Here is a 125,000-nt window from a genome sequence, read left to right on the forward strand (position 1 = left end):
AACGGTGGCAATAAATTCACGTACGCGCTCCCCTCCGCGAGAAAGGAATATTATTATTGATCACCCCGGCCCGGCTATAGTGGACGCTATCGCGTGGCTAAAATCTTCGGCCTTTGCGAGCGCGCGCAAAATTGAATGTCAAATGGCAGGTTTAATTAAAAGCCGTTTGGCAGCCACAAAACTCCTCCGTCCTCCGTGGATGTCACGTTACCTCTGCTCTGAGCCGGGCTGAACTGAGTAGGCCAAGAAGGAGAAAATCAATTTAAAAGAGACCGCGGCTGCTTGCTGCTGGCTCGTTCACTTACCAAGTCACAGTCTCCTCCAGGGCAATCATAATTTCCGAAGCGTGTGAGTACATGTGAGTCACCCCTTGCCGTCGTCTCTTGGATCTTGATGCAACCCCTTTCGGGACTTTGGGGGGGGGGGACCCTGATGGGCGCACGTGAGAGCACAGGTTTCTAATTTCCCTTTGGGGTAACGGTACTGGGCCGTTTGTGTAGCACGTCACGTTTGTACACAGTGACAAATGTTGAAATTATACTATAAGGGCTATGTGAATCCATTGACTAAATGAAAGGTAATGGATACACCATAAACTTTTCCTGTTGTCCACTCCGAAGAGCTTCAGAATCTTAGCTGCACGTACACTTCTTGGCTCTTACTGGTACCGTCAAGGCACCATTCACCGTGGATCTAAGAGGATTCGGGGCAAATAAGGGCTGTCATTTGACACCAGTCTTATAAACATTGTTGGTGCCGTTTTTAATTGCCTTCATTATAGGTTAAAATTAAAGCAATATCCACAGAAGTAGAAATTTTTTCACAAAATTTGGTGATATAGTACAATTAGTAAAGGGTAGTAGGGTCGCCTAATTCCGTGGTAGTAGGGGCCCATTCACCGTGTATGAGAAATTTTATTCTATTTTGTTTAAAAGTGATCAAAACAACCCATCCAAGGGAATTTTCTTCGTTTAAATTCATTTCAAGTAATAACTTGCAAGATTTTATTAGAAAAACGAATGTTCAAATTTTCAATTTTTTCTAGATATATGGGACAATATGGGGCACGGTGAATGGAGACCATTGATTTTAGGGTACCCATTTACCGTGCCTTTTTGTTTCAATGAAAAAGTACGAGTAATCGTACTTTCTTGTTAAACTTACTTCGGTAATGCAAAATACATACCTGGTATGTGAATTTAATTGCTTCTTGGTGGAATAAAAACGTTGCTACATTTAGTTTATAGCTTAAATCACTTTAGCGCAGTTCTCGTTTTTTCACTATGAATGCAGTGAACGAATTTAACCAGTAAAGGAAATTTCCTTGACTTCCTTGGGCATAGAGTATCTTCGTGCCTGCCACACGATATACGCATGCAAAATGGTCATTGGCAGAGGAAGCTCTCAGTTAATAACTGTGGAAGTGCTCATAGAACACTAAGCTGAGAAGCAGGCTTTGTCCCAGTGAGGACGTTACGCCAAGAAGAGGAGAGGAGGAGCAGTGAACGAGCAGAAACCCGCTTCATGTAAACACACTTTAGTGTCAAAATAATACTTTTAAATGTTTCTAATGATCGTTTTGACATGGTAACAATACATTAGTGTTGTATTGGTGAAATTGGAGGGAAATTGTCATATTATTCAATCGTAACATGGAAATAATGCAAAAATATTCGAAGGCACACGGTGAATGGAGCCCCCACGGTGAATGGCGCCTTGACGGTACACGGAGACAAATTTCGTTCGTTTGAAACAAAAATATTCATGCTTATTCGGTAAACTGATAAAATATTTAAAACTAAAATATTAATTTTTAAAACTAACTCTATTACATATTGATTTCTATAATACCCATTGAAGAGCCCCTCGTTCCGCTGTCGAGAACATAAACAAAACTCTCAAGTTCCAGCTGCAGCACCAAACAAGATTTCCTCTTGCAAAAAAAGTCAAGTTTCACCAAAAGTTTCCACGAAATCCCATTGATTTCGGGAGCGTATGTTATCTACATGATGTTGGCATTGCAAGTGTCACGCGGGAAGTGGGTTTTCCTAGAGAAGGAAATTACTTCGTAAATTTAATTGGAAAACAAATAGTTCCGTAGGGCCGACCTGCCACAAAAAAAAACAAATATCTTTACATTTGTTTCTAACATAACCTGTCAGAAGATGCATGTTTGTTTCAAAAATGGATTGAATTTGCTTCAAATGTGACGTTTGATTTGTTCCAAACAGTTTTATTTTTGATGCCAGAACAAATTGACAATTTATTTGAGTTTACCTGAAATATTTTTGATTTTACCATGTTTTTTCTGGGTGTACAGTAGACGTTCGATAACTGCAACATGTTTACGTTTCACTTAGCGAACAAAATTCGATAACTGCAACGTCAGACTGGCGTCAACAACCCATCAATTGACGTTAAATGAACGCAAAATTCATTCGACCGTTCATTTGGGCTAACTTGGCGCACCGTTTTGACAGATAGCGGTGCGATAACTGCACATTTGTTGCACTTACCGAACTTGCAGTTAAACCGTTTGCACCGACCGAACGTCTACTGTAGTTCTTTTGACGAGCTCTGCAACTGTGTGAAGAATTAGCATTAGGGTGCTATTACACTCTTTGCCCAGACGCCAAATATTTGACCACTTTTGACAGATACATTTTGGCAGATTATTTGGCTCTGTTTGTCCCTATTCGTTTTTCGAGAGTGACAAATATTTTTGTTTGCCAGGTACACGTTGGTCAAAATTTAACTGTCAAAAGTGGTCAAATATTTGGCATTGGTCAAAGAGTGGCATACTAGCTTTAGTTTAATGTACACGAATAAAAATAAATTGATAAAAAAAAGCTCCGAAACTTCTCATGAAGCTTAGCCACTCATCGCCAGTGGTATGCTTCATCGAATAAGGTATGACCTGACATGGAATTCCAAGGTTAATGGATACCGCCTCGTTTGGAAATCTGTAATCGTCAAATCGGTTCACATTAAAAAAAAAGTTTGAACCTGTTGCAAACCTCACCTTTCTTCACGAACTTCTTGACATGACCCGGCATATTTGGCCAGTAAACTACTTCTTGATTGGAGCGTCGTCTGCTTCGCTTTGATGGCTGTTATACAACATCTCCAAAACCAGAGGTCGAGTTCCAGTTTGGACAATGATGCGTAGTAGAGGAGCTACGGCTACGCACAGTTCTCGATTTGTTGTTCGGCCTTCCGTTTTCCGATATACTCCTTCAATGCTTATTATTCTGGCCTGTTGATCATTAGATGTTCACAAATAGATTTTCTTGTAGCTCTACCTACTGTTTCGATTGCGTTGATTTCTTCAATTGACTTCCAAAATTGATCTCCTTCTCCGCAATATGAATTTCTACTAATTTTCCAATGATGAGATGGCTTCCTTCAACGTATTTCACGTTCAGTTCGTACCTAAGCAAACTGAGTAGCATTCATTGCACTCGCTTCGGAACATCTGACAGCGGCTTCTTGCAGATCATCTGCAGAGGTCAGTGAGCCGTAGTCATGGATATTTGTTTGTTCCGATAAAGATGTTGATGGAATAGCTCGATTGTCATTCAAATTTAGACTGAAGTTCGCCTAGGTATAGTTGATGAAGTCCAAGCTTCGTTGTACATAATTGAACTGCGCCTTTAAGTGGCTTCATACATCTAATCACCGATGTCTTCCCTGGATTTGGTTTTAGATCTTCCAATCGTACCTCGTTGTTGAACGATCGATTTGATACTAACTTCTCGACATTGTTACATCAATGCCAGCAGATTTCGGTTGTGATCCTTAATCGCTTCCGCTTCTGTGATGTCTCTTTCGGTAACTGGAATGTCGCCAACAATCAATTCAATTCTAACGAGCCCTGTTTTAGAGTTCTTTGACGAGAAGGACAAGTAGTGGCTTCCGTAGTTGCCAAATGGCGTTCAAAAGGCTGTATTTCGACCGCTTATCTCCGACAACTGAACATGCGTCCAATTTAAAAAAAAAAGTATTTCTTCAAGCGTTGTCATTTGGACTCTGGGTCGTTTGATAGATTTGTTAAGGTGCTCACTTTGGTCACTTTGTCACTGCTAACCGGCCCGTAGTTTAAAACTCTGCAACAAGTTCTATGATGCATCGTTTTTTCAGGTTTTTAAATTCTACTTGCAACTCCTGACGCCATAACAACAGATCGGCACGCGCCATGTTTCTTGTTGCTTCAGTGACAACTCTTTCAGTTCAATGTCTAGCGCACCTTTGAATCGTCCACCCCTCGAGAACACATCCACAATAGGCCGTGTATGTCAGATAGGAACATTTTTGAAATCCCAGTGCGAAAAATGTCGAGCTCAGTCACACAAGGTTGACCTCAAATGTCAAAGTAGAACTATTTACCATTTTACTTATTTCGAATTTTCTCATTATTCCTTTGTTTTTCAAGTTCTTTACTCGATTAGAATACCATGTTTGATCGTATTATTCAATATAAGCGAGATTTCATCATTAATTTTAGGACCCTATTTCGACCGGATGGTGTTGCTTAGCGTATTCTGGATTCGTCCAGAATCATCTTCTTTCTCTCACATATATTCACTAGTGTGGGTCATCGGAACCGTTTTCTCAGATCGAAGCTTTTTTGGTTCTGTTTCGGGTCCTGAGTATCTGTGCAAAATTTGAGCACGATCGGTTGCGTCTACACTTTGCGCATTGCAATTGAAATTTGTATGGGAAACTTTTTTGCATTTTTGTCATACGTTGAAAAAGTTGGTCTGGAACTTTTTAACCGATACTATAAAATGATAGCCAAGGATTCTCTGAAAAACTTTGTTGAAGACCGCAAAGCGATCCGATGCTTGTGAAAATAGTTATAACCATCGCACCGCATGCATGTGTTTATGTTTTAACATGTAAAGGAATAATAATAGCAACAAAATCATACTGTTTCGCCAAGCTTTGCCAACGCTTTAACTTTTTTTTATCTGTATTAACGAGATTTTTAGCCCTAGGCTAGTTCATCTCGGGACCCACGCTTTACTTCCCTTCCGAAGGAAGAACTCACATTTTGCGAGTTTGTCGGGAGTGGGACTCGATCCCAGGTCCTCGGCGTGATAGTCAAGTGTTCTAACCAGTGTTGAAAAATTCATTTCGTCAAATCTAAATTCAATCACCTACAGCTCATTTTAGAAGCTGAACCTAAGAATATGGTACATGAAAAACTTGTGCGGCTAGACCAGTTCTGAAAGAAAGTCACGGAAAAACTTCTGTTTTTCGAATATTTAAGGTAAATGTCACGGGCTACCTTCGAAAAGTGCCAAATGATATTCACGGTGAATATCATTTGGCATTTTTCACAGGTAGTCCGTGACATTTACCTTAAAGATTCGAAAAATAGCAGTTTTTCCGTGACTTTCTTGCAGAACTGGTCTTGCCGCACAAGTTTTTCATATACCATATTCTCAGGTTCAGCTTCTAAAATGAACTGTAGTTGATTGAATTTAGATTTGACGAAATGAAATTTTCAGCACTGGTTCTAACCATCACACAAGGTCCGTTCCACAACGCTTTAACTTTTTTCATAAGCATCAGATCACTTCGTGGTTATCGACAAAGTTTTTCAGGACACTCTAGGCTATGTTTTCACTTTATCGGTTACATGGTTTTAGAAAAATTCGAGCTTGTTGTGAGAGAAATGCAAAAAAGTGTGTTTTCCCATGTAAAACCCCATACAAATTTCAAACGCGATGCGCAAAACGTAGACATAACCGATCGTGCTCGAATTTTGCACACTTATTTGGGTCCTGAAATGGGATGAAAAAAGCTTTGATCTGATGGGATACCATTGAATTTTTCATTTTTCCATATAAACGATGACCCACTCTAATATTCACATTAAGGATGCTTATGATAAGAAGAAGAAGTAGAGTTCTCAACGCTCGTATTATATCTTATCGGTATCTTCAGTCTCTGTTTCTTCCACAGCTATCGATTTCATTGCTTTCTTCATTCATTTCGAAGACTCTGCGTCCGCTACTTGTTTCTGTTACTTCGCAGAACACACTTTCGCATAATGATTCATCCTCTCGCACTTTCTGCAACATGACTCTATTTTCAGCACAGCTTTTGTGATCTTCGATGTTCTGATCTCTTCTGCCACAACAATATCGTTACCATTCAGAGACATCCGCTACACACATTTTCGCTATCACTTCTAAAGTCCATGCGGCTTTCATTGGTTCCTTCTGGATTTCGTTTGACTAAATGTCCACAATGCGACCGCGCAACCCCCGTATGATCGTATCCTTGAGATCGTCAAAGTTGCGTATCGCTGCCAGTGTTGCGGTTTCTACTGATAAAGGGATTGATGTCCTCGCTTTGACTCACTGTCTCGCTTTGTCTCACTGTATTGAGCGCAAATCTCTCGTATGTTTCGTTCAGCTGAGGTTAACAGTATTCCTCCAGGACCATAACCATCATAGCCGGTGTGCTGGTCAGCCAGTGCCAGTGGAAGCTGTGTAAATCCTAAAAACTTGGCCGTTTTGACAGCATACTGTTCCTCCTATCTCAGCTATGAATTGAGAAACACATTATTTCGTTTTATGCAAAATTCCCGTCACATCAGACGAAAAATAGCCAATCATTACAGATATTTCGACCTAACTTTATGCCTTATTCGATATAAGCAAAAAGATGCTTCACGTTTCAATTTCACTCCACTTACGTGTGACAATTTTTCTCGCTTTGTGTACGACGAAAGCAACTGCATCAAAGTACCAGCTAGCCGAATTGTTCTTCATCATTCTATAGTATATACACAGAGAACAGACATTTAAGCTCGAACAAAAATACGTCGAAATCGTGTGTAAAGGATTTAAGTGTACCTCAACGCCACCAACGGAGACTGCCCCACTTATAAAGCCGATTTGACCCCACGATGGCAGTGTTCATCGTTAAAATACACTAGCCCACAAAACTACACGAGCGCTCAAATGCCAGAAACGGTGAGCACAGGAAACAAAAATGACAACACGACCGTGTTATTGAAGGGATGCTAGCGCCACGCTACGGGAGCATAACCACATACTCTGATATGATCGTTACAAAGTTTTACACAAGGCAGAAAGCAAAGATAGACGTCTGTTCTCTGTAGTATATATGCCATAGTGTTACGTCAATGAGAGTCTAATAGAGGTGTGGAAGAAGATACCTTGTGTGCGTGAGATCCGTGTCTGGTGCAAAACATGTCACTACTACAAACTAAGCGAGCTCCCATAAGAACGCGTGTCAAATAGTGACGTCACTATTTGTGTATACATTTTTCTCTCCTTACTAATACATAGCCATCTCTTCTTCTTCCTCACCTGTAATATACTCTCATTGGTGTTACGTAGAAGATGTGCCCAAAATAGACGTGGACTAGACGGAAACTGAATTCGAGGGATATTTAATCTTATTATTTTAAGGAAATTGTGATTCTTTTATAATTTTGTTTCACATGATATGGAAAGATATACGGTGACGAATAGATGGGAATTAGATAACATCCTACGAAAATTTCCAACGCTAATGGGAAGTCACGAAAACATCAAGCCAAACTGTTTATATTCTAGAATTTGAACGGATGTACTCACTAAGTAAAGCCTGGAACACATAGCGTCCGTTCCGTCGAGGTTTGCATTTTGTTGACAGTTTTCCCATGGGAAATGTGTCAAACTACTGTCACGCACACGCAAACGTATGCATTGTGTGGGGCACTTAAACATTCGTCGTTCTTCGTTGTCCTTCGTGTTGCTCTCTTTTTTCTGGATGTTGTTTCGAGTGCCGATAGTTCTTCGAGATTTTGTGTGACCTCAGAACAGATTCCCGACGGAATTTCAAGCCGTGTCATATTCGGGACGAATAATCTCGCGATTCATTACGTTTCCGATATTTTACGGGATTTTTACGTGAAAGAAAATCGAAAATAAACATTTACTTATGACACCAAACCAGCTTTATTTTGTCAAAATGCAGTTACATAGGTAACTGTGAAAGCTGTGGGGAAGTGCTCAATCTGAAGCCTGGAGTTTGAAACCTAGACTAAATTTATCAATTTGTACGTTGGTTTTTTTTTTCATCTAGTACTTTCGATCGATCTTCTCTAGGTTCGGAAATGCTAGTTACAGTTTCTGATGTGAATACAGTTAGTTACAGGTTCAAACTTGACCTGTTGTTCCACTTTTTAATTTGTATCTTTCTATGTCTTCTTTTTCTGTTCTACATACACCACACATCATGTGTGTACTCATATATTAATCTGAAAGGGTTGCTTATCTCTTTATGCCTAACGTATTGCAAAAACGCTAAACAAAGCCGAATATGTACCGCACCTCCTCAGTAATGAACAATGTTGTTAGCACACAAGGTAAACAACATGGATTGACAAGGAATATACTGGAAAACGAAACATTTGTACATCAAGTCAAACCAGTTTTTTTTTCGCATTGACTACCGTCTACCCCCGTTGGTTTGAACGACACCTCATGCAAACCAACGGGGTTCATTTTTTAATTTGAACTTCTAGTGACCCTGTGGGCATCGAAACACACACTTTTGGGTGTTTTGTTTTGATTCTGCGTTCCGTTTCACCCCGTTCCATGAGCAGAATGACATTTGTACCATTTTTAGTTTGAATGATGTGCAAATTAGAGGGGGTCAAATCAAAAAGTGTTCAGATTAGATGCGATCAAACCAACGAGGGTAGACGGTACTAGGTATTTAGTCAAATATTTATGTGACTATAGCTACTTAACAATCGGCAATCCACGTGCCAAAGCGAACTTGTGGCTCTGTATCATGTAGCAAGCAAACGATCAATCCGCATGAGCTCACGCAGACGCTGTAGATTCCACGATCTGTAGAAGGCGAGAGAATGCTTCATCAATTCCTCATTGATATGCATTCTGGAGTAGCAGTCGTCATTGTAGCCTAGTCTGCCTGTTATCCTATTAGCAACTGCAGACGGTCAATAGACTCATATTTTCCTTTATTTTTTACTGTGCATTTTCGACATCCAAAGCACAGAGAACAGACGTCTATCTTCGCTTTCTGCCTTGTGTAAAACTTTGTAACGGTCATTTCAGAGTATGTGGTTATGCCCCCGTTGTGCGGCGCTAGCGTCCCATCACTTAAATTGTTGTGTTGTCAAATTTGTTTCCAGTGCTCGCCGTTTTTGGCCGTTTGGCGCTCGTGTCGCTTTGTGGGCTAGTGTATTTTAACGATGAACACTGCCATCGTGGTGTCAAATCGACTTTTTATGTGGGGCAGTCTCCGTTGGTGGCGTTGAGGTACACTTAAATCCTTTACACACGATTTTGACGTATTTTTGTTCGAGCTTAAATGTCTGTTCTCTGTGTCCAAAGCGCGATCTCGTCCCGCGTACAAGCGTTTCAGTTTCAATCCCATTCGGATTTGACCGTCACCCCATAGCGGGCGGAAAGGCGGACAGTCGCTCGGAACACATTTGATTGTGGTATGAATTACCTCGCTACTTCGAGGCTAAAACGACTACGCGAGACATGGCGATGATAATAAAGGTTATAATATACGCGCCCTCGCACATTCGCCCATTCAACTGGGATGGTGAACGCGCGCGCACTCTATGTATGTAGGTATGAAGCTGTAGGGAGAGGACTTGCGCACCAATTTGCGACTTTCAATCGAGCCGGGTGGTGCACTATAAACGATGCCATAGGTTGAAGTGTTTCTACAGTTGAGGAAGTGAGATTAGAGACACTGCCAAGTATTAAAGTACTGGAAGTCATCATTCTAAAAAATCTACAGTTTGAGCTTCTGAGACTCCACCTTTTCTCTAAAAAGCTACGTCATTTATGGACGATCCCCAATGTGACACCTACCGGGTTTTCACGTATATTTAGAATTCTATAAACTGAGTATCTGGTAAAAAAAATGTGGAATCAATAGCTCTGCACGCTTTGCCACTGTAATGCCTATAATGCATCTCCGATGTTCTGCAAGCAACAAGCGGTATAGAAGTGGTCGAATCTAGACCTAATCCAACGCTATGTAAGTAAATCAGATATTTTCCAAATCTCTACCAGGGATGACAAATTGACTCACGACGAAGGCATTCCACCAAATTGAGATGTCGTTGACATTTGAACTTCCCAATAGCAGCGACAGCGACGGCTAATTTAAAAGTGATATATTAACCGCTTTCAAGTGGAAAATAATCCGGTAAATATTATGAGCCACTTCCTGATTCAATTAAAAGGGCACACCACAGAGCGTCTCGTCCGTCTTTCGGAGCATCATCATCAGAGCAAGCTGTGTGAAAGCGAAAAGCGACTTGTCAATAATACCGAATGCATGTTGTTGCCGTAGCAACACACAAGTTGTTGGAGCATCCATGGCACGGCAGCATGGCTTGCTGTTATGATGCGATGATGATGAGCAAGCGCAACACTGCACAACATCATAATAATTAAAGCAGCCCTTGCCCTGGACGGACGCGACGCGGCGCGCAAGCAAGTGAGTAAACTAAAGCACAGCAAAAACGAAAAAAAAAACATTAGAGCCAGAGCACAAGTTTGGCGTGACTCAGTGCGAAAATCGGAGCCCTCGAGGGCCCTTCTTCTTCGACATGGAATTAAACTCTCATTTGCATTTTATTAAAAAATCGTGTACTCTCTCATCGCGGTTGCTGCTCCTCTTCGACCGCGCGGTGATGTTGTTGAATTAGAGAGACTCTGATGCAACGACAACAGCGACAGCGAGCGGAGGTGAAGAAGCTGTTCAAAGGGTTCAGGTACACAGGCTGGCGAAAAAAAAAAGTCAAAGCTCGAGCTACCATCATTGTGGTTGCGCTATAGTTGCGCGACCAAGAGCGCACAAATCGGTAACCCGAACAGCTAGCGTCGAAGCGAGCGTATTAATTAAATATAAATAAAATGTAATTTAATTTACTTTCTCAAGCTTCGCCTGTACTAGTGGCGGCGGGTGCCGTGTGCACGGCATGAGAACTGGTACATTGAACCCCGAGATTTCGTGCAATTATGGTAATTAATTGAGTGAACTAGATATATAAAATAAAAGAATAGTTAGGTGAGGTTAGGTTTTTCAAGCGGCGCAGAACGGTAACAGTGAGGGTCGTGAACGAAACAATCAGTCACTCTCGTGAGAGTCAAGTCTCTTGAACGTTCATTGAAATTTTGGCTGATGATGAGCTAAATTTTGCTGAGACTTCTAAGAGAAAAGTTGCTAAATCTCAACATTTTCAGTCAGTCATCAGCAACGTTTTGCAAAGCTTCAGCAAATCTGCTGAATCGCAATTTCAACTCAATAACATTCAGCAAAATTTGCTGACTGCATTTCGCATGAGTGACACCAACAATCTGGAGGACGATCAACCAACAGCCACTCGATCTTAGCAATCCGCTTTTTTAACGACGATGAACGAACAACCTACTCATCCCGTCCAAACAAAGTAGCCTAAGTGCTGTTCGGATCGCCATCCCGAATGATTTCGCACTTCATTACGCTCCCCAACGCGACACGACTCCCGGCCAAGATGGCTTGTGGATCGCGTGCCCGCAACCGATTGTTGCCCGCTTGGCACACAAATGCAGCGCACACAAAACATTCCGCGATATGTTTTGATTGAAGTCAGCCATAAATATTCCAGCCGGGCTGGGCACACCCGCCTGCTTCGACACTGCCTGTCCAGTCCAGTCCGCGCCAACTTTGGTTTCTTCTTCTTTTCCGCGCTCGCGCGCACACCTCCCACAACCACCTCGTTTGTGTTGCGCATTGCGCGATGAGCAAAAAAGTGCTGGCGAAGCAGAAAAAAGGGCAAGAAGCGAAATTGAACAGGCGACTTTGTCCGCCGCGTGTTGATCGCCTGCAGACCGCCCGGCCCGCCCGCACGATCCCGCCTCCTTGGATGACCGATCGCCGATCGCTGACTTTGTATGCAAACGAAGACGGCGACCGCGACAATCGTTGGCGGAGCCGGGAGTCGATCAAGAGGTACGGAGCGCGCGGATCTGGTACAACAACGCGACGCGTACAGGATTATTGTTATTAATTTACGAGACGCGTCAGTCGAAATACTGGGCAAGAGCTCTTTCGCTCTCTCTCATATGGATGCCATATGCAGAACACATACCGCGCGCGGCACGGCTGACTGACCGCCTGCCTGCCCTGCCCGCTTTGTCGCCGATGAGGCGAGGACGATGAAAGCCGTGGCGGTGTTGAACAATGAGGTTAAGGGGTTGGGTTTTTGGATGAGTGCAGAAATGTGTCGCGTGTGTTTTTTTTTCGGAGATGATGAGTAATAACATCGGGAATGGTTGAGCGATGAGGCGGATGTACTTCTCTGAAGTCTGCATCATTTTTGCGACTGAAATAAATATAATGCATCGCTTTTACCGATAAATTGCTGCGGTTATGGGCCCAGTTTCGCCCACGGTGAAATCTAATTGGAAACGTTCCTCGCAGTTATTTCTCCAACGGCAACCTTTGATCGGGCTCTCGCACCTGGATTCGCAAGTTAAACTGGGTTCTTTTGCGCCAATTTTCCTGCAATCCGTTTGCGGCCGGGCCGCGCATAGCTTTCCAGCTGTGTTGATTCATGCCTCCTGATAAGGAAGTTGTCGAGAGCCTGCGCTAACCGCTTAGAAATAGTAGGCACTGACTGGCGGACTGGGGCGCACGATTGTCGACCGAACTCTACGGGCGTCGTCGTCTTTCTTCGTCGCCGTCGCCTAGCTAGGGGCAGGGCACCTTTTATTATAATTACCTTCGTTTTATTTGATAACTGGAACACCGTCGATCGAGGCCCTTGTGCGGGTCCCGTTTTAGTCGTTTCGAAGAAAAGCCGGTTTTCTTGCAGTGGTGACGGCTGCGGCCGTTCAATAATTGGACGACTTGCGCGCAGAGATTAGCAGGGTCGGCGCATCGGAACTACCCCACAATGAATGTGTCTATTTAAACGCGAAAATATGGCTACTAGATCCAATCGGATTCACAAGTTCGCATTTTCCTCAACCTCTGATTGTCGATCTCTCACATCTCTAATTGATTGTTTTCTCTTCTCTTTTCTCTTCGCAGGCTTTCTGTCGTGTTCTCCATCGCCGTGCAAACATGGAGGAACATGCATCAGCAAACCGAACGGAGGGTCCTACTGCAAGTAAGTACATACACCACCGCCCGCTGGGATTTATTTCCTTCACGACAAATATGGATTTGCGCGCCACAGTAGGCGCAGTCAAACTTTCGCTTTCCGGGGTCCAATCGATCAATCGAAGCAAGCCATTTTAAGAATGGTGAATGTGTGTGAGCCTGAGCGCTCGCGATTAGCCGACGAATCCGAAGTCAAAGTCGACTTTGACCGTCGTAGAGCAATCACAGCCACAAAAAAAGAGGCCCGAGCGTAGAAAAACGCGAAGCCCGCCAGCTGTCGTCAGACAGACCGGGAGCCCGGTCAACAGTCGTTATTAAAACTATTAAAATAAAGCAAAATGATCGAAAACAGGGCTCCGGGAGAAACAAAACAAAAAATCGCGAGCTTCCCAGAGGTAGGGGCTCAATTAAAATAATTTTCAGTCACGATTTCGCTTTTTGATTCATCCGCGTACCCTTCGTATTGCATTGCAGCACACACACATGTGTGTGTATGCCTCTGTTTGTTTATGAACGGCATTTGACAGTTGGTAGCGCACGTCTAGTTGGCGGTGATTCAGCTGCCGCCGCCGTCTAGTCCCGAGCATTGATTATGATTATTGGATGATCTCAAATAAGCGCCCCCCTTTGAGGGCCTTTCCTGGCAATTGGATCGATTGATATTGATGTTACTGCGCGGTGAGAATCCACTACCGTTTGCTTGTTGACATAACTTGGCGCTGTCATTGACGTCGTCGTCGTGCAGTCATTGCGCCACGCGAAGGGTTTCTGTTTATTGATGGCTGACTCGTGCCGTCGATTTCTGCTAGGGATTTCAACTGAGATTGGTAATTGGTTACGTTTGCTCTGACTGGGAATGGAAAGTGAAACGTCAGAGTTTACAACTGAATAACGGCTCGTAACTCGAAGTGTCCTGCCCCTTGTGGTAAATTCGTATCTTCAGTGGAAACTTTTTACACTGTGTGTCAGACAGGAACAGGTCTAACCACATAATACCCCGGACAGACATGTGATACGAGTGTGATTTCTATACAACGGTACGCAGTGTCAAGAAAATTCTAACAAGACTGACTTGAACTGAGAGAATTTTCAGTATGGCACTCATTTCAAGCGCAATTGTACAGTGATTCTTGTATCACATGTGTGTCATAAGTATAACGTGTTCAATGAGCCGAATTTGAAGTCTTTGACAGTTCTGGCGTGGTTACAATATGTACTCGGCCTAACTTCACTTTGTTTGACAGTTCAGCTAGCTTTTTACAAGGCGTGTACGTCACTGTGCATGTTTTCACGTTTTCTTTTGTTGGTTTGTTTACATCCATTTTGGCAGATGGACCCCGCTCGAGTTGGATCGCAAAAGATCGTCAGAGCAAACCTCGCTCTATTTGGGTAGAATAGGCCTTTTCAGTTGATAGGTCTGTGTATGCCACTGTTTACAACGGCCGAATAAAGGCGCAAACGCTGAACTGTCATTTTCATAGGAGAACTGTCAAAGGCCCACAAAATCAGCTGATTTTAAACGTCTTCTTATTAGGCCTATAACCGAACGCGTTTTGACAGTAGTTAGGGTGGATCCAGGGCAAAACTAGGTTCGCTCTAGGAATAAACGAAAACGACATAAAAGTTGTGGCATCATTAGAAATAACAGCGATATGTCACTTATCAGAAAACTTTTCAATGTCGCAGTTCCAACTCCCTAAAGTCCCTTCAGTTATGCCTTCTTCAAGGGCAGCAACAAAACTCCAACCGTTCCGATCCTGTCAAGGGAAACCAAAAACCCGGCAGCGTGCACTGCCTTTTTTTCGTTTCAACCGCGTCAGCGCGTTTCCAAATAGGGCACCTAACCTTAAAAGGATCTCCGTGGGTCGTCAGACGAGAGTCCCGAGCTCCCTTGAGAGGACTCTGCCTACACCGCGCCCAAAAGAAACAAAGAACAAAAACTTCCAGAACAGAAAATGGACACCTCCACCGAGACTTCGGTAAATCCAAGAAGAAACTGGGAGAGCAAGAGAAGTCAGATGACTCAACTCATGGCGGTCTGGCTTGATTATTGCAATTATTGTCCGCGATTTTTTTTTTGCTGAAAATCTGTGGAGTCTCCGACGAGGTACCAGAATCTAATTGATAAAATAAATAATAAAAGAGAATGGAACGAACACACCACCGCGCGGCGCAAAGGGCTGAATCTTCTTCTCTGCCCTCGAGCAAAATGCGATTGGTCTCTCTTTCTCTTTCGCTGTGCGTTTCCCTTTTCGCAGAAATCTGCGTCGAAAACAATGGTCTGAGGATGGTCGGTCGCTATGACGACCACGACGCATCCCCGAGGGATCTGTCCCGGGAACCGTAGAAGGAAATTGCGAGCTCCGATCGCATAATTTATTCGATCGATGTGAGCGCGAGAAGGAGGGAGAGAAAGAAGGAGAATACGCAACCGCAGCACAATGCGAATTGATTTTCAGGATTCTGCTTTGTTTTAGTGCCCGCGATCAACCGCACGAAAATTGCAATTCAAGGTCACTTGACATTGACATGGTTACAAATGGGCGAAGCTTTTGTCGGTCATAAATTTGTTCGGTTCGGAGAGATTTGGCGGGCGGAACAAAGCAGGCGTGCTTTTCCGTTTAACGCTCAACGAGAGCACAATCGCAATAGGTTATTGTGTGCGAGCGCTAGGCGCGAATCACGAACTTTCCTAATGAACATGTTACGTAAACATGGCACGGAGCAAAGTGCGCCCTCTCAATCCATATCACATAATTCGAAATTTATTAGACACGTTTTGCACTTTCCGCTGAGAGAAGCTTTACGGCCAAAGGTAAACAATACAATTAGCCGGTTTCCTCGCTAATGGCAGCGGAGTTTGAAACGCTGCCATTCGTTATCGAAGTAGACGCGAAAGGGCGGTGCAAGCAGCGCTTTTCAAAGAAGCTAGCGGCACTACATCTTGGCGGCGTGGCGGGGGCCTACTTGGATGACATTAAATGTGGGCTAACAGCACGGAAAATGGCGCATCGCCGCCGCCGCGACAGATAATGGCGAATGGCGTACGAGGGAAGCTCCGCACAGTACACACATGGCGAAAAAAAAAATGGGATCAATTAGTGAGATAAACGCGAAACCGCAACAGCTCCTCCGGGCTTTTACTGCAATTTATGGAAATAGTCCTTGAGTGTTCTGACAACCCTTATGCGCTGTTTTTTTTTTTCACCGCGAAAGACGACAACCCACACAATACGACGTATTGTTCTTGAAAGCGAGCCTCTCGGACTCGGCTCGGACCAGAAGAAAATGCGGGACGCGTTTCCTTCTGTCACCTTCGTTATTTGCCATGCCAACCATCACCATCGCCCGGTGATCTTTGCCAGAGGGTTTTGCGTTGGACCCGATCGTTGTCTACTCCTGATGGTGGTAGTCTGTAGCTCCGCTACGGGATGCTTCCAGGGGTGAGCTGGATGAAGAAATAAAGCCGGAGAATTATTAAGCTCCGTAATAAGACAAGAAAAGATGAGTGCCGCTCCCTGATGCTGCTGGAGAGCGGGTGGGGAGAACGGGGTAAATGCACCGTCGAAGGAAAGTTTGATGGCCATAGAGATGTTCCACTATTATCGTCGCACCACCAAATCGAAGTCGTCGCTAGAAGCACATGCGAAGTTGCAGCTGCGAAGTAAATTTGAATCATTTTTTTCTGTTGCGCATCATTAAGCTAATTAAGAGCAACAATATGCACTAATCCAAATTGAGTTGCGACATTTTTAAGTAGGTTAAAAATCAATTTTCGCACGTTTGGTCACTTTGTATTTCGACCAAAAGCATAATATTTAGCTGAATGCGATCTGACCATTAAGGCCAAATGCTATTTGAACAAATTATGCTCAATTGAGTTCAAAGGTGTGGTCAAACTCGCAAGTTTTTAGCAAGACACCAGAGTTATAATAAACAAATGATAACTGACAGCACTGTAGATGTCAAGTTGAGTCAAACAATGTCTCAGAAAATAGCTAATCAACTTTTTTTTTAAATAAATAAATTCCATAACCAGAGTGTTATGAACAAAACCTTCTTTCGACGGCTAGCAACACTACCGGTAGGAAATTTCAATACACCTCGCTTAGACCTCGGCTTAGACTGACAGGTGACTGCGTATTGTTTATGGTCCACTGAACAAATACAAAATCTGTGAAAAAATACTATGACCTAGGTAAGATTGTTCATGTGGCCGTCAAGAATGGCACCGATTGTGATTGCAGTCGTTTGGAAAGGAGAAATGGTTATTTCGTGTTCACCTCTGAACCTCAACAAAGGCCACAGAAATAAAAGTGTATTAGTGGAAAACGTACTTTAGGCCCAGAATTCTAGTAAAGAGTATTGGCCAAAAAAATCGCAACTTTTTAGATTTTCCACTACAGAGATCAGCCAGCCTAGCGCTGCAAATCTCTTCAATAAAGATAATAATAATAATAGTAATAATAATAGATTTTCCACTTATGGTCAACTTTGCTGCTACAAAGGTTTGCGAAAAGTATTATTTCCGTCATGTCATATGTATAAATATATGTTCAAACAATTTCCCGCTGAAAACCCAGTGAAACGCCTGCCTGGAAATCTTTTGATGCTTCCTTGAAAGCCCCCCTGACACCTGCTGAATCCCTCAGAAACCCTTCTGAATACACCTGAAGCCCATGAATCCCGCCTGAAATGTTTTTTTACGTAATCATTTATTTGAGGCTCATGCGCCAACAGGCATAACGGAGCCAAATTCGGTTGTTTTTTTTTACAATTTGTTGTTTTTGATTTACACATAAACTATGCCTACGCTGCGCTTGAAGAGCACTTTCGACGATTAATGGCTTGTTGAGCCTCTGAAATGTCCTTCAAAGTAACGCCATAAAACTTCTCTGCAACTCTTTCGGTAGCTTTCTTAAACTCTCTGAGGTCTCCAAGGCTCCCAGAAACCTCTGGAATGCCTTGAAACCCATCTGTAACATTGCTGAAAGCCTCTTGAAAGCTTTCTAATATCTTCGCCGTGAAGTTGCTTTGAAAGTTTCCTTAAAACTTCCTTGGATGCGCCCTAAAAGGTGCAATGGGAATGCATCCAGGTGCATTTTTGACTCGCGTTTTCAGAAGCACCAATCTCGTCACCCACAAAATGCACGAAGTCAAAAAGGCAACTCGTGCTTTCGATATTTGCAGGGAAGTCATTGTGACTGACATCTTTGGAATCGCTTATATAGGTCCTCAAAGCTACCGTCAATTCCTCCGCAACCTTATAAAGAGCCTTAAAACACTTGTTCTTACGTGCTACTCTGAGAGTCCCTTGAAATCTTCCTGGAAACTTCTCAGGATCTCCCTGAAACGACAAGAGCCCCTTTAGAAACCTCCCCAACCCAACACATTTGAAAGTCATTTAAAACCCTTAGAAATTCTTCCTAAACTTCCTGAAACCACCTAGACGTTCATCTGTAACTCCCTTGCAACCCCCATTCGAAACTTCTTGAAACGCATTGAAATTGAAAATCTGACAAGTTTGCAACAGACTTGGTAGAACCATTACGTCATAAAATCCGGGTTATTTAAAAAAGAAACGCGTAAAGAAGTCAAGTCACGGTAGATGTTTCAAGGGGTCTTTTATTGGTATTGCAGAGGCGTTTAAAGGAGTTTTACGGCGTTTCATGGCGGTTGCAAGCTGTTTCGCGCCTAGAATCTCTCCTGAAACATTTTGGATCCCCTGGAAACTCCCTAAAACGCATCTGAACGATCCTGAAACGCCATGCGACCCCTTGAAACGCCCCTTAAGCCCCTCTGAAACATCAAGTCGTTTTTGACATCTACCGTGACCTGACTTTTTGCACGGTTTTTTAAATGATGTAGTTTTTACGACGTTTTTTTTTAATAAATGTTTTTAACGCGATACTATTACCGACGTAAAAAAAACTTCAGTGTAGTTTCAGGGCGTTTTAAGGAGTTGCAGGACGTTTTAAGGAGTTGCAGTACGTTTTAGGAGGTTTTAGGTGATTCCAAGCAGTTCCAGGGACGATACATATGGTCTGAGGAGGTTAAGGGGGATTTCTGATGCATTCCAGGAAATTTCAGAGAATTGTCGGCGGATTACAGATACGATTTCGGAGGCATTTCAATAAGCTTCAGAGTCGTTTTCGGGGGTTTCGGAGGGTCTCTGCAAGGGCCTATGAAGTTTCATGAAATGCTCCCTCCCCGAAACTCCCACTCTAAAATCCCTTCGAGGCGAAGAACAAAAACTGAAATCTTCATGTATAAGGCTAAACTTTGCCTCACTAGAATTCTTGAACTTTCTAGCAAAACAACACTTTTTCTTCCTCATTTGGGAGAACAGGGAAGAATTACTCTTTATCTGTTGCAGGTATTGTATATGTGAGTGAGCTCTGTGAGCATGAGCTTCCTATCATATACATCCGCTGTGAACGAACCGTGTTGATCAAGCTACCCTGAAAAGGCCACTGCACTGTTTTGATTTTGTATGGGATTTTGACATTTCTTGGCATTGTTGTTTACAAAACTTCGGTAAGCGTAAAAAAGAAGGAGAGAATTTCGTGCCCTTCATGGTCCACTGCACGAATTTATGCTGGCCTGCTTACTCTCACGCGAAATTTGACGTTTGAGCGGTCCGACACCGCTCAAACGTCAAATTTCGCGTGAGAGTAAGCAGGCCAGAATAAATTCGTGCAGTGGACCATAGGGCACTGCAAGCTGCGGTTGCTAAAAGATAAATTTGTCTAAGTCTCTGACGTTTCGTGGCCTTGTTGTTTACGATTCGGACTTTCATCAGCTTTCGGACTTAAAAGAATTTCGCCAGTCATTGATTTGATTTGATTCAAAATATGTGGTTCGTGAGCGTGGGAAAATGTGCTGATTTATTACTTGATGCCGGCATAGTGACACTCATCCAGGAGATCCTTTTGTGATTCCACAGGAATCCCTGCAATCTTTCGCGATTTCTTTAAAATTTGTTCCAGAACTCCTCCAGGAGCTTCTGGAGGGATTCCCAGGGACTTCTTGATAAGATTCTTTCGGGCCTCCAGGGGTTTATTTAGGATTCCTTCAAATGTTCCCTCTGGGGTTCTTCCAGGAGTTTCTTCAGAGATTCCTAAAGAGTTTCCGTCTGGGATTCCTTCAAGAGCTCTTACCGGGATTCCTCCAGGAAGTTAAAACGGGATTCTACCAGAGATTCTTTCCCTGGTTTGTTTGAGGAATACCTTCAGAGATTATTTCAGGAGTAGCTATATTTTTTGAGAGTTCCTTCTGAATTTCCTCTAGAAATGAATTCTGAGATCCCTCCAGGGAAACGCCTTCCAAGAATACCCCAGCATTTTTTCCTGGGATTCTTCACATTTTTTTCTATGATCCCTCTAGAATTTCCTCCTGTGATTCCTCAGGAAGCTATATCTGAGATTCTATTTGGAGTTCCTTCTGAAGTTCTCTCTCGGGTCCTCCCAGGAGTTTCTCCTGAGATTCCTAACATGATCCATTTCAGGAACTCCTTCCAGGATTCCTTCTGGGACTACAAGGGATTTCTTCCGGGATTTCTCATGGAGCTCCAAGAATCCTCCAGGAAATCCATCCGAGATTCTCCTTATAGCATCTGAGGAAAACCAGAAGGGACTTGCTGCAGTACTTCCTCAAGGAAATCCTATAGGAACTTCATGAGGAATTCTGTAAACAAAAACTGCAGGAGGACTTTCTCAAAATACTCCTTAATAAACTCCTGAAGGATTTCCATTTTAAACATCTGGATGAATTCCAAAATGAACTTCCAGAAGGATCTGCATGAATTCCAAACAGAATTCTTAAGGGCAACCACAAAAGAGTTCCTAGATACCTAGATGAATCCTGGAAAGAGTTCCTGAAGAAATCATGGAAGCAGTTTCTGAAAGAATTCTAGAAAAACTTCCCGGAATAAATTCCAAAAGGAATCCCAGAAAGAGTTCCAAAAGGTATCCAAGAAAGAGTTCCAAAAGGAATCCAAGAAAGAGCTCCAAAAGGAATCCCGGTTGAGATTCTTGGAAGAAACCCGGAAGAAGGCACCGTAGGAATCCGGGAAGGAAATCTGGGAGTGATCCCAGAAGTACTGAAATCTGAATCGATTCCAGAGTAATACCGAAAGAAGTTCTTGTATGATTCCTGGAAGGATCGCATAAAGAATGCCTTAAGAAATCCTAGAAGGAACTCCGGGAGGAAACTCTCTTAGAATTTCTGAAAAGAATTCCTGACAGAATTATGTAAAGAGTTTCTGAAGGAATCTCGGGACGAATTCCTGAAGCAATCCCCGAGAGAACTCCTAGAGGAATCTCTAAAGAAATCCCGGGTGAATTCTGAAAGTAAAAACAAACCTTCTGAAACATTCCAAAAGGAGAATCTAAGATGAATTTCCTAGAGGTTAAAGGAATCTTGCAATGGCCTATAGGTAAATCCAACGGAAGCTAACGATCCCTCCGCATCTGGTGGCAGGAATGAGAACCTTGTGAAAAACGTGGCTCCTCCAAAATTTCACATGGCGCAGCATAGGCAAAGTGCACTTTTTTCACTTTTTCATATCGAATTCCGCATCGTAGAGAAACAAACGAGCACTTTTTGGAAAGAAAATTTAATTCTTTTTCAGGTGCGCTAAGATCCGGTAGGGTAGGTAATCAAAATTTGAACCAAATTGCGGCTTTCTGAAGCAGTGCAAATTTTAAGTGATTTTTTCTCCCACATGGAAATAATTTACTACGGCAAAATCATATGTACATGAAAGCCACGGGTATAAGCTTTCTGTTAAATGGTAAAAAGTTTCTATTTGCACCGAATTTCATTAAAATATTTGATTTTTCATCAATAATGATTTTAATCTTAATTTGAACCATCGTAATAATAATAATTTTAATCTTAATTTGAACTACTGGCGGCAGCAGCTCGAGCAACTCACAAAACAGCCAATTCCATGCTAAACAATGAAAAATCACATGAATCTGCTAATTCTCATACCTATTTTTCATTAGGCAGTGGAATCTCAACTCAGAATGTTCGAAATTCTTTAGGAATTTGGAAACTAAATTTGGATTTTTTCATCCCTCAACAGTAAACAAAGCAACCACTAGCGCAATCTACAGGCCAACACTAGAAGCTCACCCCCGTTTACTAGTTCAAATTTACACTCTGGAAAAAAGTTATACTAAATAGTTTAAATCCCATACTAATCACGTTTCGCCTGGTTGACCCTAGACTTGGTATAAATGTCAGATAAACTGGCCTAGTATAACTTTGATTTATATGTATCTTAGTATAACATAGGATAATACGAGTAAGCATTCGCGAGTTTTTTGCACACCATTTTGGGGTTATGTTTGATATGTAATCTAACACAAAACAAGAAAAGCATAACAACTTTAAATTTATTGAATATCTGAAGAAATCACTAAATAAGTACACTAGATTTCATTCTTTTGATTGATTATTGTAAGCACGCAAAGCAGCACCGATGGTTATCAAACAGGAACCGGGAGGTCGCACGCAGAGGGGTCTTTGCCGTCGTCGTTCTGGGTGTCACGTCATGTTTTGTGGAAATGAATCTACCAAAAAATGAAAAATGGTTGTTTTAAGAGACCAAAACAAACGTTGGTTCCTAATTTTACCTTGTATGATGCCGCAAATTCGATTGGCAATGAATCTGAACATTTCGCTGCTCACAAGTCATCTCCTCCTTCCGTGCCGTCGCTGATCCTACGCTGGAACTTCCCCCAGGAGATAACGGTGTCCTGGTACAATGAATACACTCGCGAACGCACCATTTTAATCTTGACTTAACTCCTAATGGACGTGAAAGTGAAGAAAATTACTTGCTTTTGCCAACAAAGGATGGATCTGAACGCGGAGCCGCCATAACTCTTCTCTTTAAACTGAAGTTAAACTATCTTCATTGAATTCTTGCGTAGTTTAACTTTCCATACTACCTGAGTATAAATTTTAATCAAGTATAAGTGTAAAATGCAGTAAAACTAAAAATGTTTAACTTAAAAACTGTTTAAGAATAATTCTGTTTCTGAGTGTAGATTACAAATGGTTCAACTTAAGATAACATTCTCCAAGTAAGAATCACTTAAATTTGATAATTTTATGACAAATAGTGCGGAATATTATTCGGTTGGTCGATTCTACGATAAATAAGCTTTCATTTGACGTGTTCACATATTGCGTGTGATACAATGCATGAGCTGTACGAGTGCACCGAAAATGTGCTTTCTCTTGGGGGAAATGGGTGAAATCACAGTGATTTTTCAATTGCCTGTTTTCCATGACAAATACGCCTTTTTCAATGCTTTTAAAGTCCATGTTATCAGGTTATATTACGGAAAGCTGTTTAACATCTTTTCGGGACAATATTTGCCTGAAAAGTACGTCGTTTCAATGAATTTTGAAATGGTTCAAATTAAGATTACAATTTGACTAGTTCAAAGTTTGATTTCTTACCCTAGGTACTTACGAACAATTTATGTGATTAATTTGAGGAGCTCTTGCTATGCCTCCGGCGGGTGATCTTCCGGATTTTTTGTTAGCTGGCCAATCCGGTATATGTCGGCGTGGGCATCAAGAATGATGATAATGGAAGCCATTGCAAATGGAAAATAGCAACTTCTAGAGCAAAAAATGAGTAAAATTTGACGACAAAAAATTGACTTTTTTTATGTAAACAAACGATTTTCTCCTTATCTCACCAAGCGCCTCTACAATTGGGGGTAATTCGGAATAGCCTATAGCTTCAATCGAGCAGAAAACCTGTCAAAACGACAAAGATTTGCCTCTTTGGTATACTCGAGACACTTTGTCCAAAAGTGCCTTTTACTCCGATTTCCCTTGCTAACAGCAACCGCCCGGCAAGAGGCATCTCCCGTGGTCGCCTGATCGCTCGCTAAAATGTGCCATGTTGTGTACAAACATTTCGGTCCTCACACCGCCCGCCTCGCACCCCGCGAAGATATATTGCACAGTGACTGCTGCGATGCGACTGCGAGCGACCACTTCGGCCCTTGTCGATCGTCGATCGCGGGCGGCGATCATATTCTTCCCTTCCTACCTACCTAGGTACCTACAATAACTAACACGCATTCGTTATCGACGCCCAGAAGAACCGAAGCATTGCGAAAACCTTCCAACCCAACTTGGAACCGGACTAATGCTGATGCCCATTAGGAGACCCATCTGCGAGCCGCACCACCTCCCCATGGGGTGGCGGGCGGCGTAATGGAGCGCTGTCGGTGAGAGGCGATCGCGCAAGTAATGGTACATGGGCGCGTGGGCAGATAATGCCGGATTGAATCTTCTTCGCGTGGTTTCCCGTCCTCCCGTGTTGTTATTCCGCGCGAGTGGGTTGCTCTTTATCGTCGTCGTCGCATGGCAAATCCTGTTTTACGATCGGGGCTATCCACCGTAGGAATACCCTACGCGCCCCCACCTTTTGTGGCTTGGGCTGCACTGGAACTTGGGGGTCTCTAGCCGGATAAAGTAGCACTGCTGCTGATGCCGGTTCAATCGTTCTGGAACTTTTATTACGGCGATAAATTGTTGCAAAAGTGAACTAAATTGGACGGACGGGATTTGATGGCTGAGTTTTCATAGCTGCGCGCGGCGTTGGAATGAGCGTTGGAATGGTCTCGTGGGCAATCGAAGTAGGCTGTCGGTTCGGTACCCCGACGCCAATATAAATTCATTGACTTTTGCGTATTTGCGCATTAAGTTCAATGTGGTGAGCTCGTTCCATTTTTAATCATTTTTATTGAATTAGCTATTCCTAGTCCGACTTGCTCCCTGGGTTTACATCAATAAAAGTGTTCGATCGGATACAAACCTTTAGTCAACATAGCAAAAATTGAATAAAAAATCCATATTTCAACATTCGAGACCATTCGCGCAGACTCAAGGTCCCATCGTCCGCGTGTCCCACCAAAGTCCGTGACATCATCGACTGTCTTTGCAGCAGCAGCAGCTTCGGTGTCTCCTTTCTTGTACCACTGACTTCCCAAAACCCAATGGGGCTGTCCACGTCCCAACTGGCTGAGAACTAATCAAAATTCATAACGAACCGACCGGTCGGTCGTCCCGCCAAAGGTCCAATATGCTGCGCGCAGACCGCCACCGCCCTCCCTGTCCCCTTGCTACGGCTTGACCAAACGACAAACCAACTATTAACAGCAAGCAAGCAAGCAAGCACACAGAAGAAATGTCCAATTGTCTAGAGAGGACAAGACCCAACGGGGGCAATGCGAGCGCGAGCGCGCGCGCGGATTCCAAGGAGAAGACCGCGACGACGACCATATCGATAAATTATTTAAATTAGCCATTGGCGCAGCAGAAGCGCACAACAAACAATAACACACTCGAAGAACTCCGAACCACTGTCATACTTTGGATTGGACCGAGGAGAGGATCGAGCTCCAAATTGGACGAGCATCGCCTGCTTTGCGAAAGGTACCTCCTCTACCTGCACGGAGGAGGCGGTGAAGGGGGACCCGGAGGGTCCCGCAGTGTGCCAGACGAAAACTCCATTTATGAATAATTTTTCGAGACCTGGAAGTCCCTGGAGGCGAGGCGATCGATCCGATCGGGACAAGAAGCACCAGAAGACTCTTTCTTACTATACATTTCTGATCGTTCCTTTATTTTAGCATACAATGGATCGATCGGTTCGTTTTTTTTTTGTTCGGTTTGGTCCGGATCGGACCTTCCAAGTTCCACCAATCCATATAGTTATTCTTGTTTATTTTTTTTTCTCTTATGTTCGGGATTGTCCGAAGGTGAAAACTTCGAAGAATCGATCAGGGGAAATGTGCTACCGGGTTGCGCGCCTACTCGTGCTGGGATGCAACATTCCGTCGTCATTCCGCTTTTTTGTTGCTCCCTCGTCGTCTGCCAGAATTCTGACTGCAGTCAGAATTCAGGTCATTAGCTGGTTGAAAAGGATTAAATTATTCAGGAATTAATTAGTTTTTTATTCGTTTTTTTGTGACGTCGAATTCTAACAGTACTTCAAGGAAAGAACCGTAAGAGAACTGGATCGCAGTAGGCTCTTTAAAATTTCGAAGGCCAGCACTACAATTTATCAGTCACTGTGAAACATTTCACTTGGTGACGATCGAAGCATGCCTTTGTGTTGGTTTTCATGGATACTGTATACGATCAACAATAGTAGGTCTTCTGTGTTGTCTTGGTCTTCCCTGTATTCTGAATTTCCTGGGTTGTCTGGGATTTGTAGATCTTCTCGATCTTCTGGGTCTTCCAGGTTTTCTGGATCTTCTGAGTCTTCTGAAACTTCTAGATCAGGTTAATACCGATTGAAAGGCGCTATATCCGAGAATACGCATTACACACCTTGCAATATACCGTGTAAATGGATAACGCGAAACCATATAGATGATCTTATACTGGTTTGAGAAAGAAGTACGTCACTCTGACGTCTTTCGGACGTCATTCTGACGTCTTCCAGACCTTATTCTGATGTCTTCCAGACGTCATTCTGTATTTCATTCTGACGTCTTCCTTGCGTCTTCCAGACTTTATTCCGAAGTCTTCTGAGCGTCATTCTGACGCCTTCCGAGTGCATTCTGACGTCTTCCGGACGACTTTCGTACTTTATTCTGACGTCTTCCGGGCGTTATTGGAGTCAGACGTTATTCTAACGTCTTGCGGATGCCTTTTGGATTTCATTCTGACGTCTTTCGGACGTGTTGCGGACGTCATTGGAGTCTTCCGGACTCCTTTCGGACGTCATTGGAATCTTCCGGACTCCTTTCGGACGTCATTCTAACGTCTTCCGGACGTCATTCTGACGTTTTCCGGGCGTCATTCTGACGTCTTTCGGACGTCATTCTGACGTCTTTCGGACGTCATTCTGACGTCTTTCGGACGTCATTCTGACGTCTTTCGGACGTCATTCTGACGTCTTTCGGACGTCATTCTGACGTCTTTCGGACGTCATTCTGACGTCTTTCGGACGTCATTCTGACGTCTTTCGGACGTCATTCTGACGTCTTTCGGACGTCATTCTGACGTCTTTCGGACGTCATTCTGACGTCTTTCGGACGTCATTCTGACGTCTTTCGGAGTCATTCTGACGTCTTTCGGACGTCATTCTGACGTCTTTCGGACGTCATTCTGACGTCTTTCGGACGTCATTCTGACGTCTTTCGGACGTCATTCTGACGTCTTTCGGACGTCATTCTGACGTCTTTCGGACGTCATTCTGACGTCTTTCGGACGTCATTCTGACGTCTTTCGGACGTCATTCTGACGTCTTTCGGACGTCATTCTGACGTCTTTCGGACGTCATTCTGACGTCTTTCGGACGTCATTCTGACGTCTTTCGGACGTCATTCTGACGTCTTTCGGACGTCATTCTGACGTCTTTCGGACGTCATTCTGACGTCTTTCGGACGTCATTCTGACGTCTTTCGGACGTCATTCTGACGTCTTTCGGACGTCATTCTGACGTCTTTCGGACGTCATTCTGACGTCTTTCGGACGTCATTCTGACGTCTTTCGGACGTCATTCTGACGTCTTTCGGACGTCATTCTGACGTCTTTCGGACGTCTTTCGGACGTCTTTCGGACGTCTTTCGGACGTCTTTCTGACGTCATTCTGACGTCTTTCGGACGTCATTCTGACGTCTTTCGGACGTCATTCTGACGTCTTTCGGACGTCATTCTGACGTCTTTCGGACGTCATTCTGACGTCTTTCGGACGTCATTCTGACGTCTTTCGGACGTCATTCTGACGTCTTTCGGACGTCATTCTGACGTCTTTCGGACGTCATTCTGACGTCTTTCGGACGTCATTCTGACGTCTTTCGGACGTCATTCTGACGTCTTTCGGACGTCATTCTGACGTCTTTCGGACGTCATTCTGACGTCTTTCGGACGTCATTCTGACGTCTTTCGGACGTCATTCTGACGTCTTTCGGACGTCATTCTGACGTCTTTCGGACGTCATTCTGACGTCTTTCGGACGTCATTCTGACGTCTTTCGGACGTCATTCTGACGTCTTTCGGACGTCATTCTGACGTCTTTCGGACGTCATTCTGACGTCTTTCGGACGTCATTCTGACGTCTTTCGGACGTCATTCTGACGTCTTTCGGACGTCATTCTGACGTCTTCCGGACGTCATTCTGACGTCTTTCGGACGTCATTCTGACGTCTTTCGGACGTCATTCTGACGTCTTTCGGACGTCATTCTGACGTCTTTCGGACGTCATTCTGACGTCTTTCGGACGTCATTCTGACGTCTTTCGGACGTCATTCTGACGTCTTTCGGACGTCATTCTGACGTCTTTCGGACGTCATTCTGACGTCTTTCGGACGTCATTCTGACGTCTTTCGGACGTCATTCTGACGTCTTTCGGACGTCATTCTGACGTCTTTCGGACGTCATTCTGACGTCTTTCGGACGTCATTCTGACGTCTTCCGGGCGTCATTCTGACGTCTTCCGGGCGTCATTCTGACGTCTTTCGGGCGTCATTCTGACGTCTTTCGGGCGTCATTCTGACGTCTTCCGGGCGTCATTCTGACGTCTTTTGAACAGCATTCTGACGTCTTTCAGACGGCATTCTGACGTCTTTCGGACGTCTTTCGGACGTCTTTCGGACGTCATTCTGACGTCTTTCGGACGTCATTCTGACGTCTTTCGGACGTCATTCTGACGTCTTTCGGACGTCATTCTGACGTCTTTCGGACGTCATTCTGACGACTTTCGGACGTCATTCTGACGTCTTTCGGACGTCATTCTGACGTCTTTCGGACGTCATTCTGACGTCTTTCGGACGTCATTCTGACGTCTTTCGGACGTCATTCTGACGTCTTTCGGACGTCATTCTGACGTCTTCCGGGCGTCATTCTGACGTCTTCCGGGCGTCATTCTGACGTCTTCCGGGCGTCATTCTGACGTCTTTCGGGCGTCATTCTGACGTATTCCGGGCGTCATTCTGACGTCTTTTGAACAGCATTCTGACGTCTTTCAGACGGCATTCTGACGTCTTTCAGACGGCATTCTGACGTCTTTCGAACGACATTCTGACGTCTTTCGGGCCGCATTCTGACGACTTTTGAACGTCATTCTGATGTTTTTTTTTGGACGTCATTCTGACGTCTTTCGGACATCATTCTGACGTCTTTCGGACGTTATTCTCACTTCTTTCGGATGTTGTTCTGGCTTCATTCGGACTTCATTCTAACGCCTTTCGTACGATATTCTGACGTCTTTCGGTTGTCATTCTGATTTCTTTCGGACGTCATTTTGACGTCTTTTGGACGTCATTCTAACGTCCTTCAGATGTCATTCTGATGTCTATCGGACGTCATTCTGACGTCTCAATTATCGATAAGATTTGATCTAGGTCGTCTGGGTCACCTGGGTTTTCTAGTGTCTTCTGTCTTCTGGGTCTTCTGGATCTTCTGGGTCTTCAAGGTATTCTCGGCCTTCTAAATCTTCTAGGTCTTCTGTATCTTCCGGATCTATTAAGTCTTCTGGCTCTTCTGAATCTTCTGTGTATTGTGAATCTTCTGGGTCTTCTAGGTCTTCTGGGCCCTCTGGATCTTCTGGAAACCTAACTGAAACTCCTAAAAAAAATCCTTAAGCCCTCCGGAAATCTCGCATGAATTGATTCTATCAAGGAGGGTCTTAAACTGCCCTGTGAACATGAAATCCATTCAGGCAATCAACTGATTCCATTGAATTAAAAACACCTCCTGCTGGCAATCACTTCTGCTTCTGATGTGGGGACCTTCAGAGGACCAAACATCGACTCTGATTAGCTGATCTCAGTCAGTGGAAGCATGGTTATCAACCATGGCAAACTCAAGAATTCAGCGACCGTTGCGTTTCAATATACAGTACATCTCGGCAGAAACTGTATAGCAGATGAGTACAACCAGAAGCTGGATGAGCAGATAAGAGGAGATGACATCCTTAACAAACTGAGGAAATATACCACAAAAAGAAAAATCAGTATGAAGCATGGTATGAAGAGAGTGATATGTGGAAATTTTACGAAACATCCGAAGAGCGTGCCTAGAAAACAAGCAGTCAAGCAGACAGTAGCAATCCCTATAACAAAATCAGCTTGTTTGGATGAAAGACACCCGAGAAATTGTGGTTGGCGTGAACTCCGCGTGACTCCGATTTAAAGGAATTTCGACGGTATAGAAGCTGCCAGGTGGAAGGAGAGACCTTTGAGACTTCGTTGACTGGAAAGAACGGTATCGCGATGATGAACATAGTGAGCATTAGTGCCGATACACAAACTGTGTAGTCGCCGATCCTCGATGAGATTTGAAAGGATATCAAGGAGCTGAGGCTTCTGAAAATGACTCCCGACTGATATTTTCAAACACGATAGTGAGCACGGGAGCAGTGTAGAGTTATGCAATTGAATATGAAAGTGACATTTCCTGATGTCGATGCGGAGAATATACGGGAGGTCGAGTTTAGAAGCGGAATTCAACGAAGAGGAGTTGACGTATCCAAACGAGTGAACGGGACCAACGCTTGCAGGAGACCACTCTACTGTTGAGTGCATGAAATGTTGCAATCGGTCAACCATCATATTCGAGACAACCTTTATCTAATATAGATACACCATGAGTTTGTGTATGTTGTTGAATGTTATTGTTATGTTAACAGTGTGAATAAAATATTCATTCGAGTATTGTTGTAAAGAGCTGCGAATAGGACTTCCTTCAGACGAAGATTACATTCGCGTTGCAGAAAACACTGATTCTAGCGGTTGCTCTATACTGCCTTGGACGTTGGAATTTGTTAGAGCCTGTGAGGAGCTAAATTCGATAAAAGAGGGGCGCTAAGTTGGTAGCGGTATCGGTCAGTGCCTGCGGATTAGCTTAAAAGAAGCCTCGCTGTGTGAATTGTTATTTTTACAGGTTATGGGCCCAAGGACGCCCTGGTGGTGGTTCAGTAAGCGAGGAGATCATGATCCAGTGCCATCCAATAGTCGTTGGAGTATCGAGAGGCGGTGAAGTGCCCCACACAATGCATACGTTTGCGTGTGCGTGACAGTAGTTTGACACATTTCCCATGGGAAAACTGTCAAAAAAACAAACGCAAACCTCGACGGAACGGACGCTATGTGTTCCAGGCTTGAGGTGACAAACAATCGTTGAGAATCTAGTAGCGTTTGCTCTATACGGCCCCGAGACTTGGACATTGAATTTGTTGGAGTCCTTGAGATACGTCAAGCAGCTCAAAAGAACTAGTAGATACGAAACTGACTGGTAAATTATAGTGAGAATGAATCAGTAAATATGTTTGTACCTAGATTGGATAAAAGAGAGGAGCTGAGCTGGTAGCGATATCAGTCAGTGTCTGCGAAATGGAACATAAGTCTGTGTTCTTTGTCGTTTTAACAGGTTATGGGCCCAGGGTCGCCTTGGCGGTGGTTCTGGAATTCAGGAGACCAAGATGCGTTACCATCCAAGAGACGATGAGAAGGCCTATACTATACCCGATGAGGTGTCAACAGACCGAGCAACAGACGATGCGACTGCGCGTCAATAGTCGTTGGGGTATCGAGAGGCGGTGATGAGGATCAACAATTGTTGAGGATCTAGTATCTTGAGAGACCTGCGCTGAGAACTAAAGGAATCTAGGCGGTGTGCGGTACTACTTGATCGGTGGACGTAAGAGCTGGATGGCAGAAGTACTCTGTGTCGAAAGAAGCTTGGTGCTGTGATGAGCTGAAGCGGCTCAGTGGTGAAAGACATTTGCGAAGCAAACGTATCGACCGGATTTCACAAACTGAGACATTCACCTGTCTTAAATGCACTCTGCACTTGTTCTTTTGTGTGGGACGCGTCACCGTCACGAATCCACCCGACATACCATCCAAAGATCCCCCAGGGAACCACAATGTTTACCCTTTTGGGGAGTCATTATTTTTATTAAATGTATCAAAACCCCGAAAACCGAACGACCGGGGATGTTTCGAAGATGACCGACCATGGACCACGCACTGCTGCTCGCGGATATCCCGCGGTGCGGCGCAGAGTCTTCGCGCTTCCCAGCAGGGGTTTCTATCGCCCTCGCCACCCGGCTGGCTTCACTTTCGTTGATATGATGGTCTGAACACCGTCTGGATGCGCGGACCCCAAAATGTCAAACGATTTGTGATAATTTATTAAATATGCCCCAGCCACATTGAATGTGGCAGCGGCGGCGGCGGAGTCGGAGGCGGCGCGGCAACGGAAGAAGCAAAAAATCCATTCGAATTATTAATAGGCTTCTTGACGACGACGACGATCGTTCGTTCTTGGAAAAGTGACGCCTACGAGGTTCCCACCAAACACCACACCGCCGCGGCGTCACAATTTCGATCGTTTTCGATGTCGCACACGTATCATACATAATGGTCGTCGTCGTCGTGATCATGTTTGATGACGATGACAGATTGAAACCGATATGTTTATAGGAAGATGTTTTTGTTCTTCTATTTAGGCCCTCTGTGTCAGACAACAACAAAAAAAACTTCAAGCGTAAAGTGCGATGCTTGCTGTTGTAATTACCCCTTTCTATTTTGATGGAAGCTTTTTAAATTCTTTCATCACGGCGTTTTTCTTGTTTTGAAAGGGGGAACCGTGCGAGAACGGAAGTACTTGCTGCTGTATTAGGCTTTTTATGGACGTTGTTTTCTTCTCGTTTCCTATAGGAATCTCGTACCTACTAGGTGCTGGGCCACAGTAGAGCACGTTTTCTCACGAGCAGCTAGTTTGTGAAATGTTTAATTTTTTAAACAGATGTTCCGTATAGCCTTTGAAGAGCTGTGAATATTTTGGGATGTTGTCAATCGAAGTTCTAGCACATCTTGTCGAAAGTTGACCATCGATAATTACTTCTTTCTCTAACTAGTATAAGATCATCTGTATAGTGTCGCGTTATGCATTTTAAAAGTATATTGCAAGGCATATCGTGTATATTCTTGGATTTAGCGCCTTTCAATCGATATCAATCTGATCTAGAAGAACCAGAAGACTCAGAAGATCTAAAAGACCCCAGAATATACCATAAGACTAAAAAAAAAAAACTAGAAGACCAAGAAGACCTAGAAGAGCCAGAACATTCAGAAGATCCAGAAGACTCAGGAGACCCAGAACACTCAGAAGATTCTGAAGAGCCACAAGACTCAGGGGACCCAGAAGATCCAGATGACCTAAAAGACCTTGAAGACCCAGAAGATCCAAAAGAGCCAGAAGACTCAGAAGACCCAGAAGACCCTGAAAATTCAGAATAACAGAAGATTCAGAAGACTCAGTAGACCCAGAAGATCCAGAAGACCAAGAGATTCAGAAGACCCAGAACACCTAGAATATTCCGAAGATCCAGAAGACCCAGACTACACAGAAAATTCAGAAGACAAAAACACCCAGAAGACAAAGAAGATCTAGCAACCCAGAAGACCCAGGTGATCCAGACGACCTAGATCAAATTTCGTCGAAGGTTGACCAGCGATAATTCCTTCTGCTCAGCTCACTACAGTGTTAAAAAAGATCAGCCGAGAGTTCGTCATTTCCAGTAGCCTTACTGTTTTTCAGCTCGTTGATAGCTTTTCTTACCTCATCTATCATCGGGGGCTCCACAGCTTGTCCATCGTTCCTAATGCTTACTCTGTTCGTCGTCGAGTAACGTTCTCTCCAATCAACAAAGTTTCGAAGTGCTCTCGCTACCTTGCAGTTACCATAGTTTTATCTGAGTAACGCGGACTCAACCCCTTGTTGTTTTCAAGCTAATCTTGAAACATGTTTCATGTGTTAAATTGCTTTGGTCACATCTGTCATTCGGGTCTTTCTTTTCTCCGGATTTTACTCTCTGCACTCTCTCAAAAGAGGTAAACCATGTTCAAGCTTGAATCTGTACACATGACTTTAACAAAGTTTGTTTACATTCGAAAATAATTCTATATGTTTCCTGCAGTTCTTTATCGCCTATTTACGATTTACACAGCTTTAGTATCGACTTGTTTTGTTAGAATGTGTGGACGTGGGTTGCTATACGGTGCTCCGTGAAAGGTTGCCGTCTGAAAGTGTTTTATTGTTTCTCGGCGGATGTGTCTCTGATCACAATGAGGCATGGAAAATGGTTTGATCATTTGTGAGATACAGTTTGTTTAAAGAGAAAATAAATTAAAGTTGAAAATATTTTTTTAACTCAAATATATTACAATACTTCCTAATCGATCACACAGGTTGAACATAACCTCAATATGTAATGTTTGGCTCCCGATTTAGGCTCCCGCTGAGAGATCAAATTAAGTCAGTCCGCGAGACCCAGAGTTTTATCTGTCAATCAACATACCTTCAAGGTTATTGCACATGACGGAAGACGGCGCTGTTTTTCTACGCACACCATCTACGGTTTCGTAAAATTCCCGCATGTCGTATTATTCCTAAATCTTTTGAGCCACAGTAATGACACTCTCTTCTTTCTGCGTTGCGGTGAATTCTTTTCTAGACTGCTCTTGCTTCCTTGCAACACTCTAAATTCTGGCGGGTACCAGACATTCGGATTCTGGCAACACTATTCTGAGTCTTTGATCAGTACGTTCCCGCGGCGCTGTGCTCACGTGCTCCGTGGATAGATTCCCACAGATTGTTGAGGTTGTCGTCTATGCTGTTTCCCTTTATCCGCTCATCCTTTATCCTCTTTATCCTGCGGTACTCATCTGCCACACCTTCTGCCGAGAAACGCTGGATATTGGAACGCAAAGGTTGCTGAATTCTTGAGTTCGCCACGGTTGATAACCGTGCTCCAATCTTACTGCCACAGAGGTGATGATCCGAGTCGATGTTTGGTCCTCTGAAGGTCCTCACATCAATGAGACATCTCAGAAGCAGAAGTGCTGGCCATCCAGCAGGACATGGTCTTTTTGAAGTTTCGCCATTTCGTTACACCCACGTGTGCTGCTCACGAATGTCTTTGCGTGTAAAGTAGGCGCTGCTGATGACGTATTTTATGGATGTTCCCTAATGGGGGCTTTCAAAGGGGCTTAAGGGTGCCTTTAAGAGACTTTCAGAGATGTTTCAAGGTAATTCTGGAAGTTTCAGTGGAGTTTTCGGCAGTATCAGAGGGTTTCAGGATCTTGCAAGAGTACTCCAGAAGGTTTCAGAGGGCTTTCAGAGAATTCAAAGCGTTTCATCAGCTGGTTTTGGGACAATTTAGAAGTTTTCAGATGATTTCAGAGAGCTTTGGTGACATTCAGGATAGCTTTGAGACGGAATTTATGCCGTTTCAAGGAGTTTAATGCATTTCATGGAATTTCAGGAGACTTCAGGGGCTTTCATGAGATTTTCAGGGTGTCTGCAAAACGGTGTCAAGGCATTTTAGTGAATGTCACGGGACTTCAGGAGAGTTTAAAGGAGGTCTCTGACTCTCAGGTGAATTTTCTGAAGGGTGTCAATTTGTTTGGGGTGGTTTCAGCAGTGGCGTCTCGTAACCTCACTTTTTACCTGTTCAACGACCCTAAAACTTGCATTTGCGGAGAATTTATGATCAGAATCAAATTGAAAATGAGCGAAAACGACTATTCTCGTCATTTTCTACCAATTACAAGCAAATTTGATGAGAAAATGCAGGTATTTACGTTCGTTGAACAGGTAGATTTGAGTGTAGGGTCCACTTCCGGAAGGAACTCTCGCAACGGCAAACTCCAGCTCTCCAGTTCAGAAGCTTTCTCCGGTCGTTCGGATTCACCAGACTTCCCACAGGTTCGCTGTCCGTCGTCCGCCGACGCTCCACTTTCTCGCAACTGTCACTCTACACCAGAGATGCCAGATGATTTTCTGTATCACTCGTTCAAAAATCTGTATCCCATACAAAATTAGGGTGAGAAATCTGTATCCCATACAAATGGAAAATCTGTATTTCATATAAACGCTATCTGTACCGATGCTCAAAAATCTGTATAATACAGATAAATCTGTATATATGGCATCCCTGCTCTACACACTCATTCGTAACTGCCCAATTCGCACCATTTACACACTCAATGTAAACATAGAGAGTGCATGCCCGTACAAACCCTACATTGAGGTTAGGGAATCGCCACTGGGTTTCAGAGTTTTTGGAAGTTTGAGGAACTACCGTGGTGTTCAAGAGAAATTTACAGAGGCCTCAGGCGATTTTTAGGCGTATTGAACGAATAGACAGGGTTAAGGAAGTTTCAGGAGACTTTGATAGAATCAAAGGGAAGTTTACGAAACGAGGCGTTTCGAGAGATTTCAAGGAATTTCAGGGAGTTTCAGTAGAATTTAAAGGGCCACAGGCGCTTCACGAGGTTTTCTGGGAGGTTGCTTGCCTTTAGTTGATTTCAAATGATTGAAGCCAGTTTCAGGATGATTCACCAGAGTTAAAAGGAAGTTCACAGGGATCTCTGAGAGGTTTCAAGGCATTTTAGGGTGTTTCAAAACGTTTCAAGAAGTTTCAGGGAGTTTTGACAAATTTCAGTAGAATCTATGAAAAGTCTACCTGAGTCTCAAAGAGGGTTTCTGAGAAGTTTAAGGGCGTTCCAATATTAGAAGTTCCGAAGATTTTGACGGGGCGTTTAAGGACACGGTTGCTGTAGTACAAATATGAACGTCCTTCCGGTCCGGTCGAAACTTCTCGAGCACATATCTGGAGATTCACCAAAAGCAACGCTACGAAAAGGTAACTCGTAGCTATCCTACTCGCAGTAAACGCTGAGTTGCATTTTCAGTCTGATGCTTATGCTGGATCTTCAGATTTGTGCTAGAGAGAATGCATTTGTTAGAAAGTGGACGCTGTGAATCTTCACTATAAGGAAAGTCTCTGGTTGTGACTTAAAAAAAGACTACGAGAATCATAGAGGAGTTCCTGAGAGGTTTCAAATCCATTCATTAGGGGATTTCAGAAGTTTCAGGTAACTTTTATGAGAATCTCAGGAGGGTTTTCCGAAGGGTTTCAAGGCCTATCGGTGGATTTCATTGAGCTTCAGCAGGTTTTATGGGGCTGTAGTACAATTTAACCTTAAGCCTTTGGGGCCGAAGGAATCATATATGTCCCCGATGATGAAGCAGGATCATATCAAACGTACTCGAAGCCGTCGAAGTTATGACAAGAGTGCAGTGACTACAGTGGCAAAATAGTTTGTCGCTTAAAGGAGCGAAGCGAGAGAGCACCATTTACGCTTGTAGATTCGAAGGCTTGTAGATTCCCGGAAGTTCTTGAAAACCTCAAAAGATTATTGAAGTCATCGTTTGACCAAATACAGTTGTATGGGGCTGTGGAAGCATGAATTTTGTTGATAGTGCTTCAAATGATGATTACTAGTTATGCTTGTGGATTCAGTGACCTATACTCAAGGGAGTTCTTGGATACCCTAAGACCCCCTCTCGCTCCAACCTACCGGACCTTAAGTCCCCCAATTTTTGAACACAATGTAGCTTCATTTAGGTAATGTTACCAATACTTCGCCTTTAACTTCGAAGTAATCTGTTCAGGTATTTTTAGAACCCTACAACAGCATATTCCCTGTCCGCTTCCAACGAACCAGTTTTTGTTCAAGAGTTTCCAGTAAATTTTCGGATATTTTTTCCGGCTTACATTGCCAGTATTCAGGAAGAATTTCTGTGAAATTTCAGGAAAAAATTGGAAATGTCAGGCAGCTTGTAATGGTCGAAAATCCCGACGAAACTTTTCAACTGATTTGTGCAAATTTTTTAGAAGTATCACTATCCGTTCTCACATGTCCAAGCCCGAAAGAAAAAGTTTCGATCTCCACGAATATGAACAGCAGAACGATTTACCCAACTCACCAAGAGAACCGAAAAAACGAGGTCAAATTTTTCTGAATTGACCTTTCCTCATGTACCTTCCTCCACAATTCCATCCACATAATAGTGAGCGAACAAGTAGTAGGTACCCGCTCACACGATTATCGTCGTCCAATCTCCGCTCGCTCTGTTCACGCTTTTCGTTTTACACCTGGTGCCGAATTCTGCGTTGAGGAAATCCAGAAAATTCAAGCCGAATTGCCTCGCATCAGTCAAACAGAAAAAAAAGCGGAAGAGATGTTGCGAACGAATAGCCTCATAAACGCACACAACTAGCACCTCTACCTAGAGCATCCTCTCCTCATTCACCCGTCTGCACTTCTCCTTCCGACAGTGTCGATTCTTCGGATTTGGACCTGTCTTCTGTGTCTAGCTATTATGCCAGATACATAGAATTATTTCCGAGCTGGGCCGGGGTTATTCCGCTCTCGCGGTTATCTCGGCAGATTTGTTGGAATTAAAAATTTTGAATAATGATAATCGCGCTCACCAAACCAGAAAAGCGCCCCAGTGGGAAAGATATGGATGATCGCTCGGCTCGCGAGAGAATCGAGAAATGGGTGGCCATTATCGCGTCCTAATGGCATTGACTTGTCGCCTGATCGTGCCTCATCGGCGTGCCTCATCGGCGAGCCCGAAAAAGCGGATTAGACCGAAAAACAAGCCTACTAAGAGTCGTGATTTATCTCCAGTTGGGTTCCTCAAAGCAAAGGCCAAAAGTGAGGAGGAAAAATGGCTTGCTGCGATCGACACGACCAGCCCGATCATTAATAATCTGGCGCGCTGGACACCTGTCACGCCGGTTGATTCGGCATCGACGGATTGAGGAGATAGGTCGAAAGTTTTCCATCGGGCAATCAGTTCTCCGTAAAAATGTTTCATCTCGTTTATTTTTTGCGCTCAATTATTGCGTCCCCCAATCAATCCTGAGAGTCCGCGGGATTCTCAGACACAGACAAACAGCAAATTGAATTAAGACAGCCGAGCATGATCGCGGGCTGCCGACAATTGGCCAATCGAGCCGCTGGCAGCCGCAGCATTTGAGCCACATACAACCCAAAGGGTAATAATTCGATTTAATTGTCCGTCTTATTGCCCGTAATCGAAGTGATCGAGTTTAACGGTTCTTCGCGCCTTCACATATGTGCGCGAGGAGGCAAACAAGCGGCTAAAAAAACGACCGAATGGTGCTTGATTGGCCCTTTATTCGCCCAAATTCGTGACAACTCGCTGAAAATCGGTCCAATTATGCTCGATCGATGAGAACGATTCAGCTGTGTGTGATCGCGATCGATCAGAACCGGTTACTGTGATCGGGAGGGGGGCGTTTCAAGAAGGATTCTTGCCCTTGTGTGGGGCGACATAGTGATAGTGTACGCCACTCTACCTTCTTCACCCTGAGCAGTGCACATGGGGTCAGTGTGAGTGCAACAGTGTACAAGGCAAGACGTGTGTTCCCAGTAGCAGGCGTAATGGGTGATTTCCCGGTTACCGCCAGAAGTTGCACATTGGCGACCGTGACAGGTTTTGGCTACAGATTCAATTACTGTAATAGCATGTAAAACAATTGGCCAGTTCCGTGGAAATCACCCATTGCGTGGAGAAAGTTTAAAACGCAAACCAGACCAAAACGGATGACAAAGTAGGTGAAAGAGAGAGAGAGAGCGAGTTAAGAGGACCGCAGTGTATTTGTTATGTGTTTTGTAAGTGTGCGTTTTGAGGACCGCACTTGGAAAAGGGCGAGTTTTGAGGACCGCCAGCCTGAACTTACGTTGAAAATCCGCATCTAGTTGAAAGGACCGTTAACATTCGAAGCTATAAAAAAAGCGTGTTTTGAGGACCGCATCGAAAAATGACGAGTTTTGAGGACCGCCAGCCTGAACTTTCGTTGAAAATCCGCATCGAGTTGAGAAAAAAAATCGAAGCTATAAAAAAGCGTGTTTTGAGGACCGCATTGAAAAATAGCGAGTTTTGAGGACCGCCAGATTGTGCTTTTGAAAATTTACGCGATATGCTAACTATAGTTCAAGAGAAGCAGAATACTTAATGAGCATTGACGGCACCCTTATTCTTGTTTTCGATCGAATCCGTTTCAGAACGTATTTCCTTTTACGCCAGCAAAATCTACGGATTCGAACGAACCAAATACGTCCGAAAGCGGATACGCCCGTAAACAAGAATGGGGGTGACAGAAAGCTGCATGAGAGTACGCATGCAAAAAAAAATGACACGTCAACGAAACAAGAGCGAATGGAAAAGACATAGAACACACGGGAAAACAAACGCATACAAATGTTAGTTTATCTCATCCTGCTCTGAGCTCAGGACTGCATTTTGAATCCAGAATTTGAATACTTAGAAATGATGTTCGCTTGACGCCCCAAGAAAAGGCAACTACAGGCCAAGTTGTGTACCCAGTTACAATGTAAAGATGTTTCAAAAGAACTCAGAAAAAAGATTCGAATGAGCTAAAATTACTCAAATTTGACAGCTTTGGTTTTTCAGTGTATTGTTCACTCACAGTGTGACTCTGTGTGGGTGAGCATACGAAGAACAAAGCATAAAGTAGGTTTCATTCTTTTCGGTAGCTCGAAGCAAGTGAACGTTCAATCTCGGGAAAATTCAGACGGAACTGTACTGTTTTTACAAGACAAGTTCGAAAAGTTGGTACTTTCAAACAACGCTGTGGGTTTTCCTTCGTTTTGTTTCGATCAAGTAATAGTTATGATCCAAAGCAACGACAAAAGAAAAAGAGGCAAGTAAACATAAATTTATTTATCGCTTATAGGAGCAACGCGTTTAACGCAGTCGGAATGCCTCGAGCGGGAAAATACGTTCGTGCACCGCCAATCCCTCCGAACAGCGATGAGGAAGAGCCGTTCCGGAATGAGAATATAGCGGGTCTGTTCGTTCGTGCTCCGAATGATCACCAACCCTACGTCGAAGATGAAGGCGCAGATCATCACGATTCAAGCTCATCCACTAGGCCAAATCGTCAGGAAGAACTAGAAGCGCGGATTCTGGAACTGGAGAATGTCATCAAAGAAATGAGTCGTGCACATTCGCAAGAGGGTCCTGCTAATTCTCCAAGTATTACGGCTTCACTGCCGTCGACTCAACCGCCGACTGAACCGTATACCGAACCATCCGGCGCGTCTTCCAGCGGAAGCCTGATTCGGTGGGACAACATCAAGCCGTTCCCGAAGAATGTTCCGGCTACGAGAATGTGGGAGCCATGGACTCGCTTTTTGGATGATTTCGAAACGGCAGTTTCCCTCTCAAACCTCAGAGATCCGAAGCGTCGCGTTGAGCTTCTCCTTTTGTCCATGGGGGACGAGTTGAAGAGTATCGTGAGAGCTGCAAAGTTGCGGCCTATTGGCGACGATGACAACTGCTATGTACAATTCATCAACAACATCAATCAACATCTTAAGGCAATGACGGATCCTGCAGCAGAACACGAAGACTTCTCTAGAATGGTTCAAGAGGAAGGTGAATCAGCCGTAAAATTCCATGCAAGACTTACGGAAAAAGTACTTCTGTGTGACTACAGTCCGGTTGATCAGGATCGATTCGTCAGAACCCAGCTCTTGAGAGGCCTTCGCAACCAGGAATTGATAAAGACGGCACGAACCTATAATCATGATTCAAACACAATCGTCCAAGCAGCCACCCGAGCCGAAGCGTTTCAAGCGGAAATGTTAATATCCGGAGGCGAGCGACATGCCCTCGTGGTAAGCAACACCAGGTTCAGAGGCACCGAAGTTCAGTATAAGCGCGGATCAAGTTCCCTCCCGGCATCAAGGTATCCGGCCAAGAGGTTCAAGTCCGACAGACCAGCAGCCTACCGACCAAACTTCAGCTTGAGTCGCCGTAGCCGATGCCCGAGGTGCTTCAGGTCTTCTCATGGCGGAGATGAATGTCCGGCTCTCAAGAGAAACTGCAACTCTTGCGGTCAACGTGGTCACTTCGCAGCGGCTTGTCGAATGGACCGTGTTAATACAGTGAAAGATGAGCGCCCTGGAACTCCTACGAATGAGGATCGTAAAGAGCAGGTAAAGGAATGAACTGGTGATAAAAGCAAAACCGACAATAAATACTTCGTTACGCAAATGCATACTTACGTTTTTTTCGTTGTAGCATATCAATGCCTTGTCCCTGCAGGATGTACTGGTGAACTGTCGCATTGACTCATCTAGTCCAATCCAATTCCTGATTGATTCTGGGGCGGATGTGAACGTCGTAGGCGGTGAAGATTGGAATAATCTTGCGAAACAGTTTGAACTGGGCACTGCTTCGCTTGTTCAAAGTCCAACTCCACGGAGCATCGGTCTGCGAGCATATGCAACAAATAAACCCATGGTAGTGGAGTGCAGTTTCAGTGCTACAGTAGAGGCAGTTGGATACAGTGGCAAGAAAGCAGTTACGGCAGATTTTCTCGTCGTCAGGGAAGGCCAGAGATCGTTGCTAGGAAGAGCTACAGCCAGCGACATGGGTCTGCTTCAAGTCGGAGAAACGGTGAACACCTGTGAGGAATCTTCAGTGTTCCCCAAAATGCCTGGCGTCAAAATAAGGTTCAGCATTGATAATTCTGTTCCACCGGTGCGTAATGCATATTATAATATCCCAGCGGCTTATCGCGAAGAAGCTCGGCGGCGGCTGGAGCAAATGGAGGCAAGGGGTATTATCGAAAAGGTCACAACGGCACCCCAGTGGATTAGTGGAATGTCGGCGGTGCCTAAGGGCAAAGATAGCTTCCGCTTGGTGGTGAACATGAGGGCACCAAACAAAGCCATCAAGCGGGAGTATTTCCGGTTACCGCTGATCGATGAGATGAAGGTGAAGTTGCATGGAGCAAAATTTTTCACCAAACTTGATCTGTCCGACGCGTTTTATCATCTCGAACTGAGTGAAGAGTCACGCGATCTAACTACGTTCATATCGGAGACCGGGATGTATCGCTTCACTCGTTTGATGTTTGGTGTCAATTGTGCACCAGAAGTATTTCAGCGTGAGATGACGCGTATTTTGAAAGACGTGAAGAACAAGGTCGTATACATCGATGATGTTCTATTGTTTGCAGAAACAGTTGAAGAGTTGAGACAAACAGTTGCCCAAGTTTTGCAAATTCTAAGATCAAACAATCTTACGCTCAATGCTTCCAAATGCGAGTACGATCGAACGCGAATCAACTTTCTGGGACACGAACTCAGCGAAAAAGGATTCAACATTGAAGCGTCGAAGGTCAAAGATGTGCAGAAGTTTCGACATCCATCTACCTCGTCTGAACTTCGGAGTTTCCTTGGGCTTGCTTCATTTGTAAGCCCCTACATCAGAAACTTTGCGGAGATATCTGCACCTTTGTGGTCAGTGGTGACAGCGCAGAAGTGGAGCTGGGGTGTAGAACAGGAAAGTGCTTTCGAGCTCGTAAGGCAACGCATCATAGATTCGACGATATCGTTGGGATTCTTCTCTGAGTCGGACAGAACTATCCTATACACAGATGCATCTCCAAGTGCATTGGGCGCCGTGTTGGTGCAGGAGAATTGCCAAGGGATTCCGCGTATTATAAGCTTTGCCTCAAAGTCACTGACGACTACTGAGAAAAAGTACGCGCAAAATCAGCGGGAAGCGTTGAGTGCAGTATGGGCAGTGGAGCATTTCTCCTACTTTTTGCTAGGCAGACACTTTACGCTCCGTACAGACGCCCAAGGGATGACATTCATCTTAAACAGAACCCGTGAAGAGTCAAAGCGAGCCTTAACGAGAGCAGATGGTTGGGCTCTACGCCTCAGCCCATATGATTACCAAGTCGAGTACATCAGAGGACATGACAACATTGCGGATTCGTCGTCGCGACTGTATTGTGGTGATGATGACGCGTTTGAGGAGGATATTAGTCCATGGGAAGTTTGCCGTCTGGAACTGAACAGCGTCGAGTTCCTCACTGAAGAGGAAATTCGTGAATCCACCGAAAATGATGTCACTCTTATGCAGGTAATATTAAATTTGCGTTTGTACTATTAATACAATGTAAGCAATTCGGATTTTATTCATATTTTGATTTTGTTCATAGGTGGCTCAGGCCTTGGAGGAACATAAATGGCCAAAAAGTTTAATGAAGTTCAAGTCTGTTGCGGACAATCTTGTCTTCACTAATGGAATTTTACTGAAGAATGGTTGCCCCGTCATCCCTCAACAGCTTCAAGAAAAAGCATTGGGAATAGCACACCAGGGCCATCCACTTGATGCTAAGCTTAAGAGCATTCTTCGTAGTCGAGTCTGGTGGCCAGGAATGAGCAGTGATGCAGAGAAATGGGTGAAATCGTGCGCCATTTGTGCCGCAAATGGTCGTCCGGAAAGACCACCTCCGATGCGGCGAGCTTTTGCCCCAAAAGGAGTATGGGAAACTATTGCTCTTGACTTTAATGGGCCGTATCAAAAACTAGGGGGCATTTTGATACTGGTTATTATCGATCTCAGGTCTAGGTATGCGATAGCTCGTCCCGTGAAATCAACCAAGTTTGAACACACCAAAGCGGTACTTGATGAAGTTTTTGAGAGGGAGGGTTTCCCAAAGGCTATGAAATCCGATAATGGTCCACCCTTCAACGGGCAAGATTATGCGGAATTTTGCTCTGAACGAGGCATTCAAACAATCTTTTCGACCCCATTCTACCCTCAGCAAAATGGTTTGGTGGAGGGTTTTATGAAGCTTGTGAATAGAGCTATGTGTACCGCACTGTCCACGGGAGCAAGCTACAAGGAAGAATTGCAAGCTGCAGTCCAATCCTACAATGCGGCAGATCATAGCATCACAAGATTGCCTCCAGAAGAGATATTGACTGGCCGTAAAATAAAGCGTGGACTTCCACTACTGAATTTTGGCAAAGCTGAATACGATGAAAAGTTGCTGGATTCAAGGGACCGCGAGGCGAAACTATCGTCAAAAAAACGGGAGGATGCCAGGCGTGGAGCTAAGCCGGATCAGGTGAAACCAGGTGACACTGTCATCGTCGAACGTTCGTCACGGGCTAAAGGAGAAACTAGGTTCAACCCAAAGCGCTTCACTGTGATGCAGGAGAGTAACGGAAGCTTGATCCTCTGTGATACGGAAGGCCAACAGCTAAAGCGCCACGTCTCGCAGACCAAAAAGGTTCAACTGTGGCGAGAGACATCATCCGAAGCGGCCAAGGATCACACGGATTCCGATGTTCCTGCCAGTGATGGTGTTCGCGAGCGATCCAACCGGATGAAGCGACCTCCTTCACATCTCTCCGAATACGTTCGTGGAATTGAAAAACTGTAGATTAAAATTTGAATTACCATACATGTTTTTTTAACTGGAATATATGTACCTTTTTCTGCTAAAGAGTTATCTTATTCCTGCTTGAATATCTTGGAATACGCACTGCTAGAAATGTCCTGATTTGAGGGGGCTTTTCTTGGCTCCTGGAGCTTGATATTTTTGCTCTTGATTCTTGAAGAGAATAATCCGAACTGTCATGTCCTTAAAAAGATTGCTATGATCGTTTTTTTTTCTGAAAATCTATGCAGCATGTTTCAAGGGTTGCTGCACACGCATTTATTCTATTTAATTGAACCGTTGAACCCACGTTACGTTTATTTATTTCACCAGAGAGAAAGGGGGATGTGTGGGGCGACATAGTGATAGTGTACGCCACTCTACCTTCTTCACCCTGAGCAGTGCACATGGGGTCAGTGTGAGTGCAACAGTGTACAAGGCAAGACGTGTGTTCCCAGTAGCAGGCGTAATGGGTGATTTCCCGGTTACCGCCAGAAGTTGCACAGCCCTGCGCACGCGTTTGACCCGATTCGAAACCGTTAGGCAACCGGTTTTCACAGCCCTGCAGGCGCGAAGTGTCAACCCTGGTTCAGTGGGGGTTAACAAAAAATGTCCATTAATGGGACGGACGCATCAGCAATCGATCCATTGATCGGTATTGCACTTTTTTCCCTGCGAGTGTCGATTGTATCGAAACCGTTTTATGATGAGAGTTGACAGCCAAGGCAGGGACGACCAAAAAACGCAGACTCCGCGTGGGCTTCTTTCCCGCTTGATTTTCTCTTCGCGAAGCGATGCGATGCGAGCGAAGATCAGTGTGAGAAACAACAACCGATTGCGCAGGAGACCCGAACCGAACCGGAATGAAATATGGCAACAATGTAAAAAGCTTTTTTGCTCGCACGCACATTTGCGCTCGTCTCGATCGCCGTTCGTTCGACCGTGCATGCTTCATGGATGCTGATGCAGCCCGATGAGACTCGATCGAGCAAGATCAACAAACGAATCAGCGCGAGAAAGGAGAGACCCCGAAAACAAACCCGTATTTGGACCCTAAGGGCACTCGGCTCGGACTCTGTGTGTCTTGATTCAGCGGACGCATTCTTGGAACGCATCGTCTCTACCCTTTTCCTCGTGCTCGTGTATGGATCGCAGTAGGCCCTCTGTGCACTTTTCTGCGATTTGGACTGAACCGTTCAACCGCTGTTGAACCGGTTCAAGTGTTTTGGCTCGGGGCTGGGGTGACAAGCGGGGGTCCTAACAAGCCCGAAAAATCTAAGCCAGCGCTGTCAAATTTCATTTCTTTTCTTTCGAAGGGGATTTTCGAGGTGAAGTGAAAGTGCTGCCCTCATCACTGTCATAGGCACGAGCGACGTCATTGTGCTCTGGACTCGGAGGGTCGTGAGACCCTTTACTTTCGGCACTGGGGCCTAGTCGTGGCTATGGAGAGGTTTTATGACGTTTTCTTCCTGGATCTAGCTCGCTGGGTCTCTCTCGAATCAAGATCGTAAATTTCTGTGGAACGAGGTGCCTCTCGGAATCGGTTTTGGAAATGACAAAGTAGTATAATTAAGTAATTTAATTTATATGGCTTTTTGGGTGGCTCGTCGTCATGGAAATGGGTCGCCTCAGCTCCCCAATCGGAAGGGGAAACGATTTATGATGTTTGTTCGGGCGCTAACAGGTGGAAGCTGGGAAGATCCGGTTGGAAGAGCCGGAAGGCAGCATTCCGGCGGATTGAATCGATCGGTGAATTTGAAAGCTAAATTGAAAAGGCTTTTCCCACCGTCTCTCGTCCGAAAAGTGCTACATGGGCACTAATCAGCCTAAACAAAAGTGTAATTGAAATCTTTTCCAAGTGTAAACATTCCCGGGAGTCCGCACGAATGATACTTTGTTTATCGAAGGAGGCTGAGCGAACGGCGATGCTGGATCGAGTCGTCTCAGCGAGAATGATTTATTTACGTCAACACTGCCAGACCGACTGTGAATGTAAACAAGTTTTTCCTTCTTACCCCGTCAGAAGGTCTGAGAAAACCAGTAGTGGCTGCGGCGCACATTCAGCAATTATGTTGACGATGACGACGACGACGATCTGAATCTCTAAAACCCATGATATTAATATTTGCCTGTGTGTCTGTCTGTCTGTCGGTCTGACCTGACTTAATGGCGTCACGATCTCCGAACGATCAACATCCTGTTAGCACACAGAGTCGGGTGGTACGTAGTAGGCCGACGATTGTCGTGCAGCTGCAGCCTGCAGCTCAACCGATCCACTGCAGCAGCCAGATGCCCAACCGATCCAAGTATGCCGGCTAACCTAACTAAGCTGGGTGACTCACTTGAAGGGGCTTTCACAAAGACCCCGCGCTGCCAGCAGGAGGCGTGTGAGTGTGAAAAACTAATCCACATGTGGAACCGCTTAATCCAATCAAGGACAAACGCTCGCCATCCAGTTGCATTTAGAGGTTTTAATTTCGTATAATTAATGCCAGCCAGCCCATGCAGCAAAAAATAAAGAGCGAGATCTGTCAAAAGTGGGTTGCTTAGATCGCGGGGATTCGATCGAGTGGCAATTAAGTTTGAAATTGAAACCAAATCATCTATGTCATCTGATCTACGGTAACGCTTATTACGCTTGCACGGTGGAAGATTTAGCGACAGCGATAGACTGGCCTGGTGTGAAGCTGGCCTACGAGAAAAAGAGGTGAGGCCCTCTGTGATTTCTTTCGCAGCGCGTAGCACGATGATCGCTATCTTGCATGTGCGGGCCAAGCCCGCAGCAATGTTGGAAAGTTTTTCCAGAAAGACAAATCTTGCTGAACCACGTGATTTCAAATGTTGCTGCTGCAAGGGCTCTCTTCCGTTCGCCGAATAGCAAAGTTTGCCTAGACGCGTCCATTAACGACTTGTAACACGGAAGCTGTTTGCCTTGCAAACATTATTTATCGATCGATCGATCGAAATTGCTTTTAAAGGTTCAATTAGGCAGTTTTCCACGCGGCTGAAAATGATCGGCGCTCGGCGCGGAGTGAGCAGCACCTAATGGATGGCGGCGACCTCCATCAGCGCCACTCATTGGAAATACTTTTCGCGCAATGCGTCCGTCAGATAAACTGTCAATCATCTCTAACTTAGCCGGCGAGTTTTGTTTTGAGGAGGAGAAGGAGGGCCCTTCAAGTCGGATTGCGATGCGTGGGGGCTTGCATCGTGCGAATTTAGATACGCCTTTCATCCAAGTAGCCACAGCAGTTTGCGCTGTGTGCCCATGCAGCATCAGCAGCATTTCGGAGCTGACCTCGCGGGATGGAAAGCGATGAGTGCCGCGCAGGCCTTAATTGATCGTAAATGGATTGTGCTTGTGGTAAAAAGGTTTCCCTATCGACCTTAATGGACTGCGCAATCGATCGATCGCTGGATGACCGATTGTATGTGCGCGCGCGCGATATTGCTCTCACAAAACGTGAAATGCGAAACACGAAGCGCGCAGCAAAAGCGAACCTGTCAAAAATCTCGACTTTGCTTTGACTGCTTGTTTTTTGTTTTGTTTTGCACGATTCCTCCATTGGCAGCGATTCTTTCATTTTGGAAGGTTTTTGGGAGACGAATTTTTTGGACAGTAATTGCAGTGCGCGGAACGCGCATAATTATGTCCAATTAGTGCGCGAGTGCAAACACATTGACAGGACTGCGGCAAGACAGGTTGTTCCCATTTTCGGCTTGGTTTCGCTACCAAATTCGAGGTTTCGGTTTTGATCGAGAAAGGAAAACAATTTGATCTCTTTTGCTGCAAGAATTAGCTTTTGAGATTTTTTTATTTGGCATGGAATGCGCACTTTTAATTTTCCGTGTAGTAAACACGGTTGACAGTTCGGAAGTCAAGACAAACGTACACTGATCGTAATTCGCTGTGTGCTTTTGATAGGATATTCGTCGGAATAAGTCAGAATGTGTCTGATGCATTAGCATGGCAAACTAGATGTTGGTAACCATTGCTTCTTGAGAAATGAAGAAATCAGACAAAAAAGTAACAAGATGTTCTCAGCATTTTCCCATCGTCTAGGTTGCGTCGAATGAGCTCATTTCTGTCCATTAAGAAAAAGGAATATCCCGGTCGATCGTTGTGCGTGGAAACTTGCTGTGCCGCGTTCTCTCATCAGAGGCGACTCCTGCTGCCATAAAATCATAATTTCCGTAATTTCTCGCACTCGGGAAGATGTGATAGCTTCGGTCTAGCCTCGGAGCTGCAGGAAACATTATCTAATAGCGCGGACAACAATGAGCGTCCAATTTGCTTCGGCCCAGTTGGTGGCGGCAGGTTAAACTCCGGTTCCTTCAGCTTGATAATGTCATTATCCCAGTTGTTGTAGCGTCTTGGTCGACAACGTCGCCCAGCCCAGCAGTGGCGGCAGCGCGATCATCGTCATCTTCATCATCATCGTCGTCGTCGATGTTCCTTTTGCCCTACCCAGTCAAAGTTTTACGATTATTGTCGGCAATGATATTGTTATTGTTATTAGAGGTCCATTATGATCTGCCACGACGGCGTTGGGTCTTTCTTTGTTCTGACGCGTTGTTGGGTTGAAGCTGCTCCAAAGTGTTACTTTTTCAGTACGTCATGTGGATTAGACCTCCGCTTCTTGGTTACCTTAGGCTTGCAATCATGTTCTAATGATGAGTATCATTATCGATCGAGAATTTGTTTGTTTCTTTCGGTGTGTAGAATATACACTGGAAACATTGTGTCAAAAACAAAACCGAAGAAAGATTTTTTCCGTGCATCAAGATTTCACAGAATTTAAATTGAATTAGTTGCTGTATTCTAACGATATGGCAAACGTCAAATCGAAGTAAGCCACAGCAGTCATTTGCCTCAGTCTACTACGATCGAGACTGCACGATCGCCAGGTGGATTAATCCCAATTTTATGTTTGCATGGTGGCGAGCCGATGGCGATCCCATTCTTGAACTTGCGGTTTCCCGTTTCGATCAGTTTCGTACCTTGATGAGTCTCGTATTTCGTCGTTTTCTTCTACGAGAGAGGTTATTCAATCTGTGTGGGATCAGGGCTTGACAGGAGCTTGGCGAAAAACGGCGAAAGACGGCGTCCTCTCAACGTCTGGAACCGCAAAGTTCCATTATCGGACGTAGCGAGTCGCCGTCGTGGCTGAGTGGAGAAAAATGGCGCTCATAAATATCATTTTCACATCACCAACCACCACCGTGCATACATTAGTGGCAACGGCTGCGACGAGCAGAATGAGGAACCGCAATTTACTCCCTTTCCATTCATCGCTCTATCTCGCGTCATCGTCGAGAAAAACAGACCAATCCAGGTCGTCGGATTTGGTTTTATGGGGTCCTTCCTTTTGATCGATCGTTATCACACTCTCGACGAGCGGGCTGGCAACTATGTATACGTATGAGCGAGCATGCTCGGCTCGTCAAAATCGTGATCGTTTGAAATGTCAAAAAAGTGCTTGTTTGCCTTCTCCCGAGGCAGAGACGAAAGGGAGAAAGTCGCCGTAATCGATTTCGGAGCGATTGCCAGGGGTTAAATGACATGGGAAGGCAGCAACGGCGCACTCATTAGAGCGCCGAGATCGATTGACGCCATTTGTCATCGGAGGGACCCCTCGCTCGCCTGCCGCATTATCTAATGGGGCTTTGTGGGCTGTCATCGCTGTCGGGCGAAGTCGTGTCTTGTTTTTTTTCTGAGTAAATAGGGAGGCTTTCGCACCTGTTTTGCAGGATGACTTCCGGGCTCCATCGGGAGCGTAAATGACCCACTCTTGGAGCATTCCAGTTTGCGTCACCCGAGGGGTCACACGATTTGCCTGCATGATGACGAGCGACAAAGCGGAGAACAGAAGACGGTCGCAGCAAACCTCAGGCGTGACTTGACGCTGCGCCTACTTTGCGGAGCAGCGTTTTGTCATTAAAATCATGTGTTTACTGCACTGAATTGCTTCTCATTTGTCGGTTCCGTTCGGTGAGTTGCTCGGCTTCGTTGTGCGAGAAAGAGTGGCTTTCCTTGCGAAAATTACCGACACATGGCCGAAAATTGACCGCACCGCTTACTTGGATCCGAGAAGCAATCTAACGTGAGAGACGCTTCGGGTCTATGGGAAACTATGGAAAAGAAATTACGAATTCAGCTTCTTTCGTTGGCTCCGTGGAAATATGCACGCGACGAGAGCCTGCTTTTCGCACACAAGACCCCTCATGGAGGAGAGTCTGTGTGGCCAGGCAGGCGGCGGAGAAGCAGAAAACACACGAGACAAACAACAATTTCTCAATCATCTGAAACGCGCGCGACCGATCAGTTTTCTCATTCTCACACTCTGTTGTGGCCTCTCGCCGTCTGTCTGCGGCGGGAAGAAATTGGTTCGATGATCGGTTCCTGATCTGGAGCGAAAATTGTCTCACGCTTGCTGCGATCGCGCGCTGTACGGCTTCTGCGAATTGGCAACACTGACCCTTCGTTTCGTATATCGTTTATCAATCAAAACTTTCGACAATCGCAACGAGTACCGGTTGGTGACGACCCGCCGTTCAGAACGATCATCTATCGCACGCAGAGCGCGAACCGCGTGACGAATGACCGTGTAAAATCGGATTTGGAACGGCATTTTGGCTGCTTCCATTATTCGCAGCACAAATGTCCCTTGTTCCGTGGCTCACGTGGCTCGATTGGATTCTACGAAACCGATCGATAGAGAACTCTAATCAGACTTCGGATAGTTTATCGCAGCGTGATGCGGCGACGACGTTGATTGGATTTGTCTCCTTCACACGGCCAGCAGCCAGATTCGAGATTCTCACGTTCCTGGTGAGTGGAGAGTTTTGAAAATCATCGTCGCCGTCCGCCACCGCTCTGTGTGTGGCCGCCGCCATATTTCCCTACGGGATTGTTTATGCGATTATTATAACAAATCAATAACCGTTTGTTTTCGTTTCCTTTTCTCTTCCACAGCTGTACGACGCGGCACACCGGTGATTTCTGTGAATTTACGAATCCGTGTCACATCGGTGCCGGTCCCCGGTGTCAAAACGGTGGGATCTGCGAGGTGACCTTTCCGAACGGCATTCCGTCGTTTTCCTGTCGGTGTCCGATCGGGTTCACCGAGAGCCTGTGCGAAATTCCGGTCAAGAACGCGTGTGATTCGTCTCCGTGCAACAACGGTGGTACCTGCAAGCTGAGAAGCCTTAGCGAGTACTCGTGTCACTGCGCCACCGGGTATTCGGGTAAGTTCAAGAACACAGAGAAAATTTTCTACTCAGTGACTGAGTTGGTCTTACTCAGAAATCGAAAATTCCTTTGTATTCTTACTCAGTTTCAGCTAAAAGTGGGACAACCCATTGCCAATGGGTTGTCCCACTTTTAACGGAAACTGAGTAAGAAAACAAAGGATTTTTCGATTTCTGAGTAAGACCAACTCAGTCACTGAGTAGAAAATTTTCTCGGTGAAGCGTCGAGAACTCTACCGTACATATCGACTATATCGACTTTATTTCCAACAGGAAAACACTGCGACAAGCAGAACCTCTGCGCGTCGTCTCCGTGTCGCAACGGAGGCACTTGCACGCTGTCCGTCAACGGACACGTCAAGTGTATGTGCCCGAAGGGGTTCAAGGGTTTGACGTGCTCCGAGGATATCGAGGAGTGCATCAAGAACCCTTGTGTCAACGGTGGCACGTGTGTCAACACGCACGGATCGTACCAGTAAGTACCATTCCTCTTTTTTCTATTTCTTGTCCATTCCCACCCCAAATCTGACATATCTGACCACAATCATAGTCGACATTGACTGCGTTTACCACCCACTTCGCCGGTGCTACCGCCGACACTGGCCGTCGCTCAATCAGTGACGACTAGATTAAGAACGGTAACTTGATCCATGCGCATGGGTCCGTTGTTGTACGAGAGACCTCGTTGAGATCTTCATTATTCAACTAACGACGACAACGTTGACGATGATGATCCAAGAAATCATAAAAAACGGCTTGCGCCATCAACAACGTGACTGAACCAACCTAGAAGTTCTTCGACTCGCCTTCCTCATCAACCGCAATAATAACAACAACAACCACCACGGGCAATGGTCATTTTCGCCTGCTACGTTTTGGGGTCTATTTTCTTGCTGCCTGCCTGCATATCTCAAGAATGACGACGATCGGTCGACCGTCGGCCGACTCTAAGTCAATGAACTATGAAAAACTTACGAATTTGGTTAATCTGAAGCAAGCGCGGAAAGGAACGGCGCGAACGTCGAACGGGAAAGAGCGAGAGCAACCGAGCGCTCTAAGTGTATGTTAATGTATTTTAATACGAGATGTTCAGCATGTTTCGTAGCCCGTCCGCTCCGCGCGCCCGGTCGAGATTTTCGGACGAACACACGGAGAAACACAACGAAATCAAGAGGTACACGTTTTTAAATTTTACCTCGCCTCGCGACCGTCCCTGGCCTACACGCCATCCACAACCCCGGGTCCTGGATGGACCGGGTTGGCATGAATTCTTTCTCTTGTGTGTTTGTGTGAGCCAACTGACTGGCTGGATGGAGAACTGGTTCGTTTTTATGGCGCAAGAGGAGATCCTCCATAACCTCGCGCAGTAGGCTGTTGCCGCTTCTCGCTGGTGACGATGATGAAATATTAGAGAATCGTCGGCTGTAGTACCGAGAATCGGACACCGTCGCAGGTTTTCCGTAACATGAAACATTTTACGAACTTGTCGCCGCTGAGCGGCCGAGACCGGGTAACTAGATCTCGGCCGCTGTCGGCCGGGTTTTGGGGTAGAAAGCCCGAAAGCGGGAGAGTGGACCACGAAAGGGAAAGATGCGTCATTCCGATTGCTTTGGAGTGGAGAGCGGTCGTAAAATTTCCGGGCCACTCTAAAGTGGAAATCAGACTGTTGTAATTAGCTGTGCGTTGATAACATGACAGCAGAGTACGACTAATGGAGTGACATTTTTCGACCGAGGGTAAAAAAATGGTTGTTAGACGGCTGTTTTGAGAGTTGGGGAAGATTCAAAAATTACGTCCATCGTTTTTCGGGATTTCTAGACCCCCCCTCCCCCCCTCTGTCACACAATTTCCCTATACCCAATACACGTACTGTCACACTTTTCTAGACCCCCCCCCCCTCCCCCAAATGTTGGACGTAATTTTTGAACGTTCCCTTGAAGAATTTGCTGTTTTTGTCGGTGACAGACATCCGGTGATGTGCGTCTTTAAATATTGCAATGCATGATTTTTAACTGGCGATTTTGTTCAGTGTTAATTTGACAGCTTTTAGAAACCACGACCAAAGTGTTCGAAAAGTTCAAAACGGTGTAATTCAAGATATTTTACACTAATTCTACAGATTTCCAATGTAAATTTTCTTACAGTGTAATATAAAGACCAATCTAATAATCAAGATGCTTAACCCTCCTTTGGAATTAGGGTCATTTTTTACCCAAACCGTACATTACGTTTGCGAGCTGCTGGCAACGTGATGCAAAAGGAAGGTTAAAGAAGGTGTGAATCCATGTGTGATGATGTGAACTACTACAGTAGATGTTCGCTCGGTGCAAACGGTTTAACTGCAATGCTTTTTAACTGCAAGTCCGCTAAGTGCAACCATTTTGCAGTTATCGCACCGCTTTCTGTCAAAAACAAAACGTCAACAGAGCTGCGTTTTTGAGTGCATTCTGGCTGCGTCCAACAGCAATTGACAACTGTTTGACGGCTGTCAGTCCTTGCAGTTAGCGAATTTCATTCTCTGTGCTGAAACGTAAACATGTTGCACTAATCGAACGTCTACTGTAATTTGAACAAAGTTTTGTGATAAGAATAGGCCTAATCAGAAGACGTTTTAAATTAGCTGATTTTGGAAGCCTTTGACAGTTCTCCTATGAAAATGACAGTTCAGCGTTTGCGCCTTTGTTCGGCAGTTGTAAACAGTGGCATACACGGACCTGTCAACTGAAAAGGCCTATTCAGTCATCCATGGATTCGTATCTGTCTGCAAAAGCCTACTAATAAAAGTAAATGTGATATGCGCATATCCGTCAATGAAAACAAAGCAAGTTGTCATCAAATTAACAGCAACAACAAAACGAACAATCCAATACATTTGCTACTTTTGACACATAAACATTGTTTGCACTGAGTGTGCGAAAGTAAACCATGCACGCACCCCAGGCAAACGCAGCAGCTCCGCTTTCATAACACCCGAATTGTGGCTGCGTGCGCAAAATTCAACATCCTCAAAAGTACGCCACTCCAGCGCCTACTGATTGAGTGCCTATACTAGATACTTGCTGTAATTGCAATTCAATAGCCATACATATGTACATTACCTGCAAGCAAGGCGTGCACGACATGTGCACAATGTACATATTCCAGTCGCGGCACGGGTCACGCATTATACTTTGTCGTCGTCGTTAAAACGCTTATTCAACACAAACAAATAGCGCACAGACCTATCAACATCGCCAATTTGTAGGTGCGACGCACGGATCGATCGCATTCGAAATTTATTCATGGCCGCGTCTAATTTCCAAGCTTATCGCTTCCAGTTCCAAAGCTTTCAAAATGTCCCTCTTCCCGTTTCTAACCCGTGGTCCGCGGCTTAAGTCTGGTTCAGTTGTCACCCCCTGTCACACCGTACACTCAGAAATAAAAGTATACTCGGAATTACTATTATTTATGCATTTTGTATTCGCATCTCTCTCACTCTCTTTCTGTTTTCATGCTATCTGCTGTTTAGCCTGGGTTGAAGAGAAGTGTTTCGTCAACCCAGGCGAAGCACCAGATAGCATGAAAACAGAAAGAGAGTGAGAGAGATGCGGATACAAAATGCATAAATAATAGTAATTCCGAGTATACTTTTATTTCTGAGTGTAGGTATATTGTTGAGATCAACGAAATGGACAGTGCTGGTCGAGATTCTGCTCGCGAATACATTTTATGACAATCTAATTTCGCAACGGCTCCATTGCCGATCATTTTTAGCCCCGTCGGCCAGGTGAGATCGGAATCGCCTTTGGACTGGATTCCATAATGCCTCTAAATGGAAAATTATAAATTTTATTCATTTATTATGGCCGTCGATGATTAGAAGCGGGCGAGCAAGCGAGGCGAGGCGACAGAGAGGAAGCGCTATCATAGCGCGCAGGAAAGTGTGCGAGCTCGCAGCGCAAGGCGTCCGGATTTATGGCAGACCATTTGTCTCCATGGAGAAATAGAGTGCGCTGCGCTCTGGCTCGCAAGGCTTGCTGCGCTGTGCTTCGACTATCCGGGCGGACGACGCCGGGCGACAACGAACGACGTAACGAACGAACTCGCGGCCTGCTTTATTGGAGTATAAAATTGATAAATGTTTTGATTTGAATGTGGCAGCGCTCCGCGCATGTTTGCAGCAGTGCCAGCTTTTGCTGCAAGGGACTTTGGTGGCAGCTTTGTGAGTGCAGCCGCTTCTAGCGTATGCAGACACGGATTGGACCCAGCCTATTTAGCCTGGCTGGACTGGGCGGATGCATTTAGAGAGTGGGAATCGAGCGAGGCCAATGCGGAATTGCAATTTAATATTGAAATGAGCTCGTTTTTCTGCTCGGAGCGTGATGATAAATGAACCGATGACAGATGGCTGCGTGCTGGATTTCACAATTGTTACGAGGACAATAACGGAGCCAGAGCGTTGCACAGACCTGCGCAGGTTGATGAGCGCAAGAAAACTCAACATCCTCGAGTCGATGAGAACCTGGCCTCTCTATCGTGGTTTGACATTGACCGATTTGTTTCGACCTCTCGGTAGGAGCTTCTCTAGATCAACGGGGTCCAATTACAGCGCGGAAAACGGAGCTACTACCACCACATCAAGGGTGCATTTACCACAGCGGGGAGTGACAGCTTAACGATCTGCGCACCACCAAGCGCAATTGGCTACCACATCTAGCAACAATCGCCGCTTCCTAGCGCAGAAGATCCGACCTATATGATTAACGCTTTTTCACCCCGTTAAACCCCATGCTGTCATTCTGGTTGAGCCGTTTCCGCATTGATTGTTCCTTCCCAGTGGGAAAGGAATCGCTCCCGAAAAATAACCCCGACATTGTAATCTAATGTAATAACTATGGTCAACGACCGATTGGCGGCGTTCGCCGCCGCCTTAGTTCAACGACTGACATTCCTCGCAGAATTATGATCGCCTTCTCCGATCGAAATTGATCCAGTTCTTGCCTTGGCGAGAAAAAAAAAAATGGAAAGTCCTCGCTCGCTTGATTGCATCTCAATTTGCATTATCACCACCATCGTGGATGACAGCCAGCAGCGCAGCGATGTGTTTTTATCGCTCGACGGAAGCCCGAAAAAGAAAAACGGCCACAAAGTGCCAAAAAGTTCTACCCATGTGGAGATGATGCACTCAGAGAAAAAAAAAACAAATGACTTCAATGCCCCTGCTTGCATTGCATCGGGAAAGCGGTAGCCAAGGGTAAGCGACGAACCCGATAATTAGATTACACGAGACGAGACGAGAGCTCTTTTTGCCTGAAGCAGTAGGCTCTGATGACGATTTTGGCGATGCGACAACGATCGCGAGAGGACACAGGTGTTTTTTTTAGTCGCTGACCGCTGGGTTTCTTCGATTTCTTCGTTTGGTGTTTTTCGCCAGATATGATTACCAGATTCGATTTCCTTTTTTGCTGCATGGGATGGGTTTGCTGCACTGCACTTGCTTGACAGGTGTGTACAAGTTCGGTTGATAGGGGGTAATTTTGGAAGCGAAGCCGAGTGAAACTGAGAACACTCTGGATGCGTAAAATTGTTTGATGGGAGGAATTTGGACAAGAAGACGCTTGGAATTATTACGGGAAAATTGATCTGTGTAATTTTCAGCTAATGGTCGATAAAGGGGCTTTATTCTGGTGTTATTTGCTGAAAGAAGGGTTATTTCGAGTTAATAATCTATTAAATGATGAATTCTCATCCAAAGAAGTACGGAACAATGTAGGGTTTTAACTATTTCATATTTTTTTATATTATTGCACATTTGAAACCAATTCTCGAGTTTGACAAAAAATACTGAAAAAGAATTGTCATTTGAAAAATTGCTTTCCAAAGATTACAAAAGAGTAATACAGTGAACGTTCGGTCGATGCAAACGCTTCAACAGCAGTGCTTTTGCAACAAGCAAGTGCGTCAAGTGCAACAATTTTGCAGTTATCGCACCGGTACAGTAGACGTTCGCTCGGTGCAAACGCTTTAACTGCAATGCTTTTTAAGTGCAAGTCCGCTAAGTACAACAGTTTTGTAGTTATCGCACCGCTATCTATCAAAAATGAAACGTCAACAGAGTTGCGATGTTTTTCGGATGCACTACAGCTGTATTGCGATGTTTTTTATTGCATTCTGGCTGCGTCCAACAGCAATTGACAACTGTTTGACTGCTGTCAGTCATTGCAGTTAGCGAATTTCATTCGGTAACTGAAACGTAAATATGTTGCACTTATCGAACGTCTACTGTACCTGTCAAAATCAAAATGTCAACTTAGTTGCGATGTTTTCCGGATGCACTACAGCTGCAATGCGATGTATTGAGTGCATTTTGGCTGCGTCCGACATCAATTGACGTCCGACAACCGTTTGACGTCTGTCAGTCGTAGCACATTACATTCGGTAACTGAAACGTAAACATGTTGCACTTACCGAACGTCTACTGTACAAAGCTGTACAAGAAAAAACAAGTGAATCAAATGGGTTCGTTTTGTTGAGTGCAACACTTCAGATGCCCATTTTGATTACACTGAACAAAACAGACATGGTTGATTCATGTGATTCGACCTATGAGTGAGTTCGTTAACATCACCATAGGCCTAATCAGAAGACGTTTAAAATCAACTGATTTCGGGGGCCTTTGACAGTTCTCCTATGAAAATGACAGTTCAGCGTCTGCGCCTTTGTTCGGCAGTTGTAAACAGTGAGAAAGCCTATGGAATTCGTTACAGTGCCATCAGGTGAGAGTGTCGCCATGTTCTCGTTGTGTCAGATCTAGTGCTGGTCTGAAATTGGGATTTGTATGGATCTGCCAGATACGAAAAAGTGGTTTGACTTCGGTACAGCATGGCTAGCTTCGACGCCTCCAACTAAGCAAATTTGACAGCTTATTAGTGCAATAACAATCCATCACAAAACCGCACTAAAATTATTCCCTGTTAAGTCGCAGCCCTCGGGCCTTGAGGCTTTATGCACAAACACCGCTGCTGCCACCACCGCGTGCAATGGAATGACCCAGGGCGATTCAATTAACTGCAACATGCTTGCACATGAGACTGGCAGGCCGAACCGTCAAAACGAAGGCAGAAATATTGCTTCTAAACATGAGCCCATTTCTGCGGCGTGCCTTCAAATCTCCATCCAAGCAAGCATCGACAAAGTCGCCATCCAAGACCCAAGCAAAACCTCGCCAAGACGCTTGCTAAGATCGAGAAAGTCCTCCGAGAGTGTGGGATGATGATAGTGCCTCCTAAGACGACAAGCCTTCCGACGAGCTTCTGGTTGTGAGCGGCACAAATTTGCATATAGATCGGCTTAATTACAGCTCTCGCCAAACGACGACGAGACGATCCGATCCGACTTGATCTACATGTAAATCAACATTGTCGTGGTGGTGTAGAGCCTTCGTCTTGCCTTCGTTTTTCTTTCTCTCAATCAATCAAATTACATACATGTGATGTGAGGGATCGAGAGGCCATCGTCGTTGGTTCGGGACGAGAGAACAACGAGAAAGCTCGGCTTTTGCAAACGAACAGCGATTGTTACCGTCATCGTCGCGCCGTCGTCTTGGAAACGGACTGCTTGGATCCTCGGTTTCTATGCCTTGCAGCCAGAGTGGAAAGATCTCTCCAATCAACTACTAACCTCGCGCTGAACCCCCGCAAGAGGAGTGAGGATCGCGTGCTACCGAATCGACTGCGGTCAGGCCGCAGCCATCAAGATGCAGTGTAGATGACTGCAAATTAGAGTGTTTCAAACGAGGAGACTCCAGTAAAACAATTTGGGCCACTTTGTGAGGACGGATTTTAACGGGGCCAATCATTCCGCCTTCTATCGCTCTCTAATGCGACTTTTTTCCTGCTCCGGTTTCGAAAGTGAGGCTGACTTAACGCAGTGCAGTCACCAACAGGATGCTGTTATTTGAGACTTTTTAAAATTCGACAAATTACAAGGAATCGGGCGCCGGATTTTATGGAACAAACTCAATTTTACGACTTGGTCCACAATGATGTGCGGTGCTGCGGAGGGTCATTAAGTGATCCCGAAATGAAAGACGCCTCTCGCTTGTTTTGTGCCAAAGAGTGCATTACTTCGTTCAGCCGCAGCGATAATCCACAGTAGTGGCCAAGCTCATCCCGCTATACAAGAGCTTCGCTTCGCGCCGAAGTGCGGTTAAAGGCGCACTTGGTAGATAGCAGCACAGGCTAAATAACAGTATAATTTTAACCTCTTTTGCTTTGATTACCTGCTCTGCGGTGGTTGATGCTTCTGCTGCAGTAAATCTGCAGCAGCCGGTTGTTGAAGCTGGAGCGCTACGCTACCTGCTCACCACCAGTGTGCAGTGCCACCAACCTTGCGGTTTTAGGGGCGAGGAATGTTTACAGAATGAAATGTAAATTGCCCGGTCGTGGTCCAAGGCTTCAACCAACCACCACCATTGATTATCCGAGCGAGGGCAGTTTGACCCTTTGCGCGAGCACCTGAAGGGCGAAGCAACCTGCGCGTTCTTTTGATTGAAATTGTTTGTTGCCGGCCGCAGCAACACAACGGCTGCGTAAGTCACGCACTCGCAATTACGCAGCCTACTGCTCCTGCCAAACTCCACGCGGTTGCGCAGGCGCGCAGCAAAAAACTGCGATATCTGCGCAGCTCAATCAAAGGACACGTTTTGATTTGCACTTGCAATTGCATCGCCAAGCTGTGCACATCTAATTTGAAAATTTCGCTTTCAACTAACGTGCGCAGCGAATGCGCGATGCTAAAAGAAGTGCAAATCAGTGCCCGTCAGCAGCGACGCAATCACGTGTTCGTTTGGCTGAATAAGGCGCGTTCGCTCCTTCCAGTCGGAGAGGACCTGTCCAAATGACCACATTTGGGGGGGCCTACCGTCGATCAACCAAAAGCGGACGATAATTTATGTTTATGTGCTACCGTGCACTGGCACGGCAAAAAAATCTAATATCCACTGACTGCAAGCGACGCAATAATAAGCATCTGTACCAACTCTGCTGCAGGGCAATCGAATCGAAATGGTCAATCCGTCAGTGCAGCCGGGCTTGCATGAAGCCGTCGTATGCTCGTCTGAATCGAATTAAATCTTGTTTGCGCACTTGGACGACCGTTGCTGGTGTGGTGGCGGCGTAGTACCGACCGAGTAATTGAAGGTTGTCACACGGCAAAAGGGAAAACCGAGTAACTGTTGGATAGTTGGGTGGTACCTGGGGTAAACATGGGTTATCACCGGCATCTGATGACCAAGGCTGAACTAGAGAAGGCAAACTGGTTGAAAATTAGGACTGTTTAGGTGGACATTCAAATTCTAATGCACCAATTTTCTGTTTACATCTACTGCCAACACATTCATAATTAAGAAAATTCAGTCGTACAACAGATCAACCATATGTTCGAAGGAAATTTCGTCCAGTGTAAGGGCTATTGATTGATGCACAAAGCGAAAAGAAGAAGAAGTTTTGACATCCAAGCGGTGTGCCGTTGATTAGATCCTCGTCGCTGATTGGTCGATGGATGTAAACGGCACACCGCTTGGATGTCAAAATTCTTCTTCTTACCGCTTGGTGCATCAATCAATTGTTTAGTACACGAAGCCGGAAATTTACTCAAATAGGGTAGAAATTTATTTCATCATATCAGGCCAAACATGTCTAAAGGTCCAATCTGCAGAAGAGAGGCTCTCTTTGGTTTCCCTCTCTTTCGTTAATATCTCAGCTGTTTATTTGTATTATGATTGTCTCCTTGCATTGAACGATGGTCAAAGCAATCGTCTTTTGATTTGTACTGCCAAAATAGTTGAAAAGTGTACCATTACATTGCAATAATTGAAAGAGAAAGTGAACAAAGAGAGTCTCTCAAATGCAGATAGGACCTATTGAAATGTTTGGCCTGATATCAGACGTTCGATTTGAATAGGTCCTAAGTTTTTTTTTTTTTTTAAAGACACGGACACGTTCAATGCTTCCAGTGAGCTTTTCGCTCTTTGAAGGAAGCACGACGCTAGACAACGGACTAGCATGCAACGCCCAGTTTGCTGTGATTCCTGTGTAGATTCGACCTATTCAAATCTATACTCGTCCTATCCGATGAAAAATAGCCAATCATTAAAGATATTCTAACTTACCTTTGCCAATGCCTTATTGGACGGAAGCAAAAAGATGTAGATTATTGATAACCAATCCCTTTAGCGCTGGAAATCGAAAAATTACACTAAATTTCACGCTTCAATATCACTCCACTTACGAGTTGACAGTTTTTTTTTTGTTTGTTTTGCGTACGACGATGGCAATCGCACTAAAGCAGCAGCTAGCCGAATTGTTCTTCATCACCGTTCAATGTTCACTTAGCTAGATTCACTTGTTGAACCAACCTTCAATTCACACCCAACTGGCACTTCAAAGTTGAAATTCATTGCTGAATAATGCAGCAATAGCTGTTCAATTAATATATTATTTCAGTAATAAATTTTGAAAACGACGTATAATCAATGCTACACCCACACCATTGATTATACGTCGTTTTCATAAGTTGTTACTGATTTGAAATATGTTGGTCGTTATTCTAAAGCTACATCCATCTGAATTTAAAAAACTTTCTGCTCATTCGTACTTTAAATACACTCCGACCTTATTTTACGCCGAATTGATTTAGGCGCTGTCCATAAACTACGTAGCCTCATTTTGGGCAATCTCAGACCCCCCCCCTCCCCCTCCGTAGACTTTTGTTCATACAAAATCTTCGAAATTTGTATGGAGCGTAGACTTTGACCAGACCCCCCCGTCCCCCCCTAAGAGTCTACGTAGTTTATGGACAGGCCCTTACGTCCACTTTTTTACGTCCAAAATTTAGATTAACGTTCATTTCAATCATTGCTCTAAACATTTCATAGTGTTCTACTTATACACATGTAATGTTCAGTAAAGTTCGAAAGGACACAAAGGCCACAAAGGCCTACATGACTCCTGATATCTTTGTTTCTTATGTTAGATGGCAACATTGTTCAAAAAGAATCATATATTGCTGAATATATACATATGAATGTATGCAATATTAAAGACAGCATAATTTAAATAGACGTCAAATGCTGTTTTATGTTGCATAGAATAAAACCAAGTTTTTTTTTCTTGAAGTTGGCAACACTGCTAAACTGTAAATACAAATCTGAATACAGTAGACGTTCGATAACTGCAACATGTTTACGTTTCACTCAGCGAACGAAAATCCGATAACTGCAACACCTGACAGTAGTGTCAACAAACCATCAACTGACGTAAAATGAACGCGAACTTCATCCGACTGTTCATTTGGGCTAACATGGCGTACCATTTTGACGGATGGCGATGCGATAACTGCAAAATTGTTGCACTTACCGGACCTGCAGTTAAAAAGCATTGCAGTTAAACCGTTTGCATCGACCGAACGTCTACTGTATATAATTCACTAAAATTGGGATTTTGTTTATGTTCATTGTAGCTTGAAGTAACGTAACACAATATCAGCTAGTCATATAGATTTACCTTGAATACTTGTTTTGTAAAATTTTAAACATCGATCAACACGATTTTGGGTTGATATGTCAAATGTGATTGTTCAGTTAAGATCATGTAGAAGTCAAGTGACATCTTTGGCGTCATTTTATTTGATATACAGATATTTTTGACGTCATTTAATAACACATAATTTTTTAATAACTGGCAACACTGATCATGTAGATCGAAACATAGCACAATATTGACCATTCAAATGTTTGACAATGTTATAGCATACCACTCCACACCACTTGACAACGCAACGTGCCACTTCGAAATCAAACATGACACAGGGTTCCTGATTGCCACTTTTCATCTTCTTCCACATTCGAATACAGTCAGCAGTGAACCACATACACTGAACGAAAACGCCCGCCGTACAAAGAATGATTCTTCATTCAATGCGGTACAGACTCGCAAAATCTGAATTTTGAATGATTTCTCAGCAGAATGATTTGACTGCCTTCGATTGAACCAAAATCATCCTGTAATAAAACTTAAATTGACACAATTAATAAATGATTTTTCGCTTGGGGTTTGTTGTGAATGATTATCATCAAAAAACCATCGGAAAGCATTTTCCTCTATGCTTCATACCGAAAATCATTCAATCACTGAATAAAAATCTCCACAACTCAAAATATGTTTTCTCATTCAATCGTGTGCTCAATCCAGGGCTCACTCGGTAATTCCTAAAACTGAATGACAATCGCGATCGAATGATTTTCTGAACAATAATGACGGATTCTTGTTTACTTTTTGTATTCTAATTGTCTGCATGTTCCCCATTCTGAAAGTAATTCAATTTAAGATTGTTTTTCATTTTGCTCTTGGTGCGCCATCCTTTGCCAGTTTATAATGGCAAAATCAACGTTGAAGTGGTCGCGGAAAAAAATGCTTCATGCAAAAGTGTTCGACTGTGATGCAGAACAGTGATATATTTATTATGTGTATTAATATAAAATGTGATTTCTGATAATAAAAACCAATAAAATTCAAATAAAAAATAATTCACATACATCAAAGTTTGTTCTATTGTTATTTTCCAAACAACTAATATTACAACCATTTCAACGAGTTCGAGCGAAATTGACTTCAATTGAAATCAGATTCCTTCTAATTTGTTGTGATGGTTGTAATATTAGTTGTCTAATTAAGAATTTATATCAATTTAAATTGTAGACTGCAGTGAACAATGTCTATATACTATCGTAAAGATTTTCATTCTGATTTCAACCGGTAAACTGAATGGGTTTTGAATGAAAATCATCCATGTCCAGATTTGTTTTGATTCTGAATAGTATGATTATAGTGGTCGCTTTGGATGATTTTCATAGCGTCTGTTTTGATTCTGTCAGATCAGCTCTTGAATGACAAAAATTCAAAAATCATCTGATTTTAGGCATGGGGCTCGGATGAGGCAATTTTCATTCAATTTGTGGCGGGGATTTTCGTTCAGTGTAAGTGAACGGTTGTCGCTTTAGTTTGTGTGTTTGCTTGTCAGCGACGACAGCAAACTCCGGCGAAGGGTGGGAAGCTACACTTGGAATTTAAACATTCGTCCATATTCGCATCGCAAGCGATCGAGCGATGATGCTTACGAATTTTTGAAGTTTTCAAAAAATGTTTATTATTTTCTTTGCTAATCTAGCATTTCAACAACAATACACTAAAAATGTATGCATTACATGCAGAAATTCTCTTCTAGTTATGATAATAGCCGCTTCGGTCGCTCACCAGCATTCGTCACCATTCGCCATTCATTCATTCGCTTGCGATCCAAACTGCGACGATCGGCAACGAATATCCATCTCAAACAGCTTGCGCATCGCTTCCCACTGGTGATGGGGTTGCGTGTTTGATCACGACAATCCGTTTGCTGCATCTTTCTCGATTCGCATCAGCAAAGAGGAGTGAATATGAATGGAGTGAGGCGAATATACCGATCCTTGCATGACAAGGTGAAGTCCTTAATCAAATTTTCAATAAAATCACCATAAACTACCATTGAATAATGATAAATTTGACTGTTCAACAACAAATTATATTGTGTCCGTATTATCCTGCTGAAAATGCTGTATTGGAACTACAATACGTACACAATAAAATCAATGGCACTAGAGATTTCAATAATAAAAACACCATCAATGATTTGTAGTTGACTGGAATTTGCTAATCTTTTTAACAGGGGTTTGTTTTCCTGCCACCGACCACCCGGCGAATCAACAGAACATTATTATCGTTTTGAACAACTTTCCAGAAGACAACACGTCTCTATCACGAGATAGGGAAGTCTAAAAGTTTCCTTGGAGCTGGATATTAAGAAGTCTAAAACTTAACTTGATAACTGGCGCCAGCTTGCATCAAAATCACCAACTACTTGGCGGATTAACATAATGCTCTTGTCCTTCTGAACAACTTTGCCGAAAACTACACTTTTCTATCTGCTTTCGATTCAGAGATAGGGACGTCTGAAATTTTACTTGATAACTGGCGCCTCCTAGAGGAAAAATCACCAACTAATTGGTGAATCAACAGAATGCTCTTGTCCTTCTGAACAACTCTGCCAAAGACTACAGTTTTCAATCTGCTTTCGATTCAGAGATAGAGACGTCTGAAACTTCACTTGATAACTGGCGCCTCCTAGCGGAAAAAATAACTAACTAATTGGCGAATCAACAGAATGCTCTTGTCCTTCTGAATAACTTTGCTGAAGACTACTTTTTTCTATCTGCTTTCGATTCAGAGATAGAGACGTTTGAAACTTTACTTGATAACTGGCGCCTCCTAGCGGAAAAAATCAACTAATTGGCGAATCAACAGAATGCTCTTGTCCTTTTGAACAACTTTGCCGAAGACTACAGTTTTCTATCTGCTTTCGATATAGAGATAGAGACGTCTGAAACGTACTAGCGGAAAAGTCACTAACTAATTGGCGAATCAACAGAATGCTCTTGTCCTTCTGAACAACTTTGCCGAAGACTTTGCGAAGACTACACTTTTCTATCTGCTTTCGATTAGGAGAAAGAGACGTCTGAAACTTTTGATAACTGGCACCAGCTTGCATCAAAATCACCAACTACTTGACGAATCAACATAATGCTCTTGTTCTGCTGAACAACTTTGCCGAAAACTACACTTTTCTATCTGCTTTCGATTCAGAGATAGAGACGTTTGAAACTGGCGCCTCCTAGTGGAAAAATCACTAACTAATTGGCGTATCAACAGAATGCTCTTGTCCTTCTGAACAACTTTGCTGCTGAAGACTCTACTTTTCTATCTGCTTTCGATTCAGAGATAGAGACGTTTGAAACTTTACTTGATAACTGGCGCCTCCTAGCGGAAAAATCACTAACTAATTGGCGAATCAACAGAATGCTCTTGTTTTTCTGAACAACTTTGCTGAAGACTACACTTTACTATCTGATTTCGATTCGGAGATAGAGACGTCTGAAACTTTACTTGATAACCATATTTACCAGTGCCTTGAAGCTACACCCCTAATCAACGGATTATTTTATGTAGATCGATCAGTGTTGCCATCTGGGGTCAAATTTTCGAACAATGAATGGCCTCACGTGATAGCCCTTGGTCAATACTCAAACCACAGACAAACAGACGTCCCACTCTACTCACTTCCCATCGTTTCTCTTTTGAACGGATAATTCAAATGTTATGTAGTTCGCAAATTGATCGCATCGTTTTCGCTCCTGTTTGACGTTTGCCCACTACCGCCATCTACTCAGTGGATTTGCGAAACAAAGCGTAATTAGCATTGGGCGATTGTGCTTTCGTGACAATGATTTTAATCGCGTCGTGTTCCAAGTGATACGTCTGTTTGTCTGTGCTCAAACATTGCTGAACACATGGAGAAAGTAAACTTGCATCTTATACTTGAATTTTTACGGAATAAGGGAAGTACTGTGATTTTTTACGTCTAATTTAACTTAGTGGACGCAAAATAAGGTAGGAGTGTACATGATTTGATTTGGATTACGAAGAATTTGACCGACTTTTCGAATAAACACCTACGGTCAAATCATAATTTTTGACCATGTTTTTGACCATCCCATGAGGGACAATTATTCAGGCTTAATATTTTAAGGAAATTGTAGTTCTTTAAAATATTTATTTCGTGATATGGAAACTCATTTATAAATTACTAATTGACACCAAATTGGCCAAGGAACAAGGATTGGCGAGGCACAAGAATAAACTAGATCATTATTGGTCGGTGCTTAGACAGATGGAAATTAGGTAAAAACCCTTTCACTCAGGTCGGCTCTTCTGTGCGAGAAACTTAAATTTAGTTAGATAACGTAAATACTTCTTTGTTGTTAACATCAACGTTAGTCGAGTCAAGTACAAGACACTGAGACGACCTTACAGTTGAGGTCGAAAGACGTATCTGTCAAGGGATGCAAATTCTTAGTGGAATTCAAAGGAACAGTACTTAACGCGATTTTCTTTTTACTTAACTTTACAGTGTTGTTGTTGGCATTCTCGCAATATACCCTGCCCACCGTACCCTGCTGAATTTAGCTACTTTAGTCATGCTTGAATCACGCGCGCCTAAGTGCAGTGAGCTTGTTGTTTATCCGTAGTCGCCACATTACTGTTCTTCTGCACACCACTATAGATCTTCTTTAGCACGTGTCGCTCGAATGCTTCAAGTGTGAGGTATTCATTTATTCCTCTGCCTTGGTTCCCCGTGCCTACGTTGTTCTCCAAATAGTTCAGATGTTCAATAACATGTGGTTTTACGACTGTAGATTCTACACTTTATAGGAATTTCTCGGCTATGGCAGTCTGAGCGGGTAGCAAAAGACTGTTTTGCTCCTACATCCGACGTTTCGGTTTTATTTATTTAACCTTCTTCAGGTAATAGAAGTTACTATTTAACAAAAAAGCTAACTCCTATTCCCTGAAGAAGGTTTAATAAATATAATCGAAACGTCGGATGTAGGAGCAAAACAGTCTTTTGCCACCCACTCAGACTGCCAGAGCCGAGAAATTCCTATCAAGTTCAGATGTTCACTAAAATCCTGTTTCCACTTTTCAATCATGTTACGTCCGTCCTTTCAAGAGGATCCTTGCAGCACGAAATCCACAAGTACAATCATCGTTGGTCTAAATTCCTCTTGGGCTAAGAATACCAATATATGAGCTACAGAAAGCTTGAACCTTGAAGCATCAGTTTAGGGACTGCCATAAAACACAAATTGTCATCAAATCAAAGCTTACAATCATAGTTTCCTAAATTACATAAGATTCCCTTCACCACTGTCGCGAAGAACGTGATCAAGATCGTCTCGTGCTAACCTTCCATTCATACGAGCTGACAAACTCGAGCTCAAGCATTCCATCCAACCTGTCGTCACAATCCGAAGGGTTTAATTGTTCTCTCCTTCATAATCACATACATCCGACACTGGCGGCGCTGCACTGTTGTAAGCAGCTCCGCGTGATGCCTTGATGCTCGCGTCTCGTCTAGTACCGACCCACAGTTTATTACACTATTCGCTGCTTGCCTCCATATTCCAATCAGGATCGAATGGTCTATTTATTACCATCCTCACATGGCTGCGCCGCTGCCGCCGTCGTAAAATCCGACCCGAGCTCATCGATTGTATTGTGGAACACGGTGTGATGATGAATTAGACACGTTTCAGTCCTGCGCTTCGCTTCGAAACGAAGCGCCGCTGCGCGCCATCGTCGCACGCCAAACAGCGGCTTCAATAAATCCTGGCCTACTTTGGCTGACTGTGCGCTATAAGCCGCGCCGGTGTTATCTTTTGGGCACTCAATTTGAGACAATTGTTACATTTTTCTTTAATAGAGGAGGTATTTTACTACACTTTGAGAGTGTGTACCTTCGTCGTTATGGCTGGAAGACCACGAGCCAGCGAGAGCAATAAATCATTACACTTATTGAACACGAGTGCGATCTACTGCATTGAGAGCTGAACTTTAACGACTTTTCTCGCGAAAATGAAAAAGAAAGCTAGTTCGTCCATGTGGAGAACGGCGCAATGGAGGGGTGATGCAAATGATAAAAGGCAAAACCCAGCGATTCCAAATGGTTCTCCGCGCGAGGACCACGTCCCGTCAGCTCAGTGGACGCAAATGTCATCGTGATGTTCATGATGGTTGCCCAATAACGGCGGTTCACATCCTTGGAAAAGCGCCACTTTCGCTCCACGTCGTCGTCGTTGCTTTGAATGCGCTTTGTCGCGCGGGTGGGAATGAATTCCGAAAGAATCAAGTCCGGCCTTTTCAGTAAAGGTACGAAGAAGTCGGTTTCTCGCAGACATTCCAGCACGAAATTCGACTGACCGCGCGTATGCACATTGGTGCAACGAACGCGCAGCGAAATCGAAGCGTTGAAGGAGATGTCATCCGATCAAGACACGAACCTCTCACAACGGGAGTCACTTTGGTTGCCCGACTAGCAGAACATAACAAAATTGAGGCTTGAGAAGTCATACAGTGAGGAGCATCTTTGTAACGAAAGTTGTTATAAACTTGATCAAGGATGTTGTTTACACAACTAACAGTTTTGACGGCGTCGCGTCATATAAAAACTGTGCAATATTTTGTCACAAATTTGCTTGGAGCAACAATTTTGCAGTTATCGCACCGCTATCTGTCAGAATCAAAATATCGACATAGTTGCGATGTTTTTTGGATGCACTGCAGCTTGCGATGTTTTTGAGTGCATTTTGACTGCGTCCGACAGCAACCGACAGCCGTTTGACATGTGTCAGCCGTTGCATTTATCGAACATCTATTGTAATAGAAACATTGCAAGCGTTCATGTGAAAAGGCATATAATTGGGTCCTAACATCTTGTTTGATTATGCAAGACATTCTCTAAACAGCTATATAGTTTGACGTTTGAGCACCGCATTGAAGTAATGAAACCCGATAAAAAAATGATGTACAGTTGACGTTCGATAACTGCAACATGTTTACGTTTCACTTACCGAATGAAATTCGATAACTGCAATGTGCATTCGGAAAACATCGCATTACATCAAAAGCACATGCGAAAAACATCGCATCGCTGTTGACATTCCAGTTTGACGAATAGCGGTGCGATAACTGCAAAATTGTTGCACTTAGCGGACTTGCAGTTAAAAAGCATTGCAGTCTACTGTACTGGGGTTTCGGAAATTTTCTCGTCTGATTTCTACCCTTTCTATCCAAAATATAATTTTGAAGCTAGGGGCATGACACTAAATTAAAGAATCCAAAAAAATTGAAAAATGATAAAATTTATCTACATATATAAAAATGAGTTTGAAGTTCCTTTGAGGCAACAAAACTCAAGAACGGGTGAACCGATCAACATGATTCTTGCACGGTTTGGTTCGTACTCATGGTGGCTGTGTTTATATGTACAAAAAGTTACGAAAATCAACTAGAAAAGTAAGAAAATTTACAAAATGCGGATTTTTTATGACCTGGGAAGGAAATCAAAACGATCAAAATGAAACCAATCTAGAGTGCCGTGCTGTAATGACCATAACAATTGTCAACCTGGCAAAACAAAGTTTGCCGGGACAGCTAGTTATGAATATAATCTTGACTTGATCCTGACACATCCCTCTGATCGGGTGACTGGCATGAGGTTTGTTCACACAAGCGCTCCGAGCGCAAAAACGAAAACTTGTCAACTAATTCATGTGACATCGCCAATCGCTTCCGAGATAGGAAAATGTTATCACGTTTGACTCTCCGTGGCCGCAGGCAGCCTGCCTGCCTGCCTGCCTGTGGTACACGAAAAATGGGAGCCACACATCAGAGAAGCGCGATGTGTTGCGTATGTGGAAAGCCAACATCAACAGCACTACCCGGACCAGTTTCCTTCTAGGGCACAAACACACATGAGAGGGGCATTCCAGCCTTTGGTTCGTTCGTTCGTTCGTTTGGACTGGCCTGGACTGGAGCCAAAGACGCAAAGGCGCGTAGGGGCAAAAAAGGTCTTATCATTAGTACCAGGACTTCCATATTTGATTTCGATTGAAATATTTTCACCGGTTCGGTGCGTCGTCGTCCAGTCCTGTCTTCGAGTGTGCGCTGCTTCGCACGTTGATAGCGCGCGCAGCGTGCGTCCAACTTGCGAACTAGTTGTCGCAAAAACGGCCGCGTACCGTGAAATGGGGTTGCTTTGATGAATTCCCGGAAGAAGTCTAAGCAGGCTGCAATGACTTTCCACTTAATAATACCCTTCATTGTTCCATAACAGTTGATTTCGATCCAACCAGTATCAGCCTAAAAAGTTTCACCGGAAAACTATAGTCTGACATAATCTGTCCACGCTGCTACGGAATCAATGAACAGACATCGAGTTTGCAAGTTGTGTCCAACAATTCATCTAGGATCATCTGCAAGAATTTCTTTAGGGGTACTCACTAAACAGATTAAATTGCTGCGTAAGCCATGATTTTCTGCTTATTTGAAATGTTTCTTGAATTTGCGAATGAAATAATCAAAGATTGCCTTGATGATCGCAACGTTTAATCAGTTTAATCGGTTTACGCTGCTTAGTGAATCTGCCTTTTGTAATTAGCCGAGTTGACCATCCTTGGCTGTGTGTCAAAACATCTTCCACCCAATTACTGTACATGGAGGATACTGTCGCAGTGTTGTGCGGCGGGCCACTGACAGTAGCACAAAATATTCGCATATTGTTCCGATCCGTGATTTCCTACGCTTCGACCATCACACATTCTTTGTAGTGCGACAATCGAGTTTTCTCCAAATCCATACGTGAAACCTAACGTCGGACGTAGTGCGCTGGGCAGCGGATCTGGCCATCTATCCAGCGCACTTTGCCCGACGTACGTCCGACGCATGGTTTGGGAGAAAAATCGATTTTCGCGTGTCAAAAATTCCGATTTTCAACTACACGAACAATACTGAGGAACAACCCCGCTTTGGCTGAAATGCGTTGGATATTGCAACGCATCGTTTTGTTATTTCTCGAGCTCGTGAGGCTGCATAGCATAGTTTTTCCCCTTTTTCCGTTTTTGTTCCTATTTTTTCTCTAATTTATGCTCTCTCACGAACAGCTTATTTTCAATAATACTGGGCGCAATAGACGAGTGCACCGATGAACTGAATTCATCGCGGTCCGAGAATTTTGACACTACAGCGGGGTCGTTCCCAATCAGAATTGTTCAATTCTGATTGGAAATCTTTCACTTCTGATTGGAAGCAACCCCGCTCTAGTGTCAAAATTCTCGGACAGCGATGAATTCAGTTCATCGGTGCACTCGTCTATAGAGCTTGCTGACGTTTATTCACCTCTCTCTTTCAAGCATGCAGGCGGGATAGGATTTGTTTTCATCGGGAAATCTTTCCTGATGACAACAAATCCTATTCCGCCTGCATGTTTGAAAGAGAAAGGTGAATAAACGACAGCAAGCTCTATGGACCTTCACTAATTTGACGTTTGAGCGGTGTCATGGTAGCAGAAAATGAACTCGTTTCCACGGTCACCTAGATAATACGGCACTCAAAAGTTATACGAGTGAACACCTGGATAGGTCCATCTTCCAATGCACGTGTTTACTCGTTTGACATGTCAGCGGTGCCGTATGAACTTATCCACCGATGAACTGAATTCACTCCGTTCGAGAATGTTGACACTAGACCGGGGCCCTTTCCAATCAGAATCGTCCAATTCTGATTGGAAACGACCCCGCTCTAGTGTCGAAATTTTTGAACCAAGGGAGTTCAATTCATCGGTGGATAAGGCCATAGACTTATCCGCACTGGTGAATAGAGTTCACTCGGTCCGAGAATTTCGACAGTTGTACGAAGGACCCTCCGGGAGTTTCTTCTGGTATTTTTCCAGCAGTTCATTTATGGATCTCTCCAGGAGCTCCATCTTAGATTTCTTAAGGAGTTCCTTCTGGGATTCCGCCAGGAATGCCTTCTAAATGTCTCGTTCTGACGATACCTCTTTCTAAGATTCCTCCAGAATTTGCTTCTGAGATACCTTTAGAAATTGTTTCTATTCTTTCTCCGGCTAGGAGTTTCCTCGGACATCCTTCCAGAAATTTCTGCCGGAACTTCCTCCTTCAGAAGTTCATTCTGAGAGAGATGCATCCAGCAATTCCTTCTGGAATTCCCCACACTGCGATGCCAGACAGAGTTCATTATAGCATTCCTCCAGAGTTCTCTCCTGAGTTTAATCAAGAACTCTTCCTCCAGTAATGGAAATCCTCCAGTAATTCCTTCTATGACTCCTCGAGGAACTTCTTTCGATATTCCTCCAGGATTCCGTTCGAAGATTAATGAATTCCTCCTGAGATTCCTCCAGATTTTCTTTTTGGGATTCTTCCAGAAATTCCTTCCGTGTTATTTCCAGATCTTTATCCAGGATCTCTCCAGAATTTTACAGAAACTCATTACGAGATTCCTTCCGGAATCTTCTTAGGAATTCTTTTCGAGAATCTTCCAGGAGATTCTTATGAAAGTCTTCTAGCGTTTCTTTCTGAGATTCCTGTACGAGTTTCTTCTGAGTGAGATTTCTCCAGTCTTTTGCAATATCTTCAGTTTTTTTTTTTTTTAGAAGGAACTCAGAAGAAACTCCTGCAGGAATTTCCTACAAAACTACTGGAGATTTTGGAGGAATTCCTCAAGGAAATGCTTTAATAATTGTATAAGGTACTCATGAGAGAATTCCTAAAAAAAACTGCTGAAGGATTCCCATGAGGAATATCTGAGATAATTCCAGAATGAATTTCCGGAAAGGGTTCGAGAATGATCTGCAAGAATTCCATAAAGTTGTCCTGCATGAATCCCGGAAGAAGATTCTGGAGGAGTTACGGAAAGAGTTAATAAAGAAAATCTGGAAGGAGTTGCTGGAAGATTACCGGAATAAGTTTCTAGAGCAGCCCAAGAAGAAGTTCTTTATGGAATCCGTCAAGAAGTTCTTGGAGTAACGCCACAAGGAATTGCGGGATGAAATACAAATTTATTTTTGGAGAAATTTCAGAAGAAGCACCTGGAGGAATCTTGAATTAAATTACTGGAGAATCCTGTGTGAATATCATAGAGGGATCCCAGATTACACTACACAGTCTAAGAAGAACATTCTGAATAAATTTTTGACAAAACTGTGACGGTGAAGTAACTGGAGAAGTTCCTGGAGGAACCCTGGAAAGAGTTAATGGAGGAACGCCGGAAGGAAGAAGTTCTTGAAGCAAAGATTGTCTGAAAGAATCTCATAAAGCATTTCTGAATGTATTTCTAAAGAAATCCCAGAACGAACTTTAGGAATAACCCCGGAAGAACTTCTGCGGGAATCTTGGAATGAATATTTGAGTGAATCCCGGAAGAAATATGTACCTGAAGGAATCTCGGTAGGAATTCTGGAAGGAGCTTCTAGAGAAATCCCACTGGGAACTTCTGGAGGAATCCCAATTGAAACTCTTGGAGGGAGATCGAAAACACATCTATTGGAGTCTCAGGAGGAAACACAAAAGGAACAACTGGAAAAACGAACCCATACATCATCGTCTGAAGGAACCTTCGAAGAAAATCATGGAAGAGTTTCCGGTAGAACTTCGAATGAAAATCCTAAGTAATGTTTTGAAGAATCTCCGGTGCACTCCTGGCGCATTTTTTGGTGGAACTCTTGGAAGAATGTCAAGAGGATTGTCTGTGAAACCAGAAAGAGTTCCTTCTTACGGAGTGTCAAAAGATTCGCCATGAATGCTCGACCAACCAAGATTACCCCGTTTAAGGCTCAAGCATCCGTCATCATTTTTCGGAAAACAAAAAGCAGTTTTCTCGCTGCAAATCAAAACAAGGATCATGAAAATATATTCACTGCATTATATTCCTCATGTGGAGTACAGTGAATATATTTTCATAGCAAAAACTTTTGTTTTGAGCGAAAAAACTGCTTTCAAATGTTTGATGATGACGATGATTTCAATGACGAAAAGTTCAACGTTAACGGTACTGTACTTCAATGTGCCCAGAAAAGGGGCAGGCCAGTTGCGCAGTGCAGCAGCAGCATCAGAATCGGAAAATTCTAATTTAGGAAACTTGCTTTCTTCCATCGATCTCGATCATCGATGGCCGGTCGTCGTTCAACGACGACGACGACATCGACGACGTTCACGGGAGACTCCTTGGAGCGCACCAGAAATTCTTCGCAGTCCGCGGATCGTGTACCGTGGCGAGCAGATAAAATCGAACCAGAATAAATAATTTCGTTTGCCCACCACCCCAAAGTTTGGCGAAGAGACGCTCGATCGCGATCGGTAGTGCAGACTGCAGAGCAGCAGGCCATGGAAGCGCGCGCGAGAGCAATTGAATCCGATTCGTTTGCCACAAGATCACAAGCGACGAACCCGCTCGCTCGCGCATGTCATGCAACAGCAACGCGATATGCAAATCGCTACCAACCACGTTGCTTCGTTGCGACTGCAGCAGGCTACCACCGACGACGATGCTACCGTGAGGATCGTGCGCACTCTCGCGGAAGTGCATAGAATTTGCATTTCTCCTCCAATAGAACAGTAGGCGAACCATAGTTCGCCGCATAGCGAACTAGATCAGGTACCGCTGAATGAGCCAACGCAAGGAGATTGGTCATTTTTCCAACAGTAGTAGGCCATGACTGTCGCGCTCGTTAGCGACAGCCTATCCAGTCAAACAAACATGAATATTTGCAGCGCCACCACCGCCGTTTGTTTGTTAATATTGACGGACGACGACGACTACTGTGTGCTGCACATCTGTGTGTGACGCTTATGGAGCGATATTGTTATTATGCTTTTACGCTGATTTGATGATGGCCAAAAATGGCCACCCAATTGGTGCGTTGTTGTTTGCAAAATATGGACGATGCGGTGGCTACGCGCATGTCGATATTGTTTGCGCTCTAATGGGTTGTTTGTTGCTGGACAAAAATAGCATTGATGTTTATGCATGCGAGCGTTTCATAGTAAGAGAAGAATCCAAAGAAATCGTAACGGTTTTGGCGAATCATATTGAAGTGTTGATTTCTGGCAAAGTCTGTGACAAATGTCTCTCGAGATTCTAGGATAGCTCCTTGCAAAATAACGTAGGAGCCAAATTTATCGAACGAAAACATTGACAATTTCTTACTTAGAGCAAAGAATACAAATGTAAAGAATGCTATCTCTTGTCTTGTTGTACGTAAACGTCAAGCGGTAAGACACGTGACGCTCTCTAAGCGTGTAAAGGTGGAAGCTCTCTCTCTGTATCAGTGTTCGTGATTTGTCATGAGAGAAGGTGGTGTGCGTATGTTTTGGTATCCGCATACCATCAGCAACACACACTAGCGCATGAAGATTCAATTTTCATCCCTAGATAGCGCTGCGGTAGTATCGTAGTATCCCCCCGAGCGTCAGCAGAGTGGGCATTCTTGAACTTATTATTCTTTGCTTAGAGTCTTGGTGAAACACAGCTGATGATGAGATGATTTTTCTTCCCCAGATCCTTTAGTCACTGTCTATAAATTATGTAATAAATAGTCGCTTTCTTAAGAGATTTGAATTGGCCCATAGCGGCTACTTAGTATCATCAGGTCAGCTATACTTACACAACGAATCAATGAGAATGGTGCGTGCTACGTCTGATTGCAGGTCTATGAGGAGGGGGAAGGAAGCGATGATTCAATAACTTGGCTACGATAGACCGCGGAGTTAACATAAAGAACAAAGCGTTAACAAAGAACATCATTGTTATGATCTGTAAACTTCATCTTCTGCAAGTTTCTAAGTTATTTATTCAATACTTATCATAGCGTCATAGCATTTACATTAATTCCAGTGACACAATACTCATGCTATTGTTATAACCGTTGCTGTAACGTAAGTCTTACGGATTTAACGGCCATGTCAGCAGTGACACCTGGACAGCCGCAATTAGCCGTTCCCGTCGACGCACGTACGCTGTAGCCAACATCAGGCCTTGTCAACCACGCTTTACAGCTACGCTTAGATAAACGCTTATCATCGGGTTGGCATCTTCTTCGACGATACTCCCATACAAGCTGCATTTAGTGATCGAGTTATCAAAGCAACACTACCCTCCCTGCGCGCAAGCCTACCATGATTGATTCGAAAATTTCACGTCACACACAGCAGGCTTGGAAGAGCAGAGCGACCACGGTTCCGCAACACTTCTGACAACACCGCACCGTTCAAAAACCAGCTTCCATTTTCATCTAAGTAGCCACCGCATCCGGCATTGATCGATTTCTGGATTACTCTGCGCTCCAAAAAGGGGCTGACGAGCAAATCGGTACAACAAATTTGCGCCTACTGTGTGCGTTTGATCAAACCACCCGATCCGACCGAAGTAATATGCGGGGATGCCGTGTGATAAGATCTCCGGACCGGACCGGACCCAAGAAGCCCTGGGCGGCAGAGGATGATTTATCACTGCATCCATCGCGCGGACATCGGACCTCTGGTGCTGCGGAGAAAGCTTTGCCCTCTTATTAATCTAGCTCTTCTTCATGACTGTGGCCGGCACTGCCGGCCTTGGATAACAAAGTGTCTCAAGCGTGCAGTTGCATTCAACCCGCTCCGTAGAATGTCGTTTCGCGCGTTGCGCCAGAGCTTTCAAATCTGGAACTTCGTGTCGTTCCGCATCAGGTTTGTCCCCGATTTTGCATATGAAATGATATTCATAGCCGATAATTATTATTTTTCAAGACTAATCTTCATAAATGACGGCAACGAGCGGCAGCAGCAGCAGCTACGCGGAGCAATCATCATCAACGGGGGACAACCTGGTGGCGGCCGGCCCAAGCAGGCCAGTCAAACCGGTTCCAAGTTGTCGTCGTTGTCGCGGTAACCGTTTTCCATCAGTCCCCGTCAGTGGCGATCGCTTTTTGCGATAATTATCTTGGGTGGGTGCGACGAGCCGCACGCCGTTCTGCGTCGTCCCCGGGTGATTTTGATGTAGTTACCTACGCCTAGACTAGGCCTAGATTCCTCCCTGTGGCAGTAGACCTCCAGTGAATCAAAATTCGTCGAACAAATAAATCGTAATCCATCCTAAGAAGGGGGTCATAAAATTAATCATTTCGTTCGAAATCGCTTCATCTCTGCGACGGACGGCAGCAGTCGCAGTAGGCCGACCGGTATTCCTGAAGAAATCGGAGAAATGCGAAAGATCCAAGCAGGCTTTTTTGGCACTAACAAACCGAACCATGACAGATCGTTCCCTTGGCGACGACGACGTGCGCACGCCGAGGGGCTTATGCGAAGCTGTCGACGTCGTCGTTCGTGACGAATCCAACTCTAGCTAGCAAGGCCAGAAAGAGGAAAATCAATAATTTTTTATCAATGTGAATTTAATCCAAGATTTAATCGTTTCCTTCTCACCACTCACAAACCACGCACAAACTCTGATGCTGTGCTGATCCTACTGACTGCTGGACGTCAGCGGGCTTTCTTCGATCGGGCCTACTAGAGCCGATTCCTGCGGGCCTTCGGCCCAGCGGGTTGGCCCCCCGAAAAGAAAGAGAGAAACGCGACGCTTATCATGCACGAACCGCGCAGTTTCGTAATCTCGCGTTCGGTTTCCCTTCTTTTGCGTGCGTTTTTTTGTTTTTGCGAGGGGTGTGCGATCCGACAGACGACCAAGGGAGGGTGATCAACAGAAGGAATCGCCGGACAGATCGAAGCAGGAAAAAGCTTGGAACCGGATGACGGTAGGCGATGCCAGCGAGCGAACGAGCGAGTAATAGATGAATAATTATACATTTTTATGTCAAATTGATACCTATATCTCGGCAGTCAAATCGACATTTTTACGCCGAGAGTTTTTCTCGGTGTAGGTACTCTGGGAGATTCGGTGAGGTAACGCAGTGTAATACTTCTTTTTTTTGCTTTCTGGTCTTGGGAATTTTATGTTTGGCCGGAGACAGAAAATGTCAGGAAATTTGTAATGAGTTTTGGCTTTAAAGATGTACGTTCAATTAGTGCCGAGTCGTTTCAAAATTGATTTGAACTTAGGAGGTAAGGTACCCCGGGGCAAGTGGGACCTAAAAAAATGCTAGTTTGGTTTTATCAAGCCAAAAAATTCTAAACATAAATAATTTTATAATTCCAATGGTTCTAAAAGACATTGTTGGTATATTTCTTCTTAGTAATGGGCATTAAAACTGTTTCAAAATTTTTAAATTCTGTATATTATGCATATTATGAAAAGTGGAACAGATCTTCATTTACTCCGTATCACGGGGCAAGTGGGACCTATTCGGATTTTTTTGTAATAATGGCTTAATATAGTTGCTGCATATATGTAAGGTAGCATAAATTATAAATATGTTGTGCGAATAACTATGTTTATCGATTTATGTTGGAAAAGTTTTGTAGTATCGTGCATAAATTACGTAACACATATAATAACGAATTACTGAGAAAAAAATGATTTAACTCTAGCCGCTCGTGCAAAACAAATTGATTTTATTTATACAAAAAGCGCCATAAGGTTAAATGCCGAAAGATTTCCAAACTTACTTTTCATATTACGTAGTTGATGAGTCTCGCCAAAAGGTTTTTCAACATTTACAGATGTTATGTTTTCCCTTACATAATATTACGATCATTAAATAAAGATTTTAAAATCGTAAACTTCGAATAAGTCGTTTTCTTAATTTTTCATACTTTATGGCCGGCTCCCTAACATTCAGAACCTTATTATGCAACGAAAAACGAAAAAATAATAGAAATTACTTGAACGAAAATATGAAAAAAGATGATTTAGAAAAAATATGTTCTAGCAAAACCTTTATCATTTTAAACAATAGTTTCATCATCAGAATAGAAGTAATTAATTATAATTCAACGATTGATTACTTAAGGCGCCGATTTTCGTTTCACTTTTGTGTAAATTTCGACTTAGGCTGAAGAAAGCGAGATTAAACTATGAAATTGTGTTTGTTTACTCTCATAGGTCTCACTTGCCCCAGATGCTTAAATGCACTGGGGTAAGTGAGAGCAGTTAACAAAAGGTAATAAATGAAAATAAATTACAGTTTTTTCGTTCAAAATAACTTGTAAGCACTCCAAATATTATCCTGAAACCGAAAAAGTTTTACTTTATTTGTTATTCTATTTTTGAACGACGAATGTAGTACAGTACGTTAATCTCACTTAGTGAATTGAAAAATACATATGAACAACAATAACATATATGGTCTCTTTATGGTGAGAACAATAACATTTTTTGAATTCAAAGTATCCGTTGGTGTGATACCTATGTTTTCTATGAAGAATGTTTGCCTTAAAAATAAAAAATAAAAAAAGTTATAGCTGTAGGTCTCACTTGCCCCAGATTCTCACTTGCCCCGGGGTACCTTAATTGTGCAAATAAGCAGTTTTCTTTTGCAGCACGTGTAACAATTAAGGGTCTAGCCGTGGGTAAATAGTTCGCAGACAAAGTCTAAAGAGTGTCTCATATCGAACTGCATCACGAAACGCTGTAGAAAATAACCTACTGGGTATTTTCTCTTGAAAATATAGGTAGAAGTATTTAAGTGTGTACTGTTTACATTGTATTTTCGTCGCTGTCAGGTTTTCAAAACAACGTCGCGCATTGATTTTGTGCCAGCTCCTGGAAAGTCTTGAACTTACTTATCAGGACATCAGAAATCAACTCGGAATCGAACAGTCAACGATGACTTTCTGGGCTACGGAAGCTTCCGGTGCTACTGTACTGAATTTGATATTCCGAAGTAGGTAAGTAAGCAGAAACCTTCCAAGTTTAACAAGACATACATTATATGGCAGAAGTGTTGCTCGTATAGCAAACGCTGTTTGTAGTTCGTGTTTTCCGAGACTGTAAACGAAGAGTTCTACCTCAACACGAGGGCCCTACTGTTAGAGCTAGTCCACCATGGCCACGCAGGCAGGCCATAGTGAGGATAGTTCTACCAGGTTATGGGCCCAGGATCATGTTCCACAGCACGTATTGAGCTGGAGGGAAATACGGAGGGAGGAGCTCCGGAGATGAACGAACCTGGTCGGAGCTCAGAATATTGGTGACGGAGATCATTGTGGTTTGAGGCTTGCGACGCTAAGAAGAAGTGTTGGAATAAGCGTGGAACGCTAAGGTCCAGGTAAGGTAAGGTTTAATAGCGTCGAACCCTCGGAACCAGGAGCGTTTATTACAGCGCGTATCAACCAGGAGAAGGATCAACCGCATAAGTCAGGGAGACGCAGCACGGGATCCTTGGGCGGATGGATTACCTGCAACAGAGGTCAGGATCAATGGGAACGAAAGGCGATACGGATCATGGAAGCATTGTGAAGTTGCGGATGGAGCTCGGCTATCGCACCTAGACGAGGAGACAGAATCTGAACGGAAGGCGACAGCAGAAGTTATCTGAAAAACAATACCGAAGAGGAGCTCAGAGATAAAGAAGCCTGATTGGAGCTCGGAGTATTGGTGCAGAGTTTGAGCAAGCGTCGGAGATAGACGACTTGCCCAGAGCTTTAAGTGATGAGGAGCTTCGAGCCAGGAGGAAATCATGGTAGTACGAAGGTTGCAACGCTAAAGAGGAGTTGTGGAAAACGGGTAGCGTGGAAGGCTCAGATAGCGTTGAACCTACAGGTATGGTCATTGAAGGAAGAGGTATGTTTTGAGAGAAGATTATTGTAAGTTGTATATACCAGGAACGAATAGTGTGGCAGTTGTTGATTGAGGTTTCAGTCGGCATTCTTTTTCTTTATGATTTACAAACGGTATCGGTAGAGCTGGACTAGCAGTTACCATGGTGGAGTAGCTCCAGCACTTACGACCTTCTGGCCGGATCTAGGTTCGTGTCACTATTGAAATATTGTCTTGAATTGGTATGAAGACTACAGAGTCACTTTCGAATCCTAGGACATGACCCAACCAGTTGACTGCGCCGACCTATGCTCGGAATTCTTTCGCTCGTCGCTATTGGTTAGAAATTCGTCCGCCAATTGGCGCTCGGTGTCAACCATATTCAAGCTCCTGTATCTAGAAATCCTGATTAGCTAACAGTTCTTCAACTGGTTGAGAACTTGGTAGCTCTTCAGCCAGTTGATCAACAGAATAAAAGTAAATTGACAGTGTCCGTCAGGTAACTCTAGGTTTCACTTACTACACTACTACACACTGCTCATCGTTTCCTCCATCTCCTTAACCACGTCGCAATGTTCCCAGTGGTCATGCCTCACCGAATCGGCTAACGCAGGCGCCTCCTTTACCCAGTAATAGCTTATCATTGGATCCTGCTGAGTCGCTCAGCATTGGTCACCCTCTTCGCCATCCTGGATGACCCTTGGGTTGATCAACCGCGTGCTGACGATATCTCAGGTTCTCTTCTATCAGGGAATAGCTTATCCACGGATCCTGCTAAGTCGCCCATAGACCGCAAACTCTGTGCTGACGATATCTCAGGTTGCCTACGATTGACTTCTTGAGTGTCTTAGTGGATCGGTGTTAAGGCCGACCTAACCTCACTTCGGTTGATATGTTTTTACGGATGATCTGCAATTCGGGCCTCTGGATTTTATCTGACATATTGTGCACTTTCCGCCGGGATCGCATTACGGTACGTATTTCTTCAGCTGGATGAACATCTCGTCCCGCAACTTGTTCCTTTTCGAGTTTTAAGCGTTCTTCTTCGTACTGAACACGCTCCTTCACGACGCGAGACAGCTTTCCAAAATGCGAGCTTCGTAAGCTTGCCGAACATCTCATCATGATTCATATAAAGCGGGGTTTCTGAAGTCTGCTACCGCTTTGTTTCGTATCGATCCATAGCTGATTTCAGTCTGTCGCCGCATTTTTCTTTCCAAATGTTCCTGGCTGTAAACTCGACGTTTGAAAGGGAATTCCTCTCGAAGATTGTCTAGTCCACCCGTATCACAGTTTCGTGCTCAAGATCCTGTCGCACCGCCGACTTTCTCCATGTCTGCCTCCTGCCATTTCTTGATGTTTCCTCTTTACCGTGCAAACGCGCGCTGTTGTAGTTAGCCGTTAGCACGATACACCTGGTCTCATTCGCTCTTTGTTCACCTCGGTCCGTTCCTTGACCATCTTGTTCAGCTTGGTACTCAGCTGATTGTTTTCCTTACAGCACCGGTTGGAATCTATCTCCTCTCCACCTTGACCTTACCCGGGAAGTTTCGACGAGTAGCTTCTTCGTATCGGCCAGTTCATTTTTCTAGATCGCCTTTAGATGGGTCACCCAGCTGTGCGCCGTTTCCTGGCAGGAGGCACACGTTCAGTCGGCTGTTAAGATTCAAGAGACTACAGTAGAGTTCGCTCGGTGAAGATGCTTCAATGGGCCTTTTCATTTGACGTCTTAAATCAGCTGATTGTTCGGGCGTTTGACAGTTCTTCTATGAAGATGACACGTTCTTGTTAGCAGCTGTTGTTCAAGCTTTGTAAACAAATGCATGCACGGATCTGTCACATGAAAAGGCCTATTGTAATTCTTGTTAACCGCAAGTCTGCAGAGTGCAACTTGGCAACTATCAGGCTAAAATCAAAACATCAACAAAGTTTCGATGTTTTCGGATGCACTACAGCTGCAATGCGATGTTTTTGACTTACATCTGCAGTTGACAGCCGTTTGACGTCTGTCAGTCGTTGCAATTAGCGAATTAGATTCGGTAACAGAAACGTAAACAATAAACATGTTGCACTTACCGAAAGTCTATTGTATCCTTCTGTGTGGCTGCGGCGCGATGAACTGAGGTAGGTTTTCGAGGATTTGAGGATGCTTGACACCGTGTAAGCCAATTGCCAGGCTCCTGAGGTGACATGAAAATAGACAACCACGAATTCGAATAAGAGACGTTTTCATCTAGTGCATCAGACTTTTGTGTGGTGTACACTTAACGAAATCAACATATTCATTTCTTGTTGAAGATAGGTTCAAAGTGCAAATAAGGGTTTCAGCATACAGTGCATTGCTGAAGTCCTGTAAAGCTCATAATTCTAGTTCGATAATCTTCTTTGATCTTTTGTAAATGGGAAACGAAATGAATGTCGGATTAGATGAACAACAAGCACATTCGTTAGTAGATTCCATGGTTGACATGTAATTTGGAGTTCCTTTTCCTATGTTCATTATTTACACAGCTTGACAATTCTCAGGTCATGAGCAAGACAAATACGACCATGATTTTTGTCATCTGCTCGCTCACGCGTTATCTGTCAAAATGACCGGTGAACTGTCAAAATTTTTGCTTGTGTAATGAAGAATTGATGAATGATCATTCTTATCGATCAACTATCAAATGACGCAATCTGAACGTTAGCTCGTTCCCTATCATAAAGTGAGCTTAAATGAGGCGACCCTTGGCACCCGGGTGGATACAACTTTTTGATTAATGCTGTGCAGTAACTAAATGCCGTTCTGTAAATATATTCCACATTTTAGCAAATAACGGTTTCCTTTTTCTGATCATCAGATCACCCCCTCAACGACTGACACCGGGATGTACTTGTCAAAACCTGCGCAATGTTTCAATTCCGCTGCCACAAACAAGTTTTAAAGGAAATTACTGCTGATGGGACCAGAAATTTTCCGCCCCGTTTCTTTCGCTTGTCGTTTAATCAACCGAAAAAGAAACAAAAACACCGAAACAACCACATGCTGAGTCGATCATGCAGGCAAGGCCTGCTGCGTCCAAGTGGGACAAGTGTCAAAATTGAGAGGATCAAGAAGGATCCACCCTTCTTGTTCCCGTAAAAAAAGCTGGCGACGACAACCTCTTTGATTGGGCTTGATCTGACGAATGTTGTAATCTGAGACCGACCGACTGTTTCCTCGCACAGAAAGAAGACGCAACAAATCTCAAATTTGATACCCCCAGATGAGGGAGGCCGCAAGAAAACCGGTAAAATTTGTGTAATTTTATCCGCTTCAATCTCGATCGCCACGCAAAAGCTACGCGATCATGACGAGGGCGGATAGAGGGCGCGTAGGCTAATGTAAAACAACAACAAACCATCAGCCTACGTTGATGAGATCGCGGGATTGTGGAAGGGTCGAGGATCACCACCGCGAGAGCGGAAGGAGAATATGTGTAGCGCAAAATGATTGTGATCCGGTCCACTGCGGGGTCCATTCGGGGGCTCTCGATCCAAGAGTCGATCGAGTCGACTTTCGGGGTCTACGAAAGTCGAGGTGCAGACGCAACGGCGAAGAACTATTTAGGAATGTAAATTATATTCAGGCAAACTATTACGGGCTAATGATGTCGTTAGCGTCGTCGTCGTCGGGCCGATTCGAGGTAACGTTTATGGCGGGCGAAGCCTGCTTGGATTGAATTTTTGACAGCTCGATCCCGTTTTAATTTTTTGTTTTGAATCGTGGCCTAGTGGCGAGGTCTGCTTGGATCCGTTGCGAGGCTGACAACGCTGAGGAAGGGAAATGTTTTGACCTAATAACATAATGACGTTACAGGGGCTTCTGCGGGAGCTATCATTAGGCAATTCCAGCGACGAGGATCATTTTGATTAGGATCAAAGCATTTGAAATCGATATGTAAATTTTGCAAACGAAGCCTTCGAATCTTGTGACATTTCAGAGTCGATCAACGCAACGTCGTCGTTAGCGTTAGTTGGCGATAAAATCACGAAACTTATTTGTTCGACACCTCGCTTGTCACGGGGGTTGTTGACAGTTCGTCGTGCAGTGGCAGCTGCAAGAAGGCGGTAGCAAATGATCTGATTATCTCCGCGTTTGCCAGTCCTCCCTAAACGGAGTGCGTGGTCGTGTGTCACATTGGCAAGTCCCGACGCAGCGATCAGACGACGACAACGAACCACACAAGTCTCCATTTTCGCCATTTTAGTCCACTTTATCGCATTCTAATCGCATCGATTTTCACTCTCGTTTTTTTTTCTGTTTCTCTACTTACAGATGTAACTGCGAAGCCGGATACACTGGGAAAAACTGTGAGTCGCACTACATTCCCTGTTCGCCGTCGCCCTGCCAAAACGGGGGCACTTGCAAGCAGTCGACGAAATTCCACTACGAATGCAAATGTCCACCAGGTAAGCTCATTATTTCTAGACGTCTTTTTATGCATCTGTGACTGCGGTCACTTACCATCGGCGAGAGTAATCGCAGTAGGCCGCTGTTTAACACATTTTTCGCATTTCCCACCGTCGCGCGCGCGTGTGCACTCGGCCTACTATGTTCAGCGCGGAGTGACAAGCTCTCGCCGCGGCGGGAAGATTGACAGATTTATGCAATCATTATTAGAATTCTATCAGCTCATTAAGGTTGAAGGATTCGTCATTGACATAATCGTCATCAATGAAAATTCAAAAGCAGTTTTCTCGCTCAAAACATGAATGTTTACATTGAAAATGTATTCACTGTACTCCATTCTGCATCCGCAATACAGTGAATACATTTTCATTGTGGTATTTTCAGCTTTGAACGTGAAAACTGCTTCCGAATTTTCAATGATGACGATTATGTCAATGACGAATCCTTCAACCTTAAGATGACTGCACTGCACTGCACCGCGCACCGAGTAATGATGGTGGCGGCATCTATTGAGCGAGAGTGAGCAACGCACGATACAATGTCTGCTTTTGCCACGGCAGTGGCGGGCTTGAAAACCGAACACAAGAATCCCATTGTTGTTGGTTGCGTTGCAAGCGACACCCACCTGCTGCTGCGCTGATGATGAGATGCTGCCTTCTTCGTCCGATTCAAAGAGTGCTTTTGTCGAAGAGAGTCATTTTTCAGTGCGGTTTCACTTGTCTGATTAACACCTTTCTTGTCGCCCATTGGAGGGGTACTTTGTTGTCACACTTTGATCCCGTCGAATAACAGTACATTCCCCGCCGCTTCGCGATCGTGATCATTGTGAGAACTTGGTTCCGCGCAGATTCCGCAGGATGGGTGGACGGTCCGTCGTGGCAAACAGGAGGAAGAGCTGTTCACATCCCAGTTTTGATGCACGTGACATCCAGAGGGTGTTCCGAACGCCAATTACGTAACGGAACATGATCGCGCGGTGATCGTTCCGTAATCCGGGAGCGATCGTGTTCTCCAGAGAATGCACGATCTAGCCTTCGGGAAATTCGGTGTTCCGGAGAATTCCCCATTCAGCGCTGACATGTCGGCGGCAAGATTCTTTCGCAACTCTGCAGCCGGACAAAGGAATCTCCCCAGAGGGAAAACTCGACCCGATCGCTTTGTAGTTCGGTGTGTGATAATTTTCCAACAGTTTGCTTTGGGATCTCTTTCTTGTTGACGTCGGGGTAGAACGTTCTCAAGAGAACGCTCCGTGCATGCGGAGCTGCTGCACCGATGCCAGCGAGCCCTGTGGTCATTTCCCATCGAAAACGCGCGACACGGTTCATAATTAATAAAGTACCTTCCTTTAGTCTACGTTGCAGACAGCCTGCAAACATAGCCTGCTTTGACGTAGTTTGTTTATGTCAAATCGTTGTTGCCGTTGCACGGCAACGAAGGTGGTATTCAACTCCGTAAAATCGCGCAAAATGGGGAAACTGACCGCACGGTTTGCTACGCCTACTCCGCCTCCTTCTTCCTTGATTCCAGAGCCAGATCTTTGGTTTCGTTGGCACTGTCTGCGGGATCGGATCGCAAACGATCAATCCCGCCGTCATCGATCGAGCGAGAGTATAACGACGTGGCGAAAGGGTCATTAATTATGGGTCGTATCTTCCTGTGTTGTTTCGCGGGACCCCCGCCCTCACGTACGGCGATGACGAAAACTAGATCGACCTACTTAGGGCGCTTTGCGGCATCGCATCGCCGCGGTTCAGGTTCAGGTCGGTTCACAACGACAAAAATCTGCGCCGCGCGATGGTTACCATGGCGAAGGTGATCGGTCGGCTGGCTGGGACACACCGCACACAATAATCATTCATTTATCTTGCCTCCGGGCGGGTCGGGCATTTCAGGTCCCCACCCGCTGCCTCCACCCATCCATGCCGCGCCGGGCCGTCGGACGTTACGGACAGCAAAAGGGGAAATAATAATAACAATAACGAAGTATTGCGGGACCGTGATTACCCGGGGCCATTCTACGATCCAAATCCACAGCGCTCGGACGGCAATCCGAAGGGCCCGAAAATGTGGCGAGAGGAACAACGACCAACAGGGTTGGACTCAACAAGAAGGGGAAGAAGGAGACGGACGGGACTGCGAGGGACGAATCTGCGCGAACAAAAGTGTCTGTCCATCGTCGGAATCGAATGGGATTGCAGAAAGAGCGATCGTAATTGAGGTGTGGTAAGGTTTCGGAAATGTTTCACGGATTTCAGTCTCAATTGTTGGGAGGTTGAGATTGAGAATTTGATGTAACGCTTGTGAACGTTCGGAGTGATACAAAACATGACAGGCTTGGTAGTCTAAAGGCTACCGTTCCTGATGATCGTATGCAGAAGATTCTAGGTTCAATCCTGGTCCGTGCCTTTCCTCCTACTTTGTATTGGAAGTTTCATAAATAATTCTTATAGATTTTGTAGAGATTATATGATAACTTTTATAAAATTCACAAGGCGGGCCAAAATACCTGCCCCGGGCCAAAATACGTCCACTACCCTATTCTTATATTCATAGCCATCGCTAGAATTCGAAACGGGTTGAGAAATTCGTTTCCATTCCTTCCAACTTCACAGCACGGTGTCAACCTATCATATCACTCCTATAAATTATGCAACCATGTAACTGTGTCATCTCATATACACTGAAAGACGGCTTGCGGTAATGATCCGCATAAAAATATTTTCAAATTTACCATGATCATCGACCAACAAACGCTTCTTATGTGCGTGTGCGTCTTGTTCCTCCCGTATCAACCGGTTCGATAGCCGAGTGGTAGCATGCGAGCCTGATGATCTCAAGGTAATTGGTTTGAGTCCCGTTGTCAACAGAAACTTTTTTTAATTGTAAAGCGGGTCCATGGTAAAATTGAAAACATTAATCTGTTGAATCGAAACGAAACTCAGTCTGCACAAATTTAGCGGTGTTGTATATCTATATTGTCCCTCAGAATAGTAATTTCAGCCGCAAGCCGTCATTCAGTGCAATGATCAAGACATAATATTGTCTGACTGATATTACTACCAGCTCCAGTTCCTCTCCTTTACTTCATCTTGGTACCATATTTACAAACCATCATACTTTCGTACATACAAGTTTCGTACCTATAGCTTCACTGAGCTGTGTGATGTATCCCAAGGAGTACCTACTCCAACACTCCTCCTCATCATTATTATTATTCATTTGACACACTCAGATCCGACGCGTCCCGAGTTCCTGGTTACCGCATTCCTCCTGGATCCAAAGCCCACCGAGCTCCTACTAGCACCTTTGCTCTCACTACCGAGCTACCTTTGCTACCAAGCTCCTCCTGGCTCCAAGCTTCATCCGACACCGAGTACGTTCCGCCATTCCGTTCTTGCGTCCACTGGCACTGATCAGCCAGCACTGCCTCGACCGTCTGGTTCTGACGCAGGGACAAGATACTAGATACCGCCTCTCCGTAACGACTGTTGGCAACCGGCCCCATCGTATCTTGTTATCTCATCGGGTATTGGACTTCTAATCCTCTCTTGGATAGTACCGCATATTGGTCTCTTTGCTTCCAGAACCACCACCACCAGGGCGTCCCTGGGCCCATAACCTGTTGAAAATAACATAACAAATCATGGGTAGTACGCAGATCGCAAGAAATTTCTTGGCCTATCTCGATGCGTGTTAAATTTAGGCAAAGATTCGCTCAAGAAATGAGAAAGCGTCGCTTTATTCCGGATCCTAGTACGGAGCTGAAACGAAACGTCAAATCCAATGGGGCTCGCTGTGTTAAATTTCTTGACCATTCCGGTCACGGAAAAATAGTGCACTGAACGAAAATTACTTGAGCGATTCCGTTTGAAGTGCAAACCTCGCATTAGCTCCTTCCAGACTTCTGGAAGCTCCTCTGGGCATTCTCTCCAAAATTCCTCTGAGTATTTTTGAGGAATTTCTTCAAGAAATTCATCCAAAATATCTTGGAAATGTGATGGAAGTTCTACCAAGACCTCTACCAGAAACACCAGAAGTTTCACTAAGAATTCTTCCAGGTGTTTCGCCGGGAATTCTTCCAGGAGTTGTGACGGTAAATACTCCAAAATTAGTTGTTGCGACTTTCGAAGTTACTCTGTAAATTTCTCCAGCAGTCCCTCTGAAAGTTCTTTCAGTGACTTACCGGAAATTCTACCAGGATTTTCAGGAAAAAAATCTTCGAAATTTTCCCGAAGTTTCCAGCAGTTCTTCTGCAAAGTTCTCTTGCAAATTCTGTGGGCATATTCATAAAAATCTACCCAAAATGCATTCAGAAATTCCTGAAAGAGACTCCGTAAATTTTATTTGGAGTTTTCTCGGTTTTTTTTTTACAGTTTCTTTATTTGGTGAGTGAGTTTTTACGAGAACTCCACCAGAAGTTCCGGCGAGAACTTTTTCAGTATTGATTGGTACTCTCTAGGAGTACCTCCGTGGATTTAAGAAGTGTTCTCTGGTATTTCTCCATTAGGTCTCACCAAAATGTCACCGAGACTTCCTTTGAGAATTCTCACGAATCTACTATCTGGAAATCTTTTTCAAACTTTTCTAAAGTTTTTTCTTGAAATATCTTCAAGATATTTCTGTGAACCTAATTCAATAGTTCCTTCTTGATTTTTTACAGAAGTTTCATCTGCGATATTAGTTCTCGCGCGGTTTATTTTGAAGTTTTACCTGAGATTTCTCTCAGAGTTTCTCCTGGAACTTCTCTCACAAGATTGCTTCCAATATTGGTCCTGGGAGGTCTCTCAGAGTTTTTCTGAATTTATCCTGGACTTTCCCTAAGATTTTTTTTCCGGGGTACCTTCTGGGATTTATACAGGAGCCATTAGTGATATTTTTCACTGAATTCTTCCCGTGATTTCTTTCAGAGCCAGCCTGTTCCTATTGGTTGTACCGGATTTCTTGTAGTGATCCACCTGATCCTTCTTTTACACATTTTCTCTGCATTATTCCCAGAACTCTTACCGGAGTCTTACCAACGTGAACTCTCTGTCACACACCCATTTCTGAAGAACTACAGCATCCCAGCATGTACATGCGCAAACGCAGTCGTATATACGCCAACAAACATTTTCAGCGCTATAAGCTTTAGTCTTTCTGCTGTGTAACCATCAAATTGAAGCAGGCAACGCTGAATGAAAGGGAAGCAAGTCAAATATAAACCATAAGCTAATACACGGCTGCAAAACAAGCACCATACAGTTACCAAACTCGGTTTTCAGAAATCAATCATTTGACACTGGGGCTGCCTTTGCTGCACTCTGTTCCAACTCCGGGAGGAATCGAATCGAATAGGAGTCTCCACTAACAAAACAGCTGCTACTAATTACTAAATATTACTAATACTGACAAATCCACAAACCAGCAGCGCTTTGAAGGCCGTTATGCAATGTCATTACAGCTAGAAGCTGTAATAAAGAAACTGTTGGTATACCCTGAGACGAGACTCGCGAAGACGGTCTTCTTTTTCTCCACTTTGTTATTTTTTTCTTCTTCCTATCTGTGTTGACATTATGTTTTGGGCTGGTGGTTCAAACACGTACGTGACCGCATCACCTCACATGCAGTGTGACTGAATCCCATTCACGCACAAAATCATGTTGAGGTAAAATTTTGCATCGCCAACAATCGCCAAGCAAAGTAATCATTGGAATATTTTGTTTTCAATTTATTTTTGACAGTACAGGAGAAGAAAATGCTACTTGGAGTGAATTTTGGCTTCAGAATTTATCTCGGACAGCAATACTTTTCTCGTTTTAGGTAACGTAATCAAACGGGCTACAACTGACAGCTCAGTTGGGCTGCACTTGACGTTGCTTTTTTTTTCCTCTTCGCGAGTCTCGTCTCAGGGTATACCAACACGGCTTGTCGGATGTAAACAAATATTGTCAAAACAAACTTTAAGCGGGATATATAGCTACTACACAAATACTTTAAAGCTATCCATCTCTGTGGTGTGAAATCTTTTAAGTTGCTTTTATTGAACTTAAATCCAACTCCGGAAGATTTGCCGGAAGATTTTCAAATCGAGTAAGAGTCCCAGCCAATAAAACAGCAGCTTTTATACAGTACGTTTCGTAATGTTGCCAAATACACAAAATAGCAGCGCTTCGTAGCTGTTTAAAGAACACCCTTTCAGCTAGAAGCTGTGACGAAGAACCTGTTGGCGCAACCACACCACTTGTTCAATGTAAACATTATTGCGTTTGACGTTTCACAAGGTTTTGCAGCTAGTAAGATTTCTTGTGGCACAATTATGTAGCCTTGTCTGGAGTAAAACAAAACGGGCTGTTTTCTATGCTATTTATATATAACAGTGTGGCAGCGAGGACATCATCGGGACCAGTGGATACGGAGATCGGAAGTTCGATTCCAAGTAGTGGAGTACTTATATTATTAAATTTTAAAAGCGATAATTCCAGTTCCACATGTATTGCGTCATTGTATTCATAACCAAATTATATGTAATCGATTAATTTGGGGATGCCGTATTACTATTATTTAACAACTGTGAAAAGGCTGAAAAAGCACCTTCTCAAGATGTTATTCAGTATTCAGCTAGTCGTTGCATAGGAGCCGAGAACAGAGCTATGACTTGGTGGCATAGAAGCTGCTCGCACAGCATATACATTAGGTTGTCCCAAAATTGCACATGGTCAAAAAGCTTGGGGGCTCAACCTGCAAATGACAGCTAAGGGTGTTTGAAACAAACTTTTGTATGACGGAAACTTTCAGAAATGACGTTTAGAGGTCGCCCCAGCGAGATTTTTGAAAAACGGTCATTTTTCGTAATAAATTTCATACAAATATTTTTTACCGTACAGAAATTGGCCTTTTCCACTATTTTTATATTTTTTACAGCTTGATATGGATTTAAACTACTTGGGAAAAATAATAAACGACATGTTTTGCAGGTAACTTTTTGATACTGAATTTTTGAATTTACAAATTCATTATCATTTTTTGATATACTGTACATTTTACCCATCATAAAAAGTACCTGAACCTAATGCTAATTTAAAACAATGTCCACAAAAAGATAGGAAATTTTATGAGGAAAAATTTTGCCGAAGACAACATTGCGTTTTTTCTATCGGTTTTAGAGTTATTCACGATTTACTATTTGGTGAAATTTGGATTTTTAGGTATTTAAAAAAAATATCACAAAAGAACTGCCCAGAAACACATACAAAGTAAAAAATCACGTATACTCAACAAGTTTTTGTCTTAACTGTGTTTAGTAATTATGGTAGCATCATTTATTGAATTATTGTTTCCGTTGACAAATCCATTTTCTTTGATATAGAAAGGTACCTACTAGCGAGAAACTTTATCATTGGGTATCATTCTGAGATGCCTCAGTAGGCCATGACATTTTAACGGTTATGTACGAGCATAATACACAATCAAATGCACGGCACATTTTCTATATCATTTAGAAGGTGATACATTCCGCAAAACATGCCGATTTTGTTTTTCAATGATGTTGTTCAAATCGTTCAAAGACATGAATAAAACGTTGTAGTAGTCCCTATCATTTTGATCAACATAATATAGGACGATAAAAATGACGTCACTTGTTTACGTCCAAAACTGCTGTTTACCAATAATAGCCTACCTTGTCTTATTGTATGCCGTGTATGTGTTATGGTAATCAAATTGTTCTAACCTTGGATAACATTACGTTAACTCACTAATTCATCTTATCCCACCTGTTGCCTCGGTGTATCTTATTTTCGGTGTTGTTAAGTCAGTAAATGTAAAAAAGACATGCTCTGCTTTTTAGAATGTCTTGAATTGGAACTTAGTATTTAAAAACTGGTATTCTTACGTAAGATGTTCGTAATCGCAATTTGAATTTGGTATGGATCAACGTATTCGCCTTTATTCACTTTGCAACTGCTTCCTGGGCTGTTTCACTGGTCTAGGACTCATACGTCTTCGTGTAGAAAAATAATTGAGAATATCGACAGGAAAGTAAGATAAACGCGGCTCAACATTTTGTGTAGAATATCTTTAAAAAATCAATAGGCAGTACGAAACTTGTCAAAAGAGCTAACTTTTTAAGAAATTTTTGCTAGGTAACTTCTATATGAAAGGATTGAATAACAAAAAATAAAAATCAAATAATGATGTCATCATAATAGGCTCCTAAAGTCCTATCTGGATTCTTGTTTTAAACCACAATATTTGGTACAAGAGTACATATTTACTCATTTTTTGAAGTTTTTATTAACCGTAGTTGAAAATATATAATTTTTATTTTTTTAGTCTTTTGTCTCGTCCCTAGTTATAACACATACTTCGAGTGATTTTTTTTACCGTTTATGTCAGATAGGAACATTTTTGAATTCCCAGTGCGAAAAATGTCGAGCTCCGTCACACAAGGTTGACCTCAAGTGTCAAAGTAGAACTATTTACCATTTTACTTTATTTCGAATTTTCTCATTATTCCTTTGTTTTTCGAGTTCGTGTAAAGTACAATTCCGATTAGAATACCATGCTTGATCATATTATTCAATATAAGCGAGATTTCGTCTTTAATTTTAGGACCCTATTCCATAACACAATTAAGACAAAAACTTGTTGAGCATACGTGATTTTTTACTTTGTATGTGTTTTTGGGAAGTTCTTATGTGGCATTTTTGGAAAAATACCAAAAAATTCAAATTTCACCGAATAGTAAATCGTGAATAACTCTAAAACGGATAGAAAAAACGCCATGCTGTCTTCGGCAAAGTTTTTCCTCATAAAATTTCCTATCTTTTTATGGAAATTGTTTTAAAAAAGCATTAGGTTCAGATACTTTTTATGATGGGTAAAATGCACAGTATATCAAAAAATTACAATTTTTAATAAATTCAAAAATTCAGTATCAAAAAGTTACCTGCAAAACATGTCGTTTATTATTTTTTCCAAGTAGTTTGGATCCATATCAAGCTGTAAAAAATATAAAAATAGAGGGTATTGCCAATTTTTGTACGGAAAAAAATATTTGTATGAAATTTATTACGAAAAATGACCATTTTTCAAAAATCTCGCCGGGGCGACCTCTAAACGTCATTTTTGAAAGTTTCCGTCATACAAAAGTTTGTTTCTAACACCCTTAGCTATCATTTGCAGGGTGAGCCCCCAAGCTTTTAGACCATGTGCAATTTTGTGACAACCTAATATACATGTGGCTTAAGTTCGCCAGATTCATTGGTATAGATAGGGCTTGCATAGAAGTTTCCGTTCATATGTACAACACAGTAACTCAGCATCAAGCCGTATTGAGGACGCTTTGTTTACGTTTACATTTACAATAAATGTAAGTTGGGACGGTCTGCCATGGGCAAGCGATTTACCTGCAACTTAACGTAGCCTACGGTATTCGCGCCTAAAAGAAGATCACCAACACTCACATACTGAAAATGCACGTTAGTAGCTGATCTGGCGATCCCAGAGTAGCAGCTACAAGCGGTCAATCGAGCTCAAGCTCAGTGAACTAATATAGCAGTGAGATGTGCAACAATAGAGTTAATAAACTATAGAGGATGAATGTCGCTGCTGTTCCCTTTGTTCTCGTTCGCAAACATCCCGGGTATTTATCTGTCAAACTGCATACTTTTTCGCTTTGACACTTATATACCTCCCTATCTTCGCCAGCAAGAGATGATGCGACGGCGACGCCAGCGACATTCTCCCTCTATAGTTTATTATCTCTATTGTGCGAACAAACAAGCCTTGTAACTCTTCCCACTTTCCATGCAAATGTCAAGCGTCGCCCAAAAATCGTGGCTGTCTTTGTCTAATTCATGCAAACCTGTCGCAATGACCTGCAAATCGTCAAGTCGTGTAATGGAAGATCGCAGTAAATAAACGTTGTGGATTGCTAGGATCTCAGTAGGAAACATGTGTGCTGAGCACTCGGAGCAGTACTAAATGTCGGCAAACAGGTCGCACAATAAATACTGAAAAATCTGGCAAACAAAATTAAATATGTCAGTCAATTTCACTGACTGCAACCCCTTTGTCGGAGTCATCGGTCTCGGATCAATCCGCGCGCCGACAATCACCGAAAACCTTTCGACCGTGATCGCGCCGCCGCCGCCGCCGCCATCCATGATTGTGGTTGGTGACCGTTGTTGAGAGGAGTAGGCTGATGAGTGATGATCATAATTGCCACGTAGCAAGAGCAGTGGCAATCAATAACACTAGTTTACAGCATTTTTGAACTCGGTAAGCTGATGATCATTTTTCGTGTAGAATCATGCCCTGAGTTCGAAAATGCGAAGGAAAAAAATTACAGTAGAGCGGAAAATTTTTCGACTTTCCATACAAGGTTGATGATTTGAAATCGATTTTTGTTCTATTTTTAAGCAACGTCGCTCACTTCACACACCTCATTCTCCGTATTCAATGCTCCGATTGAGCTGAATTTTTTACTGTAACTCGCCTACATATGATATGTTAAATAAACGTCGAGAAATAATTTTTAAGTTGGTTTTTTCTTATTGAAAAAAATACAATTCTTCAAAAAAATTAGGGAATTTTGCTATAATTTAAGAAGATCGTCCCTAAAACTCGCCAATATCTTGAATTTCATCAATCTGACGTAAAATCTGTATTCAGATGACCGAATGGTATTGTATTCAGCTTTTAATTTATGGAAAAAGATTTAAAATTGGTTGAACAAAACGCAATATATTTGAATTTTAGTAAATTACATTTTTTGAAAAGTTGCAAAACTCGATATTGAGCTAAATCTCAAAAACTGTTCTACTTTAAATTTTTTGAAGGTCGGTTTCGAAATCAGCACTAAATTGTGCTTCAAAAATTTTGGTCGTTGACAGAAGTTCACGACTTTCGTTTTATTTTGTAAACTTGTGTAAGCAGCGAACAGGTCCCTCCAGTTCGATGATGCTGATGCGATGCGCCGGGGTAATGATCGTAATTGATATGACCCGATTGAACCTCGCGGTCGTTGATACGGTCCCCGTGTAGTGGCGGTGGAGGACACTTCAACAAAGTAAGTACCGCAACTGAACTGACCGCGGTGCGGCGCGGTAGTCGAAAATTTCTGCGCGCTTGCCCATTTTCCACACTGTCTGTCGCTACACGATTGAATCGAATGTCAATCTGATTGCTGCCGCGACGCGGTGATTGTCAATCGCGACATTACTTTTTTATTGTAGTGAGTGACGACGTTTTGGCGATCGCAGTAGCGGTACATATGGTGATAAGCACGGCACCTCACAGCAACCAGCGCAAATCGGAAACCGGTTGCTGCGAGATCAACGCAGTTTGGCACCTGAAGAACAGTTTTCCCACCACTTCGATTCGGCAAATCGAAGAAGGCCGAAAACGAAATTTCGGTGGGTAAACGAAGGAGGCGAAGGAATTTAATCTTGTTTTCGTACTTTTTGGAGTGCGCGCACGTACCGCTGCACTTGCGCGCGAACGGATGGAAACCAGGGGCTCGGAAATCAAAGTAGCTGAGTCTGAGTCTTCGGTTGAACCGTGGAACGCAGTGGGGAACCATAAAGATAAGTACGGTTGCAGTTATTTTAATTTTATTAAGATTCAAAAGTAATTTTTGGACGTTTCTTTTCCTCTGCTCGACGCAACGAAGTTGAAGGAGAACAACTTCGGGTTCGGGTAGGATACGCTGCGCTGCTGGTTGGGTTCAACCGAAACCGTAAAATTTCTCGGCCTGTGGTTTGACCTGAGTTGTTTTTGTTTTGGGTTGTTCTTAGGTAGGCCGCGACGGTTTGCGCAATATTGGTTCTGTCTTTCGAGACTTTTTTGGGACTGTCAAAGCCTTGGTTGACCATCGTGTAATACATAAATTACGGTAACGACTTGTTTGCTGTCCCGTAAACCAGACTCGAATGAGGTAGTTTACGACCGGGATTATAAACTACTGTCGTCATAAGCGATCGCAATCATTTGAATTTTTATCGTCCTCTTCGGGAGGAACCTAATTGGACCGCGTGCAATCAGACTGCCTGAATCGGTTACCTGAATGTAAAGCAGTTCTCGTTCTCACGTGAATTGTTGTAGCATCAAACGCAGTAGACAATGCGGTGAGAGACTCCGCGGAGCGTTGGCCATTCACAAAACCCCCCGAAATGCGCAAAACGTGCCAGGAATTGCAACGCTGTGGTCATAAAATGCCTTAAAAAACAATGTAACCTCATCCATCATCTGCGGCCTAAACGATCCGAAGGGGACACCGGATGCGCGCACAGCAGTGCTAAACTACAATGTATTCCGGCCACGTGACAAAACTAAGCAGGCTTGCCAGCGAGCGACAGCGATAACACACTCGAATCAACAAAGCCAAAACCAAAGCAGGCGGCGCTTTTGGAGTAATTTTGAGCACACCGAACAAAGCCGCGAACGCGAGGGGTTTTATGTTGCGCGCGACGCGGGTGCGCTTCCATTCATGAAATTGATAGCTCAATGATGCGATGCGATGCGAGTGAACGATGATGAGTGGGAACGGCCGCGCGCGCGCATGGGAAAGCGAGGAAGGAAGGAGGAAGCATTCTAATTTGGTTGCGTCGTCGTGATAGCGCGCAGCGGAGCACTCTGGCCCGGATGCCCCCCCGCACCAAAGAGTATGCTGCGCAGTGCGGAGCTTCGAGTTCGGGGGTGTGAGAAACTGATGAATGGATTAGTTTTCGCGCGGATTTTTCTCCGTTCTTTGTTCCGCATGCACGAGGTATGCACGGGTCGGCTTCTTTTGGGGTTGCGAAGCGTGCAGATTTGCGCAGGTTGATTGGGTGCGATGGATCGCGGCGATTCGGATTGCTGCCGCAATACATGCGGGCGATCGTGGTATCGCGTGAGTGCGTTTTGGTTGATGGAGTTTTGAGATATTTGCACAAAAGTTCACGCGATCTATCGTTTCCGAAAGGTAAAATCGCTGTTTTTGCTCCCTATTCACTTCATCAGGAGTTCCTCTAAGAATTCCTTCAGGAGTTACTCCGGGAACTCCTTCAGGATTTTCTCCAGATATTCTATTAGGAGTTCCTCCAGGATTTTTTTCGGGAGCTCATCCAGGAATATCTTAAAGAGCTTCTTCAAGAATTCCTTCAGGAGTGCCTCCAAGAATTTCTTCAAGAGTTGACCGCTGTGACCACACTAGCAAGGGATGCTCAATCTAATAACAACGTTTGTATATAACGTACCTTGTACAAACAAGGTATATAGACATTCTTCATGGCACCACAACAACTATGAGAGCGCCAATGATACGATGACATTTTGTAGAGTAGATGTCATATCATTTAGTCATTTTCGTATCGGAGAAGTTGCCATTGAAAAGTTTCCTACTTTTTTGGTAAACAGGCTGCAGGAAGTTGTTTAGCTGACGCTGTATCCCTTAGGAGGATACCTGTTATGTCAGAAAAAAATGGTGAGATCGTTGCAGGGTACGTAAAAATCCAAGGTTCAAAGAGAAAATCATGTGGTCCATCCCTGAATGCCAAGGACCAAGAAATGATCTTCCTTCCTAGTACATATGTTTCTTCCTCCGATATTCCTATATTTTGCTTCCTATCAACCGAGATGTCTCAACTGGATGGTGTTATTGTGGCGTTAAATTTGGAATCGACAATCATGCCTTTAAAATGCCACACAATAGATCTAGTCGCTTTAATGCTTGTAATGCATTTTCGATGTGCTGCAAGTATGATAAATGAAAAGAAAATCGGTAAAAGTAGTCGGCTTTATATTCTTCCAGTTTTTTTTTCAATGGATGGCTGTGTACGTGTAAGGATTCTTGGGAAACTATTTAAGCTAAACACCTAAATTAATTTCTCAAGATTTATTGAAATAATGCCCAAAGTTATATCTGGTAAAACTATTGGATGAATTTTAACGAGCCTCAAACCCAGGCGATTTCTATACTCTAAGAGAAATTTTCGGAAGTACTCAAAAAACAACTTGAAGAATCTTGTACTGTCAGATCAGAACACCCTCTTCGAATGAGTGTAATCAGTTTTGTACTTTTTCATTCCGCCCTGTTATGCTTATCCTTTGACAGATACGCGTATTTCGACTACCACTTGTAATCTTCTGCCGTGAATAAGCATAACAGGGTGGCATTAAAAGGTACAAAACTGATGGCACTCATTCGAAGACCTTGAAGAATTTCAATCAGAATTTCTGGAGTTCCTGGATGGAGGTCTTGGAAGAACTCCCGTCGGTTACCCTTGAGAATTTTCTAGAACTTCTGGAAAAATCCTGAGCAACTGCAAGCAACCATTCCCTAGGAAACTTCTGGAAAGAGTCTCGAAGAATCCCCGTGCGCGCTTGCGGTACAATCCCAGAAGAAAGTTTTGAAAACATTCCCTAAAAAATTTCCCCTGTGAACTTGTAGAGGAATTTCCAATGGAATTCCCAGGGCAACTTGTGGAAGAATTCCCAAAAGAGTTTCCAGGAGAGATTACGGAGAAACCGCTGAAAGAGAAGTTTTGCGAAACTTTCGGAACAATTCACGAAGGAACTTTTAAATTTGTGTAAGAGTTTCCAGAAAAACTCCTGGAAGCATATCCAAAGGAACTATGTATTCGAAGAATTCTTGAATGAGTTTCCTACAGAATTTCTGGAAAAAAATCTGAGAACGAATTTCCAATCGAAATCTGGGAGAAACTCGTGTGAATCTGGATTATAAACTCCCCGGAGGAACTTGTGGAGGAATTCGGAGGATCGTCTTAAAGAATTTCCAATAGATCAGCTAGAATTCTTGGAGGAGCTTCTGGATTCCCCATTTGGAGGACTTTCTAGAGTACCCGGTACTTTTGAAAGAATTTCCAATAGATCTTCTGCTAGAACTCTTGGAGGAACTTCTAGATTCCCCCATTTGGAGCAATATCTAGAGTTCCCGGTAAATGTTACGGAAAAATTCCCAGTGGAACTACTAGAGGAAATCTCGGTGAAATTCCTATTGGAAATCCTATGAAAGCCACAAGAGGAATACCCAGTGGAGTTCCTAGAAGCATTCGCGGTGAACTTCAAGAAAATCCTGAACTGAACCCTTCTAGAAGCTCCCAGCGGACCTCCTGGAGTGTTAGTTGTAGCTCCTGAAGGCATTCCTGGTGGAATTCCTGAAAAAAAACACGATTTCAGTTCTAGATTAGTTTCCAACGAAAATCCTGGAATTTCCGACGAAGAATGGGATAAAAAGAAAAGAATTCACTATGGAACTCAAAATGGAATTCTCGGCGAAATTTCCTGAGTAATTTCATTGGGGAGTTCTTGGCGGAACTACTGCAATAATTCCCGATGATTCTTGTGAAAGAATTCCCATCTGAAGGAATTCCTACTGAGACTTCTGGAGAAATTCCCGGGGGATCTTCTAGAGGAATCTTAGAGTAGCTTCCGGTATAACTTCTATTTCAGGAATTTCAGGAAAAGGACATGGACACCGTATTCAGCCAGTGGCTACACACACTGAACGAAACTTAACACTAGACAACGGACACCAGTGGATACGGAGAAGACCCTATTCTCGTGAAAAGTTTCATCGCCCGGAGCGGGAATCGAACCCTCAGAAGCTTGGTGGCCCTAACCGAACGACTACGAGGCTCCACCAATTTTGGGTAGTCTGTAGGAATATTTCCACAGAATTTGCATGACAACTTTGCAGATGAACTCCTGGAATAGTTTCCGGACAAACTTCGAATTTCCGGTGGGCCACTGGAAAAACTTCCAGAGGGACTGCTGGAGAAGTTTTCAGAGTAACTTCGAAAGTCGCGAAAACAAATCTTGGAGTATTTACCGTCGCAACTCCTGGAAGAATTCCTAGCGAAACTCCTAGAGCAATTCTTAGAAAAACTTCCTAGTAGAGGTCTTGGAGGAACTGTCGTCTCATTTCCAGATAATTTTGGCAGCATTTCTTGAAGAAATTCCTCGAGAATATCCAGAGGAATTTCGAAGAGAATGCCCACAGGAGCTTCCAGAAGTCTGGAATGGGCTGGAAGAGAAACTTTGTGATAGTTCGCAGAGAAACTTATGGATGAATTAAAAAAACTATTCGAAGAATCATCGGATGTGGTTTTGAAAGAATTCCTAAAGTATTCTCTAGAAGTTCCTTTTGAGATCTCTCCTTTTGGCAGTAGTTCCTGCGAAGATTCATCCAGGAGGATTCTGGGATGCTTCTAGGAGTTTTCTCCTAGAGAACTCTCGGGAATTCCGGCAAGAGTTCTCTTAAAGTACTTAAAGTACACTCCAGGAGTTCCTTCAAAATTTCTTTTAGGAGGATTTAGGGATGCCTTCTACATATCCATCAGTGATTCAACTAAAAGATCCTTCACCAATTCTCATAGGAAGTCCTTCGATGCTTAGCCTAGGAGTTCCTTCAGGGACTCATTCTGAAGTTCCTTCAAGAATTCCTACAGAAGATCCTTTAGGAAATAGTCCAGAAGTTCCTTCAGGATATCCTCTAGAATTCCAATCCAGGATTTCTCCTGGTTTTTCGTCAGGGATCGCTTAATGAGATCCTTCAGAGATCACTCCAGTAGTTCCATCACGAGTTCTAACAGGAATTCCTGTTGCGGCACCACCTGGAATTACTTGAATAATCGCTCCTGAAATTCCTTCGGAGATCCCTTTTTTGGAATTCCTTCGGGATGCCTCATGAAACATTTTAAGAGATTCCTTCAGGAATTCTTTTAGGAATTTCTGTAAGAGATATTCCTACAAAAACTTCTCCAGCGATAAATCCAGGAGAAGATTCCTGCAGTATAGTAATTCTTTTAGCGTTTGCTCCAGAAGTTCATTCAGGGATCTTCAGAAGTTCATTCAAGGGTCTCCCTAGTAGTTTCAGGAGGATTCAGGGATGCCCCCTTATCAGGGATTCTTTCATAAGTTTTCTCACTCATTACAACAGGAGTTCACTCAGGTATTTTTCCAGAAGTCCCTTCAGAGATTCTTTTAGGATGATTGAGAGATATATCCGAGAAATCCATCAGAAATTCCTCCAGAAGTTCCTTCAGGAGGTCTTTAGAAATTAGTCAGGGATTTTTTCTGAAGTTCTTTTAGGAATTCCTGCAGGAGTTCCTACAGAAATAAGTCCAGAAGTTCCAGAGATTCTTCTAGGACTTTCAAGAATTCACGCAGGTGTTTTTTCAGAGATTCCCCCTGAAATCCCTAATGGATTCTTAAGAAACCTTTCCAGGAATTCCTTCAAGGATCTCTCCTGGATTCTTACAGGAGGATCCAAGGAGCATTAAAGGATTCATACAGAAAGGATTATCGGATGAGTTTTCGGAAGACTTCCTGGAGATATGTCTGAAAGATCCTAGAGGAACTTCCCGGAGAATTCTGAGAGGAATTTCTGGAACCATTCCCGTGGAAACTTCCAGTCGAAATCTAGGACGAACTCCTGGAAACAAATCGCAATTGAACTTTTGGGAGAATGTTTGGAGAAACTCGCGAATGGATTCCCGAAGAAACTTCCGTAAGAATTTCCGATAGATCTTCTGCTAGAATTCTTGTAAAAGCTTCTAGATTATGGAAACATTGCCGAAGAAACTTCTGCAAGAATACCCAGGAAATTTCCGAAGCAATTCCCGAGAGAACTTTTGGATAAAATTCCTGCGGTATTTCCGAAGGAAGTTAACCGAAGGCTTGTCTTACTTGAGACGTTAAGTCAAGGAGAAAATTACTCAATAATAATAAGATGAAGAACCATAGGAATTTCCGATCGGAATCTCAGAAGTTCCCGGTGGAATTCATGGAGAGATTTCCAGTGGAACTTTTAGAGTAATTCTAGGTGAAACTTCGTAATTCTCGGCGATATTCCTATGGGAACTCTTAGAAATGCCACAAGAGCAATTCCTGATGGAGTTCCTAGAAGAATTCGCGGTGAACTCCAATAGAATTCTCTACAGCAATTCCGGAGCTTCTGTAATGTACGTTGTAACTCCTGGAGGCATTCCCGGTAGAATCCCTGAAAAAAAATGCCGATTTGACCTTCAGAAAAGTTTTCTGGAACTCCTGGAATTCTCGGCGAAGAAATCCCATGGGAACTCGTGGAAGTTCTTGCCATGGAGCTCAAAGAGAAAGTTCCGGCGCAACTTCCTGAGAAATTTTATAGGGAAATTATTGGCAGAACTACTGCCAAGAATTTTCGATGATTCTTCTTGAAGACATTGGCGGAGCCAGCTTTTTCTTTTTTCTCACTCACTCTCCTAAGCATGCACGAGAAAGAAAAATATAGAAGAGGGGGCAGCTTGCCTCCTCGTTCAACCCGCTCTTTCTCGTATATGTTTAGGAGAGTGAGTAAGAAAAAAAAAAAGCTGGTTCCGTCAATGTGAAGAATTAACAATTAATAATAAAAATCTTGGAGTTCCCATCGAAATGTCTAGAAGAATTCTCGGCGGAACTCTTGGAGAACTTTCATTCGTCTATTGAAATGTCTGGGCAATCGTTTCTTAAACTCTTCGTAACATCAAAAGAACCAATGCTCAAACATCTTGTTTGACTCGAACGAATTTTCATTAGTGTCACATATGTTTAAGCTTTAGTTCATTTCATGTCAAATATTAGACCCTACATACTTGAGGCATAAGGCCTTTCTAATTCGAGATGCCCGTCTATCAATTCGATACGCAGGTTAGTCATATGTCGAAGGTTTCTATCTAGTAGGTAACCATTGTTTCCAAAGCCAATTTTCAAGTTTAGCCAATCGTGCAAGATGGCTTTACAATAATGCAACACTGAGCTCATGCACTCAACTCATTTGCAACATTACCCCTTTCGCGCAGCGTACAGAGCGTACACAGAGTGATCGCATAACCTAAAACACGTATACCACAGACAAACAGACGTAACACTTCGAACATTTTTCGATTCAAATCATAGTCACGGAAACATATTCGCCCAATGCTAAAAGGACTAAGTTTGGCCGACCACCAACTAGGTGGCGGTAGTGATCAAACGTCAAACTCTAACAAAAACTATGCGAGCGCCACGATTGGGCTGTTGGCCAACTATCAAATTTTGAAAAAGACCGTTAAATCGGTGTACGATGAGAATTATCAGAGTGTTACGTCTGTTTGTCTGTGCGTATACCCTTTGCACCGGAGCTACTTAACCTCACTTACTCACGCTCGATCATTCATCGCTCACACGCGAATCCCGACACCGAAGACGATGAAGGCGATGGATGACGGAGGACAGGAGGAGCGTTTTTGTTATCTCTCTGGTTGCAGTGTTGTCCGTCCGAGACCAGACCTCTGCGTTTGTTGAATGAATGAACCATGAAACCGAGCGCGCGGTGCGGCGGCCTGAAAGAAAAGCTATCATTACACACCGCGGTACCTACTCTTCGCGCAGTGCTGATAAATGAATGACCGAGGAAAAAACGACCTAAGAAGTAACGAGAGAGAGAGAAAAAAAAACAAAACAAGCAGAGAGAAGAAGTGGAGTAATCAACGAAAATTACCAACAAATCGCATTAAAAATTCCTAAGCTGTAGCCTGACCACCGACTGTGAGCCATGTGCGGAGCATCTCTAGCCTAGCCTAAGCTCCCACCTAAGCTCTCGTAAAACGAACGGGTGCTATTTGGACTGCATTTTAATTAATGTGAAATGGAATCACGTCCTCGCTCGCAACTCGCCTGCAACTCGTTTGTCGCTTGGCTATTTATTATTTCGATGACTTTTCTTTCTCTAGTGCCTAGTGTGTCAACCGCGACGAGAAGTTGCTCCCAGGCCTCACAAGCGAGAAAGTTGCTGCGCTGCGATGCGATCGCAGTTGGCCGAGCGCTCCGCTTCGCAATCAAAATCGATCCGGAATGTTTGTTGCACCCTTGGAATTCGAAGCCTCAAAATCCTCGGCATTCATGCAACAAATTAGCCGTTTCGTGCCAATTTCTTCTCAATTTGACAGATTAAATCCGACATTCCCGCGGTGATGCGTTTTCGTTTCGTTTGCTTGTTTCGATCGCATCGCATCAGCCCTGTGGTTTTTGTTTCTCAGGGCTGTATCAACGCGCGATGGCAGCGCATAGCAACCCTACGTCACACGTGCTCGCGTTGCGCACCAACACTACGGCGCGTTTAGCAGTGCGCGCGGAAGCACGTGTAGCGCGCAGTGTCCTGCGCTACACTCGAGACTCGATCGCAGTCGGCGGCGATCCTTGGTGTGGTAGGCCCAGCCATCGTCGTCTGCTGAAAAGTTTTTCGTCCAAGCGACCGATCACAGTCGCACTGCTTTTTGGCGTGGCATGCTTTGGGATCCATTGACGGCAGTTGGACAGAGCAAGAGAGAGAGCGATCGTTGATCGTCGTCATCTGAGAGAGAAAGAGCGAGAGAGCGCCAGAGAACGGAGACTTCCTCTATAAACAGATATGAAACCGTGGGAAAGTGTACAGGCGCAGAGCGCATACATATTCGACGTCGTCGCATTCGTCTGCCGTGTATACGGTTCGGCGAACCTCCAAACCGTATAGGCCTCTTCATATATGAAATGATCGAAGAAGGCGGCGGGTGGAAGAACCGCGCGCGCGGAGGGACGTGATCGCATGGCAGAGGGATTGCAAAAACCACAAGACGTCGTCGTCGGCCAGGTCTTGCGACTCTCTCGTGTCTCGATCGCCTTTTTGTGTATGGACGCGAGCGTGTTTACACACAAAACCGAAAGAAAGGGGCACCAAAGAGGAATTGGTGAAAACGGGCCCTTCGGGCTATGAAAACCAGTTCGCGGTCGGTCCGAATGATGGGCTCTGCTGCAGTTATTGAGGCGGATTGGATCCGATCTTCGCGATCTCTCGGTATGATTATGTTGCATTAGTCACCCTCGCCGTTGTCCTGGCAATTGCAAGAGTAGGTGACCTGCACCGCCTGCTGAGGTCAATGCGAACAATGTCCAATTCAATCCGGCGATCGCTACCGAACATTAACTTCTTGCACCTTTCGTCGTTCGATTTCTTGTACCTACATTGTCTCAGCCCCTTCTTACTATCTTGAGTGATTCGTCCTTTCCGAATTGTATTCCGTTATAACCGGATTGCTCGTCATTGATAACAACAGGTGCTTGTCTCTCGTAGCGTTTTAAGCACCCTCATAAAAACTGTCCCATTAATTCACCGCTTTTCTTTTTTGTCTCTTCTTTAACACAGGCTTCCAAGGTAAAAACTGTGAGGAGAACATCGACGACTGTCCGGGCAATATGTGTCAAAACGGTGGCACCTGCGTGGACGGGGTCAATGCCTATCACTGCAAGTGTCCGCCGAGCTTTACCGGCGATTATTGCGACACGGACGTGGACGAGTGCGTTCAGCAGCCGACGATCTGCAAGAATGGGGCCACCTGTACCAACACCCACGGCGGGTACAACTGTATCTGCGTGAACGGGTGGAACGGGCCCGACTGTAGCAACAACATTGACGATTGTGTGGACGCGGCCTGTTTCAACGGGGCTACCTGTATCGACGGGGTCGGTAGCTTCTACTGTCGGTGTACGCCGGGCAAGACGGGACTGCTGTGCCATCTGGACGACGCGTGCACCTCGAATCCGTGCCACGCGGATGCAATCTGTGATACCAGCCCGATCAACGGGTCGTTTACGTGTTCCTGCGCGATGGGCTACAAGGGCATCGACTGTTCCGAGGATATTGACGAGTGTGATCAAGGTAGGCGGATGTTTTGTATGTATAGATCTTACAGGATTATTTGAGATGTAACGATCTCTTAGATCATGATAATTGAAGACTGTTCACAACCAATTTGAGGATCCACTCGTACTAATCTCATTTCTCCCGTAACTCCCCGGTCCCCACAGGTTCCCCGTGCGAGCACAACGGCATCTGCGTCAACACGCCCGGTTCCTTCGCCTGCAACTGTACCCAGGGCTTTACCGGACCGCGCTGCGAAACCAACGTGAACGAGTGCGAGTCGCATCCGTGCCAGAATGAGGGCAGCTGCCTCGACGACCCGGGAACGTTTCGCTGCGTTTGCATGCCAGGTAAGTGGCGCCTTGTTGTTGCTTTTACATACCTATTTAGATGGCAAGCTCGGCAAGTATGGGACAGCTTGTGCGCAGTTCATAGGAACTGTTCCACGGTCCAATGCCTGTTCCCCGTGCGGCCAGAAAGTAGAGAAAGAGAAAAGGTCAAGCCGGTAAATCATTTGCTTACGGTTGCTGTTATGGTTTTACGAGCTTCGGTGTTTGGGGACTGACTGCGAGTGCCAGGGCAAGCAAGCGCAAGCATAACTAGGTATGAGTCCATCAGCTCAGCATCAGTGCTGCAGAGAAAGGCGAGATAGATTACCTTCGATTGTCGATGGGACGCACTCTCTCTTCTCTTTGGCTCTGCTGGCTGTGGTTTGGAGATAATCAAGTGTTCGGTGATTTATTAAGCGGGTGATCGTAAAGTAACGATCTTTAGTATCTTGGTCGAACAAGAAGGTCTTGCGGCAATGTAACCATTATGGTAATGGTCCACCGCACATGTGAGGGATAAAACGAAAATTCAATTTGGATCTACTGAACACTGGACAGCAATGACCTACTAGACCATCGCTCATAAGCGTTAGCTAACCATGTAGCTACCCGAATAAAACTTTATTTATTTCACACCTGGCCAAGTCCTTGCTAGGAAATAATCGGAAAGAACTCATAAATTTCCATTTCCTTTAACAATAGTGCCTAAACTTATGTCCATTTCTGCGTTCAAAATGCGCACATTTTCTTCACTATTGGACCTCAACTACATAAAATTACCAAAAAAATACAGACATTTTGATAAAACTAAGGAAAGAAAAACGCCAAAATTAACGTTCGTACGCGGACACTGGTAAATTGTCAGTTTCTTCTGAGACTCGGACATGGCCTACTACGATTCTGGTTAATTCTCAGTTTCTTCTGAGATTCCAAACATATCCAAACTGGGATTCCTCTAGGAATTCTCTGGAGGAATCTAGAGCCTCCAGGAATTCCTTGCCGCATTCCTCCAGAGATTCATTCCGGGAGTTCTTCAGGATATAGCTTGTGATCTCTGCTGCACAGGTTCTTCGCGGAGTTCAAACTGGGATTCTTTCAGGTTTTTTTAATGTTCTGAGATTACCCAGAAGAGCTCCTTCTGTGATTTCTCTAGGAGCTCTTTCCAGAGTTTATTCAAGTATTTATTCCTAGATTTCTCCAGGAGTTCCTTCCGGAATTCTTCCGGGAATTGCTTCCAGGCTGAGATTCATCCAGGAGATCAGTATAGGACTCCTCCAGTAACTCCTTCCGAGATTCCTTCCCCTGGCAGTTCATCCTGTAATTATCTCAGATGTTCCTAATGGAAATCCTCCAGGAGTTTATTGCAGGATTTCCGCAGGAGTTTAATGGAATTGTTTACGAACTCCCTACGATATTCCCACATGACTTCGTTGAAGAAACTTTCCATCCAGGCTCCAACTATAAGAACAACAATAAGGAACACTTACAGCAATTTTGTAAGGAATTCATCATAGGTATCCTCCAATAGTTCCTTCTAAGATTACATTTCTACCGGTATTCTCTCTGGGAATGCCAGAGAAAAATACTTCTGAAGAAATCTCAAATACACTCCGAAGAGAATTTCTGAAGGAATCCAGTAAGGAGTCCCTGCAGGAATCCTGGAGAGAACTCTTGGAAAAATCGCGAAGGGTACTTCTAAAATAGAGCGTCTACTACCTAGAAAAACCTGTAAAATCGGGAATCCTCAGGGAATTTTATTTAACAGGGAAAACTCTGGAGGAAATATCGTGAATACTCAGGGAAATTTTGCACCGATGAAAAAACAATAAAATTTTGGGTCGTATGAATAAAAATAAGCGAATTTTATTACTTGTACACACTTAAAACAGATTCTCGAGCTCGGCAGAATAAAATGCTGATTTCCATCGGCAACTTAAAAATTTGCCGATATTTCAGCAAACAAAATGCGTTTGCTGAGTTTTACCACAATCAATTGCCGAAATTTCAGCAAATCGTTTTAAGGCTCAATTGAGAATGGCAAATGTTCCAGAACTAAAAAAGCACTTTTTCTCAAAATGATTCACAAATCAAAGAAAATAAGAATGTCCGATTGCTTATTTAGTCAATTATGACAATCGGACACGCGGATTTTGTTCGCTTTTTCGTCATTCTGGAGAAAAGTGCTTTTTCAGTTTTGGATAATATGCGATTCTCATTTGAGCCTTAAAGTTCTGAAATTTGACAGCATTATTTGCTGGGCACATCTGCAAACACAAATTAAGCCGAAGTCAGCATAAAAGATTGCCGAGATGTCAGCATTTGTATTATGTATTGCCGAAATTTGCAAAACACAGCTGTCACTTTAGTATTCGCTATTCCTTGGTAGTGGAAAAACAGTTCTTTTTACTTTTTCGTTTAACTGGCCGTAAAAGTTAATAATTCAACCGCAAAATAACGTGAATGTGTAAGAATGTGTGGCTAAAGTTGTAAGTAAACTGTGTTAATAAATTTCCTCATTCATTTTAGAAATTCCAGTGGAGATTTGTGTCCATAGCGGCTCGTCCAAATTCCTTCAGTATGAGCCTGAGTCCACTTTGCAGTGTGTTGAAAAAAAGAACACTCAAACTCAGTTTCATCTCAACCGGCGTCAAATTCCATAACGTGTACTAATTTGGTCATATTCAAGCCAATAAATCAACTGAAAATGGTTATACAGTGCGTTTTATGTGGGTCCGAAGTTTCAGCTCATCTTTTTTACTTTTTTTCAATCTTGTGACAACTATAAACAAAAGAAAATGCCGAGATTCAGCAAACTCATTTGTGCTGTGAGTGGTTTTACTGAGCATTCAGCAATTTGATTTACTGATATGCTCGGCAAAAGTATGGAGAGCTGTCATATTTGTGATTGCCGAGATCTCAGTAAAGTGATTTTTTGCTGAGCTGGTTGCCGAGCACTCGGCGGTGCCAATCTCGGCAATCGGTTTGCCGAGATTCGGCGAAAAAATCTTAGTGTGTAGATCTACTCAAAAATAGAGTCCACAGAGTTTATTTCCTCGTTTACTACATCATAAGTCTGAATAAAAAAGTTTTCTACTATGTAGTGATAGTGTTTCAGCTACAACGAGTTTTCCAGAAATTCTGTCAAGGTTTCTTACTGGAATTTCTTTGGAAATACACCTTGAAATTCCTCCCAGAGTTTTTCACACGGTTTCTTCAGTATTTTTTCATTCCATTTGTCTTGGTGTTCCTTTTTAAAATTCCTTCCGGAGATTCTTCCGAATTCCTACCAAATGTTCGAAAATATTCGAACATTTCTCTCCAGGATTCTTTCTTGAGAATCTCCTAGGATTCCGGAATTCCGATTGATTTCTTCTGGAATTTTTACATACAGAATTTCATATCATACAGGTCATACAGAATTTCTCTAGAGATTTTCTCCCAGAGTTCCCGTGGGTTTCTACCAGGATTTTCCCGAGATCTCGACAAGAGTTTCTCTCAGGATATACCGCAAATATTGTCGTGGAATTTCTGTTAGTGTTTCTCTCGGAATTCATCTTGAAGGTGTTATGGTGCTATTCCTGGGATTTCTACTAAAGCTTCTCCAACGGGTTTAAAGAGTATTTTACTAATTTTCTGCAGGAATTCCTTCCGGGATTTCTTCCGAAGTCTCTCCTGTGATGTCTTCAAGAAATATAGCTTTCTTCTAGAGTTTCTTCTTGGATTTCTACAGAAGTTTCAGCTGGCATATTTCCCAAAGATTTTCACGGGATTTCTTTTAAGATTTCTCTCGGAGCTTCTGAGAGAAAGATTCCACTCGGTGTTGATTCTGGGATGTCTCTCAGAGTGTTTTTAGAATTTATCCTAGACTTTCTTCAGGAGAGTCTTCTGGGATTTCTGCAGACGATACTGCTGGTATTTCTCATGGAGCTTGTGACGTATTTTTTATATGTTTTGTTTTTCCTTGTAGTTCATTATTGAATTTCTTGCAGTGATCCACCTGAGCTTATTTTCTTACAGATTTTCTCGGGATTATTCCCAGAGATCGTCTCTGAATCTCTACCAGAAATTATCCCGAGATTGTGAATGCTTCTCTTTGGGATTACTTTAAAAATTGCTCCCGGAGTTCTTGCAGTATTTTTTTTCAAATATTTTTTCTCGGAATGTCTCCTGGGATAACTTACGAGATTTCTTGTAAGAAATTGCCGGAGAAATATCTAAAAGAATCCCGGTCAAATTTTGCGAAATCTCCGCAAAGACTTATTGGAGAAATCTCAAAAAGAACTACGAAAGAAATCCTGAGAGAAACAAGGACATGTCGGGAAAAAGTTCTGGGACTAATCCCAGGAGTATATTAACCCTTTGGAGCCGGAAGGGTCAATATGGCCCCGGCGATGAAACCGAGCATAACAAACGTATACGAGGCCAGCGAGGTTGCGGCAGCAGTAGCGAAATTATCCGGCTCTAAAGGGTTAAGGAAATTTAAGTAGGAACTCTGAAAACCTCTAAAAGTAATCCCGGGAGAAACTACTTGCGAAATCCCGAAAGGAAAATCACGAGATTATCTGAAAACTGTCTTTGGAAGAAATCCCTGGAAGAACTTTTTCAAAAATCCCTAGAAAACTCTTGGAAAACTATCCCGAAACCACTTAGAGAAACTCCTGGAAGAACATTGGAAAAAAATTGGAAAGATCTCCGGGAGGAATCCAGCGAGAAACTCTAGAAGAAAGTTCGTGGGACATACTCTATAGCAAATACCGTGTAAAAATCCTGAAAAAAAACCTGAAATCGTGAAAAATCCTATTTTTGGAAGGAGCTTTTTATGGAAGCAAATATTTACGTAAAACCTCTGGATGTTTCTGGGAAAACCAGAAAGTCAGAAAACAAAAAAACTTCGATAATTTCAAGAAAAACTCTACGAGAAACTGGAAATGGAATTCTGAAAGTGAAGGAAGAATCATGGGTAGAATTTCGAAATCTCAACATTACAACACTACCAGCACAGAGGACAAACAGTGTCAAACATCCAAGTTCAAATTCAAAACTGTGTATGGAATTTAAGGGTCATATAGTCTGCAGAATTTACTCATTGAACTCCTGAATGTTTTTTCCTGATTTTTTTAAGAGTATTTGGATGTCATTGTATGTGGCAATATCAAAGCAATTTCTTGCAATTAACTCAAAAGAACTTCGGGAAAAGTTTAGAAATATTCCTCAACCGATTTTTGCATTATATTCGAAAGAGTTTTGTTAAATAGTACTTGAAAGAATTCAGCGATTTGGTTAAATCTCTTGGATAATAAATCTTGCGCATTTTTCCTTGAAATGTTTGACTTAAGTTTTGAGGATATTTGTGTATAATTTTTGAGTTTTATCAACATTTAAAATTTTCTCCTGGAAAAACCTGGAAAACTCGGGGAATTTTATATCTCTTATGAGTAGACTAGACACCCTGTAAAAGGATAATGATTAAACCTTTGAAAGAATCTCAGAAAGAGCTCCCTAAGGAATCCCAGTAGAAACTACTGATGGGAAACAGTGTAGTGAATTTCAGCAGAAAACACGGAACGGAAGGAATTGCTGGGCCACGAAACGTATAGTACGCTTTTTTGCTAGGTCATTTCACGTGACGGTTGCTATGAAATTCCTGAATTTCCTCCTGGCATTCTTCTAGAAGTTTCTTCTGAGATTACCCGAGGAGTGTCTTCTGAGAGTGATTCAGGAGTATCTTCCAGAATTTCGCAAGGTAATTTTTCGAGGGATCCGAAAGGGTTTCCGGGATTTTGCAGGAATCCCTCCTGTAGCCGAGTAATCAGCAATCAACTATTTTGCCGAGATCCCAGCAATTTGGATAGTTCATTGCTGAGATTCGGAAGATGTTTGGCTGAGAGTCAGCTAAACAAACGTCATTGTTTGTTGAGATATCTGCAAATAGTTTTACCGAGCAAACGGCTGTGCGCGTTTTTGCTGAGCCCGCAAATTTGTTTTGAGTGTGTAGAGCCATCTCTGTACTGAATCCGCCAAAAAAAAATTTGAATGAATCCCGTAAAGAATTCCTTAAAAAAAATCCGATGGAACCTCTTTATAAATTTCAGAAGAAACTCTTGGGAAAATCCCAGAGAGAGCTTTGGCAGGAATGCCGAATTAACTCATGTAAGAATTTCAGAAGGAGCTCGCTAAGGAATCCCAGTGAAGGGACTTCTGGAGGAATCTTGGAATAAATTTCTGGTGAGAAACTTAGAAGAAATTGTTGAAGGGGTCCCAAGAAGAATGACAAGGAGAAACTCAGAAAGTAGTCCTGGAACAATCCTAGTAGGAATTTCTGCAACAATCCTAGTGGGAATTCTGAGGGGAATCTATGGAGAAATCCCGGAAAGAGTTCCTGAAAAAATCCCAGATGGAACTTCTTCAAGACCCTCAGAAGATACTCCTGGAAGAATTCCAGAGGGAACTTCTGAAGGCATCCTAAATAAACCCCCTGATGAATCGCAGAAAAAAACTCTAGAATCCTGGGAAATATTCTAGGAAGGAATTCCTGAAGGGAAACCCAGATGATATTCCTGAAGGAATCCCGGAAGAAACTCCTGTAGTAATCCAACAAACAAATCATAAATAGGACACAATCTGTGAAGTACTAGATTTCTAGCTGACATGAGTTGAATTTCTGTGCAGGTGAGATGCTAAATTCTTCATTTCATTGGTGCAAACAGCGTGGGTATTGGGGCTACGAAGCAAATTCCAACGTTTGATACTAAGAAATTCCACAAAGAATCTCTGAAGGAATCCCGGAAAGAACTACAGAAAATCCAGACGGATGCTCTTTAGAAATCTCAGAAGAAACTCTTGAAAGAATTCCGGAGAGAACTTCTGCTGGCATGCTGAATGAATCCCTGTAAGCATCTCGGGAAGAGCTCCATAAGGAACCCCAGAAGGAACTCCTAAAGGATTCTTGTAATAACTTTCTGGATAAAAAACGGAATCAATTGCTGGTGGAATCCTCAGAAGAAATTCCAGGAGAAATCCTAGAAGAAACCTCGGAAAAAAATTACGGAAGAAATGCCTGGAGACATCCTGACTGGAATCTTTAGAGAAATCCTGGAAGTCTTAGAAAAATCCCAGAGGGAACTCCCGAGGCGTCCGAAACAATCCCTCGAAGAATCTCATAAGGAGCTCCCTGATGAATCCCAGTGAAAAGAAAACACACTCCTGGGGGGAATTCTGGGAAGACATTTCTAGATCAACCGCGGAAGAAATTCCTGGTGAATGGTATTCCTGAAAGAATCCCGGAGGGAACCCCGGAAAGAACTCCTTAAGAAAATCCTGGTGGATGCTCTCCAGAAATCTCAGTAGTAACTCTTGGAAGAATTCCAGAGGGAACTTTTGCAGAAATGCTGAAAAATCCCTGTAAGAATCACAAAAGGGGCTCCCTAAGGAATCCCAGAAGGAACTTCTGAAGGATTCTTGAAATAAATCTCTAGTAATCCCAGAAGGAACTTAGAATTCTTGGAATAAATGTCTGGATAAAACACGGAAGCCATTGTTGGAGGAATCTGGCGTAGACTTGCTGGTGGAAATTCAGAATAAATTCCTGGAGAAATCTTAGAAGGATTCATGGAACAAAATCTCGGAAGCCTAAAAGAAACCTGACCAAAATCTTTGGAGAAATCTCAGAAGGGGATCCTAGAAAAATCCAAGAGGGAACTATTGCTGATTTTCAGAGGGAATCGCTGATGGGCTATTGGAAGGGTCTCAGCCTTGGAGAAGTACCAGCGAATTCGTCCACTACAGAGTGGTATACCTCCAGAAATTGATATTCTGACATTCCACCAGAAGTTCTTTCTGGGATTCCTCCAGAGGTGGCTTCTGAGATTGATCCAGAAGTTCCTTTCTGGATTTTTCCAGGAGTGCCTTAGAGGGACCCTCCAGAAGGATTTGAAGAAACTTTCTGATGACAGTTTAGGGGAATCTCAGAAGTAGCTTATGGAGGAATCTTGTCTCGGGAAAGATTCCCGGTGGAATCTCGGAAAGGATTCCTGTATTGTTGGAGCTCATGGTGAAAGCCTGAAAATAATTCCTAGAGAAATCCTGCTATCCTGAAAAGAACTCTTAGAAGAATCTCAAAATGAGTTCCCTAAGGAATCCCTCAAGGAACTCCTGATGGTTTCTTGGAATGCATTTCTGGAGAAAACACGGAAGCAATTGTTAGAATTGAAGGAATTTCACGGGGACTTGCTGGAGGAAACTCACAAGAAATTCCTGGAGAAATTCTAGATGGAATCTCGGAACATATTGCTGGAAGAATCTCGGAAGGAATACCTGGAGCAATCGTGGTGGAAATCTTTGGAGAAATCCCGAAAGGGTTTCCAAGAAAAATCCCAGAGGGAACCCCTGAAGGCATCCGACATAAACCCCTAGAAGATTCTCTTGAGGAGCTAACTGATGAATCACAGACAAAAAAAAACTCTTGGAAGAATGCTGAAAAATGTTTAGAGAAACCGCGGACAAAATTCCAGAAGAATGGTATTCCTAAAGGAATCCCGGAAAGTACTCCTTCAGAAATTCCAGATGGATTCACTTCAGAAGGTTTTTTGGAAGAATCCCAAAAGGAACTTTTGCAGGAATGCTGCATAAATCTCAGGTAAGAATCTCAGAAGGAGCTCCCTAAGGAACCCTAGGTGGATCAGTTAAGGTTTTTATTCAGGTTATCATATCTATAGTCACCCAGATGAACCACTTTCCAATCCACATAGCTACTGACTAAGCTACCAACTGGATTTAACCTGGAGCAGGTTGGGGCGGTGATCGCCATAAATGCGGAAAAGTGATCCATCGTCGTGGGCGCGCACACCGCATTCAACCTACCTATGCTATGGAGCGGACAGCCGGCGTTGGACGTGTTCAGCATAATTAGTATTAATCAATTGGACATCATTGCAGCATGTCAACCGACCGAGCGCGAATCGCGCGCACATCTTCGTTCCCAGTGTGCACACATGCATCATGGCTTGCTGCATTTCTTCGAACTCCTCCATCCAGCCAGAACCGAAGATGACGACAAACTGCGAAGAAGCGCGCATTCCTCCTCCATCGCAGTAGTCCTCGTCGTCGTCGAATGCGACATCCCACAGATTGCTTGAATTTATTTATCTCTTCACCGGCACCGGCATCTCGCCAGCAGGAGCCCGACGACAGGATCAGCCGGCGTTGTTGATGCTGTATTGGTTGGTTGGTTGGAAGCAAGGCACAAACCCGATAACAAGCGGACGATGAAACATAAATATTTCCACTTGATTTTCTTTCTAGATTATGTTTTCTCGCTCGAGGTTCGACGATGAAGTCCGTGCGGTGCCGTGTGCCTACTACCTAGGTTGTTGGTACTGAGCTGCGGGACGTGTTCGTTGAGTTCATTTAATGTCCACTCGCGGCTCGACCGACAACAATGCACAACCTAGAACTTCAGCATTATTACCTATGTGGATGTGGAAAGAAGGAAATGTCTCTAGGGGTCTGTTTCGGACCGCGAGCGAGCGCGTGTGTGCAACGGACGACAACCATTCGACAGTCGAGTTGCAGCTTGCAGCTCACCACACCGTTAGGATCGCGGTGCAATGTTGGACGACGACCGATGGCGGTGGTTGATCTCGCGTTGATAATATGTGGGTTCATTATGAAATACATCATTTGCGGTGACGACGACCGCAACCGCGACGACGACGACGAAGACGATGAGGACCCCACGAGAAGGGGCTGGCATGAGAGGGATGTCTTGTGTATTACTTACAGTACAGTACATAGTAGCTAGGTACCTAACTACTGCTGCAACAGGTAGCGGAAAATTGCGGATGATGGAAGGCGCTTCTCACGGTGTGTGGTGGAGGCCATGGCCACGGCCACGCTCGGTTTGTGGAATTTGCCGATCCACTACCTACTGCGGGCGGCGAGAGAGATGCGCTGTGCGACATTCCTCCGAGGTGTGGTCGTAAAGTTGTCACACTGTAGAGAAGCGTGACAGGGGATTTGCTGCTGGTATTTGGTGAGGACATTATGTCTTCCGGTTCGAGAATAGCCTTAATTACGCGTTTAGGATTAACTTCTTAATAGATCTACAGACTTTCCGTAATACATTATTGATAGACTGTCACTATTTCTAGAAAACTTACAAACTTCGCTGTTACTTCGTTCGTAGAAAACCATTACAGCAAATACTTACTTAAATAATCTCCATCTTGAATATCCAGATACCGATGAAGCCTTGAGAGTTCTACATATTTATGGAATTGAGCTAAAGTTAAGGTGAAGCATATTGAAATCGATTTAAAAAGCTTACATACGAGCAGACAAACTTCAGAGGCACAAATCTGATGTAGAAATAATGAATCATAGTGCATTTGTTTATTCTCACTTTGTTTGCTAGCAAAGATTCAGATCCACTAAATCAGAAACATTGCTCCTACAAAACATCCACATTTGAGCTCTTGAACATATAAGTGAGTGTAGTGTGGTGGTCATGTTTAAACTCTCTCATGTTTATCTCTGGCTTCTCAATCAATAAATTATCGTTCGATACCATGGTCGTTTTGAGATAACCTTTTGGCGTATGGTAATCGAACGATTAATCAACGTGAATACCGTCATGTTTACCACGAACTTTCGATCCATCTTGCTACCCTACTGGTCATCCAAAAATCGGTTTGTAATTCAAATCTATCGGAGAAAAAACGAATCTATTATTTTCATGATGACACGACTGATAACGCTTACGATGACTTTTCGTAGACGATTGATGATAACATCTTTGTCGTCGATCGTGACGAAAATTTTAAGATTAGCAAATCTATGATAGAAATTCAGCGTTTCTACAACTGTGGGAAGCGACTCACTGATGGATTACGGGTTGGTCTTTGGTGATTCGCGAAAGATTAGTCAATGACACAGCCGAAATTGTTTCTCTTTTCAAAATTCTTTCAATTATAATACGAATAGCCTCAGTCAGTGTACTAGTAGCCGCTCGTGTTCCAAACCTACTCACGAGCATAGAAAAAAGTTCACTTGCAAAAATACAATCTTCTCATCACGCATATTCAAATTATGCATGCCGAACAACATTTGTACAGAGAGGAAAGAGTGGACAGTCAATAAACATCAGCTTAATAACAGTGAGCAAGTATTGAAACGCTAGCGGCTACTGACACACTAATCGAAGTTATTACCTGTCTCCTGCAAAAGGTATTTAATTTTGCATAAATATTGGAATTCCTTCTATTTTTATTGTTTATTTTTTCAGTTTTTTTTAAATATTTTTTACCTCAATTTATAAATGTCATGAATAAAAATAATAGCGCATTTCTTTTCATTGTGTATTTTTGCAGAAACTAACATTTTTTTCATTAATTTCCACGAAATACTTTTGACAGCATTGCAAAATTTTCAATTTCACAAATGTTGACATATTAAAATTGCTTCAATATCAAAATACTGTTGTTTTTTTTAAGCGAGTTCACAGGCTGTGTACTCTTTGGAAAAACCTGGAAAACCGGGAATTCTATTCAACAGGGAAAAAACTGAAATACTCAGGATAAATCGTGAAAATTTTTCACCGATAAAAAAAAGGAAAAAATTGGGCTGCATGAATAAAAAGCGAATTTTATTACTTGTATGTATATTAGCGTGGTTCAAAAAATCGGTTTTGCTCCACACCGCTTATTCGATTCGTAACCAGATTCTATGCCTTCTCTCAAAATTTGAGCTCATTTGGTTAAAAATTGAGACTGCACAAGCACTTCAAAGTTTGTATGGCAATTACTATGGGAAAACGATGTTTTTCATTCAATCGACCGTGGAATTTCCCTAAGTGCCCTAGAGCGTTAGTTGAACCTTGGTACTCCTAGGCTACTCTATCAGCTACAACTTTTCCGAAGACTGCATTCGAATCGAATGCTTCATTAATTAGTTACCGATTTTTATCCACAATCAAAATATTTACTCATGATGATTAAACTAATCAATGGGCATCACTGCATTTTGCAGTGAAACATAGTAGCCATGATTTCAGTGTGCTATCTTTGGCGCCATATGCAGCAATGTTGCCTGCTGGGAAGCTGGAGGATCACTGTTAAAGTTTGCCCAGTTGGATACAAATCGATAATTCATTAATGAGGCGTCCGATTTGAATGCGGTCTTTGGCAAAGTTGTGGCCGATAGAGTAGCCTAGGAGTACCAAGGGTCAACTAACGCTCTAGGGCACTTGGTGAAATACTACGGTCGATTGAATGAAAAACATCGTTTCCCCATAGTAATTCCCATACAAACTTTGAAGGGCTTGTGCAGTCTCAATTTTCAACCAAATGAGCTCAAGTTTTAGGAGAAGGCATATAATCTGGTTATGAATCGAATAAGCGGTGTGGAGCAAAAACGATTTTTTGAACCACGCTAATGTATATCTATTCAGAAATAGAGTCCACAGAGTTTACTACATCGTGGGTATGAATGAAAAAGTTTTCGAGTTGTAAGAGTTTTTGTAGTATAGTGTTTTCATCTAGAAAACGGTTGCAATGATTTTTACAGAAATACATACTTCTTGAAATTCCCATTTTTTTTTCTGCAAGATTCCTTCCGTATCTATTCACGCTATTTATCTTGGTATTTATTTTTGAATTTCTTCCGGAGATTCTTCACGATTCCTATCAGCATTTTTTTTTCTAAAATTCGAACATTTCTTCCGGGATTCTTCCTTAAGAATCTTCCAGGATTCCGGAATTCTGAATCATTTTCCGGTTTTTTTAAAGGGATCATACAATATTTCTCTAGAGATTTTTCCAGTATTGCTCCAAAAGTTTCCGGATTTATCCCGAGATCTCCACAAGAGTTTCTTTCAAGAATTTCTTCCGGGATTTCTTCCGAAGTTTCTCCTGTGATTTCTTCAGGAAATTTTCCATAGTTTTCTTCTACAGTTTTCCTTGGATTTCTACAGAAGTTTCAGCTGGTATAATTCCCAAAGGTTCTCGCTGGATTTCTTTTGCAGTTTCACCTGTTATTTCTCTCGGAATTTCTACCGGGACTTCTTTTGAAAAATTCCCTCCGGCGTTGAAATGTCTTCTGGGATTTCATTTCTGCAGGATTTGTCATGGAGGTCGTCGCGTGTTTTTTTCGGGTATTTTTCAAAGCTTTTCCTAGTAGTTGATTATCTTATTTCTAGTAGCAATCCAGATTTTTTCACAGATTTTATCTGGATTATTCCTAGCTCTTCCCAGAATCTCCACCAGAAATCATTACAAAGATTTTTTTCTCAAAATGTCTCCAGGGATATCTTTTGAGATTTTTTGTAAGTAATTCCCGGAGAAATATCTGATGGAATCCCGGTCAAATTTTGCGATAAACTCTGCAAAGACTCATCGGAGAAATCTCAAGAGGATCTTCGAAATAAATCCTGAGAAAAACTGGGACATCTCAGAAAAAAAATCTGGGACTAATCCCAGGAGAAAATATTAAGTTTTTTTTTTAGTTTTTATTTTTGTGTAATTTAACTTAGATGCTAATGCTACACTGAAAATATTAAGGAAATTTAAGAAGAAATTTAAGAGGTTTTCATCTTAAAGAAATCCCGGCAGAAACTAAGTGCGAAATCCCACAAGGAATTTCGCGAGAAACTGTCTCTGGAAGAAATCCCTGTTAGAACTTCTGGAAATTGCCGGGGCCCGTGGCGTAGTTGGTCACACGTTCGCTTCATATGCGGATGGTCATGAGTTTGATTCCCAGCCCCGGCACTTGCAATTTTTCGTCAGTTGCTTTTCCCCCGAGAGCAACTGACACTGACCCTCTTCTGAGCCCCATGGCTCAAACGGACCCGGATACCTGGACATCGGCGAACTGCTACTCATAATGGACCCCCAATCGGACTGGAAAGGAACAACGGCCATCCATCATCATCCTTGTGCTCATCATTCTACTAGGTATAAAGTAGAAAAAGTGAAAGCAGCAGAAAGGCAACCAGTTCGATAAAGTAGAATAGAATCTAGACGCTGTACAAAATGTAAGTGCAGCTGTCAATTGAAATTGCTCAAGTAGTGCCCCAGTGGACAATAGAGCTGTAAATTAGGTTAAGTGATTAAGAATAAAAAAAAAACTTCTGGAAAATCCCAAAAGAAGCTGTTGGAAAACTACCCCGAAACCACTAAGAGGAACTCCTGGAAGAACTTTGGAAAAAAATTAGAAAGATCTCGGTGAGGAATTTAGCGAGAAATTCTGGAAGAAAGTTGGGGGGGGTATATACTTACTCTTGCAGAGACTCCGTGAGAAATCTCGGAAGGAACTATATGTATATGGAAGCAAACATGTAAGAACCTTTGGATATAGTTGGGAAAACTAGAGAAAGCCAGAAAAGAAAATTTCAACGAAAAAACTGCGACCTTGACTGCGACAAACTGGATATTAATTTAAAGGAGGAATTCCGGAAGGATTTGAAGGAAGAATCATGTGTAGAATTTCGAAATCTCAATATTACTACACCACCGGCATATAGTACAAACATTCAAGTTCATAATCATGGAATTTAACGGTTTCTGGAATTACTGATTGAACTCCTGAATGTTTTTTTCCTGATTTTTAGAGTATTTGGATGTCATTGTAGGTAGAAATGTTAAAGCAATTTCTTGCAATTAACCCAAAAGAACTCTGGGAAAAATTTAGAAATATTCCTTAATCGATTTTAGTATTAGATTCGAAATAATTTTGTTAAAAAGTTCTTTAAATAATTCAGCGATTTTGTGGAATCTCTTGAATAATAAATCTAGCGCATTTTTCCTTAACATTTTAAAGTTTTAAGGATATTTCTGTATAATTTTTGAAAAGTATAGAAATTTTATAAAATTTGGGCTTATTTTTTTTAATAAACATTTAAAATTTGCCCCTGAAAAAAACCTAGAAAACTCAGGGAATTTCATTTTGTCTTTCGAGCAGATACCCTACTTTAGAACTAGGTTAAACATATTGCATTGAAAAGCCATTTTTTTACGGGGTACAGCTATTTACAGTTGTTTTAGTGAATTTTGAACTGAGTTTTTTTTTCACGCGGTACTTATCCCCCGCGTAAAAAAAAACTGACTGTGTATATTTTTCCAATGATTCCTTTTGAAACCCCTCTACGGATTCGTTCCGAAATTACTCCTGGGATTCAGTCTTAAGATCTGTCAAGGTTTCTTAGACACGGACACGTTCAATGCTTCCAGTGAGCTATTTGCTCTTTGAAGGAAGCACGACACTAGACAACGGACTAGCATGCAACGCCCAGTGGCACAGCCGAAAACTTTTCCTGACAGCTGCGGCGGGAATCGAACCCGCGCTCATTAGCACGATGCGACTAAAGGCTTGGTGACCTTAGCCGCACGACCACGAAGCCACATTTACTGAAACTCCTACAGCGGATTCTGCAGAAATTCTTCCAGGGATCCTTTATGACATTTCTCTGTAGGTTCCTTCAGATATTTTGTTGTGGGCTTCGTGGCCGAGCGGTTAGCGGCGTCAGTCGGTTAGGTGTCTCGTAAGCCTCGGAGTGTGGTTTCGATTCCCGCTGCAGTCGGGGAAAACTTTTCGTCGGACGAAAAATTCTCCACTGGGCCACTGGGTGTTATATGTGTTGTCCGTTGTCAAATGTTAGTGTAATGTTCAGTCTGTAGAGGCCGCAAGGTCGAAGACGGTGTAATTGTCTCTTGTCTCTTTGTCTCTTTTCTCAAAAATTTCTACATGAATTTCTTTTAGAAATCTTTTCAAATATTATTTCATAAATTGTTCCAGAAGAATTTGTATAGGTATTTCTTGTAGGTGTTGGACAGAG

General features: G+C 43.4%; 2 protein-coding genes and 1 long non-coding RNA gene across 3 annotated transcripts; all 3 read left to right on the top strand.

The window, feature by feature from the left end:
* Window positions 1-12,944: 12,944 nt before the first annotated feature.
* Window positions 12,945-111,629, top strand: LOC109402629 (neurogenic locus Notch protein). The gene is made up of 6 exons (XM_062844429.1): window positions 12,945-13,177; window positions 52,305-52,576; window positions 52,853-53,054; window positions 87,056-87,189; window positions 108,351-108,863; window positions 109,013-111,629. Exons 1-6 carry the CDS (start codon window positions 12,966-12,968, stop codon window positions 109,408-109,410), a joined length of 1,731 nt encoding a protein of 576 aa, XP_062700413.1. The 5' UTR covers window positions 12,945-12,965; the 3' UTR covers window positions 109,411-111,629.
* On the top strand, window positions 42,382-50,639 carry LOC134284894 (uncharacterized protein K02A2.6-like). The gene is made up of 2 exons (XM_062844428.1): window positions 42,382-44,019; window positions 44,099-50,639. The coding sequence occupies exons 1-2, from the start codon at window positions 42,382-42,384 to the stop codon at window positions 45,329-45,331; spliced, it is 2,871 nt and encodes a 956-aa protein (XP_062700412.1). The 3' UTR covers window positions 45,332-50,639.
* Window positions 87,200-89,133, top strand: LOC115256350 (uncharacterized). The gene is made up of 2 exons (XR_003892577.2): window positions 87,200-87,420; window positions 87,648-89,133. It is a non-coding gene; the product is annotated as an uncharacterized LOC115256350 (long non-coding RNA).
* Window positions 111,630-125,000: the final 13,371 nt, after the last annotated feature.

Source organism: Aedes albopictus, chromosome 1, assembly GCF_035046485.1.
Source record: "Aedes albopictus strain Foshan chromosome 1, AalbF5, whole genome shotgun sequence".
NCBI lineage: Eukaryota > Metazoa > Arthropoda > Insecta > Diptera > Culicidae > Aedes > Aedes albopictus.

Coding starts and splice junctions, on each gene's coding strand:
- LOC109402629 (XM_062844429.1), top strand. CDS start 12,966: ATGTGTCTATTTAAACGCGAAAATATGGCTACTAGATCCAATCGGATT. Junction 52,577..52,852: donor CTGCGCCACCGGGTATTCGG/GTAAGTTCAAGA, acceptor TATTTCCAACAG/GAAAACACTGCGACAAGCAG. Junction 87,190..108,350: donor CGAATGCAAATGTCCACCAG/GTAAGCTCATTA, acceptor TCTTTAACACAG/GCTTCCAAGGTAAAAACTGT.
- LOC134284894 (XM_062844428.1), top strand. CDS start 42,382: ATGGTAGTGGAGTGCAGTTTCAGTGCTACAGTAGAGGCAGTTGGATAC. Junction 44,020..44,098: donor ATGATGTCACTCTTATGCAG/GTAATATTAAAT, acceptor TTTTGTTCATAG/GTGGCTCAGGCCTTGGAGGA.